Source organism: Orcinus orca, chromosome 6 (assembly GCF_937001465.1).
Source record: "Orcinus orca chromosome 6, mOrcOrc1.1, whole genome shotgun sequence".
NCBI lineage: Eukaryota > Metazoa > Chordata > Mammalia > Artiodactyla > Delphinidae > Orcinus > Orcinus orca.
Genome location: NC_064564.1, coordinates 32,374,667 through 32,518,845, shown reverse-complemented (window position 1 = coordinate 32,518,845; position 144,179 = coordinate 32,374,667). Strand labels below are relative to the sequence as shown.

The 144,179-nt window shown below is 39.1% G+C and overlaps 1 protein-coding gene across 3 annotated transcripts; it reads right to left on the bottom strand.

The window, feature by feature from the left end:
• Positions 1–34,959: 34,959 nt before the first annotated feature.
• PTPDC1 (protein tyrosine phosphatase domain containing 1) lies at positions 34,960–127,774 on the bottom strand. Of its 3 annotated transcripts, none has more exons than XM_033413639.2 (10): positions 127,441–127,774; positions 87,294–87,381; positions 54,958–55,129; positions 52,785–52,865; positions 52,431–52,549; positions 51,357–51,494; positions 48,152–49,410; positions 45,000–45,185; positions 42,213–42,323; positions 34,960–35,650 (listed from the first exon to the last, which is right to left on the bottom strand). In XM_033413639.2, the coding sequence occupies exons 2-10, from the start codon at positions 87,373–87,375 to the stop codon at positions 35,402–35,404; spliced, it is 2,397 nt and encodes a 798-aa protein (XP_033269530.1). In that variant the 5' UTR covers positions 87,376–87,381; positions 127,441–127,774; the 3' UTR covers positions 34,960–35,401. The 3 variants fall into 3 exon arrangements, with proteins under 3 accessions (XP_033269530.1, XP_004284150.1, XP_004284149.2); XM_004284102.4 differs by lacking the exon at positions 34,960–35,650 and adding an exon at positions 37,711–39,643; XM_004284101.3 differs by lacking the exons at positions 34,960–35,650; positions 87,294–87,381; positions 127,441–127,774 and adding exons at positions 37,711–39,643; positions 55,618–56,510.
• Between the last annotated feature and the right edge of the window lie 16,405 nt (positions 127,775–144,179).

Below are 144,179 nucleotides of genomic sequence, written 5' to 3'. Positions count from 1 at the left end.
GAAAGCTGAAGTGGTGTTATATCTGATTCATATCTGAGTTATATCTGACATGGGGATCATCCTAAAGTCAGTACCAAAGGGGAAGATTACATGTGTCAAATTACCCGTGAAAATCCCTTAGCTAGGGAATATGGAATTAGAGTACAGTCCACATAGTTTTGTATAAATCACACTGTAGACGTGTGTAAAAATGTACAATGTGTACAGCATAATACAGAGTACAATAAAGAGTTCATATGACGTATTGTGTGAAAAACTCATGCTGAAGATTAAACATCGGAATCATACTCAGCTCTCCAAATAGGCATGTGTAACCAACGGGAGGAATGGCAGAATCATTGGTCCCATCTTACCCCACCCTCTCTCTCTGGGGTAATCAAAGGTAGCTAAATTCTCATAAATCTGAAGATAATGCAACTTTGTTGTAACTATTTGAGCCTATCTGTGGTCCCTTACATCTTGCCATGGGTTGCATGGCTGAACACCACACACACTCCCAAACCTGGACTCCAGCACTAAGAATGAAGTCAGCGTTGGTATGTGCATTTATTTGGAAAGTAATCCTCTACTATACTCTTGAGCAAATATCCAATTTCAACCATAACGTTGCCGAGTAATCTGGCAGATTGGGTAGCTAAGCAAGAATAAAATAAAACTAAAAGTGTAATTGAATACCAGATTCACGCTTTCTCCATGCTTTTCACATGTCTGAGCAAGCTGATTTTGTTCCTTGGTGTGAAGCATCTCAAGTTCTTCCTTAAACTTCTCCAGTATGTTTTCAGCCAGGATGTTCCTCTGCAATCCATTTGTTCCCCTTCCCCTCAGATAAATGACCTAAAACGCACAGCTGGCATGAGCTTGTGGCAAATTCCCATCATCAACTGTGACATCATCATGGGGAAGGATGAGACACCTCCCTTCCTGCACATAAACAGCAGCGAGCGGCAAGAGAGAACAGGCCACTGGCCTGAGTGAGCGCTGACTGGTCTTTCAGAAGGAAATGACTGTGAAGACTCCTCGCCCCTGCAGAATAACTCTTCCCGCTCCAAAGCCCTCTCACCTGGGCTAGTATGTGCACCCTCTGCAGAGACAGTCGCCACAAACTCCATCAGATGAAACAGGAACCTGCCTTCTCTCACCCTGTGAGTCTTGGTTAGTACCTGCTCTGTCTCCTGGAGAAGCCCAGCCCGGTGAGAAGACAGACCCTCACAGAGGACTGTGTTGTTGGATGTGCAGGGGAGCACAAAGAAGGAAGGACTAAGTCTCCCTGGGGTGATGGAGGAGAGCAGGACTGGGGTCTCAAGAAGATGCCTAAATTAGGCATTGAAGACCGAAGTGTATTAAACATGTATTTTATTTACTGTTTATTTTTTATTTAATGTATTTTATTTACATCCAGGCACCTGGGGCCTGGGATGGCCCCTCCCATTGGCTAGCCAATTCTTAGAGACAGTAAAGGATTCACCTGGGGTCATGCCTTTCACATGCAAACCAATACATCTGGGGTCCACACCCAACCACCTCCTTTATATTTGCTATTCCCCTACCCCCCTGCCCTAATCATCCAGGGCTGGGTACTAGACATCTAGGGGCAGCCCTACCTGTCCCAGAGGCCACTGAAATTATTCAAACTGGCCAATCCTAAGTCTTCTCACCCTACTTCACCCGTTCCTTCCTGCAGAAACCACAACAAAGGTCTTTCTTGTCCACATTTCCCCCATCTCCCTGTTTCCTGACCCACCCTGATTTCCACATGTGGCCACCTGTGATGTGGCATGGCCCCTCTTGGGATCTATGAGCTACAAACTATTTTTCAATGGCAGTCGTCCCCTGATCTCTTGGTCTCATCATACCTGAATAATTATAAAACCTACATTTAAAAACACAAGGAAAAAGACAAGGCCATATGCCACCCTGAGTAAACATAGCAGTCCACCCATCTGGCAACAACCTTAAATTCCATTTGTTTAATAAACTTTTATTAAGCACCTACCATGCTGGGAATGTGATAGTGAACAGGACAGACACACCTGGCCCTGCCCTCAGGGGCTGATTTGCTAGAGAGAGGAATAAATGCCAAACAACCAATATGCTAGCTCCGTCCGCTGATTCCCAGCCAGGCAACTTAAATCCTTCTTGGACCCAGTTGTCTTTTCTGCAAAATCCAAGCTCAACAAAAGCCACCAGCACACTTCCTGTGCTCTTTGCAATTCTCTCAGAGTGTGAGGGTCTCGTGTCTGCACCTGGAAGGGGGGAAGCTGGAGAGCAGCCTCACCCACAGAGTGGGTGGTCAGAAGGTTCTGCTGTCTCTAGTCGTTGGGACAAGAAGCAGAGGTTTAAGTGTGTTACTTAAAAATCACACTCTAGACACTAAAGGTAATGATGAAGCCCCCTGGGGGTGGGGGAGGAGCTGTGGTCTAAACACTCAGCCATCAGAGGAAATGAACGCCAGTAGTGGCCACAACTGATGGTAAAGAAACAAGCTGAATTAGCACAGTATTTTCAGGTATGAAGGTAACCATGGGAAGAACTATCTAGAAAAAGTTAGAAGAGGCTGCTTCTGGGGAGTGGGACTGGGGTGGGCAGAGAGTGTGGCTTTTCATTATAAACTCTTTTCTAGGGTTTGCCCTCTTAACCTTGTCTGTGTGTTATTTTGATATGATTTTAAAATAAATGCACAAATAAGTGAAAATTCCAGGTTGAAAAATGAAAAGCATAAATAAATCTAAGCATCTGCTGCTTTTGAACTGCTGTCCCCCAACCCTACACACACACACACACACACACACACACACACACACACACACACACACACAGCCTCCTCATTGGCACCCCTGCCTCCATATTCAGTTGGTTACCATTGGAGAGGCAGCACCTGTCTCTCCAATCGGCCCACCCTCTGTTCCTACTGACAGAGATTCCTACATAAGTTCCCTCTTTCTGAAATCTATTTGTTTTATATTTTCTTCCTCCCTTCCCCCTCCCTCCCTCCTTCCCTCTTTCCTCTCTTCCTTCCTTCCTTCCTTCCTTTCTTCCTTTCTTCCTTCCTTCCTTCCACAAAAACCCAAAGGACCTGGAGAAACACCAGTCACAGTTCTTATGTCCCAGGTGAGGAGAGAGACTCTACACAAGTCATTGTACAAAAAGTTTCCACGAGAGTACGTAATGTAGACAACGGTGCACTTTCAACGCCAATGCTATATGACCCTTTCCAGGTTAGACATTTCTCCTGGCCCCCATTGCTTACAGGACAGAATGCCAAGCCTTTTGCATGACTTGTAAGACCTACTTCAATATGTCCTAACCTGCCTTCCTGGTGGATGCCCTAAATGCCCTGATATCTCCCACAATCTCACACTGAAGCCTTCTTATCTACTAAGCAGCTCTAAGCATCTCGGCTGCAGGCCCCTTTCTGGCCCTTGGCATCTGCTATCCTCTCTTTGTCTGCCCTGCTCTGTAGACTCTCCCCAGCTGTCACCTCCTCTGCAGCCTTTTGTGTCTCCACTGTGGGACCTCTCACTGTACACAGGGCCACTGGCTCCTGCAAGGATGCTCCTCACTCATCTGTGCATCCCTGGGGTCTTGGCACAGTGACAAGGCCCCTGGCAGGTGCTGATAAATGTCCCCCTACCCCAGCACATACTGAATAAGTGAAAACTGGCATATTTTATCTCTTGGTGGTTCTGTTAGAACCTTCTCTCTAACATTAAACCACAATGCATGTCTTCCCGTAGCTCCTGCCCTGGGTCCCACCATGTCTTCTAAGCCTGCTCCCCACCCACCCCCTGATAACCCACCAGAGATGTGAGTTCTAGACAGCCAGTCTTCACTTTGCAGGCCAAATATCCCTAGTTCTGTTATGGAATAGATCCAAGAAGTGATGACCAGAAAGAAATCTGCTATCTCAGTCACAGAAGGGCCCCAAACCTCTCTTACTTTCCTACACACTGGGCAGCAGAACTGTCCGTTGCCGTGGGTGCAGTTCTGGCACATCAAGATCAGCTCCAGGCACTGTTTGCAGAAGTTGTGGGAGCAGGAGAGGAGCAGCACCGCGGGTGTAAACAGCTCCATGCACACAGGACAGGACAGCACTGCGCCCAGCGCCTGCATGGCGTCTGCAGCCGCCTGCCTCTCCCAGGCCGCCCGCCCCCACCAGGCTTCTAGAACAGGTGCGGAATACAGCCATGTGAGACAAATCACAATAGACACTGTCAGGCTTTCCTCAGAGGATGGAAGAAGCAAGGGAAGCTCCACAGACACCTGGGGCACCAGGACGTGTTTGTGTGGAGGCGGCAAACCATGCCTGCCAGCCAAATCCAGCCCTCAGCTTTTTTTTGTACAACTTACAAGCCACAAATGTTTTTACACATTTTAAGGTGTTGTAAAAAACAAAGAACAAACAAATCAAAAAAAGCAAGAATATATAATAGGGGCCACATTAGGCCTACAACGTCTAAAACATATACTTTCTTTCCTTACTGAAAGGGTTGGCTGACCCTGTCTAATTTAGAGGATAAATATAACTGGAGTCCAGTCCAGCTCAAATGCACACTCAACCTCAGGAGTCGGTGGGACTGAGTGAGGAGTGGGAGGCCTGCCTCCAGCCCACAGTCTACAAGCTGGGTGATCATAGGCCAGTGACTGCTATCCACTCTCCTATTTCTTCTTCTACAACATGTTGAACTGGGTCATCTCTAATCCTTACCAGCTCTGTAACTCTGCGCATGTAGTCTCTGGCTTTCCTAACCTCCACCCCCTCTCACAAAGGGGACAATTGTACAGGTCTTACCTGGCCCATGGGTTCTTCAGAAGATGAACTAGTCTTAAAAAGAAGCATTGATTGGGCACTAGGCTGGGCCGGGCAGTTGTCACATTATCTGTCATTTAATCTCCACAACTGGAAGAGGCTCAAGTCATTAGCTCTCACCTGCATCAGGGAATCTGAAGCCCGGAGAAGTAGAATAACCTGCCCAAGCCTTCAGTTCATGAGGGTGGCAGAGCTGGTAAGGCACCCGTACTCTTCCTTTGCTTCTGATGGGCTGTTGCCTCACAAATGAGGTCCTCCTGCAGATGTGAAGGTTCCCGGTGAAATGTACAGTTTCCTTACACTCCTAGATGTGCTTATGAGACCTTGGAGAGCAGGGAGAAAGGAGTGAAAACCCACCTCATGTGCTCTCAGCCTCCATTAGACAAACACAGATTGAGCATTGAACATGTTTGAGACACGTGATGGGTCATGTGGGGGCTTAAGATGCTCATTATTCATGACAGTGACAGCCACTCTGCAGGCTCATTAGGACTGGTGCTCAGCACATACCACCCTGTTTACTTACCACATCACTCCTGTGTAATTGACTCTAACTCATGAACACAGACAAGGCAAATCCTTGCTCTCAGAGAGCCGTCAGTCCAAAGGAGATGGAAGGTACAGAAGGAGAGGTGTGGATGCCCTGGCTGGCCCACCAGCCATTCCTTCTCTGGCTGTCTTCAGGACAGCGGCCAGAAATACCAACTCTGTCTCATCAAAAGGTCTGACCTTGGGCGGTGGTCATGTCAGAGGCTCTTGGCCAATGAGACTTGTATTGAAGTCTGCCGAGAGGATTTGGGGGAAAATTTCTTGCTTCCCTGATGAAAGAGATTGATGCGGATTTCAGCACACTTCCCTTCATCTTCCTGCCTTGTATGAAGATGTAAAACTGGGAGTTGCAGCAGCTACTTTGCAACCATGAGGATCACAGATATGGAGCCCAACTTCAGTGAACAGCTGCAATGACGCCAGTACTCACCTTCCTCCGGTTCACTGTATGTGAGTAAACAAAGCCACCATGAACTGGGTTTGCAATCCTAACTGATAAAACAAGGCAGGAAGTGTTACGAGACATGGAGATAAGAAGCTGGAAGCATTTTGAGAATTATTCGCAGCAGAAAGGATTGGAGACAATGTAGCAATGCTGTTGTTTACTCTGTAGAGCCATTGCCTTCTGTCTTCCTAACAGCTCCCAGCTACACTCAAGACTCCAAAGTGCTTCATCCTGAGATGTGCCCTGACTGAAACGAGACCCTAACAGCAATGTCATCCCCCCTGGCCAGTCACCCAGACATTTCGACCTAGCTTGGCTACGTGGCCCACTTCTCTCCAATGAGAAATTAGGGGGATTTTGCTAGAAGGTTACTGGGAAATTTTTCTACCATAATAAAAGGGGAAATCTCCCACTCCTTTTCTTCTGGCCTTGAGTACAGTTGTGTGAAGACATGATGGCTACAGCAGCCATCTATGATCAAGAGGTAAATCCCTGAAGATCAGCAGAGACGCTGACCCAGACTATTGATACCGACATCAGTGAGCTGCTGAAAGAACCCTGGGACCACCTGGCTCCAGACTTCTTGTAAGTAAAGAGTAGACATCCTTGTTGCTTAAGCCCTATCAGCTGAGCATGCTATAGATTGTTCTTGGCTTGTGTACAGGCTTTCCGGAGGACTGGGCATTTGGTTCTGCATGTCCAAGCCTCCCTAAGGGCGCACGGTCAGTCAAGACTGCGAGCTGCAGGCTGGGCAGGTAAGCACTGGCCTCTGTCCACTCCCCCAGCCCCTCCCTGTTTTGGGGACTTCCAACACCAGGCAGGCTTTTGTTCATTAAGCCGTTGCTTTTTTTTTTTTTTTTTATTGTGTTAAAATATACGTAACATAAAATTTACTTTTTAAACCATTTTTAAGTGCACAATTCAGTGGCATTAAGTACATTCAAATCGTTGAGCCACCATTAAAAAAAAAAACAAAAAAAATTGTTGAGCGACCATCACTACCCTCCATCTCCAGAACTTCTTCATCTTGCAAAATGAAAACTGTCCCTGTTCAATGACTACCCCCTTCTCTCTTCCCCAAGCCCTTGGCACCCTCCTTCGCCACTCAAACTGACAGATAGGAGGTGTGGAGGTCACAGGAGGGTGGCTGGACCCAGGCAGGACAGCCTCCAGGGTCAAGTTCTCTCTGGTAGTGCCAAAGGATCTGGAGGGGGTGGGCATAGCGGAGTAAACCCTCCTCCCACCCAGGCAGGACTGGGGTGGGAAGAACCCAGAAAGGGTTTGGAGCGGCCAGAGGGGCCAGGGGAGACAGAGCACCAAGGAGAGAGGGTGAGTCCATGCTGCCTCTGAGCAGGTGGAGGAGGACCCGGAACCTCAGTCATCACCTGTGGCTTCAGGAGAGCAGGGAGTGGAACCAGCGTGGAGGCCAGATGGTTGGATTCAGGAACTGGGAACCCGGGAGAGAGGAGTGGGAGCATCAAGCCCACGCACACTCTGCGCGTCTGCCGGGCACACTGAGCTCCTCCCCGCGAGCACCAGACTGAATGAGGGTGGACACCTTTCTGCCTCTTTGTCTTCCCTCCCTGTCCCCACCATGTTCCTGCTGAGAGTGGGGTTTTCCCGCTTTTTTTTTTCTACTTGCCCCCTTTCTGGGGCAGAGTCTTCCCTGCCTGTGTCCCCCTCGGACACCAACTCTGTGCCATGTGTCTGCTGGGTTGGGGGGGCCATACTTTAATGAGAAGCCACCCCTACCTTCCAGGACCCGGCAGTCGGGCAGAAGAGAGCACTCTCACCTGGCCTGGGCCCTGGGAAACTGCGCAGAGAAAGGGTCTCCTCCAGTGGGCCCAGGAGGATGGATGTCATTGGGGAAGGGGTAAAAACAGAGCAGGAGGGCTCAGGGACATGGGAGTCCTGAGACCTGCGTGCTGCAGATGCCAGTTTGGTGCCCATCAGGCAGACCCCAGAGAGACTGAGGGGGACAGACGTGATGAGATGCGTCTTTAGAAAGGCATGGGAAGTGTGGAGGGAGACCCAGAGACTGGAGGGGGAATGGAAACCAGGGAATGGAGCTGAAAGACAATTACCCATGAATCTGTGGACAAAGTGAAAGCTCGGGCATGTAGGACGGACCAGGCAGAGGCAGAGGCAGAGTCGAGGAGAGAGGGGAGCCAGGTTCTCTGGAGGAAACAATAAAAAAGAGCTGCTTCTTATAAAGTTGTTCACCACCTGGCCCAGCCATCCCTCTCCTAGGCTTTTCACCAAGAGAAATCACAACCGAGTTTTGGGGGGAGAACTCACCCACACATATGTATCGTCCCATCCTTTACTCACAGTTGGCAAAAGCTAGAACCAGCCCAAGCATCCTTGGGTGAATGGCTAAACGTGCCATGGTCCATCCATACAATGGAAACTTCCTCAGCTCAGAAATGAGCAAACGACAGATAGAGCCAGCACTGGCAAATGGCAAATGCATTTTGTGAAGTGAGAAAAGCCAGACCCCAAAGGCTGCATATTGTATGACATTCTGGAAATGTAAAACCAGAGGGACAGAAAGCAGATGAGTGGGTGCAGGGCTCGGGATGAGGGCTGCCAAGGGATACCAGGGGGCTGTCTGCGTGGATGGAGCAGTCCTATATCTTGACTGCAGTGGTGATTAGGTAACTGTGTGTTTGTCAAAACTTACAACATGAAAAACAGAGGATTTGACTGTATATTAATTATATCTAATGTACCTGAATTTAAAATAAGCAGCCACTGGGGTGACAGCCCTCTTGAGGGAGGTGGCTGAGACGGGGTGGCTGACGCTGCTGTGAAGGGCTGAGGAGGGGCTGGAACGTGGGGTCAGTCACTGGGGGGGGATTTGGGAAGGGGCTTCTCCAGACAAGCCTGGTCCTTGGAGTTGGGGGAAGGACAGATCCTGGAGGTCCCTGTTTCTTCCCGGTCATCCCATCAGTGTTCTGTGCCAGAGACAGCCTCAGCAAAGATGAATAACTCCCCCTATCAGACAGCCTCCCATGGGTGCACTGGAGAGGATCATAGTTCTGTTTTCACTTTCTCCTAAGAGTTACGAGAGCTCCTACACAAGCCATCTCCTCAGCCAGACTCAGACAAAGGGACAGAGAAAAGTGATTTCCTTGGGTGGAGAGTGGATCCCAAATTAGAAGACAGGTCTCTGAGCTCCTGGAGCCCTGTTTCTCAGGATGTCTATGGGAGCAGACAGCATACACAGCCCTCTACCCACTCACCTCGGAGTGGGCGCTCACCCTCTGGCTCCTTGAGAGGGGCCAGCCTCCCGGACACAGTTCTATATTTTAAGGACAAGATATGTATGTGTTCCAGCCTTGCTGAAGGCACCTAGGCTGCAAGCCCAGTGCAGCAGCTGGGAAGGGGAGTAGAGGACCCAGGCCTGAGGGCAATATTCAACATCTCAGCTCCAAATGACCCCTGAACCTCGGCACAATCTTGGGGACCAGAAAGACCTAGGTCAGATATCTCACCAGCCCTGGGGGGAAATGGGGGTTTGTAGTCAACATTGAGTTCATCTAAAGAAAGTAAAGAAATGTGGATTTAAAAGACTGGAAGAGGAGGGAGCTCTTTGAAATTTATCACCAAAACAATCCCCAGCTTTATTTCTCCCCCAATCCTCTCCTACAGTCCCGGGACAGAATGATTTGGTCTCAGAACAAAAGACAAGAAGCACTTCCATGTACTGTGTCTTTGTCCAGAATTCTCATCCCCCTATTTTCCGTAGGCCACGTCCAAGTGTCTCCCGGGCCTGGGAGCCTCTCCCTCTTCCCAAAGGAACTGGGCTCCAGGGCCTGTCCTGCCTGGGCTCCCTGTGCTCCCAGGGCCACCTGCCTCCTTAGAGGGGAGCCAGCTGTGCATCTCGTGTTCCTAAGGGGGGATGGGGGACCTGAAGGTGCTTGAGTGAGGACTGAATGAATGACGCCAGAGAGAAAGAACTTAGATGGTCCCATATTTAATTCAACTTTCTACTCCATGGCTCAGATACAGTACTTTCTGAAGGACCATTTCTCATTTGCCTGAAGGTTTATTTTACACATGGGGTTTCTTCATGGCTCACAGTCCCTGGGCTGCAGCCAGGCGGCTGTGTCTATCAGAATTCCTGGGGTAATGATTTCTGGGCACACCATCAGCACCATCATGGGAGGCAACAGGCTGAACCTTTTCTGAAGCTCTTTAATTAAATTGAGCTTTCTATGCCTCAATTTAATTAGTGTGTGGACACTGTGGTGGTCAAAATTTTTAATTGTTGAAAAAATAATTATGTGGCTGTAACGGTGAAATCGCCTCCGAATCCTTTAAATACGAAAAGCAGGAAGACAAACATCTGGTAACAGAGGTTGTGTTCCGAGGGTGGTGGCCAAAAAAATTCATGCATTAGTCAGAGTCTAGAAAAATATTGAGGAAGGAACGTAAGACATCTGTTAAAAAGCAGATTTTTCCAAATCAGTTCTTCAGAAATTCTCAGGAAAAAACATTTAAAATAAGAAATAAATTTCAATTCATTTAAAGATATTTTAGATTGTAAAAACAAAGTTCCCACTGTAAAAATATTACACACCATAGAGGTTCTCTGACGATTCAGAGTCAACAAACATCAGAGCCCACTTGGTGCCAGCCATTTCTTTTTAACTTTAAAACATAACACAGTTAATATGTGCGTCTGTTTGTGTTATAAAAATTCAAATAATGCAGTTAAAGCTCCAGTCCCCCTTGAAAGTAACCACCCATTTCAATCCCCTCCCTGAGAAAACCACTGTGACCATTTAACATTCCTCCTTCCAAAATGTTTTCTTTCCTCATTTACAAATTTTTATTTATTTTATTTATTTATTTTTGCGGTACGTGGGCCTCTCACTGCTGTGGCCTCTCCCGCAGCGGAGCACAGGCTCCGGACGCGCAGGCTCAGCGGCCATGGCTCACGGGCCCAGCCGCTCCGCGGCACGTGGGATCTTCCCGGACCGGGGCACGAAGCCGTGCCCCCTGCATCGGCAGGCAGACTCTCAACCACTGCGCCACCAGGGAAGCCCTATTTTTTATTTTATTTGAACAAGTTTATTGAGGTACAATTGACATACAATATTTAAAGTGTACAATTTGATATGTTTTGTCATGAAACCAATACCACAATCAATACAGTGACCGTAACCATCTCCCACAAAGTTGCCTTGTGCTCCTTTGTGATTCCTCCCTTCTCTCCATCCCCCACCGCAAGGCAACCACAGATTTGCTTCCTGTCACTACAGATTATTTTGCATTTTTGCAGTTTTATACAAAGGGAATCGTACAATGTGTACTTTGGTGGGGTGGGGGGCTGACTTCTTCCACTCAGCACAATTAGGCTGAGAGTCATTCCTGTTGCTGTATGTATCAACAGTTCATTCCTTTTTATTGCTGCAGGGCATTCCATGTATGGATATACCACAATGTAGTTATCCATTTACCCACTCATGGACATTCGTGCTCTTTCCAGTTTTTCAGTTTTGGGCTATTCCAAATACAGCTGATATGAGTACTTGTGTACAAGTTTTTGTAGGGACATGCACATGTACGGGGATTTACTCTTGGGTAAATGCCTGGAAGTGGAATGGGTGGATCACATACTAGGTGCATGTTTACCTGTGTTTTTATTTTATTTATTTATTATTTTTTTGCGGTATGCGGGCCTCTCACTGTTGTGGCTTCTCCCGTTGCGGAGCATAGGCTCCGGACGCGCAGGCTCAGTGGCCATGGCTCACGGGCCCAGCCGCTCTGCGGAATGTGAGATCTTCCTGGACCGGGGCACAAACCCGTGTCCCCTGCATCGGCAGGCGGACTCTCGACCACTGCGCCACCAGGGAAGCCCTACCTGTGTTTTTGAAAGTGTGTACCATTTTATATCCCCACCAGCAGTGCACGAGAGTTCCCGTACTTTGCATCCTCACCAACACTTGGTATGGTGGGTCTTTTTCATTTTAACCATTCTGAAAGGTGTGAAGTGATATCTCATTGTGGTTTTCATTTGCATTTCTCTGACTAATAATGCTTAGCATCTTTTCCTGTGCTTCTTTGCCAACTCTGTATCTTTGGTGGTGTATTCAAATCTTTTGCACTTTTAAAAGTTTGAGCTGATTTTTCTTTTGTCATATTGTTGAGTTTTGAGAGCTTTTATATAGTCTGGATTCAAGCCCTTTATCAGTTATATGCTTTGCAAAGTTCCCTCCTAGTCTATGGCTTGTCTTCTCATTTTCTTAACAGTGTCTTTTGAAGAGCAGAAGTTTTTTGGTTTTTTAAAAAATTTATTTTATTTATTTTTGGCTGCATTGGACCTTCGTTGCTGCGTGGGCGTTCTCTAGTTGCAGTGAGCGGGGGCTACTCTTTGTTGCGGTGTGTGGGCTTCTCATTGTGGTGGCTTCTGTTGTTGCGGAGCACGGGCTCTAGGCACGCGGGCTTCAGTAGTTGCAGCATGCAGGCTCAGTAGTTGTGCCATGCAGGCTCTAGAGTGCAGGTTCAGTAGTTGTGGCACACGGGCTTAGTTGCTTCTGTAGCATGTAGGATCTTCCCCGACCAAGGCTCGAACCCATGTCCCCTGCATTGGCAGGTGGATTCTTTTTTTTTTTTTTGCGGTACACGGGCCTCTCACTGCAGTGGCCTCTCCTGTTGTGGAGCACAGGCTCCAGATGCGCAGGCTCAGTGGCCATGGCTCACGGGCCCAGCCGCTCCGCCGCATGTGGGATCCTCCCAGACTGGGGCACGAACCCGTGTCCCCTGCACTGGCAGGCGGACTCTCAACCACTTCGCCACCAGGGAAGCCCCGGCAGGTGGATTCTTAACCACAGCGCCACCAGGGAAGTCCAAGAGCAGAAGTTTTAAATTTTGATGTAATCCTTTTTTTTTTTTATCAACATGTTCTTTTATGGATTGTACTTTGGAAACAGCATGTGAAACACTGGCCAGTTTAAACTGGTTTTGTTTCCTTAAAACAAGTTGACTAATCAAACCTGGAGCTATTTTACAGAGACAGCACTGCACATATGCAAGACGGGAACCCACGTCTCCTGAATGACCCCAGGACCAAGAATCTCCAGTCTACGAAACTCAAATAATAGAAATGTTGCCACTGGAACCCTTTATAAAGTGAGAAGTCCTTCAGTAAGGAAAATCCAGCTTCCAGCAGCTGATTACCATATGTGGACTGATCTAAGACTCGCCAATTAGCTTATTCCCCTCACCCCTTAAATTTCACCTGGAACTCTGGAGGGGGAGACAGATTTGAGCCCTGCCTCCTGTCTCCTTACCTGCTGACTTTGCAATAAAGCTCTTTCTTTTCTCAAAACCCTGTACCATTGTACTGGTTTTTATGCAGGTCGGGCAGCCAGCCCTTGCTCGTTAACACTTTTTGTGTCGTATCTAACAAATCTCTGGCTAACCTAAAGTCACATGTACTTTCTCCTAGAAATTTTATAGTTTTAGAGTTTACATTTAAAAGTTGATTTTTGTAGACGATGCAAGGTATGGATCCAAGTACTTTTTTTTTTCATACAAATATCCAAATTGTCCCAGCACAATTTGTGGGCAGACTATCCTTTCTCCATTACATTGCCTTTCCACCTCTGTAAAAAAGCAGGTGTTCATGTATGGGTGGGTCTATTTCTGTACACTTTTTCTCCTCCATTGATCTATTTGTACAAAATACCACTGTTTTGATTAGTGTAGCTTTATAATAATCGTGAAATCAGATAGCATTAGCCTGTCAATTTAGTTCTTTTTCAAAGTTGTTTTGGCTGTTTGAGGTCCTTTGCCTTTCCATATAAATTTTGGTTTTGGCAGTCCTGGCATGCAGGATCTTAATTCCCTGACCAGGCATTGAACCCATGCCCCCTGCAGCAGAAGCACCTAGTCCTAACCACTGGAGTGCCAGGGAGTTCCCCTAAATTTTAGAATCATTTGTCAATTTCTACAAGAAAAGCCTACTTGGATTTTGGGTAGGATTGTGTAGAATCTGGAGGGAAATGACATTTTAACAATATTGAGTCCTTTGACTCATGGACAGGTATAACTTGTCTTAATTGGGTGTAAGTTTCTCTTGGCAATATTTTGTAGTTTTCAGTGTATAGGTGTAGTGAGCTGAATCATTGCCCTTCCATCCCATCCCCCAAGATATGTCCACATCCTAATCTCCAGAACCTGAGAGTGTGATTTATTTAGGAAAAAGTTCTTTGTAGATGTAGTTAAGGGTCTTGAGATGAGGAGGTCATCCTGGATTATCTAGATGGACCCTAAGTTTAATGACAAGTGTCCTTATAAGAGACATGTAGAAGAGAGAGAGAGAGGAGGAGAGGGCAATGTGAAGATGGAGTGATACGGCTACAAGCCAAGACACACCAAGGGATGCCTGAAGCCAGCAGAAGCTGAAAGAGGCAGGAAGGATCCTCCCCTAGTGCTTTTGGAAGGAGCACAGCCCTGCTGACACCTTGATTTCAGACTTCTGGCCTCCAGAAGTGGGAGAGAACAAATTTCTGTTGTTGTAAGCCACCAAATTTGTGATAATTTGTTTTGGCAGCCTTAAGAAACTAATACAGCAGGTTGTTCACATCTTCTGTCAGATTTATACCTTAGTATTTCTTCTTTTTTGCTGCTATGGCATTGTTTTCCAATTTCAGTTGCAGGTTGTTCATTGCTAATACATAGAAATGGAATTGATTTTTATATATTGATATTGTATCCTCTCACTTATTAGTTCTCACAACTTTTTTCTGCAGATTCCATCAGATTTTCTATATAGATGATCATGTCTAAGGATAAAAACCATTTTACGTTTATTCATGCACCTCAATGTTCATTGTAGCACTATTTACAATAGCCAGGACATGGAAGCAACCTAAATATCCATCGACAGAAGAATGGATAAAGAAGATGTGTTACACATTGGTTCAACGTGGTGGAATAGAAGGACGTGCTCTCACTCCCTCCTGCGAGAGCACCGGAATCACAACTAACTGCTAAACAATCATCGACAGGAAAACACTGGAACTCACCAAAAAAGATACCCCAAATCCAAAGACAAAGGAGAAGCCACAGTGAAATGGTAGGAGGGGCACAATCACAATAATATCAAATCCCATAACTGCTGAGTGGGTGACTCACAAACTGGAGAACACTTATACCACAGAAGTCCACACACTGAAGTGAAGGTTCTGAGCCCCACGTCAGACTTCCCAACCTGGGGCCTGGCAATGGGAGGAGGAATTCCTAGAGAATCAGACTTTGAAGGCTAGTGGGATTTGATTGCAGGACTTTGACAGGACTGGGGGAAACAGAGACTCCACTCCTGGAGGGCACACACAAAATAGTGTGAGCATCAGGACCCAGGGGAAGGAGCAGTGACCCCATAGCAGACTGAACCAGACCTATGTGCTGGTGGTGGAGGGTCTCCTGCAGAGGCAGGGGGTGGCTGTGTCTCACCATGAGGACAAGGACACTGGCAGCAGAAGTTTTGGGAATTACTCCTTGGCGAGAATCCTCCCAGAGTCTGCCATTGGCCCCACCAGAGAGCCCAGGTAGGCTCCAGTATTGGATCACCTCAGGCCAAACAACCAACAGGGAGGGAACCAAGCCCCACACCTCAGCAGACAAGCAGATTAAAGTTTTACTGAGCTCTGCCCACCAGAACAAGAGTCAGCTCTACCCACCACCAGTCCCTCCCATCAGGAAATGTGCACAAGCCTCTTAGATAGCCTCATCCACCAGAGGGCAGATAGCAGAAGCAAGAACTACAATCCTGCAGCCTGTGGAACAAAAACCACATTCACAGAAAGACAGGCAAGATGAAAAGACAGAGGGCTATGTACCAGATGAAGGAACAATATAAAACCCCAGAAAAACAACTAAATGAAGTGGAGATAGGCAACCTTCCCGAAAAAGAATTCAGAATAACGATAGTGAAGATGATCCAGGACCTCAGATAAAGAATGCAGGCAAAGATCGAGAAGATGCAAGAAATGTTTAACAAAGACATAGAAGAATTGAAGAACAAACAAACAGAGATGAACAGTACAATAACTGAAATGAAAAATACACTAGAAGGAATCAATAGCAGAATAACTGAGGCAGAAGAACGAATAAGTGACCTGGAAGACAGAATGGTGGAATACACTGCTGCGGAACAGACTAAAGAATAAAGAATGAAAGGAAATGAAGACAGCCTAGGAGACCTCTGGGACAACATTAAATGCAATAAAATTCACATTTTAGGGGTCCCAGAAGGAGAAGAAAAAGAGAAAGGACCTGAGAAAATATTTGAAGAGATTATAGTCGAAAACTTCCCTAACATGGGAAAGGAAATAGCCACCCAAGTCCAGGAAGTGCCGAGAATCCCATACAGGATAAACACAAGGAAAAACATGTCGAGACACATAGTAATCAAATTGGCAAAAATTAAAGTCAAAGAAAAACTATTGAAAGCAGCAAGGGAAAAATGACAAATAATATACAAGGGAACTCCCATAAGGTTAACAGCTGATTTCTCAGCAGAAACTCTACAAGCCAGAAGGGACTGGCATGACATATTTAAAGGGATGAAAGGGAAGGACCTACAACCAAGATTACTCTAGCAGTCAAGGATCTCATTCGGATTTGATGGAGATAGCAAAAGCTTTACAGACAACCAAAAGCTAAGAGAATACAGCACCACCAAACCAGCTCTACAACAAATGCTAAAGGAACTTCTCTAAGTGGGAAACAGGAGAAGAAAAAGACCTACAGAAACAAACAAAAACAATTAAGAAAATGGTAATAGGAACATACATATCAATAATTACCTTAAACATGAATGGATTAAATGCTCCAACCAAAAGACACAGGCTCACTGAATGGATACAAAAACAAGACCCATATATATGCTGTCTACAAGACCCCCACTACAGACCTAGGGACACATACAGACTAAAAGTGAGGGGATGGAAAAAGATATTTCATGCAAATGGAAATCAAAAGAAAGCTGGAGTAGCAATACTAATATCAGATAAAATAGACTTTAAAATAAAGCATGTTACAAGAGACAAGGAAGGACTCTACATAATGATCAAGGGGTCAATCCAAGAGAAGATATAACAATTATAAAGATATATGCACTCAACATAGGAGCACTTCAACACATAAGGCAACTACTAACAGCTATAAAAGGGGAAATCGGCAGTAACACAATAATTGTGGGGGACCTTAACGCCTCACTTACACCAATGGACAGATCATCCAAACAGAAAATTAATAAGGAAACACAAACTTTAAATGACACAATAGACCAGATAGATTTAACTGATATTTATCAGACATTCCATCCAAAAACAGCAGAATACACATTCTTCTCAAATGCTTACAGAACATTCTCCAGGATAGATCACATCTTGGGTCACAAATCAAGCCTCAGTAAATTTAAGAAAATTGAAATGATATCAAGCTTCCTTTCTGACCACAACACTATGAAATTAGAAATGAATTACAGGGAAAAAAATGTAAAAAACACAAACACATGGAGGCTAAACAATACGTTACTAAATAACCAAGAGATCACTGAAGAAATCAAAGAGGAAATCAAAAAATACCTAGAAACAAATGACAATGAAAACACGACGATCCAAAATCTATGGGATGCAGCAAAAGCAGTTCTAAGAGGGAAGTTTATAGCTATACAAGCCTACCTCAAGAAACAAGAAAAATCTTAAATAAACAACCTAACCTTACACCTACAGGAACTAGAGAAAGAAGAACAGACAAAACCCAAAGTTAGTAGAAGGAAAGAAATCATAAAGATCAGAGCAGAAATAAATGAAAAAAGAAACAAAGGAAACAATAGCAAAGATCAATAAAACTAAAAGCTGGTTCTTTGAGAAGAGAAACAAAATTGATAAACCATTAGCCAGACTCATCAAGAAAAAGAGGGATGGGCTTCCCTGGTGGCGCAGTGGTTGAGAGTCCACCTGCCGATGCAGGGGACATGGGTTCGTGCCCCGGTCCGGGAAGATCCCACATGCCACGGAGCGGCTGGGCCCGTGAGCCATGGCCGCTGAGCCTGCGCGTCCGGAGCCTGTGCTCCGTAACGGGAGAAGCCACAACAGTGAGAGGCCCGCGTACCGCAAAAACAAAAAAAAAAAAAAAAAGAAAAAGAGGGAGAGGACTCAAATCAAAAAAATTAGAAATGAAAAAGGAGAAGTTACAACAGACACGGCAGAAATACAAAGCATCCTAAAAGACGACTACAAGCAACTCTATGCCAATAAAATGGACAACCTGGAAAAATGGACAAATTCTTAGAAAGGTATAACCTTCCAAGACTGAACCTGGAAGAAATAGAAAATATGAACAGACAAATCACAAGTAATGAAATTGAAACTGTGATTAAAAATCTTCCAACAAACAAAAGCCAAGGACCAGATGGCTTCACAGGTGAATTCTATCAAACAATTAGAGAATAGCTAACACCCATCCTTCTCAAACTCTTCCAAAAATTTGCTGAGGAAAGAACACTCCCAAATTCATTCTATGAGGCCACCATCACCCTGATACCAAAACCAGACAAAGGTACTACAAGAAAAGAAATTACAGACCAATATCACTGATGAATATCGATGCAAAAGTCCCCAACAAAATACTAGCAAACAGAATCCAACAGCATATTAAAAGGATCATACACCATGATCAAGTGGGGTTTATCCCAGGGATGCAAGGATTCTTCAATATACATAAATCCATCGATGTGATACACCATATTAATAAATTGAAGAATATACACCATGTGATCATCTCAATAGATGCAGAGAAAGCTTTTGACAAAATTCAACACCCATTTATGATAAAAAGTCTCCAGAAAGTGGGCAGGGAGGGAACCTACCTCAACATAATAAAGGCCAAATACAACAAACCCACAGCAAACATCATTCTCAATGGTGAAAAATTGAAAGCATTTCCTCTAAGATCAGGAACAAGACAAGAATGTCCACTCTCACCACTATTATTCAACATAGGTTTGGAAGTCCTAGCCACAGCAATCAGAGAAGAAAAAGAAATAAAAGGAATACAAATTGGAAAAGAAGAAGTAAAACTATCTCTGTTTGCAGATGACATGATACTATACATAGAGAATCCTAAAGATGCTACCAGAAAACTACTAGAGCTGATCAGTGAATTGGGTGAAGTTTCAGGATACAAAATTAATGCACAGAAATCTCTTGCATTCCTATACACTAATGATGAAAAATCTGAAAGGGAAATTAAGGAATTGCTCCCATTTACCATTGCAGCAAAAAGAATAAAATACCTAGGCATAAAACTACTAGGGAGACAAAAGACCTGTATGCAGAAAACTATAAGTTGCTGATGAAATAAGTTAAAGATGATACAAAGAGATGGAGAGATATATCATGTTCTTGCATTGGAAGAATCAATATTATGAAAATGACTATACTACCCAAAGCAATCTACAGATTCAATGCAATCCCTATCAAATTACCAGTGGTATTTTTTACAGAACTAGAACAAAAAATTGCACAATTTTATGGCAACACAAAAGACCCTGAATAGCCAAAGCAGTTTTGAGGAAAAAAAACAGAGCAGGAGGAATCAGACTCCCTGACTTCAGACTTTACTACAAATCTACAGTAATCAAGACAATATCATACTGGCACAAAAACAGAAATAGAGATCAATGGAACAGGATAGAAGGCCCAGAGATAAACCCACGCACCTATAGTCAACTAATCTATGACAAAGGAGGCAAGGATATACAATGGAGAAAAGACAGTCTTTTCAGTAAGTGGTGCTGGGAAAACTGGACAGCCACATGCAAAAGAATGAAATGAGAACACTCCCTACCACCATACACAAAAATAAACTCAAAATGGATTAGAGACCTAAACCTCAGACCAGACACTATAAAAATCTTAGAGGAAAACATAGGAAGAACACTTTGACATAAGTCACAGAAAGATCTTTTTTGATCCACCTCCTAGAGTAATGGAAATAAAAACAAAAATAAACAAATGGGACCTAATGAAACTTAAAAGCTTTTGCCAAGCAAAGGAAACTACAAACAAGACGAAAAGACAACCCTCAGAATGGGAGAACATATTTCCAAACGAATCAACGGATAAAGCATTAATCTCCAAAATATATAAACAGCTCATGCAGCTCAATTTTAAAGAAACAAACAACCCAATCCAAAAATGGGCAGAAAACCTAAATAGACATTTCTTCAAAGAAGACATACAAATGGCCAAGAGGCACATGAAAAGCTGCTCAACATCACTAATTATTAGAGAAATGCAAATGAAAACTACAATGAGATATCACCTCACACCAGTTAGAATGGGCATCATCAGAAAACCTACAAACAACAAATGCTGGAGAGGGTGTGGAGAAAAGGGAACCTTCTTTCAGTGTTGGTGGGATTGTAAATTGATACAACCACTATGGAGAACAGTATGGAGGTTCCTTAAGAAACTAAAAATAGAATTACCATATGACCCAGCAATCCCACTACTGGGTATATACCCAGAGAAAACCATAATTCAAAAAGACACATGCACCCCAATGTTCATTGAAGCAGTATTTACAATAACCAGGTCATGGAAGCAATCTAAATGTCCATCGACAGATGAATGGATAAAGAAGATATGGTACATATATACAGTGAAGTATTACTCAGCCATAAAAAGGAACGAAATTGGGTCATTTGTAGAGACGCGGATGGATCTAGAGACTGTCATACAGAGTGAAGTAAGCCAGAAAGAGAAAAACAAATACCGTATATTAATGCATATATGTGGGACCTAGAAAAATGGTACAGATGAACTGGTTTGCAGGGCAGAAATAGGGACACAGATGTAGAGAACAAATGTATGGACACCAAGGGGGGAAAGTGGCCGGGGGTGGTGGTGGTGTTGTGATGAATTGGGAGATTGGCATTGCCATATGTACGCTAATATGTATAAAATGGATAACTAATAAGAAACTTCTGTATAAAAAAATAAAATAAAATTTAAGAAAAACCCAGAGGATATGGTACATATATACGATGGAATATTACCCAGCCATAAAAAGGGACAAAATTGTGCAATTTGCAGAGATTTGGATGGACCTAGAGACTGTCATACAGAGTGAAGTAAGTCAGAAAGAGAAAAACAAATATTGTATAATATCACTTACATGTGGAATGTAGAAAAATGATACAGATGAACTTATTTGCAAAGCAGAAATAGAGACACAGACGTAGAGAACTGACATATGGATACCAGGGAAGGAAGGGAGAGTGGGATGAATTGGGAGATTGGGATTGACATATATACACTACTATGTATAAAATAGATAACTAAGGGGAACCTACTGTATAGCACAGGGAGCTCTACTCAGTGCTCTGTGGTGAACTAAATGGGAAGGAAATCCAAAAAAGAGGGGATATATGTATATGTATAGATGACTCACTTTGCTGTACAGCAGAAACTAACACAACATTGTAAAGCAACTATACTCCAATAAAAATTAATTAAAAAATTTTTTTTTACTTTTTACTCTCGATGCCTTTTATTTCTTTTTGTTGTCTGACTGTACTAACTAGAACCTCCAGTACAATGTTGAAAAGGACTGGTAGGAGCAGCCCTCCCTGATTTGTTCCTAATCTTATGGGGACAGCACTGAGACTTTCATCCTTATACATGACACCTGCTGTAGGCTTTTTGTAGATGTCCTTCAGCAGGTTGAGGAAGTTCCTTTCTATTATTTGATGAGAATTTTTATTGGAAATGGATGTTGGATTTTGTCAAATGCTTTTTCTGTGTCTCTTGAAGATGATGATCTGTTTTTTTCTTTTCTGTTTGTCTATATGGTAATTCCCTCATGCATGAAATGATCAGTACTCAGCTGAGCACCCAAGGGGGCCCTCTGCAGATCTCTGGGCTCCTGCCTGTGCAGCTCTCTCCTGGGTGTCACTCTGTCCAGCAGCTCTAGCCACCTGGTCTCTCCTGACTCTCAGCTCCATTTCCTCCAGTGGGAAACTGCCAGGCTGTTCTCAGTCTCCTTTTCTCTGCCACAGTCTGGAAACTTTCTCAGGGCAGTAAGTTGTGGCAATATTGCGGCTCACAACATTTGTTTCCCATCTCCCAAAGGTCACTGTCTTTTGTTGTCTGAGGTCCAGTTTCTTAAATATTGTCATTGTTGTTGTTGGTGGTGGTGCTGGTGTGTGTGTGTGTGTGTGTGTGTGTGTTTTCTTGTTTCAGGAGTGAGGTAAATATGGTCTCTTTTCCGTCTTGGCTAGCAGGGGAGGTCATATACAGAAATTTATGTAAGTTGAAAAATAATACATTGTACATATTGCTTTTCTTTTTTAAATTTTGCATCATGGAAAATTTCAAAGATATACAAAAACAGAGAAAATGAATCCCTATATACCCAACAACCAGCTTTAACAATGATTAATTTATGACCAATCTTGTTTCATCTATAACTCTGCCCTCATCTTAGGAGACCCTTTCTCCCATTAGGTAATTTTGAAACAAATTACAGACATTGCATCATTTTATTTGTAAGTACTTCAGCTTATATCTTTTTTTTTTTTTTTTTTTTTTTTTGCGGTACTCAGGCCTCTCACTGTTGTGACCTCTCCCGTTGTGGAGCACAGGCTCCAGATGCGCAGGCTCAGCGGCCATGGCTCACGGGCTCAGATGCTCCGTGGCACGTGGGATCTTCCCGGACCTGGAAACGAACCCGTGTCCCCTGCATCGGCAGGCGGACTCTCAACCACTGTGCCACCAGGGAAGCTCCCAGCTTATATCTTTAAAATATGACTTTTTAAAAAAGTAAATGACAATTCCATTATATCATCAACTATATAGATGTTGTTGTCATTGCTGTTTTATAATAGTTTGTTCATATCAGGATCCTGCCCAGGTCTATACGGTGCATTTGGCAGATAGGTCTTTTTAAATCTATAGATTCCCTCCCTTGTGATTTATTTACTGAAGAAATCTGGTCATTTGTCCTATATAGTTTCCCAGAGAATGGAGATTCTGGTTGCATCCCCAAGTTGTCTTTAACAACTGACGAGCTTAGATGTGATTCCATTTCTAGATTTTGGCAAATATTTAACAGGTTGTTGTGTATAGTAGCATCATGAATTCATAATCTGATTGTCCCTCTTTGTAGTGTTCTACTAGCCTCCTGTGCATACCCCTACCATAGTATAATCATACACCTCATATTAGTCTGCTGAGGCTGCCACAACAAAATTCCATAGACTGGGTGAGTTAAACAACAGAAATTTATTTTCTCACAGTTCCAGAGGCTGTAAATCTGAGGTTAAGTTCTGGCAGGTTGATTCCTGGTGAGGACTCACTTCCTGGTTTGTAGACAGCCAACTTCTCCCTGTGTCCCCACATGGCAGAGAGAAAACTCTGGTATCTCTTCCTTTTCTTATAAGGGCACCAGCCATGTCATATTAGGGCCCCACCTTTATAGCCTCATTTAACCTTTATCATCTCCTCACAGGCCCTATGTCCAAATAGACACATTGGGAATTAAGGTTTCAATATATGAGTTTTGGGGAGACACAAATATTTAGTCCATAATACACTTTAAGATTGTCTTTTTAAAACAATAAACTTTTTTTCCCATAAATTTATTTATTTTTGGCTGCATTGGGTCTTTGTTGCTGTACGCAGGCTTTCTCTAGTTGCAGTGAGCAGGGGCTACTCTTCATTGTGGTGCATGGGCTTCTCATTGTGGTGGCTTCTCTTGTTGCGGAGCATGGGCTCTAGGCGTGCAGGCTTCAGTAGTTGTGGCACCCGGCCTCAGCAGTTGTGGCTCATGGGCTCTAGAGCGCAGGCTCAGTAGTTGTGACGCACGGGCTTAGTTGCTCCACGGCATGTGGGATCTCCCCAGACCAGGGCTTGAACCCGTGTCTCTTGCATTGGCAGGTGGATTCTTAACCACTGTGCCACCAGGGAAGCCCCTAAAACAATAAACTTTTAAAGAATAGTTTTAGTTTAACACAAAAATTTCAAAGAAAGAGTAGAATTCTTGTATATTCCTGACTCAATTTCCCTACTGTTAACATTCTATATCACCATGGTATGTTTGTCACAAGTAAGAAACCAACATTTGTACATTGCTCTTAACTAAACTCGACACTTTACTTGGATTTCACCAATTTTCTCTGTGTCCTTTTTCTGTTCCAGAATTCAATCTTGGATATCACAGTCATCATGTCTCCTTAGCCTCCCCTGGGCTGTGAGAGTTTTTCAGATTTTCCTGGTCCTTGATTAACTTGATACTTTTGAGGAGGACTTCTCAGGTTTTTTGATGAATGTCCCACAGTTTGGGTTTGCCTGATGTTTTCCTCGTGGTTAGACTGGAGTTATGGGTTTTGGGGAGGATGACCACAGAGGTAAAGTGCCTTTCTCCCCATGTCATGCCATGGAAAAATGCTATCAACATGACTTACGGAGGAGAGGGGGAAGATGGCGGAAGAGTAAGATGCGGAGATCACCTTCCTCCCCACAGATACATCAGAAATACATCTACACGTGGAACAATCCTACAGAACACCCACTGAACGCTGGCAGAAGACCTCAGACCTCCCCAAAGGCAAGAAACTCCCCATGTACCTGGGTAGGGCCAAAGAAAAAAGAATAAACAGAGACAAAAGAATACGGATGGGGCCTGCACCAGTGGGAGGGAGCCGTGAAGGAGGAAAGGTTTCCACACTCTAGAAGCCCCTTCGCAGGCAGAAACTGCGGGTGAGAGAGGGGGGGAGACTCGGAGCCGTGGAGGAGACCGCAGCTACAGGGGTGCAGAGGGCAAAGCGGAGAGATTTCCGCACAGAGGATTGGTGGGGCCGACCAGCACTCACCTCACCAGCCCGAGAGGCTTATCTGCTCACCCGCCGAGGCGGGCGGGGCTGGGAGCTGAGGCTCCGACTTCGGGTTGGAACACAGGGAGAGGACTGGAGGTGTGAACACAGCCTGAAGGGGTTAGTGCACCACGGCTAGCCGGGAGGGAGTCCGGGAAAAAGTCTGGACCTGCCGAAGAGGCAAGAGAATTTTTCTTCCCTCTTTGTTTCCTGGTGTGCAAGGAGAGGGGATTAAGAGTGCTGCTTAAAGAGCTCCAGAGATGGGTGCGAGCCGCGGCTATAAGCGCGGACCCCAGAGACGGGCATGAGATGCTAAGGCTGCTGCTACAGCCACCAAGAAGCCTGTGTGCGAGCCCAGGTCACTATTCACACCCCCCTTCCGGGGAGCCTGTGCAGCCTGCCACTGCCAGGGTCCCGGGATCCAGGGACAACTTCCCCGGGAGAAGGCACGGCGCGCCTCAGGCTGGTGCAACGTCACGCCGGCCTCTGCTGCCACAGGCTCACCCTGCACTCCATGACCCTTCCTCACCCTGGCCTGAGTGATCCAGAGCCCCCGAATCAGTGGCTCCTTTAACCCCGTCCTGTCTGAGCGAAGAACAAACGCCCTCCGGTGACCTACACTCAGAGGCAGGGCCAAATCCAAAGCTGAACCCCAGGAGCAGTGCCAACAAAGAAGAGAAAGGGAAATCTCTCCCAGCAGCCTCAGGAGCAGCGGATTAAATTTCCACATTCAACTTGATGTACCCTGCATCTGTGGAATACCTGAAAAGACAATGAATCATCCCAAATTGAGGAGGTGGACTTTGAGAGCAAGATTTATTATTTTTTCCCTTTTCCTCTTTTTGTGAGTATGTATGTGTATGCTTTTGTGTGAGATTTTGTCTGCATAGCTTTGCTTTCACCATTTGTCCTAGGGTTCTACCCATCCGTTTTTTGCTGTTGTTGTTGTTTTTACTTAAAAAATTGTTTTTTCTTAAAAATTTTTTAATTTTAATAACTTTATTTTATTTTACATTACCTTATTTTATTTTCCTTTAACCTCTTTCTTTCTACTTTTTCTCCCTTTGATTCTGAGCCGTGTGGATGAAAGGCTCTTGGTGCTGCAGCCAAGAGTCATTGCTGTGCCTCTGAGGTGGGAGAGCCAACTTCAGGACACTGGTCCACAAGAGACATCCCAGCTCCATGTAATATCGAATGGAGAAAATCTCCCAGAGATCTCCAACTCAATACCAACACCCAGCTTCACTCACTGACCAGCAAGCTACAGTGCTGGACACTCTATGCCAAACAACTATCAAGACAGGAACACAACCACACCCATTAGCAGAGAGGCTGCCTAAAATCATAATAAGTCCACAGACACCCCAAAACACACCACCAGACGTGGACCTGCCCACCAGAAAGATAAGATCCAGCCTCATCCACCAGAACACAGGCACTAGTCCCCTCCACTAGGAAGCCTACACAACCCACTGAAACAAATTTAGCCACTGGGGACAGACACCAAAAACAACAGGAACTACGAACCTGCAGCCTGCAATAAGGAGACCCCAAACACAGTAAGATAAGCAAAATGAGAAGACAGAAAAACACACAGAAGATGAAGGAGCAAGATAAAACCCCACCAGACCTAAAAAATGAAGAGGAAATAGGCAGTCTACCTGAAAAAGAATTCAGAATAATGATAGTAAAGATGATCCAAAATCTTGGAAATAGAATAGACAAAATGCAAGAAACATTTAACAGGACCTAGAAGAACTAAAGATGAAACAAGCAACGATGAACAACACAACTAATGCAATTAACAATACTCTAGAAGGGATCAATAGCAGAATAACTGAGGCAGAAGAATGGATAAGTGACCTGGAAGATAAAATAGTGGAAATAACTACTGCAGAGCATAATAAAGAAAAAAGAATGAAAAGACCTGAGGACAGTCTCAGAGGCCTCTGGGACAACATTAAATGCACCAACATTCGAATTATAGGGGTTCCAGAAGAAGAAGAGAAAAAGAAAGGGACTAAGAAAATATTTGAAGAGATTATACTTGAAACTTCCCTAATATGGGAAAGGAAATAGTTAATCAAGTGCAGGAAGCACAGAGAGTCCCATACAGGGTAAATACAAGGAGAGACACGCCAAGATACATATTAATCAAACTGTCAAAAATTAAATACAAAGAAAACATATTAAAAGCAGCAAGGGAAAAACAACAAATAACACACAAGAGAATCCTCATAAGGATAACAACTGATATTTCAGCAGAAAGTCTTCAAGCCAAAAGGGATTGGCAGGATATATTTAAAGTGATGAAGAAGAAAAGCCTACATCAAGATTCCTCTATCCAGCAAGGATATCATTCAGATTTGATGGAGAAATTAAAACCTTAACAGACAAGCAAAAGCTGAGAGACTTCAGCACCACCAAACCAGCTTTACAACAAATGCTAAAGGATCTACTACTCTAGGCAAGAAACACAAGAGAAGGAAAAGACCTATAATAACGAAACCAAAACAATTAAGAAAATGGGAATAGGAACATACATATCGATAATAACCTTAAATGTAAATGGAATAAATGCTCCCACCAAAAGACACAGACTGGCTGAACTGATACAAAAACAAGACCCATATATATGCTGTCTACGAGAGACCCATTTCAGACCTAGAGACACATACAGACTGAAAGTGAGGGGATGGAAAAAGGTATTCCATGCAAATTGAAACCAAAAGAAAGCTGGAGTAGCAATTCTCACATCAGTCAAAATAGACTTTAAAATAAAGACTATTAGAAGAGACAAAGAAGGACACTACATAATGATCAAGGGATCGATCCAAGAAGATATAACAATTATAAATATTTATGCACCCAACATAGGAGCACTGAATACATAAGGCAAATACTAACAGCCATAAAAGGGGAAATCAACAGTAACACATTCATAGTAGGGGACTTTAACACCCCACTTTCACCAATAGACAGATCATGAAAAATGAAAATAAATAAGGAAACACAAGCTTTAAATGATACATAAACAAGATGGACTTAATTGATATTTATAGGACATTCCATCCAAAAACAACAGAATACACATTTTTCTCAAGTGCTCATGGAACATTCTCCAGGATAGATCATATCTTGGGTCACAAATCAAGCCTTGGTAAATTTAAGAAAATTGAAATTGTATCAAGTATCTTTTCCGACCACAATGCTATTAGACTTGATGTCAATTACAGGAAAAGATCGGTAAAAAATAAAAACACATGGAGGCTAAACAATACACTACTTCATAGCGAAGTGATCACTGAAAAAGTCAAAGAGGAAATCAAAAAATACCTAGAAACAAATGACAATGGAGACACGACGACCCAAAACCTATGGGATGCAGCAAAAGCAGTACTAAGAGGGAAGTTTATAGCAATACAAACCTACCTTAAGAAACAGAAAACATCTCAAATAAACAACCTAACCTTGCACCTAAAGCAATCACAGAAAGAAGAACAAAAAAATCCCAAAGTTAGCAGAAGGAAAGAAATCATAAAGATCAGATCAGAAATAAATGAAAAAGAAATGAAGGAAACGATGACAAAGATCAATAAAACTAAAAGCTGGTTCTTTGAGAAGATAAACAAAATTGATAAACCATTAGCCAGACTCATCAAGAAACAAAGGGAGAAGACTCAAATCAATAGAATTACAAATGAAAAAGAAGAAGTAACAACTGACACTGCAGAAATACAAAAGATCATGAGAGATTACTACAGGCAACTCTATGCCAATAAAGTGGACTGCCTGGAAGAAATGGACAAATTCTTAGAAATGCACAACCTGCCAAGACTGAATCACGAAGAAATAGAAAATATGAACAGACCAATCACAGGCACTGAAATTGAAACTGTGATTAAAAATCTTCTAACAAACAAAAGCCCAGATGGCTTCACAAGCAAATTCTATCAAACATTTAGAGAAGAGCTAACACCTATGCTTCTCAAAGTCTTCCAAAATATAGCAGAGGGAGGAAAACTCCCAAACTCATTCTATGAGGCCACCATCACTCTGATACCAAAAACCAGAGAAGGATGTCACAAAGAAAGAAAACTACAGGCCAATATCACTGATGAACATAGATGCAAAAATCCTCAACAAAATACTAGCAAACAGAATCCAACAGCACATTAAAAGGATCATACACCATGATCAAGTGGGGTTTATTCCAGGAATGCAAGGATTCTTCAGTATGCGCAAATCAATCAATGTGATACACAATATTAACAAATTGAAGGAGAAAAACCATATGATCATCTCAATAGATGCAGAGAAAGCTTTTGACAAAATTCAACACCCATTTATGTTAAAAACTCGGCAGAAAGTAGGTATAGAGGGAACTTTCCTCAACATAATAAAGGCCATATATGTCAAACCCACAGCCAACATCATCCTCAATGGTGAAAAACTGAAAGTATTTCCACTAAGATCAGGAAAAAGACAAGGTTGCCCACTATCACCACTCTTATTCAACATAGTTTTGGAAGTTTTAGCCACAGCAATCAGAGAAGAAAAGGAAATAAAAGGAATACAAATCGGAAAAGAAGAAGTAAAGCTGTCACTGTTTGCAGATGACATGATACTATACATAGAGAATCCTAAAGATGCTACCAGAAAACTACTAGAGCTAATCAATGAATTTGGTAAAGTAGCAGGATACAAAATTAATGCACAGAAATCTCTCACATTCCTATACACTAATGATGAAAAATCTGAAAGTGAAATCAAGAAAAGACTCCCATTTACCATTGCAACAAAAAGAATAAAATATCTAGGAATAAACCTTCTGAAGGAGACAAAAGAATTGTATGCAGAAAATTATAAGACACTGATGAAAGAAATTAACGATGATACAAATAGATGGAGAGATATACCATGTTGTTGGATTGGAAGAATCAACGTTGTGAAAATGACTCTACTACCCAAAGCAATCTACAGATTCAATGCAATCCCGATCCAACTACCAATGGCATTTTTCACAGGACTAGAACAAAAAATTTCACAATTTGCATGGAAACACAAAAGACCCCGAATAGCCAAAGCAATCTTGAGAACGAAAGAAGGAACTGGAGGAATCAGGCTCCCTGACTTCAGGCTATACTACAAAGCTACTGTAAACAAGACAGTATGGTACTGGCACAAAAACAGAAAGATAGATCAATGGAACAGGATATAAAGCCCAGAGATAAACCCACGTACATATGGTCACCTTATCTTTGATAAAGGAGGCAGGAATGTACAGTGTAGAAAGGACAGCCTCTTCAATAAGTGGTGCTGGAAAACTGGACAGGTAAATGTAAAAGTATGAGATTAGATCACTCCCTAATACTATTCACAAAAATAAGCTCAAAATGGAGTAAAGACCTAAATGTAAGGCCAGAATCTATAAAACTCTTAGAGGAAAACATAGGCAGAACACTCTATGACATAAATCACAGCAAGATCCTTTTTGACCCACCTCCTAGAGAAATGGAAATAAAAACAAAAATAAACAAATGGGACCTAATGAAAGTTCAAAGCTTTTGCACAGCAAAGGAAATCATAAACAAGAGCAAAGGACAACCCTCAGAATGGGAGAAAATATTTGCAAATGAAGCAACTGACAAAGGATTTATCTCCAAAATTTACAAGCAGCTTATGCAGCTCAATAACAAAAAAACAAACAACCCAATCCAAAAATGGGCAGATGACCTAAGTAGACATTTCTCCAAATAAGATATACAGACTTCCAACAAAGACATGAAAGAATGCTCAACATCATTAATCATTAGAGAAATGCAAATCAAAACTACAATGAGATTTCATCTCACACCAATCAGAATGGCCATCGTCAAAAAATCTAGAAACAATAAATTCTGGAGAGGGTGTGGAGCAAAGGGAACACTGTTGCACTGCTGGTGGGAATGTGAATTGGTACAGCCACTATGGAGAACAGTATGGAGGTTCCTTAGTAAACTACAAATAGGGCCTTCCCTGGTGGCACAGTGGTTGAGAGTCTGCCTGCCGATGCAGGGACACGGGTTCGTGCCCCGGTCCGGGAAGATCCCACATGCTGCGGAGCTGCTTGCCCGTGAGCCATGGCTGCTGAGCCTGCATGTCCGGAGCCTGTGCTCTGCGATGGGAGAGGCCACAACATTGAGAGGCCTGTGTACCGCAAAAACAAAAACAACAACAACAACAACAAAAAAACTACAAATAGAACTACCATATGACCCAGCAATCCCACTACTGGGTATATACCCTGAGAAAACCATAATTCAAAAAGAGTCATGTACCATAATGTTCATGGCAGCTCTATTTACAATAGCCAGGATATGGAAACAACCTAAGTGTCCATCATCGGATGAATGGATAAAGAAGATGTGGCACATATATACAATGGAATATTACTCAGCCATAAAAAGAAACGAAATTGAGCTATTTGTAATGAGGTGGATGGACCTAGAGTGTGTCATACAGAGTGAAGTAAGTCAGAAAGAGAAAGACAAATACCATATGCTAACACGTATATACGGAATTTAAGAAAAAAAATGTCATGAAGAACCTAGGGGTAAGACAGGAATAAAGACACAGACCTACTAGAGAATGGACTTGAGGATATGGGGAGGGGGAAGGGTAAGCTGGGACAAAGTGAGAGAGTGGCATGGACACATATACACTTCCAAACGTAAAATAGATAGCTAGTGGGAAGCAGCCGCATAGCACAGGGAGATCAGCTCTGTGCTTTGTGACCACCTAGAGGGGTGGGATAGGGAGGGTGGGAGGGAGGGAGATGCAAGAGGTAAGAGATATGGGAACATATGTATATGTATAACTGATTCACTTTGTTATAAAGCAGAAAGTAATGCACCATTGTAAAGCAATTATACTCCAATAAAGTTGTAAAAAAAAAAAACCAAAAAAAACTTGACTTACCAGTGATGATATTGACCTTGATTCCCTGGCCAGGACCTGTTTGCCAATTTTCTCCACTGTAACCTGATACACCTTCCTGGCCCCTTCCATATTATACTTTCTGTAAGCAACTTACTAAGTGCATCTCACATGTTAGTGGGAAAGAGAAGAGTATCTACCTAAATTAATCTGGAATTCTTCATAGGAGATTTGTCTCATCTCCTCCACTTATCTATTGCTCACTTATTTATATAATTATGGCCTCACAGATATTTTATAGTTTTTGTATGGCTCATGCATTGTAGAAAAACAAATGGGCTGGATTTGGCCTGACCCCAAGTCTAGGAGACTCCTCAGGAAGGACTCATGTGAATAATATTCTCTGAGTTATTTTATGTTCATACAAATGTGTGGCATTTATATATAACGGTTGCATTGCTTGGAAACAAAATCCTTTTTTCCATTTCTTCAAAAAAACAAAGGGGGGCTGTTGGAATTGCACTGAATCTTTAAATAGCTTAGAAAATAGCTTGACATTTTAACAAGCTACTCATGTATCATTTATCTTCTGGCATGGTGTTGCTTTTGAAAAGTCTGATGTCAGTCTGATTTTACTTCCCTTTTAAATGACTTGGTCTTTTTGTCTGATTCTCCAAAGAGGCTTTTCTTTTTCCTTTAAAGTCCAATCATTTTACTAGAATATGTGTCATTGTTGGCCAGTCTGGGTCGATTTTCCCATGTATTGATAAATGGAGTGAACTTTTAGTATATACTTTTAAGTCTTCTTCTACTGAACAATTTTTTTGGTATTACAGTTTATAATTTGTTTTTTCCATTATTTTGGCTTTCTTTTTTGGATATTCCTATTATACTTATGTTGAATCTTCTTTGACTGTCTTCTGTATCTATCACTTTTCTCAAATCTTTTTAATCTTTGTAAATTTGTTTTCCTCTTTCTCACCTTTGTTTCTCTTGGATTTATTTGCTCTTGTGCTCCATCTAGTTTAATTTTCAGTTTCTCAAAGCTTTCCTTATTTCTAATTTTCTTGAGTTCATCTGCTTTCCTTTCAGAACTTCTTTTTATCCAATCATGTCATTTCTGAGTTTTTCATATTCTAATTTTTTGCTATTCTATCATAGCTTCTATAATTTTTAAAGCTCATTTAAATATTAGGTAAGTATTTGCAAGCATATTTTTCTGGCATCCTTTCTTTATTCATAGAGATGTTATTCTGCACCTAATCCATTAATCTTTTTTATTCTTTTAATAATTTTATATGGGATTGTTGCTCATTCTATGTGAGATGGGGCAGAACTGCTTCCCTACCTTCATGGTTTCAGGGCTTCTCTCTCTGTGGTTTTTGAAAAGTGATGAAAAAAAAAAAACCAAAACAACAACTCATACTTTCTGTTCCTCTCCCAACTTTTAAAAAGATCTTCTCTTTCCTTTGTCCTCAATTTCTCCCTCCTTGTCAAATTGAATTCTACTTCCAGCAGCATCTCCTTAGTAGGAGTCACAAAGATATTTATGTTAAGAAGTACAGAACAGGTTTTTGTTCTTCTAAATGAACTATTTTAGAAATTTTTCAATTACTGATATATATAAATATCAATAAATATAATACAACTAAGCAAAACCTCTTTGAGGAACTTAATGATTCTTAGGAGAGCAAAGGGGTCCTGAGATAAACCAGTCAGAATTGCTGCAGAGGAGCCAGTGTTTGTTGTGTGCATTTGTGTATGCAGAATCCACTGTCACATGCATGTATGTGTGTATCAGTGACTCTACAGCTTTACTTTGTCACATAGTGTCTCAGTTGCTGAGAATGGAATGCTGAAGTCCCAACCCTAATTGTGGCTTTGTCTATTTCTCCTTTCAGCTCTATCAGGTTTTGCTTCATGTAACTGGACGCTCTGATGATTGGTGTGTACGTATTCAGGATTGTGTGTCCCTGGTGGGTTGATCCTTTTATCACTGTGTAATGTTTCTGTAATTTTCTTTGCTCCAAAGTCTACTTTATCAGATACTAATATAACCATTCTGTTTTTTAAAAAATAGTGTATGCTATAACCTGTCTATAACATTGTATTTTAATGTTTCTGGCAGACAGGATTTATTAATCATTTTTTATCCACTTGGCCAACCTGTCTTTTAATTGGTGCATTTAGACTATCTGAATTTAGGTAATTGTTAGAACTTAAGTCAGTCATTTTATTATTTGTTTGCTTGCTTTGTGTTCCTCACTCTTGTTTCTTTTCTTTCCTGTTGTAGTTATTTGAACATTAAAAAAAAGTCCATCTTGATTATAGTTTGTGAGAGTATCACTTTGCATAGTTTTCCTAGTGCTTACTGTAGGTATGACATATGTAACTTGGCACAGTCTACTGGCACGGATATTTTACTACTTTGAATGAAGTGGAGAAATATTACTTCCATTATGCCCTTATACACTCCACTCTCTTGTTTTTAAATATAATTGCCCTAGCTATTTTTTCTATATACACAGACATCAGGGCTCTCCCCTCCTTTCCTCTACCCCCTTCCCTTTCTTTTACCCTCATTTATTGAATCCCTTTTATGTGCCCAGTGTTAGATTAGGAGTAGTTCTATGGATGAAAAGAATATCAACAAATCCAGCATCCTATGTTTAAGTCCTGTGAGAGACAGAGATGCATGTGAACACACACATGAGAGAAGAGGAAACACAAATGTCCCCAAACATGTAATAACACATTGGAACACTATCTCCATCAACTAGATCTGGCAAAAATCAAGCATTCATCAGACAGTACTAAGTGTTGACAAGGATGCAGAGCAATGGGAGCTCTCATTCATGGCCGCTGGGAGTGTAAACAGGTACAAACATTTTTAGAAATGCTTGTTATTGCATAGGAAACTGGACGTGTGCATACCTTAAAGCCCATAAATTCCACTCTGAGCTACACAGGCTAGAGAAACTTGCGTGTGTGCACTCATGTGTTTATATTAACGTACAAATATAAACCACCAAGTGTCTATCACAAGTCAAAGGGATAAATGGTGATATATCCACACAATGAAATACCACTCAGCAGATAACACACAGATCACACATCAAAACGCAGAAATATGAGCATGTTGAGCAAAAAAAAGCAAGTCACAGGAAAATGCATACTGCATTCTTCAGTTTACATGAAGTTTTTAACCAAGCAATGTGTTATTTGAAGTAAAACTATAAACACACACAAGGTACACTGTAAGCACTGAGGAGGAGCAGAGATTTTGCTTTCTCCTGTGTCAGTCAGCTCAGGCTGCTGTAACAAAATACTACAGATGGGTGGATTAAACAACAGACATTTATTTTCCCACAATTCTGGAGGCTGGGAGTCCAAGATGAACGTATCAGCAGCGTGGGTTCCCCAGTGACCTCTCCTTGGCTTGAAGATGGCCATATACTCTGTGTCCTCATATCTTCCCTTTGTGCATGTCTGTGTCCTGATCTTTTCTTCTAAGGACAGCAGTCAGATTGGATTAGGGCCCACACATATGGGAGTCCTTTTAACTTAATCACCCCTTAAAAGGCCCTATCTCCAAACACAGTCACATTCTGAGGTACTGGGGATTAGGACTTCAACATATGAATTTTAGGACATAATTCAGCCTATAACACCTCCCCACCTCCTTGGTCGTCAGGTAGTTGAATTTTACACTTAACAAAGAGTTAATTAGAACATATTCTGTTTGAAGGGATCAGAGCTGAGTTTTGAAGGACATCCAGAATTAACTGAATAACAAGTGTTGAGAATCAGTCTTCCAGCATTGTATAGAAAGAGTGCAAGTGTGGACTGAAGGGGGTAGCAAGGTGGCATACAATGCAGAACTCAGGGTGCTGATGGAAGGAGAAGATAGCATGGACAAGTGACGTGGCAGATATAGACTTGGCTCCTGATGGCGGGATGAATGATGGAATGATTCCTGGGTGTCCCCAGAATCAGCAGAGTGCAAGCACAGAGTAGCACAAATCAACTGCTGAAAGAATAGGAGTTTCATATTAGTCTCTTCCAATTGTATTGGAACTCTAATGTGAGCATACAAGATATTCTTAGAAAATAATTGATCATCTAAACTTTGCTAAAATAATTCAGAAAATGTCACCTACCAGTCCCAGGTACATTAAATTTAGTATTTGGTTGAACCATATGAAATGGCCCATATTTGATAATTCTTGACTTGCAGAAATGGCCATTCAATATGGTTCAACCTGATTCAACGTCTGAGTAGTCTTGTTTTATTTTTAAGAGGAGAAAGAAAATGATAAAGCAATTCACTAAATCAAAACCAAGGAATATTTGAAGACTGTAATCAAATGGTCATGTAAGTAGGAAAGTATTCTAAAAACATAACTTCTCTCCCAAAGAGGCAATTTTAAAACATGTTTTCATTTGCTTCCCAGAGGCAATCTTAAAACTTTTCATTCTTAAAACATCTTTTCATCAAAAAAGCCAGGAGGCAAGAGCGTAACAGCCTTCTATTGTGATATAAATTGCAGTGGATGTATGAAACTTATTTTGAGTGCAAAAGGTTTTATGATATTGAAGTCTTATTGGGACATTATTTTTAGTGACTGGATATTTTAATTGATGGCTTAGAACGAAGGTTTGCCACAGCTCCACTATTGAATGGCTCCATTGTGATTACTTATAAATCAGTTTTATTGTCAGCGTTGGGCTAATCAGAGATCAGCTCATGCTTAAAAGCATAACTAAAAAATAATGCACCACTGTGTAACAGGATTTGTTGAATTTTTCTCCTGCCATTTTATCTGTAAATAATTTTCAACACCTAACAATGAAAAGGGCTCCTTTGGTAAGGTGCTAATCTTGGGCCACATTCATAAAAATAAAAAGCACCAAAGGGAATGTGGTTCTTGGTTCACTTGCACTGAAAATATATCAATGCTTATTAATTTTGAACAACAAAGATCCTATGAGTAAGCTATCACTTTTAAACAATCACCCAAATTATTTGGGGGCCTTCAGATATCAAGAACTTGGGGCATGCACTGTTTACAACATAGCATCTCTGGAAATTTTTTTAGACTTCTAGAGAACAGCCAGAAATAGCACTCAAGCATATGAATAAGTGTCCTCCACTTTAGAGAAAATAGAGATACTTTCTCTCTATTGAAGTATGATATATGGCTATTTTCATGGAATCCAGAGTGATGAAAGCACATACTCTTTCTCAGATGGAAATGGGAAGCTGGCTGAAGCTATGAGAAAGTAGATCAGCATAGCATTTCTGAGTTATGCAAATAGATGAAGCAATCTCTAAAACAGCAGCACTTCATCTCAAAGAGCATCAGCAAATTCTCTGAAATAGGAAAAAACTAAAAAGTGTGATATGCTAGAGATTTTATATATATATATATATATATATATATACACACACACACGTGTGTGTGTGCATATATATATAAAACAGTAACAGAGTGAGCTCACTCTTTTTCAGAGGACAAAAAATGTGGGATATTTTTGCTGCAGTTATGGATAATGTGATGTTTTATAATGCCATCGTGGAGTCAAGTGGTGAAAGGGCCTCAAGAGGGAGGTGAGCATGGTTCAAAGTCAGTCAGAGGGGAATTCTTTCATCAGCCAAGTGTGAAAAATACTTCTCTCTTGGTCTTGTAAGAGAAGTAAGCAAGACAAGCATGTGCTCAGCCATAGTAGTTAAGTTCTGAATGTGTGCGCTTTTGGCCCTTTCCACTCTGCTGACCTAAATTTTGCAGCCCTGTAACTTCTTCCAGTAGGTAGATTTCTATCCTCCGGGCTACAAAGAACTCCCCACCATTTCAAAGACAGGAAGGCAGGAATCTTGCTGACCTTGAGATTTTCCTCACACATTCCTCTTAGAACCCTCCATCCCTTTGTCATTCTGAACCGACAGGGTGGGGACTCACTAGAGCCTGGCTAGCTGACTATTCAGCCTGCAACTCAGGCTGCCCATCAGGATACTCTAATCACAAAGCCACATCTTTATCATCGGGACCTCAGAAGCACCAAGCTAAAGAACTACAAGACGAAGGTTATGGGTTTTTTTTTTCCCCCACTTTTATTCAAATTAATACAAAATCTGTATACAGTCTAATTAATTTCTCCCACCATCTCTCTTTTTCAGGCTGGTGCACTTAGATTTTAGACATGCACTGCTGCGGTCACATCATGGCTGTGCAGGATCTATCCTCTAATTTGAAACGACCATTTCAGACACACAAGCCAAAAGCCACTTGTCAAATAAGCCATGGGTGGTGCCTGCCCACGAGAGACTGACTGAGATGAGGATAAACACCTTTTTAGGTAAAAAACATATTTTTATAATGTACCTTTGGATAAACGTAACTGTTTTCTCCCCTTCTTTCCCAGATCAGGCACTTGAAAATAAGAAATTTCAGGAATGGGCAATCCAGTTCATTAAAATTCACTGGATTTGATTTCCTAAAAAGTTCAAACAGCGTGGCATTTGGCATTTGCCACTAGAGTTAGTAAGACCGATAATGACTAAAATATTTTGATGTGCTAGAGCTTGATTCAGAAATGCACAAGTTGGAGAAATTTCATTTGTTGTAAATTAGCCTTATTTCCCCTGAAATTCTGTCTTCAAGATTAAGTAGTAGCTTTAGTTAGAAACTGGTTTAATATCACTTTTATTGGGAAGAACTACTATCTGTTCTGTGGCTTGGCCTCTCGTGCCCCACATATTCATTTAAATAATATTTAATGGCTTCAATTGCTGATAGTTTTGTTTACAAGGAACTAAAATATTTTGAGCAATTACTTCCTCTTATCCAAATGAATGCAACCTACGTTGAGTCAAATTCAGTTTAAAAGTCTTAATTCTCATAGAAGTAAAGCAGCCAAAGATAGGGCCCTGAGGCATCTGGGTTTATGGAACGATAGACTCAGGAGGTGTGGGCTGGTGCTCGAGCTATCACAACATCGGCATGAACAGAACTGCCTCTGGGGAGAGGCTATGGCTAGGGTGCCCGCCCCTGTAAGACAGTTCTTTCTGCTGGAGTCCTGCAGCTTCCCATACTGCCTGTCACTGATCTCACTTTCTCTGTAAAGATGCTGCTCAGCTTAGCAACAGCCCAGGGGAGTGGGAATAAGGTTTGATGTGTTGAGAACTGCTCCTTCCGCCTGTGACAGCAGAGGTCAGTGAGGTTGTCTGGAAGCCTGACAAAGAGCAAGTCTATTTCCTACAGTAATAAGTCCCAAACACTGCACTGTCAATCCTTTAACGTAAAACTAAATCACTCTGAAAAATAATACATTTGAGATCCTCTGCCACACTTATAAAAAGAAAAAACAGATTCAAACAAATATTAAAAAATCCTTTAAAAATGTTGAGTCAATTGCCTTCTTATTAACAAATATAAAACCGTTTAAGACACTTGGTGACTTCCTTAGGTCGTGTATTGGGGAATAGACACACAGTGAAGTTTTACTACTAAAATTATCTATTTGGTAAAAACTCTAGGAAGAGTTCCATCAATAAGATAACTGTTTTGAAAAGAAGAGTTAAAACTTTTTCCAAAATGTCAAAAAGAATAAAGATGTAAACACCACATTCTTAAAATATTAATACAACAATATTAATCCAGTTAAATAAATAAAAGAAGTGGCACCAACTTCATGGCAATTTTTCAACACAAAAATGTAACTCAAGGATATTTTAAAATAAATAATTGCTCCAAACAGGAAGAAGCATTCTTAGCACAAACCAAGAGCATGTGAAATAAAGTGCTATGAGACGAAGCAGTTCCACATTTCAGCTTGTTCAGCTATGAGCAGAAATGCCATCTAGATCTTCAGGTCTGAAATATTCACGAGGGGAAAGTCAGCTTCACTAAATAGCAGGCTTAGGGCCGTCTTTTGCCATTTTTCTTTTTTCTTCCAGTGTGTGCTTAAATATTTTCTTCAGGGTGTTGTAAACTATTGGTCCATTTTCAGAATCAAAATTAACCTGGTAACAAAGAAAATTTATATTCAGGATACTATAACAAGGATTTTAACCAGTCTTTATTTTGGGAGAAAAGGGGGTGGAGAAAAAAAACAAAGACTTATAAACCAAATTATATACAATTAAAATGCACACACAATGCATTTCACACACTAGTTTTAATTAAAATACTATATTAGAACTGCCAATCATGTCAATACCAAATTTATGAATGAAAACTAAAAAAATTAAATCTAGTGCCTGGATATGTACAGTACTCATGAAGCAAGTCAACAGTGAGTGTGATGGGGGTTTTGAATGCAGAGACTAATCATGGATGGTATAAGGGAAAGGTCTCCTTATTAAAACAATGCACACCAGCTTAACTGTTGGACTGAGGTGACCTGAGTGGGAAGCCTAGCTTTCCACCTGTCAGCAATTATAGCCTCAGGTCATACCTAATCTTTCTGTAAAATGAAGACCACAAGATCCATCTCCTTAGGATTTCTCTGAGTACTAAATATGAGGCTCTAACACAAGCTTGGCACATGTAAATACCTCCATAAAGTTAATTTCCTTTCCCATTGGTGGGAAGGCACCACATATACATATTTGGATTGTTTACCCAAGTTCACCGTATTGCAGGGTTAGGAGTGATGTTAGGACAGAGAACCAGAGCAATCACCACACCTCCACCCCACTCCCATCGCCAAAGCAATGTGTGACTCCTTAGGAAAGGATCAGGATCACTTGGCCAGTGATCCCTTCCCTCCTGGAGAGAGAGAGTGAAGGCTGTTCCCTTATGAAGGGCTGGGAAGAGTCTGAGATTTCACCCTGATAACACACCTTATAGATGCTAGCAGAAGACAGGAGATTGCTGGGTCGGAGGCAAACAACTTTATGACTGAAGGCAGCACACGCTCCATAATCACATGGGTTCCCTTGCCCTCCAACCCCCCTGGAGATGATGCAGAGGGGCACAGGTGGAGTCTGCATCACAGCTGAGGAACTCCATGCTTAGGCAATCCCCCATGTTTGATGAGGGAGCTGTGGCAAGACTACTAAGCTTTGGCCTGAAGGAAACATGATCTTTGTTACATAGGAAGCAGATGCTACACAGATTTCCTTGAAGAGCTAGCCTGGAATAGAAGCTATCAGGGCCTTTGCTCCTAAGATTGTGCACAAGGGGAGAGACCCAAGAACGGTATTCTAATATTTTTACAGACAGATTTGGAACAACTGGTATATTTAACTTTTCATTAGTATCCCCCTAAAAGGTCAACAGAAGTTGTAAAGAATTCCTACCACTTTCAGAGAGACCAGTATTCAGGATTTTTTTCCAGTTAAATTCAGAAATTTAACTTTATCTTAATCATTATTTTGTCTGTCCTATCTGCAAAAACTTATTAACAACAGTTTGAACTGTATACTTTGTTAAACACCAAATCACAACCATCCCCACACAGCAGTGGCCTCTGGGTCTATGAAAACATAAACAGAGACGTAAAGGATCACATGACTTTGGTTTTGAGGCGCTGACTCTGGAAACAGTCATGAAGAGACTGAGAGGATGCAAAGTGGTTACTGCTGTAAAGCATCAGATGAGGAACAAAGAAACCTGCCAGAAGGACATCACTTTGGAAAGAGTGGATGGGGAAAGAGATTGGTGAATGAGTACAAATAATAAGTGCTATTATCATTAATGTTTGCCACAGATGCTGTCATCGAAAAACTGGGTTCTTTGTTTAATGACATTTTTGTATCACATACGAGAGATACCAAACAAATTGGTTTAAGAGGTATGGGGAACATTTTCCTTCCTTCAATATTCATTTGGCTGCACCAGGTCTTAGTTGTGGCATGCGGGGTCTTTTGTTGTGGCAAGCGGGCTTCTCTCTAGTTGTGGTGCACGGGCCCCAGAGTGTGAGGGGTCAGTAGTTGTGGCGCGTGGGCTTAGTTGCCCCGTGGCATGTGGGATCTTAGTTCCCTGACCAGGGATCGAACCTGCGTCCCCTGCATTGGAAGGTAGATTCTTAACCACTGGACCACCAGGGAAGTCCCAAGGGAACCTTTTCTCTTGGTATGAAATCTGGCATGTTTTTTCAGCCAGGAAAGACTGCTGCAGGCCAAAAGGATGTGCATGGAAAGGAAACATTATTTTACTTTTTGCTTAGGATTTGCCAACCAGACACGGTACCGAACTGCTAACGTTGGATGTTAAATTCTCAGCAGACAGTTTCTTGTTCAGACCCAAGGTAGAACTGGCTCAACAAGAAAAGATTCTCTGAGTTCTACTAGGAACATGATTTAAAAATATTTTCTCAACACTCAATTGTTTCTCTCTACACAAAACTTCTTTGTTCCAAAGTTTTCCTTCAAAAAACCCACAGTTCAGCCTTTTATATCATTGTTAGGAAACTGATATTTTTTAGCCAAAAGTTTGCAACTATTTTCGAGAAAGGTCAAACACATTTCCATTAAAGGGAAACATGGCCAAAAGGTTTATTTTAGAGAAGGCTGGTGACCCTCGGATTCTGATTTACAAAGATGATACTGAGTGTGGTCTGTAGGGGGAAAGAGAAGTGCCACCCACCTTAGTGAAGGCTTTAATGGCACGTGCAAGAACGGCTTCCTCCACGTGGGCAGGAATCATCTGCAGGCTCACTATGCAATGCAACACGCAAAGAATAGTCTGTTGCTGCCCCTGTTTTTGCAGAAATCAAAATCAAACAAGTTAGGGGTGGGATGGGGAGGGTGGGAGGGAGACGCAAGAGGGAGGGGATATATGTATACATATAGCTGATTCACTTTGTTATATAGCAGAAACACAACATTGTAAAGCAATTATACTCCAATAAAGATGTTAGAAAAAAAATGCCTCAAGAAATAAACTTAAAACAACTGCTAAGCCAAGAACTGGTTTGTGACCAAGTAATCATTACCTCAAATACTAAACTATCTACCAAGGGCTCTACCAGTGTTTAGGGTTATGTGTTAACTTGAAAAGCTTTCAGTAGATAATATCAAAGCTAGTTAGTTATTACACAAAGTAGAATTGAATCTGAAGATAAGTGCAATTTAAAATCAAATGCCTTCCATGCAGTGAACTGAGGACGATCCATTCTTGTTGTTTCTAGACATAATTGTTTCAGTATGGCTAGTACATGCTGACACGTCACAGCAATACGTGGACTAGATGGCTGGGTACTCAGTGCTCAGTACCTTCATCATGTCTTGCCAGTGGCAGACAATACTGAGTGGGGAGGGGCAGAAGAAGAAAGACAGCCACAGCCCTCCAGGAGCATGCCATAACATAAGGGGGAAGGTCCCTGAAGAATGTGTCCCCAACTTGACTCCTGCGGGTTGCTTACTTTGGAGAAACAAAGGAGAAACTCCATCACTGGAGCAATTCGCATTCAATACACGTTGCCCCCTGAGAGCCACTAATTTCACTTCTGGAAATCTACTCTAAGGACATCATCTGAAATGCAGAAAAACCTGCAAGCACAAATTATCATTACAGTGATGCCTATAAAAGTAAAAAACTCTAAATAAGGTAAATGCCCTGCATGTGAGGGTTGGAGTGAATGATGAGGAAACAGCACAATGTGACAGAAAGTACATGACCTTTGTGCCGGAGTTTGTATCCTGCTCTGACACATGCTGCACACTGTGGGCAGACTGCTTCACATTCCCTTTTATGAAAAGTGGGGCCTCTACCTCTCTGAGTTATGGAGATGAACAAAGGTGAAAATATAAATTATGACCTAGCAAGGGCCTGGCCCATTGCCACCCAATGAAAGTTAACTGCCTTCCTTATCCATCCTCCTGTTTCATCTCTAAAATTTAAATGCTCAGAAAATAGCCTAAGAAAGGGACTGCAGATACAGGAAAAACCTTATCTTTAAAGACATGCATCACACAACTGTGAGCAAGTGCCTGTCTGTATCTCTGTGTGTCTATATGAAGTAGTAATAGTAGTAGTAGAAGATTTGGAAGCAATGAGGTGTTTACACCACAGCGTAGTAGGTTACTCAAGGTTGATTATAACATTGTTTCCTAAAACAAAACAAAGCCTATTTATAAATGAAAATTTAATATCTCTTCAGGGTTAAAAATATTAAATTGTATAAAAGAATCTATAATGAAAAGTCTCTCTTGCTTCCTAGATCCACTGTCTCCTACTACTATTCTCTAAAGCAGGGGTCCCCAACCCCCGGGCCACGGACTGGTAACAGTCCATGGCCTGTTAGGAACCAGGCCGTACGGCAGGAGGTGAGCAGCGGATGAGTGAGCAAAGCTTCATCTGTATTTACAGCTGCTCACCATCACTCGCATTACTGCCTGAGCTCTGCCCCCTGTCAGCATTATGGTGAGTTGTATAATTATTTCATTATATATTACAATATAAAAATAACAGAAATAAAGTGCACAATAAATGTAACGTGCTTGAATTATCCTGAAACCATCCTCCCCCCAACCCACTCCATGGAAAAACTGTCTTCCATGAAACCTCTCCCTAGTGCCAATAAGGTTGGGGACTGCTGTTTTAAAGGCAACCACCATTATCAGTTTCTTATTTTTCCCTCTATATTTTATACATACACAAATTATATACATAAATGTATATATGTGACACACACCCTTTTTAAAGAAATACAAATGAATGCATATTCCAACCTACCTCAGTTATTCACATTATATGTTCACAGTAAATAAGTAGAAACAAATACTTGAAAATGAAAAAGTGGTTAGTTATAACATACCCCCATGTTAGAGCATTACCTACCCATTAAAGTTAACATTAATGAAAAACTTAAACATGGAAAAATACCTATGTTACAATTTTGAGCAAAAATGAAGTATAAAGTTGTATGTGAAATAATTTTTACCAAGTTAACATATGCATCAGTAAGATTGAAAGAAAAGACTTGAAAATGTTTAAAGTAGTTCTCCTGGGGTTATGGGTATTTTCCCTTTTTATTTTTTGTATCTTCTAAATGTTTATACTGGGAATGCATTTCTTCTCTTACCTTAAAAAAATTTAAATTAGACCCCGATAAGGGATTCTGTGTGAATTCTCTCTTTTTTTTTTTTTTGTGGTACGCGGGCCCCTCACTGCTGTGGCCTCTCCCATTGCGGAGCACAGGCTCCGGACGCGCAGGCTCAGCGGCCATGGCTCACGGGCCCAGCCGCTCCGCGGCATGTGGGATCTTCCCGGACCGGGGCACGAACCCGTGTCCCCTGCATCGGCAGGCGGCCTCTCAACCACTGCGCCACCAGGGAAGCCCTTCTCTTTTTTATAATGTTTTTTTTCAGTCTGTAAAACTTGTATTGAGGGCCTTAGTTAACTTCATCAACTGTTCAACAGCTACTTTACCTTCTCTAATAAAAACAGTGCTTCTGCGGCATCCGCAGATCTGTCAACCAACATGTCCACGTCCTCTTTGGTTATCACAGGCTCCTTCAGCTGCTCCACCCAAGACCACATCAAACTGCACAGGATGAAAGGATCCCTTTCGCCACATATTCTTTCCCAAGCTCCATCTCGGGAATTTAGTTCTTTCTAAAAAGGAAGGAAGAAAGAAAGAGAAAAAGAAAGGAGAGAGGAGAGGAGAGGACAGACAGGAAAGGAGGGAGAGGAAGAGAAAGAGAGAGACAAAGTGAGGGAGAGAAGAGGAGAGGGAGGCAGGCACGGTTTGACATCTGATGATCCTTAGGCTGTCCAGGAGAGTAAACTCTTAGGCTCTGGGGTGTGGAATGGGACCCCTCCCAGTGACCCCACTTCCAGCCAGTACCTTGGGCTAAGACATGCAATTTCTCTAAGCCTCAGTTTCCCTTTGTAAAGTTCATCTCCACCCCACAGGCAGACTGACTAACTGAGAGGGCTGTTAAAGCTCTTGGTACAAAGAAAGGCTTAGCTAACCTGAGTTCTCCACTTTGTTTAGAGACCACAGAAACAGTTCAAGAAGAGGGAACCTTCCTTTTCAGGCTCCTTGGAACAAAACAAATATTTACTGCAAGGAAGTAGAATGGTAGATGAAAAAGTGTAAAAGTGCCAAATGTGTAAATGAAAAAGTGTAAAAGTGCCAAAAAGTCAGTACATGTGGTATATGTATTTCTTTCAAATTCCTTTTTAGAATCCTATGTAGAATTTAACAAACAAGCCCTGTATTCTGAAATTTGATAGGGTAAAATAACTAGGAAGTCTTGCCAATACTCCAAATGTCTGGAGATAATTTAAGATTTTAAAACTTTACCTCACAGAGATCAGGGGAAAAGTGAGATAAGAATTTTAATTTCTGACAGGGTTCAGATTTGTTTTTAATAAATAAAATATGTGTTTGCAATAGTAATAAGCAGAATAACTGCTGCCATCCATTCATTCACCCATCCAATATTCATAGAATACTTATAGTATGACAAGAACGATGATACAAGACTTATCTCTGATTCTTACAGCAACCCAGCAAGGAGGTCTCCTTTACAGATAAATGTACTGGGGGGCTCAGGAAAGATGAAGTAACTTGCCCAGGAGTCCAAAGTGTGAGAGCGCATTCCCAACCCAGATCTGCTCTATCCCAGTCTGTGATGTTTTTCTCATGCTACCAGGGTCCTCCAGCAACTGGGTTTCTCTTTATTATGTCATAAATAAGCCAAAACTTTTAGTTGTGGATAGTCCTTCATATCCCATAGATCATGTACATAGCAGAGTAGCTTTTACTCAATTTTTATGTTGGGCAGAAACAACATGACTCAAAGACCCTCTTAGTAGAACAACCATTACATCATTGTTGTTTTCTGAAATCTTCCCGCTGGGTTAGGAAAAACATCAGGGATGATGGAAAGTATTAAACACATGAACTGTATCCTGGCCCTGCTGCCTTTGGACCACATCGCCTCAAGCACATCACTTGACCTCTGTGACCCTTAGTTTCCCGACCTGTGATACTTAATTCATAAGGACTGAAAGATTAACAAAGAATCTGTAAAAAACATCATCTGTCTCACAGGATTTCTGTGAAAATCACATGAAATAATAGATGTGAAAGGGCCTAATAAGGGCACAGGCAGCATTATGCTATTCAAATCATGTTCATTTTACTTTTTCTAGAATTCAACTGATTTGTTTTATTACTGAAAGACCCACAATAAAATCTAGAAAGGAAAAAAAAGGCAAACCTATCCAAATGATAGGGTAGTATCTACCTCTAGGAAATGCTTTCGTTTATATTATGTGTTCAAACAGTCTGGCCCATGTGGGGCTGACCCACGAGGGGGTGGTGAGCTCTCAAGCCTGAACCCAGAGGTCCTGCCACTAGCTACTGTGGCTCACAGCGACACAGAGGAGACCTGCCCACTGAGTGGAAGGCTTGTTCAGTTTGGAGTAGGAAATAAAGAAAATACTTCATGTTGGAAGAAAGCAATACATTTAACTGTTCATTAAACAAAACGCTACAATTCTGATGGAGAAATCGTGTGTGGAAGTGCTCTCCTCCTGTCACACAGTTGCAAGTGAGGGCGAGGCTCCACGCCTACCCTTCCCGCCTCTGCATCTGGAAGGTCTGGCCTCCTGAAAGGTGTACACACCTTGTTTGATTAATGGTAGGATATGGAAAAGTAGCTACACAAATAATTCATGGTAGGTTATGGGCTAACAAGCCAAAATTTCACTGAGCCAGGCCTCCCCAGGTCAGCCCCACATTTGGGCAGTTTACTTGTTTCTGATAACTAGGTTTATAAGGCCTGCCTTTTCTCTAGACCAGATGCTTATTTTGGGCAGAGAGCAAGGCTAATTTAAGACTGTCTTCCTAGTGAAAGTACAACACAAGAAGGCATTAAAATTTAAAATTTCACATTCTAATTTAAGTAAAGGCTAAGAAATAGACCCCAAGAACCCAATCTCAGATAAAATCAGTGGCACAAAGGTACGCTGTGGCCACTCCCATTTGCCTTCCGGAATCCAACACCTGACTTATTGGGGTGGACTGGGAAGTCTGCAGGAGGGAATGCTGAGCAGACAGCATCCATCACTCGTCCTTCTGGCTTTACTTGATAGTTGGGTTAATGAGCTTTGGAAAAGAATTGTCTCTATTTCATTTATATCTCTGTCACTGGTTCTCAGAGAGTGGTTCCCTGCTAGGTCTCAGGTTAGAGATACTTCGGGTCAGTTCCTACAGCTGTCTGCTGTGGTCTGTTCATCTGTCCATCAGTCCTGCAAGCCCAGTGAGAAAGAAGGAAACTATCGACATCAATCAATATCATTGCCTTGCTCAGTCAAGCACCCTGCTGAGTGCTAAGCACTAAGGGCTTTCCTTCACAGAGACTGAAATGAACCTACAAAACAGCCCTGTGTCTGCTGTTTCTATGACAGCCAGCTGGTATTATAGCTGAGTAACTTGAAGTTCAAAAGTTACGTATTATACAAACATGTCTTCAAATTCCTGTAACAAATGAATTTGGGAAAATGTACTGTTTTTGCTCTTACACAAATATTTCCCACTCATATATAATTAAATGAAATACAAGTACCTGCCACATTTCTACCTTCTTTTTCACTTCCTCCTTTTCTGCAATCTCATTTAAATTTGCCAGGGCTTTGGCTGCCAGTATTCTCCTCGCTTCAACACTCAAGTCAGAATGTAAAGCCGTGTATGCAGCAACTTCAGACAGGTATTTGCTATCCTGGGTTTCAGGTCCAACCAAGAACTGTGCTTTGGGACTGGACGCACAGTCCACGGGGTGGTGGCAAGTCTCACTGTCCTCCGTAACGGAGCTTGGGCTACAACCACCACGAGTTTCACACTCACAGTGGGACATTTGCTGGTGAGAACAGTTTAGTTCCTTAGGGATATTTGCAAAATTTGGTGTAACTTGTTCCCCAGGGTTGTATGAACCTGAAATACCGGAAGAGAAGGTTCTACTTCGCTGTACTTCCTTTGGAATGTTCGTCCTATGGAAAATTGATGACCTGTCATCTTTGAGTCCTTCCAGGCCTCCCAATTTAGCGTGATTCCAGAAAGAAAATGTACTGCGGACCAGCGTTTCCTTATTTAAATCTAGCTGTGGAGACTGTGGGGAGTAACAATGGCTTATGTGCTTCTGCTCCCTGGGGTTATGGCAAAGCAAGGCCTGGGCAGGCACTGTCCACGGAGTCCTCCCTTGCTCCAGAAATGACTCGGCTCTCTTTAAGTCCGAGTCACTGTAGCTCAGCTGCCTTTTCAGACGAGTCAGGGGCTGAAGGCACTCAACATTCCGCCTCTTCCAAAGAGGGTCAAACTCTTGCTCACTGGAAAGAATCACATCCTGATTCTCAAAATCTGCCACCACTGCACTGGGGGTGAAAGAGTCCGATGCATCACTGTCATGTCTCAGTAACTCTTTATCCAGCTGCATTGTGACCATCTCAGAAACAGTCTTTTCAATTTCAGCAGAGAGGCCAGGTACTTCTGCCACTTCTTCCGTCACTACTGGCCTGTTCTCAGCTAAGTCCAGCAACAATTTGCACACGAGATGGATAATTTTGGGTACATGTTTCAGAAGTCGTGCCTCATAGCCATGAAGCAGATGCCGCTGACGAATGAGATACTGTGCTAAGGTGACAGCATGTGCCTTGGGGTCACAGCAAGAGAATATATTGCGAAGAGGAATCAGAAACTGAGTAAATTCCCTTACACATAGTAGCTGTCCTCGGGTTTGTATGGAATTAGGTCGCTTTGCCCGAACAAATATAATTGCTTGGTCAGCAGTCATTCTTGTTGCAAAAACTAAGTAACATGCTATTAAAACACCTGAACAGTGAAGAAGAGAATATTGATAAGAGAAAAGCTTATATTTTTATTTATACTCTTTGGTGATTTAAAATTTGAATATCTGTTAGGAAACCATATAAATACAGAAACATTTTAAGGACAACGATGACTTTTTGTACAGGTGTTCATCTATTTACTAAGTCTATGTGGCAACCCTCCCCTTGACTGAGAACACTTGGTCACCTCTGCACTCCAGGGCAAGCACCAAGAACTGTCACAGTGAAGCTGAGTAGGTGTGGAGTGAGGGGGGATGACTGAGTGTGGAGGGTGATGACTGAATAAACTGATGACCTGGCCCATTGACCGTCATTAATGCCCAGCTCCAACATGGAAGAAAGCCAATCCTGCTTTTCACGCTGAACAGCTCTTAAAAATTTCTATCCAATCAGTCTGTACACTCTGCTTGGAACTTCCCACCCCTGCCATCTTTGACATCAACTGGTGGCACATTCCAGACTGGCATTTTTCCTACTTGGGTATTTTTATCTTTGGCAATTATTCACATTCACAATCTATTTTTTTCTCCTGATGATTCTTATTTAAGACTAAACTAATGCCTAAACTAATATGTATTTTCCTCTAGACCATAACTATTTTTCTATAAGCACTTAATATTAAGGAAAATAGCCTTAACAGTATAAACATTATGTATTCTTGTTAATTAATACTAAATTAAAATGAATAATAAAAAGGCAATAATCAATTAACTCAAATATAAAAGTTAATTAACATCAAGTAAAAGGCAATTCAAAAGACATCTGTGTAAATCACCAAGTTTGTGAATCTCGTTACACATGAAAATCAGAGCCTCTGAAAAATGCATGTTTTCCTAGTACATGGCAAGGTCCAACCTATCTTTCTCACTAGGACATGGCAGTTCTTTAGGGTAAGTATGAAATATCTGCAGAGCTATGATGTGGAATCCCGAGAACAGTGAGATTTTGGCTCAACCATGAGAGCTGACAGTCTGCGACAGAACTGAGTCTCTACCCTAAAGATGCTCCCCAGAAGGTGGAAGACCCAGTGGTAGGTATATGGGTACACTGTGGACAGAGTCGAGCTCAGGTGTCTGGCTAGATTACATGACAATGAAGATTCCAACTCTTTTTTTTTTTTTTTTTTTTTTGGTGGTACGCGGGCCTCTCACTGCTGTGGCCTCTCCCGTTGTGGAGCACAGGCTCCGGACGCGCATGCTCAGCAGCCATGGCTCACGGGCCCAGCCGCTCCGCGGCATGTGGGATCTTCCCGGACCGGGGCACGAACCCGTGTCCCCTGCATCGGCAGGCGGACTCTCAACCACTGCGCCACCAGGGAAGCCCAATTCCAACCCTTTTTGTGCCTCAATATCAGTATTGCACTGATATTCTGCAGCATTTTTAAGTAAAATCATTGATTTTTATATAGAATTCTAGGTACAGGTAAGACTCTCCTTTATAAACAAAATCCTTACAGCCATGGGTTTTAAATCATGGCCCTGCCACTTACTTGATGTAGCAAATTAACCTCCTTCAAAACTTACATTGTTGCTAAAGACTTAAAAAGATAGTAGGTGAAACAATGCTTGCTATTTTCATTATTATTTTGGTTAAGGAAAATTACATTTTAAAAAGACACTGCATATTAAAAATAAAATGTTGATTTTTTTTCCTTTAAAAAAGAAAATCAGAAAGATCATTTAGCTAGCTTTGGAAATCCACCTATTTATTACTCAATATGATGAGGTTTTAGCACTAAATCATTCAAAAATACTCTTATGAATATATGGTCACTGAAGCTATCTAAGATATTTCAAGTATCTTTTACTGACTTGTTCCATTTGACTTAAAACTTTGATAGGAATCTGAAAACTATCCTCTAGAATTAGGAAATATTCCTAATATGTTTAAACATGTAGAAGGACAATAAAACCACCTCCTAGAATTTACCTGTTCGACCAAGCCCTGCATGACAATGGATAGCTACTTTTCCTTCTTGTAAGGCAAATGTCATCACCTTCACCATATCTAAGATGGTGGTAAGGGATGCTACACCATAATCCTTCCATCCAAAATTGTAGAAGTAAACTGGACAATGAGAAAGAGAACAAGAAGAAAATCAACATACAGGAAAAATACTTGTAAAGACATTTGAAAAAAGTGAGTGAATTCATGAAAAGTATAAAGCTGTAAGGCATGCAGATCTCACTGGATGAGTAGACCTAAAATAATAGGCTTTTTACATTTCCAGTAAATTTACTGTTAACATTTCTTAAAAAGAACATTCTATATTACTTAACACATTTCCTGCTGAAACTCAGTCAGAAAGAATTAAGGAAAAGCAGGATTGCAAATTAAAGTCAATGATCTATGCCAAAATTACTCAACCATGGAGGGAAAGCATGCAACCTTGTTTAGCATGGAAACATGTCTAACTGACTGATAAATGGCATAAGGTAGTACATATAGATTTTCTAACTAGTGGGATAAAAAAGCTAACATACACTTCTTAAAAACAAGTTGTAGATTGTCACATACAGAATCCCTGCATCCTACCCAGGGGCAGAGCTATGCGGTAGGTAAAAGCATGAATGAGTCCTGGGTTCCAATCCTGCTGCCATGTTTAAGCTGTGTGATCTTGGGCAAGTCAGAACTTCCTCAGCCTGTGTGACCTCATGTGTGAAGCAGAACAACTACATTATGTGACTGCTTTAAGGATTAAATGAGATGACAGGTCTGGATACTGTTTATATTAATTATACAGGCATTATTTCTACAAGGTCTCCTCTCAAGTCCCCTCTCACAGGGAAAAAGAAATCTTATACTTTCAACACCAATACCACAGAAGAATGATAGCATTATTTAAAGTCAAAGTTAGCTCATCTTCACTTTTTAGAAGCCCTACTACACTGCTATGCAGTAACTGTTTATTTCCATCACCTTTTTAACCTAAGAGCTGAATAGACAGAAAGTCTCTGAGTTCTGTCCTTGGTAACTCATGGAGAAGAGGATGGAAGGACTTACTGCCAGCCTCCATGAAGGCTTCAGGAAGGTATGTGAAGCCACTTTCTTGTTCCAGAGGGTTCCCACAGCTGGCATGCTCACCAGGACGCTGCAGGTTGATGATACTTTTTATGCCATGGCTTAAAGGAAAAAGAAAAAAAAATTAGTCATATTGGGAGGTAGTGTTAAAAAAATTAACCATTTTTGGCATTAATAAACATTATTAACTACTTTCAAAACCTTAATTGTCTTATTTGAAATAAGTTCTTCACACTCCTGTTGGTAAAATGAAAGCACCTTTCCATTTGAAGTCAAAAGCAATAGAAGAGAAAACACAAGCTGGCTTGTTAAAGTGTGTAAACACGCAACGTTTACCTTCGGAACTGCTCGATGATGCAGTACTTCTCGAGGAGCTCAGTGGATGGGCGTGCCATGGCCAGGATATTATCAGTGACCCTACAGATGGGAGGAGGGACTGGTGATATGCACAAAACTGAGAAAGCAAGATTTCAAGCCCTTACTTTTTCTATGATTTCAACAATGCTATAAGGTAAGAATCTCCTTATACAAATCTGACTTCAATTCTGTATTATGATTAGGGCTCTAAGAAACCCTAGCTTCTTAAATCCCTGGAAAAAATTCCAGGACATTAAGTATTTATGGACTCCAGCAAAGTACTTTCAAGGACTTTCATGAGATTATAGTGGACATGATGGAATGATGGAGAAACCTCAGCTGGCAGCAAAGGACATCCTGGATTAGTTATCCAAAGGTTACTGACTAAATGAGGAGGGCCAGCTGGGAGGCATTTTTAGTTACATAGCTATCTGTACCTCAGTTACCTAATGTATTGAGTGGGAATAATGCCTGCCTCACAAGGTTGGTGTGAGAATTCAATATGATGTGAATGTAAAGACTTTAGCACAAATCCTAGCATGTGGTTATGAATAAATGCTGAGTTACTGTAATTTTGCAAAAAATATGGCTTTGGAGTCAGTCGGACCTGGTTTCAAATGCTGGCTTTTCTACTTTCTCGCTGTGTAGCAAATTACTTAGTCCCTCTGGACTTCAATTCCTTCACCAATAAAATGACATTAATGATGCCTACTTAAAGAGTTTTATGAAGATAATAATTTGAGAGTGTTCAGCACCGTGCCTGGCTTTTAACCAAATGGATGTTTACTGAGTGTACAAAGGGATAGAGACCCAGTAAATGGCTATCACTCTCACTAGGGCTCTGGCTTCACTCTGTTCTGATTACATTTCTCACCAGTGGCCTAGTGAAAGATACATAAGGTAGACTATTGCAAGTTGTGGGTCACAAGAACCTGAGAGGAGTAACAGAGACATTAGATGAACAGGTCAGGATTCAGAAAGATACTATCCCTCATGCCTGGGGCAATGTCTAAAACTGTTTAACAGGGCCCCCCAAAGGTTTGGGACCCCCCAAATTTAATAGCACTTAGTGTAGGATTGAGAGAGATGTAACATGAAAGCAGTAGAGGCGAAAAAAGTTCAGATAGTTTAGTCAACAATAAACCAAAAATATGAATGTGACCTTAAGCTTCATTATTAGAAATTTACTTGTCTGACCACACCTCAGGAATAGTGTTTGCTTTTTCACAACATTCTTCAAGAAAGATAGTGATAAACTAGAACATGATCTGTGGAGAACAACAGTGACAGTGGACCCCAGACTATAGTACTACACATGTATCCAGAAAATCCAATATGACAAGGTACAGGGTTGCAAGTTAGTAAGCTGGTTGACAAATATCTAATTTGTAAATGAATTCTTGCTCTATAAAATGATTCACAAGCAGAGTTCTTTGAATAGTGAATTCCTCTTAGTGCATTCCAAATGTGATTTGGTTTTGAATATCAGAATTTTTTAGAGATATCACTACATCAAAAAAGGTATACTCGACAGTTTACTATTAATAATAAAAGCAGTATGATTCAATAATGAATGAATTACACTTACGTACCATAAACAAAGTAAGCATCGTATTTCATCTACTGAATTGACAACTCGTACCACCTTCTACTGAGGCAGACTGGAAGTGTATGTGTTTGTATGAAAATGTATCCTTTTATACAGAATACAGGAACAAAATAAAAACGAGGCTAAAGCTTACCTGTATGAAACTGAAAAACTACCTATGTACCTCATAATTTCTCAAATTTATAGTTGAACATTTAAATTATTTTTAGCAATTTCTGAAATTTAAGAGCTATCTAGTTACCATTTCTTTAAGATACTTTACATACAGCATTCCTTTCAATTAAAAAAAAACCCTATAGGGCTGGTTTCATTATTTCCATTTTACAGATCAGGAAACTGTGGCTCTGACTGCCTGTGTGAGTAGACCAAGATCACACAGCTTGTCAAGTGGCAAAGCCAGGGATGGAGGTGAGGTCCTCTGATTTCAGAACCCCACATTCCTTCTTCTACAGCCCACTGCCTCCTGGTCATCTCCTACACGCCCATTCTGTTTTCCCGCTTAGCAGTAGGTGGGAGCTACCAAAGACAGACAGAATCACTTACCAGGATGAGTAGACCCCCTTAATAGCTTGCTCCTGTTTGCTCCAGCGAGCTGCATTTTCATACTTGCAAGCTTTGCCACCACATGCCATGGAACAGGCCATATGTCCAGGAATGACATGCCGTAAACGCTCTCCAACTTTTGTATACTTTGGTGTTGGACGTCCTGAATTTCCTAGAACATTCAAAGGGACGATTCAAAATCCTACTCTCCGAACAGAATAGTAACATGGGAAACAGCTTCCATTTTCTCTCAGGACTGTAGATGACAAGCTGGTGCTAAGTCCCCTTCACTCTGTCAGGAATAAAACTGTTTCCCTTTCGTGTAAGTACACTATCCTTTACTACAGAAAAGGCTTTTGCACACAATAATCTCCACATGTCATATTGGTAATGAAAAGGAAGAAACTGTAAAAGCAGATCTTCTACAAGAGAATGAGTTTTGTGCAAAAACTACATTTTTAATGAAAAAACATAAAACATTCAATCATTTTTATCTCCTATTACATGTCTACTGAATCTCTTAGCATAACAGACAATAAAAAGTATAATGCAGGATTAATTGTCAAAAATTTAAAAAGTATCAACACAGTATAACCTCTTCACAGTTCTTATATTTAAACTCAAAGCTGTGGCAATCTTTAAGAAGAAAAGGAGCTTTACTTTTTCTCTCGGGGCAAGTTGGGTTTCTCTCAGCACAGCTGACGGAGGACATGGCCACCATCACCTGGAGAGAGGATGACGAGAGCATCTTGGCAGTGGAGCTGCGCCGCCCCTGCTGCAGTCGCACGATGGGGTCGGAGGCAGAGTGTCGTCGGCCCTGGAAAAAGGAGCTGAGGAATGGCACAGCAGAAAGCCTCCGGGGTGGATCCTGCATGGCGCTGGGCTTCCAGGAGGGAAGAGCTGGAGGCAAGATGTCAGCGCCAGCCTGCTCCATGATGAAGTTACACTGAAACATGAGCATCACTCTGCGTGATCTAACCGCCATTCAGGATAGGCTGACTTGTTTCCATAGTGACAAACAAAGAAACTACTGATTCCCACTCAGATCTGTACAAGCAAAATCCCATATGAATGGATTGTTTTGAACAGACTGTTCAAATATAAGGAAGAATAACATGTATTTTAAATAGATTATACTTAAAATGTGACTTTTCTATTGTTTCTCAAACACATTTTAAAAGATCTGACTGCTCAAAGAATTACATCTAAAATACTGTAATGAATTTAGAAAAATGTCTTTCTGATGTAAACACACACATATAAAAATATTTAAATTTTGTTATTCCTTTCATATCTATTCTTTGAACAGTTTGAAAAATATTCTCTTTCTACTGCTCTCTGGAAGAGGGCTGATAAAAAGTTAATTGTAACAAAGTGAGAGAGTGGCATGGACATATATACACTACCAAATGTAAAACAGATAGCTAGTGGGACGCAGCACAGGGAGATCAGCTCGGTGCTTTGTGACCACCTAGAGGGGTGGGATAAGGAGGGTGGGAGGGAGACGCAAGAGGGAGGGGATATGGGGTATATGTATATGTATAGCTGATTCACTTTGTTAAACAGCAGAAACTAACACAACACTGTAAAGCAATTATACTCCAATAAAGATGTTAAAAGAAAAAGTTAATTGTAATAAAGTGGGATATACTAGATACCTCTAACACTATTAAAACACCATTTAATTTTTCAAAATAAAAAGAAAAACCGATTTTTTAATAGAACTATTAAAGAAATGCTTGGCTAGAACAAATAAAGACATCTGTAGGGCTGATATATTAATCAAAAGACATTTATATTCATATTCTTATTTTCAGAATGTGAAAACCCAATTCTTGGTTATTGCATAGTAATAGTAGTCATAACTATAGCCCTCAAAAACTCAAAGACACGATTCTGTGCCTTTTGTTGCTGACTATGGGGAAAAGAAAAGCTTCAGTAACGTCTTGGCAGAGGCATAGGAAGAAAATTCACTAAGTATCACATTTTTTAAAGGAACTGGATGAGGGGGAGGTTGCAACTTGATGATCAAGGATATAAAGAACACAGAAACTATAACCACCACCAACTGTCTGCCTCCTCTCTTGTTAATGTCAAGCTGCACACCCTAACCCCACCCCCGTGTCTCTCTCCCTCTGTCTCTCCAAATGGTATTTCAGCCATGTGCAGGTGGAAACAGTCTACTGTCATAGATAGGGTTCTTCTTTGTTTTGTTCTGTTTTATTTTAACAATTAATAATGCTTTAAAGCATGCTCCTTTTAAAACACAGCCCCCATCTCCCCAAATGGATGTGCTTTGTCAAATAAGACAGAGTAGCTCAATTTGGTGCCCAAATTCCTACGAGTATAGCATCCTGCCCCTGTTATTTTGCATACAGCAATGGAAAAGAATTCCTTTTAACATACCTAACCCAGAAGGCACAGCTTCCACACAGTTTTACAGGAAAGGAAAGAGTAGAGGATGCGGTGTGGAAGGCAAGTTGGAACCTGATGGCAAGAGACCCTAAATGCTCAAACTAAGGGGTCTGAGTCTGCTATCTGGGGAACAGGGAGTCTGACTCAAGTTTCTTAGTGTTAACATTCCCTGCAAAGATAGGGCCGGGAGCCAAGGACTGGGGGCCTGCTGGGACTGTGACTGTGTGAACGGAGCTAAGCATGGAAACAAGACAGTACAGGGGCAGACACTGCACTGGGTGCTGAGACTTCAAGCCTAAGTGAGCAGCAGCAAGATACTGAAGCAGGTAAAAATGGAAGTCCACGAGAAGAAGGTGCGAGAGAAAATCCGGCAGGCAAGTTCCATCTGAGATGAAAGGCATGTGAGGCAGCAACTAGGAGGTCTCAACCAGTGAGTAGGAAATGCGTGATCTGTGCAGCTCTAAGGACATCCACAGAGGAGAGTCCAAGTGACTCTGTTCTCAACAGTTCTGAAAATGAGAATGAATTTGATGAGGATAGGACTTGTCTGGACCAAGCTAAGGAACGAAAGGTTTATGTATTAAAATACAATGTCTTACAGATGTGTGAAACAAGAAGTGTGAGGATATGTAACTAAACTGACCCACAAAATGAATAAAATAACTATTTTCAAAAAGAATACAAAAAGAGACCAATTTGGTACAAGTTCTAATATCTTTTATTCCATGAATTAGAAGATAATCCCTATAAAGTCATGGCATGATTGTTTTTCGGCAACATTCTGTGAACAAAAATGTGGTTATGTGGAGATGTGGATTTCTGAGGTCAAGGAGTTTGGCACAATAGCCTAAAAATCAATTTAAAAATTTAAATTGGGGTGAATTATAGATTTCTAATGATGAATTGTTCAGACTTTTAGAAATAACGTTTTAATATTTATTTAAATTACCAATAGGGAAAAAAGAGAAGCCTTATCTTTAGATAGAAGGAGGAACAAGACTATTTTATTTTCTATTTCATGTATTATATAAGATGGAAGTATTTTAGAGTAAGAGTAATTCTATGAAGGGCCATACTTTCAACAGAAACTAAAAAGTAAAGAACTGAGTTATTTGTAGTGAGGTGGATGGACCTAGAGTCTGTCATACAGAGTGAAGTAAGTCAGAATGAGAAAAACAAGTACCGAATGCTAACACATATATATGGAATCTAAAAAAAAAAAAATGTTAGATGAACCTAGGGCCAGGACATGAGTAAAGACACAGACATAGAGAATGGACTTGAGGACACGGGGAGGGGGAAGGGTAAGCTAGAACAAAGTGAAAGAGTGCATGGACTTATAAATACTACCAAATGTAAAATAGATAGCTAGTGGGAAGCAGCCGCATAGCATGGGGACAGCTCGGTGCTTTGTGACCACCTAGAGGGGTGTGGGATAGGGAGAGTGGGAGGGAGACGCAAGAGGGAGAAGATATGGGGATATATGATACGTATAGCTGATTCACTTTGTTATAAAGCAGAAACTAGCAGAAACTAACACAACATTGTAAAGCAATTATACTCCAATAAAGATGTTACCAAAAAAAAAGGTAAAGAAACTTTTTTTCTGGCAACCACAGAGAAAGTCTATAGAACCTCGTTATTATAAGCTACATTCACCTCTCTGCTCTCCTTCCCTCCTTCCTCCATAGTTATAACTTGAGGCCACAAGAAACAACACTACTGTTGTTTCTCCACTTACCTGCTAACAGGATCTATATTTTCCTTCTCCGACAAAGTGTTTTTCTAAATACATAAGGAAAAAAATATCAGTTTTCTATATTCCATGAATATAAAATCATAGGGGACCCTGCCTCACTACTATTTTTACCCTTTTTCTTCCAAATATGCTATCTCTAAAACAAAATCAGGCTCCAAGAAAAAGTAGGAAAACAAAAGATAATCCCCATGACCAATCCTATACTCCCCCCTAAGATGCTGTCATCATCAATGCATAAAAGACCCCTCTCAAAGCATAAAGAATATGGGTGCTGCACTCTAAACACAACAATATCTTTGTGGCCAATGGCCTGTTTGTAGGTAGGCAATCAGACCTTCCCAAATTCAGAATAATATTTAAGGAACCAAATGAGATACTGGTCACTGCAAATGTGAAATTAAGCACAGTAAACAACAAAGAAACCTACCTAAAGTTACTTATGAGGCCTTGGTCTTTTCCTCTTTAATTTCTACATGTGGGTGGTTAGAGCACTAAAGAGTCTAAAGAGATGTGGAGCCTCAAGAACTGGTAATTCCCTTTTATACTCAAGAAAGGACTAATAACTTCCTATTTAAACAAACTCATGCAACAACAGGCCCAAGAATGCAGTGGGAGATGGAGGTCCATCTGGGCTCAGTCCTAAGTCAATACAGGAGTCATTTCCAGGAACTGGAAATGGACTAGAATGCTGACTTTACAGCTTCTTGTTTTCCACTTTTTGTGACAGGAGGCTCACTTCTCACAAGGCAACTAACTATTCAACTGTTTGACAGCTCAAGATGTTTTCTAATGTTGAGTCAAAATCCATTTCTCTGTAAACATTGGTCCTGGTTCTTCCTTCTAAAAATTAAAAATAAAGCATCTCCTTGACTTGCAAGGTTTTCAAATATCTGAAGACAGAACTCCTCTAAGTCTTCCCCTATTCAGGTCAAATCTTCTTAATTTTTCAAACATTCCTAGTATATGTCATTGTTTCCAGATCCTTCACTATAATTCCCCTTCTTCAGAGAGCCCTCCCTCTCCCCTTTACAGCTAAACTTCTAAAAAAGTTGACTTCATTTGCCATTTCCATTTGTCACCTTCTCGTCCTCAATCTATTCAACTCTGGTCTCTGTCTTCAGCATCCACTGAAAATTGATCTTGCTAAGGTCTCTGATGCCTTTTTATAGTTTCTGTCTTATTTTGACTGCTTAGCACATTTAACACAGTTCAACAATTTAGTTTTTTTTTATTAACAACTTTATTGGAGTATAATTGCTTTACGATGGTGTGTTAGCTCCTGCTTTATAACAAAGTGAATCAGTTATACATATACATATATCCCCATGTCTCTTCCCTCTTGCGTCTCCCTCCCTCCCACCCTCCCTATCCCACTCCTCTAGGTGGTCACAAAGCACTGAGCTGATCTCACTGTGCTATGTGGCTGCTTCCCACTAGCTATCTATTTTACGTTTGGTAGTGTATATATGTCCATGCCACTCTCTCACTTTATCACAGCTTACCCTTCCCCCTCCCCATACCCTCAGGTCCATTCTCTAGTACGTCTGTGTCCATATTCCAGTCTTGCCCCTAGGTTCTTCATGACAATTTCTTTTTTTTTTAGATTCCATATATATGTGTTAGCATAAGGTATGTTTTTCTCTTACTGACTTACTTCACTCTGTATGACACACTCTAGGTCTATCCGCCTCACTGTAAATACCTCAATTTTGTTTCTTGTTATGGCTGAGTAAAATTCCATTGTATATATGTGCCACATCTTCTTTATCCATTCATCTGTTGATGGACACTTAGATTGTTTCCATGTCCTGGCTATTGTAAATAGAGCTGCAATGAACATTGTGGTACATGTATTTTTTGAATTATGGTTTTCTCAGGGTATATGCCCAGTAGTGGGATTGCTGGGTCGTATGGTATTTCTATTTATAGTTCTTTAAGGAACCTCCAAACTGTTCTCCATAGTGGCTGTATCAATTTACACTCCCACCAACAGTGCAAGAGGGTTCCCTTTTCTCCACAGCCTCTTCAGCATTTATTGTAGATTTTTTGATGATGGCCATTCTGACTGGTGTGAGATGATATCTCATTGTAGTTTTGATTGGCATTTCTCTAATTAATGATGTTGAGCATTCTTTCATGTGTTTGTTGGCAATCTGTATATCTTCTTTGGAGAAATGTCTATTTAGCTCTTCTGCCCATTTTGGGATTGGGTTGTTTGTTTTTTTGATATTGAGCTGCATGAGCTCCTTGTAAATTTTGGAGATTAATCCTTTGTCAGTTGCTTCACTTGCAAATATTTTCTCGCGTTCTAAGGGTTGTCTTTTTGTCTTCTTTATGGTTTCCTTTGCTGTGCAAAAGCTTTTAAGTTTCATTAGGTCCCATTTGTTTATTTTTGTTTTCATTTCCATTTCTCTAGGAGGTGGATCAAAAGGGATCTTGCTGTGATTTACGACATGGAGTGTTCTGCCTATGTTTTCCTCTAAGAGTTTAATAGTGTCTGGCCTTACATTTAGGTCTTTGAGTTTATTTTTGTGTATGGTACTAGGGAGTGTTCTAATTTCATTCTTTTACATGTAGCTGTCCAGTTTTCCCAGGACCACTTATTGAAGAGGCTGTCTTTTCTCCACTGTATAGTCTTGCCTCCTTCATCAAAGAAAAGGTCACCATATGTGCATGGGCTTATCTCTGGGCTTTCTATCCTGCTCCATTCATCTATATTTCTGTTTTTGTGCCAGTACCATACTGTCTTAATTACTGTAGCTTTGTAGTAAAGTCTGAAGTCAGGAGGCCTGATTCCTCCAGCTCCGTTTTTCTTTCTCAAGATGGTTTTGGCTATTCAGGGTCTTTTGTGTTTCCATACACATTGTGAAATTTTTTGTTCTAGTTCCCTGAAAAATGCCAGTGGTAGTTTGATAGGGATTGCACTGAATCTGTAGATTGCTTTGGGTAGTACAGTCATTTTCACAATGTTGATTCTTTCAATCCAAGAACATGGTATATCTCTCCATCTATTTGTATCATCTTTAATTTTTTTCATCAGTGTTTTATAATTTTCTGCATACAGGTCTTCTGTCTCCTTAGGTAGGTTTATTACTAGATATTTTTTTCTTTTTGTTGCAATGGTAAATGGGAGTGTTTTCTTGATTTCACTTTCAGATTTTTCATCCTTAGTGTATAGGAATGCCAGAGATTTCTGTGCATTAATTTTGTATCCTGCTACTTTACCAAATTCATTGATTAGCTCTAGTAGCTTTCTGGTAGCATCTTTAGGATTCATTTTGTATAGTATCATGTCATCTGTAAACAGTGACAGCTTTACTTCTTCTTTTCCAATTTGGATTCCTTTTATACCTTTTTCTTCTCTGATTGCTGTGGCTAAAACTTCCAAAACTATGTTGAATAAGAGTGGTGAGAGTGGGCAACCTTGTCTTGTTCTTGACCTTAGTGGAAATGGTTTCAGTTTTTCACCATTGAGGCCGATGTTGGCTGTGGGTTTGTCATATATGGCCTTTATTATGTTGAGGTAAGTTCCCTCTATGCCTACTTTCTGCAGGGTTTTTATCATAAATGGGTGTTGAATTTTGTCGAAAGCTTTCTCTGCATCTATTGAGATGATCATATGGTTTTTCTCCTTCAATTTGTTAATATGGTGTATCACACTGATTGATTTGCGTATATTGAAGAATCCTTGCATTCCTGGGATTACACCCCACTTGATCATGGTGGATGATCCTTTTAATGTGTTGTTGGATTCTGTTTGCTAGTATGTTGTTGAGGATTTTTGCATCTATGCTCACCAGTGATATTGGCCTGTAGTTTTCATTCCTTGTGACATCTTTGTCTGGTTTTGGTATCAAGGTGATGGTGGCCTCATAGAATGAGTTTGGCAGTGTTCCTCCCTCTGCTATATTTTGGAAGCGTTTGAGAAGGATAGGTGTTAGCTCTTCTCTAAATGTTTGACAGAATTCACCTGTGAGACATCTGGTCCTGGGCTTTTGCTTGTTGGAAGATTTTTAATCACAGTTTCAATTTCACTGCTTGTGACTGGTCTGTTCATATTTTCTATTTCTTCCTGGTTCAGTATTGGCAGGTTGTGCATTTCTAAGAATTTGTCCATTTCTTCCAGGTTGTCCATTTTATTGGCATAGAGTTGCTTGTAGTAATCTCTCATGATCCTTTGTATTTCTGCAGTGTCAGTTGTTACTTCTCCTTTTTCATTTATAATTCTATTGACTTGTCTTCTCCTTTGTTTTCCTGATGAGTCTGGCTAATGGTTTATCAATTTTGTTTATCTTCTCAAAGAACCAGCTTTTAGTTTTATTGATCTTTGCTATCGTTTCCTTCATTTCCTTTTCATTTATTTCTGATCTGATCTTTATGATTTCTTTCCTTCTGCTAACTTTGCGGATTTTTGTTCTTTCTCTAATTGCTTTAGGTGTAAGGTTAGGTTGTTTATTTGAGATGTTTCTTGTTTCTTAAGGTAGGCTTGTATTGCTATAAACTTCCCTCTTAGAACTGCTTTTGCTGCATCCCATAGGTTTTGGGTCATCGTGTTTTCATTGTGATTTGTTTCTGGGTATTTTTTGATTTCCTCTTTGATTTCTTCAGTGATCTCTTGGTTATTAAGTAGTGTATTGTTTAGCCTCCATGTGTTTGTATTTTTTTACAGATCTTTTCCTGTAATTGATATCTAGTCTCATAGCGTTGTGGTCAGAAAACATACTTGATATGATTTCAATTTTCTAAAATTTACCAAGGCTTGATTTGTGACCCACCCAAGATATGGTCTATCCTGGAGAATGTTCCATGAGCACTTGAGAAGAAAGTGTATTCTGTTGTCTTTGATTATGTCCTATAAATATCAATTAAGTCCATTTTGTTTAATGTATCATTTGAAGCTTGTGTTTCCTTATTTATATTTTCATTTTGGATGATCTGTCCACTGGTGAAAGTGGGATGTTAAAGTCCCCTACTATGATGTTTCTGTCGATTTCCCCTTTTATGGCTGTTAGTATTTGCCTTATGTATTGAGGTGCTCCTATGTTGGGTGCATAAATATTTACAATTGCTATATCTTCCTTGTTAAACTGATCCCTTGATCATTATATAGTTTCCTTCTTTGTGCCTTGTAATAGTCTTTGTTCTAAAGTGTATTTTGTCTGATATGAGAATTGCTGCTCCAGCTCTCGTTTGATTTCCATTTGCATGGAATATCTTTTTCCATCCCCTCACTTTCAGTCTGTATGTGTCCCTAGGTCTGAAGTGGGTTTCTTGTAGACAGCATATATACGGGTTTTGTTGTCATATCCATTCAGCCAGTCTATGTCTTTTAGTTAGAGCATGTAATCCATTTACATTTAAGGTAATTATCAATATGTATGTTTCTATTACCATTTTCTTAATTGTTTTGGGTTTGTTATTGTAGGTCTTTTCCTTCTCTTGTGTTTCCTGCCTAGAGAAATTCCTTTAGTATTTGTTATAAAGCTGGTTTGTGGTGCTGAATTCTCTTAGCTTTTGCTTGTCTGTAAAGGTTTTAATTTCTCCATCAAATCTGAATGAGATCCTTGCTGGGTAGAGGAATCTTGGTTGTAGGCTCTTCCCCTTCATCTCTTTAAATATGTCCTGCCACTCCCTTATGGCTTGCAGAGTTTCTGCTGAAAGATCAGCTGTTAACCTCATGGGGATGCCCTTGTATATTATTTGTTGTTTTTTCCTTGCTGCTTTTAATATTTTTTCTTTGTATTTAATTTTGGATAGTTTGATTAATATGTGTCTTGGAGTGTTTGTCTTTGGATTTATCCTGTATGGGACTCTCTGTGCTGCCTGGACTTGATTAACTATTTCCCTTCCCATATTAGGGAAGTTTCCAACTATAATCTCTTCAAATATTTTCTCAGTCCCTTTCTTTTTCTCTTCTTCTTTTGGGACCCCTATAATTCGCATGTTGTTGCATTTAATGTTGTCCCAGAGGCCTCTGAGACTGTCCTCAATTCTTTTCATTTTCTTTCTTTATTCTGCTCTGCAGTAGTTATTTCCACAGTTTTATCTTCCAGGTCAGTTGTCCATTTTTCTGCCTCAGTTATTCTGCTATTGATTCCTTCTAGAGAATTATTAATTTCATTTATTGTGTTGTTCATCATTGTTTGTTTGCTCTTTAGTTCTTCTAGGTCCTTGTTAAACATTTCTTGTATTTTCTCCATTTTATTTCCAAGATTTTGGATATCTTTACTATCATTATTCTGAATTCTTTTTCAGGTAGAATGCCTATTTCCTCTTCATTTGTTCGGTCTGGTGGGTTTTTACCTTGCTCATTCATCTGTTGTGTGTTTCTCTGTGTTCTCATTTTGCTTAACTTACTGTGTTTGGGGTTTCCTTTTCGCAGGCTGCAAGTTTGTAGTTCCCATTGTTTTTGGTGTCTGTCTCCATTGGCTAAGGTTGGTTCAGTGGGTTGTGTAGGCTTCCTGGTGGAGGGGACTAGTGCCTATGTTCTGTTGGATGAGGCTGGATATTTTCTTTCTGGTGGGCAGGTTCACGCCTGGTGGTGTGTTTTGGGGTGTCTGTGGCCTTATGATTTTAGGCAGCCTCTCTGCTAATGGGTGTGGTTGTGTTCCTGTCTTGTTAGTTGTTTGGCATAGGGTGTCCAGCACTGGAGCTTCCTGGTCATTGAGTGGAGCTGGGTCTTGGTGTTAAGATGGAGATCTCTGGGAGATTTTCACCGTTTGAAATTATGTGGAGCTGGGAGGTCTCCTGTGGAGCAATGTCCTGAGTGTGGCTCTCCCACCTCTGAGGCACAGCCCTGACACCTGTCTGGAGCACCAAGAGCCTGTCATCCACATGGCTCAGAATAAGAAGGATAAAAACAAGAGAAAGAAAGAAGAAAATAAAATAAAAAAGTTATTAAAATAAAAAAATATTTTAAAAAATTTTTTAAAGTAATAAATAAAAAACAAAGAAGAGAGCAACGAAACCAAAAAACAAATCCACCAATGATAACAAGCCCTAAAAACTATACAAAAAAACAAGAAAAAAGGACAGACAGACCCCTGCAACAAATGGTAAAAGCAAAGCTATACAGACAAAATCACACACAGAAGCATACACATACACACTCACAAAAAGAGGAAAAGGGGAAAAAAAAAAATATATATATATATATATATCGTTGCTCCCAAAGTCCACCTCCTCAATTTGGGATGATTCGTTGCCTATTCAGGTATTCCACAGATACAGGGTACATCAAGTTGATCACGGAGATTTAATCCGCTGCTCCTGAGGCTGCTGGGAGAGATTTCCCTTTCTCTTCTTTGTTCGCACAGCTCCTGGGGTTCAGCTTCGGACTAGGCCCCGCCTCTGCGTGTAGGTTGCCTGAGTGCATCTGTTCTTCACTCAGACAGGACAGGGTTAAAGGAGCAGCTGATTCGCGGGCTTTGGCTCACTCAGGCTGGCGGGAGGGAGGTGTACGGAGTTCGGGGCGAGTCTGCAGCAGCAGAGGTCAATGTGACGTTGCAACAGCATGAGGCGCGCCGTGTGTTCTCCTGGGGAAGCTGTCCCTGGATCACGGGACCCTGGTAGTGGTGGGCTGCACAGGCTCCCAGGAGGGCAGGTGTGGATAGTGACCTGTGCTTGCACACAGGCTTCTTGGTGGCTGCAGCAGCAGCCTTAGCGTCTCATGCCCATCTCTGGGGTCTGTGCTGATAGTCGCCCGCCTCTGGAGCTCCTTGAAGTGGTGCTCTTAATCCCCTCTCCTCACACACCAGGAAACAAAGAGGGAAGAAAAAGTTTCTTGCCTCCTCGGTAGCTCCAGACTTTTCCCAGACTCCCTCCCAGCTAGCTGTGGTACACTACCCCCTTCAGGCTGTGTTCATGCAGTCAACCCCAGTCCTCTCTCTGGGATCTGACCTCCGAAGAACGAGCCTCAGCTCCCAGCCCCCAACTGTCTCGGTGGGTGAGCAGACAAGCCTCTCGGGCTGGTGAGTACTGGCTGGCACAGATCCTGTGTGTGGGAATCTCTCCGCTTTGCCCTCCGCATCCCTGTTGCTGCGCTGTCCTCCGTGGCTCCGATGCTTCCCTCCTCCGCCACCCGCAGTCTCCGCCCACGGAGGGGCTTTCTAGTATGTGGAAATCTTTCCACCTTCACAGCTCCCTCCCACTGGTGTAGGTCCCATCCCTATTCTTTTGTCTCTGTTTTTTCTTTTGCCCTACCCAGGTACGTGGGGAGTTTCTTGCCTTTTGGTAGGTCTGAGGTCTTTTGCCAGCATTCAGTAGGTGTTCTGTAGGGGTTGTTCCACGTGTAGATGTATTTCTGATGTATTTGTGGGAGGGAAGGTGATCTCCATGTCTTACTCTTCTGCCATCTTGAAGCTCCCTCCGCCTACGATTTAGTTTTAATTTTTAAAAAATTTTGAAGAGGATTTTATTTTTTTTGGAGCAATATCAAACTTACAGAAAAGTTATAAGTATAAGACCAAGACTATTGTTTCTTGAACCATTTGAGAATAACCTGCAGACATACTGCCCCATTACTCTAAATAACTTAGTATATATTTCCCATAAACAAAGACATTCTCTAAAATTCCCTGAAATCAGAAAATTGATTGATACATTATTAGTTGCCCACTATTCCTCAGACCTCACTCAAGCTTCACTGATTATCTCAATGTTCCTTATGGTAAAATCATACTACACAATGTTCAGAATCACACACTGAATTTTAGTTGTTCCCTCATTTATTTCACTTTAGAACAAGTTCCTCAGTCTTTCCTTGATATTGATGCCTTTGACTTTTGAAGAGTATAGGCTAGTTATTTTGTACAACATCTCTCAATTTGGGTGTGTCCGCTTCCTCATAATTAGATCCAATAAGTCCTGGTGTTTATTGGTAAATAATAATATTTAGAAACCAAGTCCAGATGCTAGGTGTGCTCATTACTGTTAACAGTGTTGTTGCTAGCAGGCCCTCTCAGTGGACACAACTAAAGAATATGTGCACTATATACATGCATACACACACACATCACACATTTAAATTAATATTTACATATGCATGCATATATGTTGAAAACTTATTTGAGTTCACCCTGACATTATCAGTTCCAATCCAAGAGCACAGGTTTCCTCCTAATATCCCCCTTTCCATAATTATAACTCCCTTCTCTGATGGTGAGAACCCTGCTATTATCCTTTACTTCTCTGACTAGTCCCCCTCTATGTGACCAATCTCCCCTCACTGCTGACGGCCCCCCTTACCTAAGTGGATGCCTCCCTTCCTCCAACTGAACTCTAAGATCCTGAGCTAGGCTGCTGTTGCCACCCACATGTGTGGATGTCTCCTCACTCTGCTTGTGTTCTGATACACTATGAGGGGTCACGCTGCCATGAGGAGCTCTCCTAACCTCATTTGAGCTCTGACACCTATTCTAACACCCAGGAATCAGGTCAGCCTCCCACATGATATCATCCTGCTCAGGAATCATGACTGCCAGGCTGCCCCCCTATATGGATCCGCCTCACCCTGTTTGGCTTCCAGTGCTGCAGCCTCACTCACCCTCTGGTGTGGATGCCTACTTTTTATGGTCCCACCCAGTGGCTTTTGGACTGTTCAATTCAGGAAGGGAAGGAAAAAGATGAGGAAGAGAAAGCTCCTTCCTTTTTTCCCTTGTTAATGGTGGCAAAATACACATAACATAAAATTTACTATTTTAACCATTTTTAAGTGTACAGTGCAGTAGCATTACATACATTCAGATTGTTGTGCAACCATCACCACCAACCACCTCCAGAATTTTTTCATTTTCCCAAACTGAAACTGTATACCCTCTAAACACTAAGTCCCCATTTGTCTCTTGCCCTAGTTCCTCGCAACCACCATTGCGCTTTCTGTCTCTAAGAACTTGACATTCTAGGTACCTCATGTAAGTGGAACCAAATAATTATTTTTGTCTTTTTGTGACTGGCTTATTTCACACAGCTTAATGTCTTCAAAGTTCATCCATATTGTAGCATGTGCAGAATTTCCTTCCTTTCTAAGGCTGAATAATATCCCTTTGTACGTACATGCCATATTTTATCCATTAATCTATTCATGGACGTTCAGGTTGTTTCCAACTTTCGGTTAGTGTGAATGCTGCTATAAATATGGGTGTACAAATATCTCCTCAAGTCCCTGATTTCAATTCTTTTGGTATATACCCAGAAGTGAAATTGCTGGATCATATGGTAATTCTATTTTTAATTTTTTGAGGAACTACCATACTGTTTTCAATAGTGGCTGTACCACTTACACTACCAGTAATACAGTAATATACTAGAGTTCCAATTTCTCAACATCCTTGACAACAATCATTTCTGTGCTTTTGATAATAACCATCCTAATGGATATGTAGTTGTATCTCACTGTGCTTTTGATTTGCATTTTCTAATAGTTAATAATGTTGAGCATCTTTTCATGGTTATTGGACATCTGTGTATCTTTTCATGAGAACAGTCTATTCAAGTCCTTTGTCTGTTTTTGAATAGGGTTGTTTGTTTGTGGTTGAGTTTTAGGAGTTCTGTATAATTCTGGATATTAGTCCCTTGTTAGATACATGATTTGCAAATAGTTTCACCCATTCTGTAGGATGACTCTTCATTCTGTTGATAGTGTCTTTTGATGAACAAAAGTTTTAAGTTTTGATGAAGTCCAATTTATCTATGTTTTTCTTCTGTCACCTGTGCTTTGGTGTCATAATCAAGAAATCATTACGAAATCCAATGTTATGAAGATTTTCCCCTTATTTTGTTCTAAGAGTTTATACCTTGAGCTCTTATGTTTAGGTCTTTTTTAAAAATTGAAGTACAGTTGATTTACAATTTTGTGTTAATTTCAGATGTACAGCAAATTGATTCAATTTTATATATACTTATATATGTTAATATAAAACTATTCAAATTTGTATGTTAACATATATATATTTTTTTCTTTTTCAGATTAGGTTATTACAAGATATTTGTAATAGGTTATTACAAGATATTACAGTTCCCTGTGCTATACAGCAGGTCCTTGTTGTTTATCTATTTTATATATAGTAGTATGTATTTGTTAAGCCCAAACTCCTAATTTATAACTTCCTACTTTCCCCTTCGGTACACTAACAAGGTAATTTTCTATGTGAGTCTGTTTCTGTGAGTCTGTTTCTGTTTTGTAAATTGTAATTGTTTATTTGTATCATTTCTTTAGATTCCACATATAAGTGGTATAATGTGATATTTGTCTTTCATTGTCTGACTTCACTTAGCATGATAATCTCTAGGTCCATTCATTGCTGCAAATGGCAATATTTCATTCGTTTGTATGTTTGAGTAATATTCCACTGTGTGTGTGTGTGTGTGTGTGTGTGTGTATACATATACTGCATCTTCTTTACCTATTCATCTGTGAATGGATACTCAGGTTGCTTCCATGTTTTGGCTATTGTAAAGAGTGCTGTAATGAACATTGGGGTGCATGTATCTTTTTGAATTAGAGTTTCATCTTTTCTTGATATATGCCCAGGAGTGGGATTGCTGGATCATGTGGGAACTCTATTTTTAGTTTTTTAAGGAATCTCCATACTGTTTTCCACAGTGGCTGCACCAATTTACAATCCCACCAACAGTGCAGGAGGGTTCCCTTTTCTCCACACCCTCTCCAGCAATTTATTATTTGTGGACTTTTTGTGGACTTATGAGGTGGCACCTCATTGTAGTGAGGTGTAGTGATTTGCATCTCTCTAATAATTAGCGATGTTGAGCATCTTTTCATGTGCCTGTTGGCCATCTGTATATCTTCTTTGCAGAAATGTCTATTTAGGTCTTCTGCTCATTTTTTTTTTGATTGGGTTGTTTATTTCATATTGAGCTGTATTTAAGTCCTTAAACCATTCGAATTTATTTTTGTGCATGGTGTGAAGGAGTGTTCTCATTTCATTGATTTACATATGGCTGCCCAGCTGTCCCAACACCACTTGCTGAACAGATTGTCTTTTCTCCGTTGTATATTTTTGCCTCCTTTGTCAAAGATTAATTGACTGTAGGTGTGTGGGTTTATTTCTGGGCTGTCTCTTCTGTTCCATTGATTCATATGTCTGATTTTGTGCCAATACTCTGCTGTTTTGATTACTGTAGCTTTGTAATATTGTCTGAAGTCTGGGAGGGTTATGCCTCCAGCTTTGTTCCTTTTCCTCAGGATTGCTTTGGCAACTCTAAGCCTTTTATGATTCCATATAAATTTTAGGTTTATTTGTTTTAGTTCTGAAAAAATGTCATGGGTAATCTGATAGGGATTGCAGTAAATCAGTAGATGCTTTGGGTAGTATGGACATTTTAACAATATTAATTCTTCCAATCCAAGAGCATAGGATATCTTTCCATTTTGTTGAATCATCTTCAATCTCCTTTATCAATGTTTTATAGTTCTCAGCATATAAGTCTTTCACCTCCTTAGTCAGGTTTATTCCAAGGTTACATGGTGACCTTTCCTGTAGTTTTGGTTGTATGAGATCTTCTGCCAGCACTCAGTAGGTATTCAGTGAGAATTATTCCAAATACGGATGTATTTTTGATATATTTGTGGGAAGAGGTAAGCTCCACGTCTTTCTACTCTGCCATCTTGATCTCTCTCAGATTCTTGATTTTGAGTTAATTTTGGTATATGGCATAAGGTAAGGGTTCAACACCATTCTTTTCCATGTGCATACAGTTTTCCCAACAACAACTGATGAAAAGATTATCTTTTCCCCACTGAATAGTCTTGGCACCCTTGTCAAAAATCATTGACCACATTTGCAAGGTTTTTTCCTCCTGGGATCTCTTTTCTGTTCCATTCATTTATATGTCTTTGTTTATGCCAGTACCACACTGTTTTGCTTACTGTATCTTTGTAGTAACTTTTGAAATCAGGAAGCAAGTCCTCAAACTTTGTTCTTCTTTTTCAAGATTATTTTGGCTATTTGGGGGTCCTTTGAGATTCCATGTGAATTTTAGGGTGAGTTTTTCTATTTCTGCAAAAAACATCATTGGGATTTTGACAGGGATCACATTGAATCTGTAGATCCTGTTGGGTTGTACTGACATCTTAACAATTCTTCCAATCCATGAACACAAGATGTCTTTCCATTTATTTAGATCTTTAATTTCTTTCAGCAATGTTTTTTAGTTTTCAAATATGTAACTATTGGTGGAAACTGAGTAAAAGGTAAATGAGATCTTTTTGTACTATTTCTTACAATTGCACACTAGTATACAATTATTTCAATATTTTAATTAAAAATGTATATATAATCAAAGAAAAAACAGTCACAAGGCAGGCCTAAGTGAGGGTCATTTAGCAGAGGTCAGGGCCAACACAGGGAAGACAACTAACAGTGTATGGTATGTGACCTGGCAGGGCGTGGGCTCCGTGTGGAAAAAAGAGCTAAGATGGATGATGGCTGGGCAGGGCTGGGAGGGCAGGGCTGAAAAGGAGGGCTGAATAAATAAGGAAACATATTGGGGATAATAAGAGCCAGGTTTCTCATTCTTAGAGAAGAGAATTATAAACAAAAAATGGGAAAAGCTAGAATGATGGTAAAGTGTTGGATTAGAATAGAAAGTACCAATATGAAGTCATGGTTTTCAATATGTATAGACAGAAACAAAAATAAATATATATGTAAAAGTAGACATATATATATATATATATATATATATATATGTATATATATTAACATATATTTTCTAGCTTTGTCCCCTAGGGAGCTTGGGAACTGTGACATTTCAGTGGTAGTTAGCACATCCAGTAGTGAGTACATCTTGGTTTCTAAATACCATTCCCCACTAAAAGGGCTCCTTGGAGAAAAGGTTGATTTCAGGGCTAGGATAGGGAAAGTGCAACATGAGACTGGAAGATCTTGCTGTGCTAGAAAGCAAGGAATGCTGGAGTGGTGGGGACTTGGCAAAATGATACAGCTAAGGGCCAAAGATTAAAGTATCATACTTGAGCATCAAACAAATGATGGGAAAAGATGATATTCCACTGAACAAAAGAGGAATCTACACCGAAATAAATAACTGAGCAAATAAGTGGAAAGGGAAAGTTCTTCCTCACAGAAGAATGCCAAGTAAGAAATGCCTACGGAATGATGGAATTAGAAAACCTCCATTTAGTTATCTATCATAGTAATAATTAAAAGCTGAAACTACTGGGTAAAAGCTGGACGAGGACCAGGATATATATATAAGGTCTCAAAGCATCTCTCCATAAAATATTAATTATGAAGGGAGAAAGAATAATGTATAATAGGTAAATCTTGGCAGATACCACTTTACTAACGTGATCAAACTTACCATTTCCAGTTTTATGGCAAAATGATATCTTGCGTCACTTGACAGGATGTATAAGAAGTGTAGAGTCACTTCTGTGATGTTTCTGCCAAAAATGCGTAACCTCAGTCTTATGATGAAACAGTAGATAAACCCATATTGAGAAAAATACTGCAAAATAACTGGGCTGTAATGTTCACAAAGGTCAAGAAAGGACTAACTGTGATCATTGAAAGAACCTGAATAAACATGACAAGTATCCTTTTGTTATTAAAAGATATTATTGACACAGTTGATCAAACTTGAATGGGGGTCTCCGGTTAAAAATACATAGAAATTTTTTGTGTGCTTTTCTGTAAGTTAGGAAATTATTTCAAAAATAAAAGAACTAATATTACAAAAAGAGGGACAGTCAGACAACATGGGAATCCTGATGGAAGAATATAGCACAGTCAATGAAATATTGTGCCAATAAAAAAAACCTGACTAGACTCTACAACAGTCTATGAATCCAATTTATAGGAACACTATGAGGGTATAATCAGCAAATACGGATTGTGACAAAATCTACAAGGTAAAATTTCTGGTTTCTTCAACAAATAAAGTGTAAGGAAAAAGAGACAGGGGGAAACCCAAATTTAAAAGAGATGTAAGATACATATCAACCATGTATGATATATGAAACCATATATATTGTCGGATCTCAATTCAAACAAAGATACATCCATCTATGAGACAATTAGAAATCTGAGCAATGTTTAGATACCTAAGCAATTATTGTTAATTTTTTTAAGTTATTGCAATGATGATATATGATTAACGAATGAAATGAAGTAATATGGAAGTAGAGAAAATGAGTGGAGGAAGTGAGTGAGCTGAAATTGTTAAAGTTGGGTGATGGTACCTATATAGGGGATGGTACTTCCATGGCAGGGGGGTGGTACCCACATGGGAATCTTTACTGTATTTTGTATACTTCTGTGAATGTTTGAAATTTCCCAAAATAAGTTTTTTTCCCTCAAAAGTAGTAGAACCAAGATTTAAATTGGGGTCTAATTCCAAAGCTAATTCTTCCTGAGTTTTCTATTTTCCTTAGTATTTATATATCCCCTAATTAAAATTTCCCATGACCCATTAGTCAACGTTTAAAAAATATACTAACCCCATCCCAATGTTAACCTAATAAGGTACAACTGACTAAATGAAGATGCACTTTAAGAAAGTTAAATATAAAGTAAGTTTTTTTATTTTTCCAGATTTTTTTCCTAATTAAAAATTAGCTACACTTATAAAATGAGGAAAATTTTATTTAAAAAAATGTTTTTGGAAAGGTGAAAATCAGCTTACCTAGTGGATTACAATAGGGGTTACAACCTTCCTGGGGGCACTTGGAAATGTATATGGTTTTTTTGGTTGTCATTGTAATCTAGGGACATTACTAGATGAGTGGGGCAGGGATACTAAATGTCTTCAATGCTCAGGGCTCTCCTGTACAGTGAACAGTTGCTCCGCCTCAAAAGCCAACAGAATCCCAGGTGAGAAACACCAACTAAGAGGTAACATTCCAACAGAAGAAAGGATAGAGAAAAAGGCTCATCTGATTCTTACATTCGTTAGGCTGGAAAGTACTCAGGGGAAAAAAAAAACATTATTCTACAAGAGAAGCAGCAAATAGACACCATTATTGCATTTGTTTTAGACAGCACTGCTTTCTAAAACCAGGTAAATGAAAATGTATTGTAAATCTGGCACATAGAAGTTGTCCACAGATGGTAATTATCAGAAGTATTAGTCCCTCTAGAGTCCCTCTAGAGTCAGACACAGCACAGACAGATGAAGGAGAATCCACAAGGATCTGGAATTTAGACAAGGTCACAAGTATAAAACACTGGTTTTCCTGATGAAAGAGAGCACCCCCTGGTGGAGTGGTTAGTTTCCAATAAGAAGCATAAACAATTTTGTGAACCAATTATTCCCAGCAAGCATTTAACTCCAATACCTTTAGACCTTTACTCCTTTACTTTTCCTTATATTATCTAATCCATACTTAGAGGGGAAAAAACCCTATAGGGGAGCACTAAAATGAACTTGGGCAAAATCCAGAGTAGGCAATAAGAAAATCATGCAAAGGGTACTGCCAAGAAAAATTATTCAACATGTCTCTTGGCTAACTGCTGGTGGTAGCAGCAAGACTAGTGGTACCAATGTGGCAGGAAATCAGGGTGTACTTCCAGCTTAGAACTTTCAACAGAAAGAAACAGTGAGGGTGAGTGTGGTAGTAAGAGTCCAAGTCACAGCACCCTTCCTTTCCTGGGACACCTTGTAAAAATCAGAACTGTAGGACCATGACAGAGGAGAGAAAAAAAAAGAGGAGGAGGGCTAGCGCGCTTCTGAATGTGCTTTATAAGTGACACTTGAGAATAACAAAAGAAGAAAAAATTGAAAGGTCGAATTGCAAGTAGGCATTTGATGAGAGGAACCACCAGATAATTTAAGTCTAAGAGGATAATGAAGGAGACAAACATTGTTTTCAATATTCCTTCTTAAAAGGCTAAGGAGAGAGTGGCCAAGATGGTGGAGTAGAAAGACTCTGAGGCCACCTCCTCTCATGAACACACCAAAATCACAAGTATATGCAGAAAAACCATGGATGAAAAAGACTGGAACCTACCAGAAAAGATCTCCTACAACTAAGGACCAAGAAGGAAACAACAGATGGGTAGAACAGGTGGACTCAATGATATAATCAAATCCTGTACTCTCCACAAACTGGAGAATAATTATATTGCAGAGTGAGTGAGAATTCTGAGTCCCACATCGGGCTCCCTAGCCCTGGAAGACAAGTCTCCAGAACATTTGGTTTTGAACTCCAGTGGGGCTTAATTTCAGGAGCCCCACAGAACTGGGGAAACAGAGACTTTACTCCTAAAGGACACACACAAAACCACACACACCAGGACCCAGGGCAAAAGCAGTAATTTGACAGAAGTCTGGGCCAGACCTACCTGCTTATCATGGCGAGTCTCCTGGAGAGGTGGGGGCAGCTGGGGACAAAAACACTGGTGGCAGCCACATTTGGGAACATTCTGCTGGATGAATACTGCTTCTGGCAGCTGCCATCTTGGCTGACTAGCGCTAAGACCTGGCCTCACCCAACAGCCTATATGCACTAGAGCTGGGCAGCCTCCAGCCAAACAACTAACTAGGCAGGGACACAGCCCCACCCATCAGTACACAGGCTGCCCAAAGACTTCCTGAGACCACAGCCACCTCTAAGACACGGCCCTAGACATGGCCCTACCCACCAGAGGGCCAGGACCCAGCTCCACCCACCAGTGGTCAGGCACCAGGCCTTCTCCCCAGGAAGCCTGCACTAGCCTCTAGAACAGTCTCACCCACCAGAGGGGGCAGACACCAAACGGAAGAAAATGACAATCCTGCAGCCTGCGGATCCAGGCCGCTCACAGCAGGCCAAACCCTGCCCCGAGACCAGCTGGGTCCTGGCCCTGTCCACTAGCAGGCCAATGCAACCTTCGGGACACCCCAGACCCCATACTCAACTGTGACAGGAACCACTCCCCACCCCTGCCACCAACTATCTGAAACGAGCTCTGGGATCCCAGAGAGACTCCAACAACTGGCTCTGCCTACCAGTAGGCCAGCACTAACCCCAGGACCTGGCTTCACCAACCAGTGGGCGGGCAACAGCCCTGGAGTCTTCAGGACCCTGACCCTGCCCACCAGTGAGCCAGCACTAGCCCTGCGGTTCCCTAGGATTCTGTAGCCAGCCGCCTTGTGACCAGGCCTTGCTAAACAGCAGCCAACAGCACCTGCACAATGCAGGGCCTGGCAACCAAATGGGCTAGGGGTCAACCAAGCTTAAATGACCATCCACATAGCCCCCATAACAGAAGAACCCACACATTCCCTTTAGGGGGAAGCTCTAGAGCATATAGCTTGGATGATGAGAGAGGAGTGCACTGCTGTAACACAGGACATCTCCTACAGAAGGCCACTTCTCCAAGGTCAAGAAACGTAACTAACCTACCACATACATAACAAAATAAATAACAACTTAGACAAAGTGAAGTGGCAAAGGAACATATTCCAGAAGAAGGAATAAGATAAAACTCCAGAAAAAAACTAAGTAAAGTGGAGATAGGCAATCTACCCAAGAAAGAGTTCAGAGTAACAATCCTAAAGATGATGAAAGAACTCGGGAGAAGAATGGATGCACACAGCAAGAAGTTAGAAGTTTTTAAACAAAGTCTTAAAAAATATAAAGAATGACCAATCAGAGATGAAGAATACAATAATTGAAATGAAAAGTACACCAGAAGGACTCAATAGCAGACTAAAAGATAAAGAGAAATGGATCAGCGAGCTAGAAGACAGAGTGGTGGAAATCACTAATTCTGAACAGAAAAAAGAAAAGAAATGAGGACAGTTTAAGAGACCTCTGGGATAATATCAAGCACACTCATTTTGGCATTATAGAGGTCCCTGAAGTAGAAGAGAGAGAAAAAAGGCCTGAGAAGATATCTGTAGACACAACAGCTGAAAACTTCCCTAACCTGGGAAAGGAAACAGTCACCCAAGTCCACGAAGCATAGAGTCCCATGTAGGATTAACCCAAAGAGAAACACACCAAGACACATGGTAATCAAAATGACAAAAGTTAAAGAGAATATTAAAAGAAGCAAGGAAAAAGCAACAAATTACATACAAGAGAACTCTCATAAGGCTATCAGCTGTTTTTTTTAGCAGAAATTCTGCAGGCCAAAAGGGAGTGACAACTTGTTGATGTGGTGTATCACACTGATTGATTTGTGGATATTGAAAAATCCTTGCATCCCTGGGATAAATCCCACTTGATCATGGTGTATTATCCTTTTAATGTACTGCTGGATTCGGATTGCTAGTATTTTGTTGAGGACTTTTGTGTCTCTGTTGATTAGTGATATTGGCCTTTAATTTTCTTTTTTTTGTGGTATCTTTGCCTAGTTTTGGTATCAGGGTGATGGTGGCCTCACAGAAAGAGTTTGGGAGTCTTCTTTCCTCTGCAATTTTTTGGAACAGTTTCAGAAGGACAGGTGTTAGCTCGTCTCTAAATGTTTGATAGAATTCACCTGTGAAGCCATCCGGTCCTCGACTTTTACTTGTTGGGAGTTTTTTTTTTTTTTTGATTTCAGTGCTGTGATTGGTCTGTTCATATTTTCTATTTCTTCCTGGTTCAGTCTTGGGAGATTGTACCTCTCTAAGAATTTGTCCATTTCTTCCAGATTGTCCATTTTATTGGCATATAGTTGCTTATACTAGTCTCTTATGATCCTTTGTATTTCTGCAGTGTCAGTTGTAACTTCTCCACTTTCACTTCTACTTTTATTGATTTGAGTCCTCTCCCTTTATTTATTGATGATTCTGACTAAAGGTTCATCAATTTTGTTTATCTTTTCAAAGAACAAGCTTTTAGTTTCACTGTTCTTTGTTACTGTTTTCTTCATCTCTATTTCATTTATTTCTGCTCTCAACTTTATGATTTCTTTCCTTCTACTAACTTTGGGAATTGTTTGTTCTTCTTTCCCTAGTTGCTTTAGGTGTAAGGTTAGGTTGTTTACTTGAGATTTTTCTTGTTTCCTGAGGTAAGACTCTATTGCTTTATACTTCCCTCTTAAAACTTCTTTTGCTGCATCCCATAGGTTTTGGATTGTTGTACTTTTGTGTTCTTCTGTCAGTACGTATTTTTTGATTTCCTCTTTGATTTCTTTGGTGGTCCATTGGTTGTTTAGTAGCATGTTGTTTAGCTTCCACATGTTTGTGTTTTTTACAGGTTTTTTTTCATGTAGCTTATTTCTAATCTTATAGCATTGTAGATGGAAACTATGTTTGATATGATTTCATTTTTCTTACAAATTGAAGAATAAAAACTATATGATCATCTCAACAGATGCAGAAAAAGCTTTTGACAAAATTCAACACCCATTTATGATAAAAACTCTCTAGAAAGTGGGCATAGAGGGAACATACCTCAACATAATAAAGGCCATATATGACAAACCTACAGTTAACATCTTACTCAAAAGTGAAAAGCTGAAAGCATTTCATCTAAGATCAGGAACAAGACAAGGATGTCCTCTCTCGCCACTTTTATTCAACATAGATTTGGAAGTCCTAGCTGTGGCAATCAGAAAAGAAAAAGAAATAAAAGGAATCTAAATTGGAAAAGAAGACATTAAACTGTCACTTTTGCAGATTACATGTTACTGTACATAGAAAATCCTAAAGATGCTACCAGAAAACTACTATAGCTGATTAATGAATTTGGTAAAGTTGCAGGATACAAAATTAATACACAGAAACCTGTTGCATTTCTATACACTAGCAATGAAAAATCAGAAAGAGAAATTCAAGAAACAATCCCCTCCCAAAAAAAGAAACAATCCCATATACCATCTCATCAAAAAGAACAAAATACCTAGGAATAAACTTACCTAAGGAGACAAAAAACCTGTACTCCGAAAACTATGAAACGCTGATGAAAGAAATCAAAGGTAACACAAACAGATGGAAAGATATACCATGTTCTTGGATTGGAAGAATGAGTATTGTCAAAATGACTACATTACCCAAGGAAATCTACAGATTCAATGCAATCCCTATAAAATTACAAATGGCATTTTCCACTGAACTAGAACAAAAAAATCTTAAAATTTGTATGGACACACAAAAGACAATGAATAGCCAAAGTAATCTTGAAAAAGAAAAACAGAGCTGGAGGGATCAGGCTTCCTGACTTCAGACTACTACAAAGCGATAGTCATCAAAACAGTATGGTACTGGCACAAAAATAGAAATATAGATCAATGGAATAGGATAGAAAGCCCAGAAGTAAACCCACACACCTATGGTCAATTTATCTATGAAAAAGGAGGCAAGACTATACAATGACAGAAAGACAGTCTCTTCAATAAGTGGTGCTGGGAAAACTAGACAGCTACATGGAAAAAAAATGCAATTAGAACATTCTTTCATATCATACACAAAAATAGGCTCAAAATGGATTAAAGACCTAAATGTGAGACCAGACACTATAAAACTCTTAGTGGAAAACATTGGCAGAACACTCTTGGACATAAATTGCAGCATTATCTTTTTCGATCTGTCTCCCAGAGTAATGAAAATAAAAATAAACAAAGGAGACCTAATGAAACTCAAAAGCTTTTGCACAGCAAAGGAAACCATAAACAAAATGAAAAGACAACCCACAGAATGGCAGAAAATATTTGCAAATTATGTGACTGATGAGGGATTAGTCTCCAAAATTTACAAACAGCTCCTGTGGCTTAATATCATCAAAATGAACAACCCAGAAGACCTAAATACACATTTTTCCAAAGAAGACATATAGATGGCCAAGAGGCACATGAAAAGATGTTCAACATTGCTAATTATTAGAGAAATGCAAATCAAAACTACACTGAGATATCACCTCACACAAGTCAGAATGGCTATTATCAAAAAATCCACAAACAATAAATGCTGGAGAGGGTGTGGAGAGAAGGGAACCCTCCTACACTGTTGGTGGGAATGTAAATTGGTACAGTCACTATGGATAACAGTATGAAAGTTCCTTTAAAAACTAAAAATAGAGCTATCATATGATCCTGCAATCCCATTCCTGGGCATATAGCCAGAGAAAAACGTGGTCCAAAAGGATACATGCACCCCAATGTTCACTGCAGCACTGTTTACAATAGCCAAGACATGGCAGCAACCTAAATGTCCATCAACAGAGGAATGGATAAAGAAGATGTGGTACATATATACAATGGAATATTACTCAGCCATTAAAAATAATGAAATAATGCCATATGCAGCAACAAGGATGGACCTAGAGATTATCTAGGTCCTAGAGATAATGAGTGAAGTAAACCAGAGAAAGTGAAATATTGTATGATACCACTTATATGCAGAATCTAAAAAAAATGATACAAATGAACTTATTTTCAAAACAGAAAGAGACTCACAGACTTAAAGAACAAACTTATGGTTACCGGGGGAATGGTGGGGTGAAGAGATAGTTAGGCAGTTTGTGACTGACATGTACACACAATGCTGTATTTAAAATGGATAACCAACAAGGACCTACTGTGTAGCACGGGAATGCTGCTCAATATTCTGTAATAACCTAAATGGGAAAAGAATTTGAAAAAGAATAGATACATGTATATGTATAAATGAATCACTTTGCTGTACACCTGAAACTAACAGAACATTGTTAAACAACTATACTCCAATATAAAATAAAAAGTTAAAAAAACTAAGATAAAAAACAAAAGGGAGTGGCAAGATATATTTAATGGGATGAAGGGCAATAACCTACAACCAAGAATACTCTACCCAGTAAAGCTCTCGGTTCTGATTTGATGGAGAAATCAAAAGCCTTACAGACAAGCAAAAGCTAAAAGGAGTTCAGCACCACCAAACCAGCTTCACAACAAATGTTAAAGGAACTTCTCCAGGCAAAAAAGAAAAATCCACAACCAGAAACAAGAAAATTACAAAATGAAAAAGCTCATAGGTAAAGGCAATCATACAGTAAAGGTAGGAAATAATCCACACACAAAGCTAGTAGAGGGGTTAAAAGACAAAAGTAGTAAAATCATCTATATCCACAATAAGCAGTTAAATGATACACTAAACGATTAGATGTAAAATATGACCTCAAAAACAGTAATTGTACAATATTGTAAAGCAACCATACTTCAATAAAAAAGGAAAAACCAGTAATTATGAGAAGAGTACAAATGCAGGTTTTTTTAAATGCATTTGAAATTAAGAGATCAAAAACTTAAAACAATCATGTATATATATAGACTGCTACACGAAAACCTCATGGTAACCACAAACCAAAAATCTATAATAAGTATACACTCAAAAGAGAAAAAGGAATACAACATAACACTAAAGACATTCATCAAATCACAAGAGAAGAAAACAAAGGAAGAAAGGGAATAAAAGACCCATAAAAGCAAATCCAAAATAATCAACAAAATGGCAATAAGAACATACACATCGACAATTACCTCAAATGTAAACTGACTAAATGCTCCAACCAAAAGACACAGAGTGGCTGAATGGATACAAAAGCAAGACCCGTGTATATGGTGCCTACAAAAGCCTTGCTTCAGATCTAGAGACACATACAGACTGAAAGTCAGGGGATAGAAAAAGGTATTCCAGAAAAATTGAAATCAAAAGAAAGCCAGAGTAGCAATACTTATATCAGACAAAATAGACTTAATTTTATTTTTAAAGAATTGTTTTATTATTCTTATTTATTGATTGATTTATATTTCTTGGCCAAGCCATGTGGCATGTGGGATCTTAGTTCCCCAAAAGGGATCGAACCCACACCCCCTGCACTGGAAGAATGGAGTCTTAACCACTGGACTACCAGGGAAGTCCAGACAAAATAGACTTTAAGATAAAGACTGTTACAACAGACAACGAAGAACACTACACAATGTTCAAGGGATCAATCCAAGAAGAAGATATACAGATTGTAAATATATATGCACCCAATATAGGAGGCACCTAAATACATAAAGCAAATATGAACAGACATAAAGGAAGAAATTTACAGTACCACAGTAGCAGTATGGGACTTTAAAACCTCACTTGCATCAATGGAGAGATTATGCATACAGAAAATTAATAAGGAAACACTGCCCTTAAATGACACATTAGACCAGATGGATTGTATTGAGAGAGATAGATATATATATATATATATATATATATAAAGCATTCCATCTGAAAGCAGCAGAATACACATTCTTTTTAAGTGCACATGGAATATTTCTCCAGGATAGATCACATGCTAGGCCACAAAACAAGCCTCAGTAAATTTAAGAAAATTGAAATCATATCAAGCATCTTTTTTTTAAAAAAAAAATTATTTATTAATTCATTCATTCATTCCTGGCTGCACTGGGTCCTCATTGCTGCACGTGGGCTCCATCTAGTTGCAGCGAGAGGAGGCCACCCCTAGCTGCGGTGCACAGGCTTCTCACTGTGGTAGCCTCTCCCACCACTGAGCACAGGCTCCAGGCGCGCAGGCCTCAGCAGTTGCAGCACATGGGGTCAGCAGCTGTGGCTCAAGGGCTGCAGAGCACAGGCTTAGCAGCTGTAGCACATGGGCCCAGCCGCTCCGTGCCACGTGAGATCCTCCGAGACCAGGGCTCGAACCTGCATCCCGTGCACTGCCAGGCAAACTCCCAACCACTGTACCACCAGGGAAGCCCTCAAGAATCTTTTTTGACCACAATACTATGAGACTCAAAATCAATCAGAAAAAAACTGCAAAAAACACAAACACATGGAGGTTAAACAATATGCTACTAAACAAGTAATGGATCACAGAAGAAGTCAAAGAGGAAATTAAAAGAAAACCTAGAGACAAATGAAAACAAAACACGACAATCCAAAACCTATGGGATGCAGCAAAAAGTTCTAAGAGGGAAGTTTACACTAATACAAGCTCACCTCCGGAAACAAGAAAATCTCAAATAAACAATCTAACCTTATACCTCAAAGAACTAGAGAAAGAAGAACAAACAAAACCTGACGTTAGTAGAGGGAAAGAAATCATAAAGATCAGAGCAGAAATAAACAAAATAGGGATGACAAAAACAATAGCAAAGATCAGTGAAACTAAAAGCTGGTTCTTTGAAAAGATAAACAAAATTGATAAACCTTTAGCCAGAATCATCAAGGAAAAGAGGGACAGGACTCAAAACCAATAAAAGTAGAAATGAAAAAGGAGAAGTTATAACTGACACCACAGAAATATAAAGGATCATAAGAGACTACAAGCAACTCTATGCCAATAAAATGGACAACCTGGAAGAAATGGACTAATTCTTAGAAAGGTACAAACTCCCAAGTCTGAACCAGGAAGAAATAAAAACTATGAACAGCCCAATTACCAGTAATGAAGCTGAATCAGTAATGAAAAAAAAAAACTCCCCAACAAGTAAAAGTCCAGGACCAGATGGTTTCACAGGTGAATTCTATCAAACATTTAGGGAAGAGTTAACACCTATCCTCCTCAAACTATTCCAAAAATTTGCAGAGGAAGGAATACTTCCAACTCATTCTATGAGGCCAGCATCCCCTGATACCAAGATCAAAGAAAATTATAGGCCAATATCACTGATGAACATAGATGCAAAAATCCTCAACAAAATACCAAAATCCAAACCAAATCCAACAATATATTAAAAGGATCATATACCATGATCAAATGGGATTTATTCCAGGAATGCAAGGATTTTGTAATATCTGCAAATCAATCAATATGATATACCACATTAACAAACTGAAGAATAAAAACCATGTCATCATCTCAATAGATGCAGAAAAAGCTTTTGATAAAATCAAACATCCAGTTATGATAAAAACTCTCCAGAAAGTGGGAGCAGATGTAACATACCTCATCTTAATAAAGGCCATATATGACAAACCCACAGCTAACATCATACTCAATGGTGAAAAGCTGAAAGCATTTCCTCTAAGATTAGGAATAAGACAAGGATATCCACTCTCGCCACTTTAATTCAACATAGTTTTGGAATTCCTAGCCACAGCAATCAGACAAGAAAAAGAAATAAAAAGAATCTAAATTAGAAAGGAAGAAGTAAAACTGTTAATGTTTGCAGATGACATGATACTACACATAGAAAATCCTAAGGATGTCACCAGAAAACTACTAGAGCTGATTAATGAATTTGGTAAAGTTGAAGGACACAAACTTGATACACAGAAATCTGTTCATTTCCATACACTAACAATGAACTATCAGAAGGATAAATAAGGAAACAAGCCCATTTACCATTGCATCAAAAAGAATAACATACCTAGGAATAAACCTACCTAAGGAAACAAAAGACCTGTACTTAGAAAACTGTAAGACACTGATGAAAGAAACTGAAGATGACATAAACAGATGGAAAGATATACCATGTTCTTTGACTAGAAGAATCAATATTGTTAAAATGACCATATTGACCAAGGCTATCTACAGATTCAATGGAATTCCTATCAAAATACCAATGCCATTTTTCACAGAACTAGAATAAATAATTTAAAAAGTTTGTATGGAAACACAAAAGACCCCAAATAGCCAAACAATCTTGAGAAAGAAGAACAGAGCTGGAGGTATCATGCTCCCTGACTTCAGACTATACTACAAAGCTACAGTGATCAAAACAGTATGATAGTGGCACAAAAACACACATAGATCAATAGGGATAGAGAGCCTAGTATAAACTCAAGCACTTATGGTCACTTAATCTATGACAAAGGAGGCAAGAATGTACAATGGGGAAAAGACAGTCTCTTCAATAAGTGGTGCTGGGAAAACTGGACAGCTACATGTAAAAGAATGAAATTAGAACATTCTGTAACATCATATACAAAAATGAACTCAAAATGAATTAGAGACCTAAATTTAAGACTGGTACTGTACAACTCCTAGAGGAAAACACAGGCAGAACACTCTTTGACATAAATTGTAGCAACAGTTTTTTGCATTTGTCTCCTAAAGCAAAGGAAATAAAAGCAAAAATAAATAAATGAGACCTAATTAAATCTAAAAGCTTTTGCACAGCAAAGGAAACCACTGACAAAATGAAAAGACAACCTACTGAATGGGAGAAGATAGTTGCAAATGATATGACCAATAAGCGATTAATATCCAACATATATTGATATAAACAGGTCATACACCTGATTAAAAAATGGACAGAACTGAACAGACATTTTTCCAAAGAGGAAATACAGATGGCCAACAGGCACATGAAAAGATGCTCAACATAGCTAATCAACAGGGAATTGCAAATTAGAACCACAATGAGATATCACCTCACATCTGTCAGTATGGCTATCATTAAAAAGAACACAAATGACAAATGTTGGCAAGGATGTGGAGAAAAGGGAACCTTTGTACACTGTTCGTGGGAATGTAAATTGGTGTGGCCACTGTGGAAAACAGTATAGAGTTTTCTCAAAAAACTAAAAATAGAGCTACCATATAGAACTTCCACTCTTGGGTATATATCCAAAAGAAAGAAAAGCATTAACTCGAAAAGATACATGCACCCCAATGTTCACAGCAGCGTTATTTACAATTGCCAAGATATGGATGCAACCTAAGTGTCCATCAACAAATGAACGTTTAAAGAAGATGTGGTGTATATATACACAATGGAATTTATTCAGCCATAAAAAAGAACAAAATCTTGCCATTTGCAGTAACATGGATGGCCCTGGAGGGCACTATGCTAAGTGAATAAGTCAGAGAAAGACAAGTACTGTACAATATCACTTATATGTGGAATATAAAAAATACAACAAACTAGTGAATATAACATAAAAGACTGACAGATATTGAGAACAAACTAATGGTTACCAGTGGTGGGGCGAGCAATACAGGAGTAGGGGACTGGGAGGTACAAACTACTGGGTGTAAGATAAGCTCAAGGCTATATTGTACAACACAGGGAATATAGTCAACATTTTGTAAGAACTGTGAATGCAAAGTAACCTTCAAAAATTGTATAAAAAATTAAGGAATAAAAAAGGCTAAGGTCATTAATCAGGATTTTGAAAAGGAATTTTAACAGGTGAAAATAGTAAGGCAGAAATAAACAAAAGGCTGTAAGTAGTACCTGCAACTTGAGATTCCAATATGAAGAATCAGCCTTTTCTTTCATGTGTATTCATATAACTTTATTAAACTCTAGTTTACACAAAGACAAAAAGCATATTAAAGAACTATTACCTTTCATGTTTGCAGCATACCCACTGTTATTCACCAAAGTAGAATATGGTTGTTCATTTTGAGGCAAGACTCCCGCAGCCATGGTAGTCTGTTGGGGGAGAAAAGATTACTTTTTGAAGGTTTGCCTATAGAATATTCATATGCTAATCACGTATAATGTGCTAGACTTCTACTGTCTAATACAGCAGTCATTAGCTAAGGGGTTATTGAGCACTTGAAATGTGGCTAGTACAGATTTGAGATATGTTGTAGATAAAGAATACAAGATTTTGGAGACTTGTACAAAAAAAGAATGTAAAATATCTAAATTTTAACATTTATTTGGCATTGAAATATTTTTGATATATTGCGTTAAATACATTTTTAAAATTATTTTTCTGATTCTTTTTATTGTTACTGGCAAATCTACATTTGAATATGTGGCTCACATGATATTCTACTGGACAGTGCTGTGCTAGACAGTAAGGACATTACAGAGAAAAATAAGACATACTCTTCCTATACATTTATAGTCTGTTGGGAAGATAAGATGTAGACACAAATAATGCTAATATGTGCTAAGTGTCACAAGGCAGTCTTGGACAAGCAAGAGGGCTGTCCAATTTGAGGGTAGGTGCAAGGCTTGAAGAAGGAATTTGTACTTGAACTGGGCTCAAGGAGTAACATTTATTGTGGACATGACAGTACACTAGGCAATTAAACAGAAGCCCTCATTCTTTACTAAAAGTAAGGTAGATAGCTAGTGGGAAGCAGCCGCATAGCACAGGGAGATCAGCTTGGTGTTTTGTGACCACCTGGAGGGGTGGGATAGGGAGGGTGGGAGGGAGATATGGGAACATATGTATATGGATAACTGATTCACTTTGTTATAAAACAGAAACTAACACATCATTGTAAAGCAATTATACTCCAATAAAGATGTAAAAAAAAAAAAGTTTACTGAGTTTATGACTTTACAGTTAACAGTCTTCATCTAGCTCATGCTAAGCTATATGGCTAAGTGTTCACTGTGTTCCTATGGTTTCTCCACTGAGGAAAGTTAAGTAAATCTTTTTATGTGTCAAAAAGCAAAAACTGCCACCTTTCTGAAGCCCCTATTATGTGTTGGATTGTGAAATAAGGAAAACACATTGATCTTTGTTCCCTGGTTCCTGACACAGAGCAACTAGACCATCGTAAATTCTTAAGTGATAGGAGCCCAAGGAGCCTCTTTTGTTCCAATTCTAATGAGGCAACTTTAACTCTAGGTGGGCTACTGGATGGCTCCTGGATTGCACTGGTCACCAGAAAGACCAAGCCATGATTAGAAGCTTGGAATGTTCTAGAAGGGGAGAGTTGACTGTGACACAACAGAAAGTCACACACAATACTAAAGTTTTTTTCTAAATAATGATTTTAATATTTTTCTTTGAAAAAGCACGTTTATTGTTTGGGCATCAATGACTGGGGGGGTCAAACTATAATTTTTATATGGTTATGTATTTTTTTAAAATGCTCTAAAAATCTGTTGAAATTTTTTGCACCAATAAATTAACAGTGGCAATTAATACAGCCTTAATATTTTTCCCTAGAGCATTTATTTTTGTGAGAAAAATCACTTCACAAATTTCAGGGGTCCTCCGAGAATTTCAAATTCACTAAAATTTTATTTCTAAAATCAAGTTTTATATGCTCAATAGGTATAAAATTTTTAATCTAAAGTCCTACTCAATGAAACTGTCTCCCTTCAAAAGAAATACAAGAATTAAAATCATAGAGGTGCTCTAACATGAAAGAAAAAAGAAATTCCTGCAATATTTATATACAAATCTAGTATCATACTAATTAATACAAAATTTTATAATGGGCATAACATTTCAAATGAATGTTACATAAAGACAAGAAGTCAATGGACTAATGGAACAAGTTGTTCCAGGAAACTCATTAGCAAAAACTTAATTTGAAAGAATATACATTATGATTAGATTTACAGTAAACATTTTTACCATATTACTTTTCAAAAATTTGGACTTTTAAAACATGTTTTGACCAAAAAACAATTTATCACCATGTTAGAACCATGGAATTTTAGAGCAGTCAGAGTTCTAGCCCAGGTTGTTTTGTAGATGAGGAGTTATAAAGCACGTCCCAGGTGATCCAGCATGTGGTAACAAGGTAGAACCGGTTGTCACTTTTTCTGTGAAGGCTTCCCTGATGCCACCCTAAGCTCTTCAGCTGTAATGTAATGAAATGCGACTACTGGACTGGCTCCCCTGCACACCACGGGGTCTCGAGAGGAGAAGCCATGATTTGCTCATCTCTCTCTCTAAAGAAGGGGAGAGTCTGGTGTAAGGAACACATTCACTGCACATCTGTTGAGCTGAAATGGGCATACTAGACTGAGTTTCATGGATCTATTCATGTCTTATTTATGTCTGTATCCCCAAGACCTAGAGCTCACTGAAAACATGGCTTTTCATGTTGTGGTTAAGACTCCCCACTTCCAATGCAGGGGGCGCGGGTTCGATCCCTGGTCAGGGAATTAAGACCCCACATACTGTGCCGCGCGGCCAAAATAACAAACAAAAACAGAAAAACTCCATGGCTTTAAAGAGTGTTGAATTAATTTTACTCTTTTGGGTAGCAAAAAGTACAAATATGATTGTGGACTGTCTTTAAAAACTTTCTTTTTAACTAGCCCCTCAGAAACTCAAAGTTGTAAGGAACCTCAGAAGTCCTCTATTAGAATCCTAACCCACAAGAGCATTCTCTCCACAATGTCTTTGAACAGTAACACTGACATTATCACACAGCTCTGGTAGTTAGAAAGCTCTTTATAACGTGGCCACTCTGTAATTTCTGCCCATTGGTGAGAAATATTTCTGCCCTTAGAGACTACACAGAACAGTAAATAAACCCTTTCTTCCTCATATCAAAAGCTGTCTGGCAATCATCCCAAATTACATCTTCCCAGACTAAGGACCAGCAGTTCCTCCCCTCACCGTTTTTCATATGTAATGGTTCTAGACCTCACAGACCTGGATGCTGTTTTCTATTTACACTCTACAGTTATTCATATCCTAGTACTCAGAGCTGAGATGTATCCCTCAGGTGGGGTGTGATCATCAAAAATTAGAACAAAAACAATCAGCTCCTCTGTCTGCAGTGAATGTGGCTTACCATAATATTTCAGCAGTCTCAAGCAGTTTTCAGCAGTCTCAAGACACATCAGGATACAATGGTTAAAAAAAAAAAAGGCTAAAAAATGAACTATAGTACATTTTGAGGTTAAAAAATGGACATTCAGTACAGATAATTAAACATATATAAAAGTTTAAAGTGAAATAAATGGTACAGAAGAAGAAGTAAAGTCTCCATTCCTATCTCCCAGCTCAAGTTTTACTCCCCAGAGGTAAACAATGTAAACATAGGCTTTAGTTCTTCTGGGGGGTAGTGACTATATGTACACCTCTGGTTATTATTTTATCATCTTTAAAATGATTCACCAGACTATTGAATTCCTGGTATAAAAGATGAGGAAATTGGCTCATTTACTCTACCAACCTCCTACCATGCCAAACCTTTCCCCATTTAATACATCATTATATTTTTAATTCTTCTGATTATCTTTGTAATTTTAAATAACATCCTTTAACCATCTTTTCTTCTATCAACTTTAAACAGTATCTTGACTCCTTACCTTGTAAAATAAGAAAAGTAGTTTATCTGTATTATTCCATTTCACCTTTCCCCTCCACTTCCAAGTTCTGCTAACTATATCATTTCTTTTTTTTAAAGATTTTTAATTTTTAAGCTTTAGCTATATCTGTAATTAAGTTTCCCATGCTTTGTCTATAGGCTCATTCCAATATGTAAGATGAAATACAATATAATTATTGAGTGTATTAGATATTATATATATATATATATATATATCTGTATACACATATGTATAATCCATACATATTTACCTTAAAAATATTTTTTACCAAGTCTTATGCTTGGACTCATAAAAAGAAGTGCAATCGTGTATCACAAAACCTGTGCTGCTCAAAGTAAAACATTCCAAGCATCAGTGTCAAGTGGACTATCTTTTATTTCATTAGCTGCTTAAAACAAGGGCAGATTTTGTTCTGCTGTAAATTTAGACAATGTATTTCTTATACAGACTTCCCCGTTTGTTTGTTTGTTTTGCAGTACGCGCGCCTCTCCCTGCCGTGGCCTCTCCCGTTGTGGAGCACAGGCTCCGGATGAGCAGGCTCAGCGGCCATGGCTCAAGGGCCCAGCCGCTCCGCGGCATGTGGGATCTTCCCGGACCGGGGCACGAACCCGTGTCCCCTGCATCGGCAGGCGGACTCTCATCCACTGCGCCACCAGGGAAGCCCTCAAATTCTTAATCATACTATCTACTTGCTTTTTAAAAATGTTTTTTCCAAGCCCTTTGGGTTCCTAATTCTAATGTGGATGAAAAGCTTCCTAGGCCCACTAAACAGTTACCAACCTAGGATTTCTTTTAATTGCACCCCTGAGTTGAGGCCACTGTTCCTCAGATTCTGCTTTGGCTTTGCTCTATCCTCAAGTAATTTTTTCATGAAAGGTGAATGGACGACGAACTTTTTAAGTCCTCTCATTCTGAAAATATTTATTTTATCCTCATACTTAGCTGATAATTTGGCTACTTACAGAATTCTAGGTTGAAAGCCATATTATGTCATGTCTACTGTGTTTTAACAAACAATATTGCTGATGAGAAGTCTGGATGTCAATCAGTGTATTAGAAACAGGCCCTTTTCATTAACCTTGATTATTAGTTCCTTCCAATATGTAGATTGAGTCTCCTTCAGAAGCTAAAATTGTCTGTGTACCAAGTACCATGATCTATATTTTAAGTGCTTTACTTTACAAAATCCACATCATTCTTACAGAATCACTCTATGCAGTATATACTATTATTAGCTCCATTTTCTCAGGTGGGAAACCTTGCTTGAGATTACACATTTTCACTGGTAGAGCTGGGACATGAATACAGCCTGCACGCTTCTAATACCAATCCACTGTGCCCTACAGAAAGATCTGACCAATTTACACAATTTATTAAAAGACAAGTCTTTTCTCTTGTCCTCATCAATGCCAGCCATTTTAAACCTTTTTAACAGAATCATCTCATTATTGTTTTACTTTGCATTTCTTAAGTGAGGCAAAGTAGTTTTTCAGAAGCTTTTTTAAAAACGTGAATTTCTTGTAAATAAACTGCCTGCTTCAGAATTTAGCCCTTTTCCTACTGGGACATTTGCCCCTTTCTTACAGACTTGCAAGATGTCTTTCTATATTAATATCAACTCTTCATCATATGTGCTGCACATCTTTTTATTTATGTTTGATGTGGACCATTTTTAAAGTCTTTATTGAATTTGTTACAATATAGCTTCTGCTTTATGTTTTGGTTTTTTGGCCTCAAGGCATATGGTATCTTAGCTCCCTGACCAGGGAACGAACCTGCACCCCCTGCATTGGAAGGTCAAGTCTTAACCACTGGACCGCCAGGGAAGTCCCTGTACATCTTTTTAAAAATAGCTTACCATGTCTTAAATATGTTGTGTGTTTTGCCTAGCAGTCTTACTCTGTCCTGTAGTCCAGACTGTAAGATTTTTCTATTGACTTTTCTGGCTGCAGTGACACAATACAAAAAGCTTTCTCCAATATAAGCTGTAAATCCCAATTTAATGTCTCCCATTTGGGGGTGATGAATGCTGTCCCTTTTTTGCAGGTTAACAGTACTATTGCTAAAACATAAGTTAATCTACAAAATTAAAGATAGTCCATCTTTAAAGAATATCATATGTATCCTAATATGACTTTATAAAAGCCATCTTTAAAAGTAGTAAAATAAAATATTCTTATTTGTAACTTATCTACAATTGTAAAGCTTAAATACTATATTTTACCAAACAACACGACATGCTTTATATGAAAAAGTAATTCTTCTAACCTAGGAAAAACAGTGGAAGAATGGAAAATTTTCTTTAAAGGTGTTAGTAACCCAAGAGTTACTATACATGCGTACAGTTAAATTACCAATTTTCAGAGATCTGAAATATATAATAAACATTAGTTTGAGAAACAGAATATTTCAAGACCATTCAAAATCTAAGAGTTAAAACAGAAAATCAGCTCTATTTGTACCTGTAGGGCCATCAAAAGCATCCAGTGCAGATTCCTTTTCATTCTTCTCGCAGTTGCTGATCACTTGCCTTCATCTATACTCTAGTAGCCTCAGTTCCACTGCTTTATAAATTAAACAGCTTTCCTGTTTTCCTGAACAACCAGTCAAACTTTCATCCTGTTTTACTTAATCCTTCTTTCTCCTCAAGGAAATCCTCATTACTTATTCAATAGGTCTCAATTGCTGACTTTTTTTCCCTTTCTCATTAGACTAGTTATTTGAAATCAGTATGGCAGCTCCAGAGCTGCCTTTATTTTAGGCTAATTTAGCCCATTGCTTAAGGCCATATCTTTCTAAGGCTTCCACCTGCTTCTCTGGGTATTATGAGGCCTTTCTTCTCTGGCTAGTGGGAACACGAACTATTTCCAGCCCCCTGAGTGCCCTAAAAACTGTTCTGTCTACTCCTTCCTGTATCTTTCCCTAGTCTTGAGTAATTTGCACAGGTCAGTACTCAGCCAAATACTTTAGGCCAGCAAAGACTTAAGGGCCCTCTGCACGTTTCTGAAGGCTCTCTTCACACTGCTCCCTTCTCTCCAGTACACTACGCTGCAAATTCTAGCCACCCTGGCTCTCTACACATCTCTGAGAAGGCTCTGTTTAGGTACCCCTGCACTGCAGCCTACAGATTGCTTCCAGAGAGGCAGCTGGTGCAACCTTAGGCTCATCACATTTCTCTTCTCTCAGATATCACAATTCCAAGCTGCCTGCTTTCCAATGTCCAAAACCCATTTTTTATATATTTTGCCTGGCTTTATAGTTATTTCAGGCAGGAGGGTGATTCTGGTCTCTGTTATTTCATCTTGGTTGGAAGCAGAAATCTCCGTTGGTCCTCTTCAAATACCTCAAATTCAGGGGAACTCTGCAAGAGTGCTCATTGTGCATTGACTCTGCATAAAAACATTAATTTACTGTCCAATTATATACAGCTCAACTAGGTTAGTTAAACTATATGGTACAGTCAAAAGTTCTCTGTTTAAATCTTGACTCAGTTCATTGCCTTCTGTATGAACCATTTTGAGTTTCAATTTTATCTTCTGTAAAATGAGGATTATTATATCTACTTTCTTAGGATGCTGTGAAGATGAGAGGTTGTGTGAGTGTGTGTTTCTAGCACAATGTCTGGTATATAGGTATTCAATAAATGCTTGTTTATTTTCATTTGCAAGCCAATATCTGTAATCTTTTTGTTTCTCTCCCTTCTATCTATACTCACTTCATTTTCCTGTGATTTTCTATAAGAATCTGTGAAGGATTCCCTTCATTATCTGTAAAACAGTCCTGCCAGTAGTTAGTAATGGTTGAGCTTTTCAAGAAGATTTATAAAAACATTATCTCCATTCACAACTGAATTTATTTCATGTGCCTGGTTGTAGATTCAGGAGAAAAAGGGTTTGAATAGTAATCCTATCATTTCACTGCACCATCATATATTATTTAACTTCATGTTCTGCTCCTTATGACAGATATTTTGCTCACTCTATCCTAGAATTTGCTTTTATTCCAAAAGTTCCTCAAAATGACTCAATTGTTAGGATTAATCACACGCTATTTAGTACCTAATACTTAAAAGTTAGAACAGCATGGACTATGACTCATACTGTTAAGAATCATCACAAAGTAAGAGTTCGATACAAAGTATGTTCTACTTCATAAAAAAGTCATTTCACACCAGAGACTGGGTTCTGAGGTGGACTGAGGAGTTCTTAGGTCACTACTTTCCCTTCCATCTTCCATATACACAGTGATCTGCCAAAATCTACATGTGTATTTTTGGGAGAAAATTTGTGGGGATTACATTAAGAAGTGCCTGGGAAGTTAGAAGTGTGGTATAATCCTTCCTAGATTCTCAAAGCACTACCACTCCAACTTGCATCAGAATCACCTTGGGTGCTTGTGGAAAATGCAAATTCCTTGGCCCACCCTCAAAATGTCTGAGTTGGTAAGTTTGGTGTAACAATTTGTATTATCAAATTGTTATTATTATTGTTATTATTATTGTTATTATTACACGCCAGCTCATTCTGGTAAGAGGCCTTCTGCCCACACTTAAAGAAGTACAGTCAATATGATTAGATTCTACACAGCAACCATGACAGAAGAATTTGAGGCTGAAAAACTTAAGTTTGTAGGGGGAAAAACAGAGATGGAAGCCCAAGTCTGTAAGTGAACCCATGAAACCTATATAAATATTTTTATGTTCATGAATAATAACTAAAACACATAAGCTTACTCGATGCCAGGCACTGTTCCAAATGCTTTATATATCCTAATTCATACAATATCCATGACAACACTATTAGGTGAATACTACCATTATTCCCATTTAAAAAAAATAGTTTTATTTATTTATTTTTTTAACATCTTTATTGGAGTGTAATTGCTTTACAATGGTGTGTTAGTTTCTGCTTTATAATAAAAAAAATGGCTTTATTTTTTAGAGCAGTTTTAGGTCCATAGCAAACTGAGTAGAAGATATGGAGATTTCCCATAAACCCCCACCCTACCTCGCACATGCACAGCCTTTTTCCCATTATCAGCAATCCCCACCAAAGTGGTACATCTGTTGCAATAGATGAACCTACATTGACACATCATAATCACCCAGAGTCCATAGTTTACCTTAGGGTTCACTCTTGGTATTAGACACTGTGGAACTGGACAAATGCATGGCATGTATCCACCATTATAGTATCATACAGAATATTTTCACTACCCTAAAAATCCTCTATGCTCCACTTAGTTATGCTCCCTACCCCACCCCAGCAACCATTGATCATTTTATTGTCTCCGTATTTTGGCTTTTCCAGAATGTATTGATAATACAGTTGGAATCATACATTATGTAGCCTTTTCATATTGGGTACTTTCACTTAGTAATATGCAAGTAAGGTTATCCATGTCTTTTCATGGCTTGATAGCTAATTTCTTTTTAGCTGAATAATATTCCATTCTCTAGATGTAACACAGCTTATTCACTAACCTACTGAAGAACTTGGTTGCTTCCAAGTTTTGGTAATTATGAATACAGTGGCTATAAACGTCTGTGCGCAGGTTTTTGTGTGAGCATAGGTTTTACAGCTCCTTTGGGTAAACACCATGGAGCATGACTGCTGGATCATATGGTAAGAACATGTTTAGTTTGTACATTATTTCTATTTTACAGATTAGGAAACTAAGGCAAAGAGAAACCAAATAATTTGCCTGAAGTCACATCTATTATTTGAATTGGGATTTGAGCTGGGATTTGAATTTACACAGTTTAGCTCCAGAGTTAGTGCTCTTAACCACTACACATACAGCTTCTCAACAATTAATAAAGACCTCACACTAAATAAAAGGAACGTCACTGTTAGTCAGCTACACTATGCATTGTAACCTGGCTACGCTGGATTCTGCACCATTTATAAATTCTTCACTTTCAAGAAACTCTTCAGATCTCCTTTCCACAGCAAAATTTTCAAATTTATTTTGCTCTTTGCAGGCAATCTGCTGATTCTTCATTCCAAATCTTCATTCACTGCTGTACCAAAGACAAATATCAAGAACACAGCCCCTTTTAGGTTTAACACATTTTAGGTTCCTCCCTCCCAACAGAAAAAGAAATGCAGCTGGTCTGAACATAACGTTATAAAATCTAAACATATTTTCAATAGAGTCGCTGGCACTTACTGGCTCTGTGATCTTAAGCACACTTACTAACATCTCTGAGACTCACTATCTGCTCTGCAGTAGTTATAAAGATTACCTGAGAGCCAGTACACAGATCTAATTCCATGCCTGATCCATAATTCACTCTGTTCTCAAGACAGCAGCCAGAGTGATCTTGTTAACTTCATGTCACCCTTCTCTTCAAAACCCTTCTAGTCACCCTATTTACAATTTAAACCAGCTCCCCTTCCCTGTTCCACTTTTCTCTTCAGGACTTATGAATAGCACATTACATAATTTACTTATTTATCCTGTTTATCATCTGCCTTTCTCTACCCAATGAAGACATAGATTTTTGTCTGCTTTGTCAACTGTTATGTCTCAAAAGCCCAGAAAAGGGCCTGTCACTAGTAGGTGCTCAAAGATTTGTTGAACAAATACATGAATATACGTTCAATAAAAAGTAGCTGCCACCACACCACCATCATTTAATCTCTTTGAACCTCAGCTTTTTAATCTGTAAAGGAGGCATAGTAATAGTGCTTTACTTATCTCAAGATTATCGCTAAAAGCCTATTAATTACATGACAGTACCACTACGCAAATGCAAGGAATGGCATTCTCACTATCTTAGCTTTCCTGATCACAGTTATATCTCCAACTGCTCACCTATTTTCAACCTGACAAATTTGTATTTCTTCTAATTCCCTGAGGTGTGTAGCTGTTTTTCTTCAGCCAAATACACATGATGACAATAAATTCAACCCTCAGCCCAAATTTTCTCTCCTTTAGGATGCCTTCGTAATACCAATTACACTGTTTATTCACATCCCCTTATCATGAAGGGCTGACTGAAGATTTATCTAGTGGCCCGGATGCTATAAAACATAGCTTCCTAATACCACCATAGTATTTTGTTCTTAAAAGAATTAAAGCACTCCTTATGACTCTTTATGTAGTAAAACAAAACAAAACCAGGTTACTTTTAAACTGTAAGTCCTCACCTCTGAATCTGCAACCTCAAAAAAACAAAACAAAAAACTCCAAAAACAACAACAAAAAAACCCAAACCCCCAGAACTATATAAAATCCCCTTTCTCCTCAAATCACTTCCTGGAGGGCAGGCAGGCAACATTTAAAAAACACCTTTTCTTTTTTAAATCCCTCCAGCCTTTCTAACTATGTAAGTCCTCAGGGAAAGAACTAAGGACTGCTTTGAATATACGATATGTCTAGCAGTTTGCTATGAACTTCACTGGCTTCTGTGATCTCACACCTTAAATACACCTTAGGCAGGGTCCCTGTCTCTCAGGAGACTCATCACAGATCAGGGAAAAACAATACTACAGTAGGATTCTCACCATTTCATCATTTAAAGAAATATGCTGTTTGTTTCAGATTCTTCAGAAAACACATTATGATAAAGCAGAAAAGTAAGATATTAACAATAGGTGAAGCTGGTTTTCACAAGCAAGGTTTCCATACTCCCTAGCCTTTTCCCACAAACAACCACATCTGGCTGGTTATTCCTACAGGGTTGAACCAACCTCACGTGAACATCACCACCACAGATACTTCTAAACTCATAAGGAGGTCAACAATTCCTAATTCAACACTCATCAGAATCACTTGGAGGGCTTTCTTAAAAACCCAGACTGCTAGGCCCCACCCCCAGAATTTCCACTCAGTAGGTCTGAGTGGGGCTGAGAATCTGCATTTTTAACTAGTTTCCAGTGATGCTGATGCTTTGAGAACTACTGCATTAGGTAAGCAATCTGCATTTACCTAACAGCACATATTCTATAGGTTATTGTCAAAGAGTGTCTCCTGGGTTGTGTTAAAACCTGTCACACAAGCAAACCTTGCTTTTTTCTGAGCCCATCTTCGCAATGTCTTGAAATACATTAAGGAGTCCTACATCATCAACCAGACCTAGAAAAAGCCTCATGTTCCTGGGTGAGACCTGGGCACTAATGTTCCTACCAAAATTCTATTTTAAACCAAACACATCACCTGGAATCATGGCACTGCTATGCAAGTGGTATCAGCAAGAAGAAAGACTCTCCACATCAGCCACTTTTTAGTCAAGCACCACACACCGCATCATTTTGGAGACCATAATTAGGATTCCTAACCAACAGATGTTTATCTGAATATTCCTTTTAGTAAGTATATAAGTATTACGGACATATAATTACCTTCACCTTTAAATACACATATTGTGACACTGTTTAGAATGTTTTAAATAAATTGCAGCTAGTTCAACATGAAAAGCTTAAACTACTAGATGAAGCAGAATTTACTATTCACTTTACTATCCCCATTTATTTACAGACTGGGAAGGATAACAAGATTTTACACCTCTTAAATTCCTGAACTACTTCTCAAAGAAAAAGCCATCCTGTGAAACATATTTCAAATACTTGGGTGACAAGCTTGGATGACTTAAAACATATGCAGGTGTGTAGCTCCTGGGACACCACAGGCTTAGATTAGACCTTCTATAGCAAGATAGAGAATATCTGGTTTAAGTAGTAGATTGAACTCATACACTACCTTCCCCTTCCTCCTAAGACCCTGGTGAGAAAAAATTTTAAAAAGAATAAGCTCAGGGCTTCCCTGGTGGCGCAGTGGTTGAGAGTCCGCCTGCCGATGCAGGTGACACGGGTTCGTGCCCTGGTCTGGGAGGATCCCACATGCCGCGGAGCGGCTGGGCCCGTGAGCCATGGCCGCTGAGCCTGCGCGTCTGGTGCCTGTGCTCCACAATGGGAGAGGCCACAACAGTGAGAGGCCCGCATACTGAAAAAAAAAAAAGAGTAAGCTCACAGAGCAAGTAGCAAGAGTCTTCAATGGATATTGGAAGAAAGAAAGCAGATGAAAGTAAAGAGGCAACTAAAACTGCGTGGAGGAAGTTGTAGCCTAAAATACGACCATGAAGAGGGTAACAACAGATGGTTATGTCTCATCAGAAAAGATGGAAGACAGTGAGATGACCACCTTCGAAGTGCTGAAAGAAATACATGGTCAACCAAGAATTCTATAACCAGCTAAATTCTCCTTGAAAAATGAAAGTGAAATTAAGACACCTCCAGATTTAAAAACAAACAATCCAAAACCATAAAACAGATATGAGAGAATTTGTTGCTAGCAGACCTGCCCTATGAGAAATACTAAAGGAAATCCTTCAGGCCGAAATGAATGACATTATAGGGTAACTTGAATCCACACAAAGAAATAAAAAGCACCAGAAAAAGTTAACTAAATGGGTATTATGAGAATAAATATAACTCTTTAAATATAACACTTTTCTTGACCAGTTTTAAGACACCTGCATAAAGCAATAATTATAAAAATAGGTTGATAAGCATATAGTGCATATAAAAGTATAATTTGATGACAGTAATAGTACAAAAGAGGGAGAAGACAATGCAGATATACTGGAGGAAAGGTTTTGTATACTTCAATTAAACTAGTATTAATCTGAACGAGGCTCTTTTAAGAGCTAATTGTAATCCTAAGGTGAGGGCTAAGAAAATAACTGAAAATAAACAGAAAAGAAAGAAAAAGGAAATTGGAAAGGCATAATCAAAAATATCTAACACAACAGAAGGCAAGAATCAAGGAATAAAGGAATGCAAAAGCTGCAAGACATATAAAAACAAGAAAAGGGCAGGTGTAAATTTATCAGTAATTACACAAGTGGATTACATACCCCAATCAAAAGTCAGAGATTGGCAGAATGGATTTAGAAAATGAGCCACCTAAAATATATATATATAAGACCTACATGAGGAAAACTACAAAACACTAATGAACAAAATCAAAGAAGAACTAAGTAAATGGAAAAATAGTCCATGTTCATGGACAGGAAGATTCAATATTGTCAAGATGTCAGTTCTTCCCAACTTGATCTATAGATTCAATGCAATCTCAGCCAGAAAAATCCCAGCAAGTTATCTTACGGACATCAACAAACTGATTCTAAAGTTTATATGGAAAGGCAAAAGACGTAGGATAGCCAACACAATACTGAATGAGAAGAACAAAGCTGGAGTACTTACACTATCTGACTCCAAGACTTACTATAAAGCTACAGTAATCAAGACAATGTGGTACTGGCCAAAATAACAGATCAATGGACCAAATAGAGAACCCAGCAATAGACCCACATAAATACAGTCAACTGATCTTTGACAAAGGAGCAAAGCTATGCAGTCTCTTCAACAAATGGTGCTGGAACAACAGGATGTCCGTAAGAAAAAAACATTAATCTAGACATAGACCTTAGACTCATCGCAAAAATTAACTCAAAATCAATGACAGGCCAAAATGTAAAACACAAAACTATAAAACTTCTATAAGATAATATAGGAGAAAACCTTGGGAACAGTGATGCCTTTTGAGATACAACACCAAAGACAAAATCCATAAAAGAAATGACTAATAAGCTGGACTTAATTAAAATTAAAAACTTCTGCTCTGTGAAAGACAAAGTCAAAAGAAAGAGAAGACAAACCATGGACTGGGAAAAAACATTTGCACAAGAGATATCTGGTAATGGACTGTTACGCAAAACATACAAACAACTCTTAAAATTCAACAATAAGAGAACAAACACCTGAGTAAAAACTGAGCCAGAGACCTTAACAGAGACCTCACCAAAGAAAATACATGGCAAATAATCATATGAAAAGGAGCTCCACATCATATGTCATCAGAGAAATGCAAATTAATACAACAATGAGATACCATTACACACCTATTAGAATGGCTAAAACCTGGAACACTGATAACACCAAATGCTGGTGAGAATGTGGAGCAATAGCAACTCTGTACATTACTAGTGGAAATGTGAAATGGTACAGCCACTTTGAAAGAGTTTGGTGGTTTCTTACAAAACTAAACATGCTCTTAGTATATAATCCAGCAGTTACGCTCCTTGGTATTTTCCCAAAGGAGTTGAAAACTATGTCCACACAAAAACCTGCACACAAATGTTTATAACAGATTTATAATACTTGGAAGCATCAAGATGCCCTTCAATAAGTGAATGAATAAACAAGTTGCAGTATATCCAGGTAATAGAATATTATTCAGCACTAAAAAGAAATGAGCTGTCAAACTATGAAAAGACATGAAGGAATCTTAAATGTATTATCACTAAGTGAAAGAAGTCAATCTGAAAATGCTACACACTATATGATTCCAACTATATGACATTCTGGAAAAAACGAAACTATGAAGACAAAAAGATCAGTTGTTGCTGGGGATGGGGGGAGGCAAAGAGATAAGATGGGATGAATAGGCAGAGCAAGAGGATTTTTAGGGCAGTGAAAATACTCTGTATGATGTTCTAATGATGACTATGTCATTATACATTTGTCCAAATCCATAAAATGTACATCAAGAATGAACCCTAAGGGAAACTATGGCTGACTATGATGTATCAATGTAGGTTCATTGATTATAACAAATGTACCATTCTGGTGAGTGATGCTGATAATGAGAAACGCATCTCTCCCTGAGGGGCAGGGGATATATGGGAAATCTCTGTACCTTCCTCTCTCTGTACCTTCACAATTTTGTTATGAACTTAAAACTGATCTAAAAAAATTAGTCTTAAAAACATGGACCCAAAAAACATAAAACAAAAAGGCATAAATTGGATTCCATTCAAAAAAATAAATCCAACTATATGCTATCTACAAAAGACAAGTTAGATTCAATGACACAAACAGGCTAAAAAATAAAAGATAGAAAAATATAGACCATGCAAGCAATAACCAAAATAGAACTGAGAAGCCTATACTAATATCACACAAAATTCTATAAGGCAAAAATTGTTCCTAGAAACAAAAGAAAGATATTTTACAATGATAAGAGGATCAATTCATCAGGAAGATATAGTGACTATAAGTATACTTGCACTTATAAAGAGAGCCCCAAAATACATGAAGTAAAACTGAAAACCTGAAGGGAGAAATAGACAATTCAACAAAAATAGTTGGAGACTTCAATACCTCTCTTATAAGAATGGGTTGAAAGCAAGGCAGATCAACAAAAAAGCGCTAATTTATTGAAGAATACCATAAACTACCTTGTCATAGCAGATATCTACAGAATACTCTAGATCCAAAAAGAACAGAATACACATCCTTCTCAAATGCACATGAAACATTCTCCATGACAGACCATGTGCTAGGTGACAAAACAAACCTCAATAAACTAAAAAAGAATTAAATCATGCAAAGTATGTTCTTTGACCACAATGAAATTAAATTTGAAATCAATAACAAAAGAAAATGTGGAAAAATGACAAATATATAAAAGTCAAGCAACATATGCTTAAATAACCAATGGGTCAAAGAGGAAAACACAATGGAAAACATAAAGTACTTTGGGATGAATGAAAAAAACAAACAAACAAATCAAACCTTATGATACACAGCTATGCTGATACATAGCAGTGCTAAAGAGAAATTTATAGCTGCAAATGCTATATTAGAAAGAGAAAGAATTCAACTCAATAACCTTCCACCTTAAGTAACTGGAAAAAAGAAGAGCAAGATGAACCCAAAGCAAGCAGAAAGTAGGAAATGCAAAAGATTAGAATGGGAAAAAAAGAGATAGAGAAAAGTCATGCAGAAAAATCAACTAACCCAAAAGTTGGTTCTTTAAAAAATCAACAAAATAGACAGACTTTTAGCGAGACTTCCCCCCCACCGCAAAAAAGAGAAGACTCAAATTATAATAATAAAAAGGGAATATTATAACCAGAAATAAAAAGGATTATAAGAGAATACTATGAAGAAAAGTATGCCAACAAATAGGTAAGAAAGATTTAAAAAGTTCCTAGAAAGACACAAACTACCAAGAATACCTTTGAGAAGAAACAAAATCTGGGAGAGTGATGTCAGCAGCACAGTGAAATGAGACACTCTCTTTCAATCTACAACCAGTAAAACATCCATAACTCAACTAGGGCCCCTCTACTCAACGCAATAGGATGCTGAAGAATACCACACACCTGTACACCAAAAGGTGGGTGGACTGTAACACATAGAGGCAGAACTGAGGGAACAATAGAGGCAGTGCCTGCAATCCTAGCACTCCAGCCACAACAGCTAAGCCCACAGCCCTAGAAAACCAGGTAGCAACAGAGGAGGTGGTATACGTGACTCTGACCTCCCAGCAGGAGTGGCGCCCATGGCTACTGGTAACTGGGCAGCAGCAGTACTAGGGCCCAGGATCCCATCCCCCAAGTCACTTAGGTGTCCACAACTCTGGCCAACTGCTACAGTGCCCACAGTGGTGGAGCCTGTGAACCTTACAATACCAGATACAAGCAGAGGTGCCTGCATGACCCCAACTCCCCATCCCCACCCTTGGTTGTGAAGCCTGTGATTCAGGGAATTCTGGACGCGGCAGAAGAGCCCATCATCCCTGTGCCCCAGGAGGCAATGCCACTGACCCTGAAGGCACAAGAAGCGATAATGAGGATATGGGGCAATACCTCTGATACTGGAAAACAAAAGAAAATCCTCTAATTTCTTACTTGTTGAGTTATTAGAATCCAGTCGGAAAGTATTTGCTTCTTCAAATGCACCAGCAGAGGAACAACTCATCAGGCATCCTAAAGAACCACAGTAACACTGTATCACAAAAAGAAAATGACAATTCCCCAAAAACCAACAGAAAATTGTGGAGCATTATGATCTAATAGAGAATTCAAAATAGCTGTCATGAAGAAATTCCACAAGTTACAAGAAAACTCAGAAAGGCTCAAGTTCAATTAGCTCAGGAATAAAATTAAGGAACAGAAAGAACACTTTACCAAAGAGACTGAAACTCTAAAAAAGAACCCAACAAACTCTGGAGCTGAAGAACTCAATACATGAAATAAAGAATGTACTAGAAAGCACTGGAAATAGAGCAAACCAGATACCACAAAAATACAAAGAATTATAAGAGAATCTTATGAACAGCTATGTAGCAACAAACTGGACAACCTAGAAGAAACAAATTCTTAGAATAATATAACCTTCCAAAACTGAATCATAAAGACAGAGATTGAAAGAGTAATATAAAAACCTCCCCCAAAACAAAAGACCAGGACCAGAGAGCTTCACAGGTGAATTCTATTAAGCATTCAAAGAAGATTTAATATCTATCCTATCAAAGTCTTCAGAAAAATAAAGAAGAAGGAATGCTTTCTAACTCATTTCATGAAGCCAATGTCACTCTGATACCAAAACCAAATGAAGACAACACACAAAAGAGAAAATTACAGCCAATATCTCTGATAAACACACATGCAAAAATCCTCAACAAAATATTGGCAAACTAAATACAACAGTATATTCAAAGGATCACACACCATGATCAAGTGGGATTTATTCCAGAGAGGCAAGGATGGTTCAATATCCTGAAACCAATCACAATGATACATCACATTAATAAAATGAAGCATAAAAACATAAGATCATCTGAATACATGCAGAAAAAGCATTTGGTAAGATTCTAACACCCATTTGTGATAAAAACTCAATAAAGTGAGTATAGAACATACCGCAACATAATAAAGGCCATATATGACAAAAGCACAGCTAACATCACCCTCATTGGTGAAAAACAGAAAACTATCCCATTAAAATTAGGAATAAGGACTTCTCCAGTGGCGCAGTGGTTAAGAATCTGCCTGCCGATGCAGGGGACATGGGTTCGATCCCTGGTCCGGGAAGATCCCACATGTCACAGAGCAACTACACCCGTGAGCCACAACTACTGAGCCAGCACTCTAGAGCCTGTGAGCCACAACTACTGAGCCCACGTGCCACAACTACTGAGACTGCGCACCCTAGAACCCGCGCACTGCAACCACTGAGCCCACGTGCCACAACTACTGAGCCTGCATGCCGCCAACTACTGAAGCCCACACACTCTAGAGACAGTGCGCCACAACTACTGAGCCTGTGTGCTGCAACTACTGAAGCCCGCATGCCTAGAGCCTGTGCTCTGCAACAAGAGAAGCCACCACAATGAGAAGACTACACACTTGCAACGAAGAGTAGCCTCTGCTCGCCACAAATAGAGAAAGCCCGTGCGCAGCAATGAAGACCCAATGCAGCCAAAAATCAAATAAAACTTTAAAAACTTTAAAAAATTAAAATAAAATTAGGAATAAGACAAAGATGCCCACTCTTGCCACTCCTGTTCAACATAGCACTGGAAATCCTAGGTAGAGCAATTAGATAAGAAAAAGAAATAAAACACTGTTACTATTTGTGGATGGTATGATTATATGTTAAAAACCCTAAAGACACCACCACAAAATTATTAGAAGTAATAAACAAACACAGCAAAGTTGCAGAATACAAAATCAACATACACAAATTTGTGGTGTTTTTAACACACTAACATTGAGCTAACAGAAAGAGAAATTAAGAAAATAACCCCACTTACAATCACAACAAAAAGAATAAAATATCTAGGAATAAAGTTAACCAAGGAGGTGAAAGATCTGTACATTGAAAACTATAACACACTGTTGAAAAATACTGAAGAAGAGATAAATAAATGGAAATATACTCTGTGCTCACAGACTGGAAGAATTAACATTGCTCAAATGTCCTAAGCAATCTCAGGTTTGAAGTAATCCCTATCAAAAATTCCAAGGACATTTTTCACAGAAACAGAACAAAAACTTCTAAGACTTATATGGAACCACAAAAGACCCCTGAAGAGCCAAAATAATCCTGATGGAAAAAAAAACAAACAAAGCTGGAGGTATCACACACCCCGATTTCAAATATTACAAAGCCATAGTAACAAAACAGCATGGTATTGGCAGAAAAAGTTACATAGATCTATGCAACAGAACTGACAGCAAGAAATAAACCCACACATATACGGATAACTAATTTATGACAAAGGAGCAAAGAAAATACAATGGAGAAAGCCTAGTCTTTTCAATAAATGGTGATGGGAAAACTGGACAATCACATGCAAAAAAAGAAAAATGAAACTAGACCACTATCTCACATCATACACAAAAATCAACTCAAAGTAGATTAAAGACTTGAATGTAAGATTTAAAACCATAAAACTCCTGGAAGAAAACATAGGCTGTATGCTCTTTGACACTGATCTTATTATTTTTCTAGATAATGTCTCCTCAGGCAAGAGAAACTAAAGCAAAAATAAACAGGACTCCATCAAACTAAAAAGCTTCTGCACAGCAAAGGAAAATGTCAACAGAACGAAAAGACAACCTACTGAATGGGAGAAGATATCTGTAAATCATATATCCAATAAGGGATTGATATCCAAAATACATAAAGAATTCATACAACTTAACAACAAAAAAACCAAATGACCTTATTTAAAAGTGGGCAAAGGAGCTTCCAAAAGAAGACATACAGAATGCCAACAGGCACATGAAAAGATGTTAACAACACTATTTATTAGAGAAATGCAAATCAAAACCACAATGAGATACTAACTCATGCTTGTTAAAATTAACAAGCTATTATCAAAAAGGCAAGAAATAACAAGTTTTAGCAAGTATGTGAAGAAAAGGGAATGCTCATACACTACTGGTGGGAATGTAAATCGGTGTAGCCACTAGGGAAAACAGTATGGAGATTCCTCAAAAAATTAATAGAACTACGATAAGGTCCAGCTATCCCTCTTTTGGCTATTTATCCAAAGAATACAAAAACACTCGCTCCAAAAGATACACGGACCCCTGTGATCATTGTGGCATTATGTACAATAGCCATGATATGAATATAACCTAATTGCCCATCTTGTGATGAGTGGAGAAAGAAGGTGTAGATAGATAAATAGATAGATGTGTATATACTAGAATACGCACTACTCAGCCACAGAAAAAGAAAGAAATCTTGCCATTTCTTTCAACATGGATGGACCTTGAGAGTATTATCCTAAGTGAAATATGTCAGATGAATAAAGACAAATATCATATAATTTCACTCATGTGGAATATAAAAAACAAATTTTAAAAAGTTGAATAAACTAAACCAAACATAGATACAGTGAGCGTAGTGGTTACCAGAGAGGAAGGTGTGTTGTGGCAGGGGGGTGAAATGGGTAAAGAGGGTCAACTATGTGGTGACAGGTGGAAACTAAATTTTTGGTGAGCTGTAATGTATACAGAAGCAGAAGTATATTATTGCACACATGAAGCTTATATAATGCTATAAACCAATGTTACCTCAATAAAGAAATAATTAAAACAAAGAAAAAATAGAAAATCTGAATAGACCTATATCAAGTAAAGAAACTAATTATTCCAAAAACTTGCCACAAAAAAAGCACCAAGCCTAGATGGTTTTACTGGTGAGTTCTACCAAACATTAAAGAATTAACACCAATCCTTTTCAAGCTCCTCAAAAAACAGAAGAGGAACATGTCACAATTCATTCTACGAGTACAGAATTACACTGATACTAAAATGAGAAAAACAACACAAGAAAATTATAGACCAGTATCTCTTATGAATATGGAGGAAAAAAATCCTCAAAATATATTAGCAACAAACCAAATGCAACAACTTACAGAAAAGTATATACACCATGATAAAATGGAATTTATCTCAGGAACACGAGGTTGGTGTAACACTCAAAATCAATGAAATACCTCATAGCAGTGGAATAAATGACAAAAACCACATGATCATCTCAACAGACACAAAAAGCATTTGACAGGCCATATATGAGAAACCCACAGCCAACGTTGTCCTCAATAGTGAAAAACTGAAAGCATTTCCACTAAGATCAGGAACAAGACAAGGTTGCCCACTCTCACCACTCTTATTCAACATAGTTTTGGAAGTTTTAGCCACAGCAATCAGAGAAGAAAAGGAAATAAAAGGAATCCAAATCGGAAAAGAAGTAAAGCTGTCACTGTTTGCAGATGACATGATACGATACATAGAGAATCCTAAAGATGCTACCAGAAAACTACTAGAGCTAATCAATGAATTTGGTAAAGTAGCACGATACAAAATTAATGCACAGAAATCTCTCGCATTCCTATACACTAATGATGAAAAATGTGAAAGTGAAATCAAGAAAACACTCCCATTTACCACTGCCACAAAAAGAATAAAATATCTAGGAATAAACCTACCTAAGGAGACAAAAGACCTGTATGCAGAAAATTATAAGACACTCATGAAAGAAATTAAAGATGACACAAATAGATGGAGAGATATACCATGTTCTTGGATTGGAAGAATCAACATTGTGAAAATGACTCTACTACCCAAAGCAATCTACAGATTCAATGCAATCCCTGTCAAACTACCACTGGCATTTTTCCCAGAACTAGAACATAAAATTTCACAATTTGTATGGAAACACAAAAGACCCCGAATAGCCAAAGCAATCTTGAGAACGAAAAACGGAGCTGGAGGAATCAGGCTCCCTGACTTCAGACTATACTACAAAGCTACAGTAATCAAGACAGTATGGTACTGGCACAAAAACAGAAAGATAGATCAATGGAACAGGATAGAAAGCCCAGAGATAAACCCACGCACATATGGTCACCTTATCTTTGATAAAGGAGGCAGGAATGTACAGTGGAGAAGGACAGCCTCTTCAATAAGTGGTGCTGGGAAAACTGGACAGGTACATGTAAAAGTATGAGATTAGATCCCTCCCTAACACCATACACAAAAATAAGCTCAAAATGGATTAAAGACCTAAATGTAAGGCCAGAAACTAATAAACTCTTAGAGGACAACATAGGCAGAACACTCTATGACATAAATCACAGTAAGATCCTTTTTGACCCACCTCCTAGAGAAATGGAAATAAAAACAAAAATAAACAAATGGGACCTAATGAAACTTCAAAGCTTTTGCACAGCAAAGGAAACCATAAACAAGACCAAAAGACAACCCTCAGAATGGGAGAAAATATTTACAAATGAAGCAACTGACAAAGGATTAATCTGCAAAATTTATAAGCAGCTCATGCAGCTCAATATCAAAAAAACAAACAACCCAATCCAAAAATGGGCAGAAGACCTAAATAGACATTTCTCCAAAGAAGATATACAGATTGCCAACAAACACATGAAAGAATGCTCAACATCATTAATCATTAGAGAAATGCAAATCAAAACTACAGTGACATATCATCTCACACCAGTCAGAATGGCCATCATCAGAAAATCTAGAAACAATAAATGCTGGAGAGGGTATGAAGAAAAGGGAACACTGTTGCACTGCTGGTGGGAATGTGAATTGGTACAGCCACTATGGAGAACAGTATGGAGGTTCTTTATAAAACTACAAATACAACTACCATATGACCTAGCAATCCCACTACTGGGCATATACCCTGAGAAAACCATAATTCAACAAGAGTCATGTACCAAAATGTTCATTGCAGCTCTATTTACAATAGCCAGGAGATGGAAACAACCTAAATGTCCATCATTGGATGAATGGATAAAGAAGATGTGGCACATATATACAATGGAATATTACTCAGCCATAAAAAGAAACGAAATTGAGCTATATGTAATGAGGTGGATGGACCTAGAGTCTGTCATACAGAGTGAAGTAAGTCAGAAAGAGAAAGACAAATACCGTATGCTCACACATATATATGGAATTTAAGGGAAAAAAATGTCATGAAGAACCTAGGGATAAGACAGGAATAAAGACACAGACCTACTAGAGAATGGACTTGAGGATATGGGGAGTGGGAAGAGTAAGCTGTGACAAAGTGAGAGAGTGGCATGGACATATATACACTACCAAACGTAAAACAGATAGCTAATGGGAAGCAACCGCATAGCACAGGGACATCAGCTCGGTGCTTTGTGACCACCTAGAGGGGTGGGATAGGGAGGGTGGGAGGGAGGGAGATCCAAGAGGGAAGAGATATGGGAACATATGTATATGTACAACTGATTCACTTTGTTATAAAGCAGAAACTAACACACCATTGTAAAGCAATTATACTCCAATAAAGATGTAAAAAAAAAAAAGCATTTGACAAAAACCAACATCCTCTTAAGATAAAAACACTCAATAAACTAGCATTACAAGGGAATTTCCTCATACTGACAAAGGGCACCTATGAAAAACCCACAACTAACATCATAAGTAACGGTGGAATACAAACAGCTTTCCCCTAAGATCCAGAACCAGACAGACATACACTCTTATCACTTCTGTTCAACACTGTAATGGGGGTTCCAGTCACAGCAATAATGCAAGAAAAATAAATAAAAGTCTTCCATATTGCAAAGGAAGAAATAAAAGAATTTCAATTTGCAGATGATGTAATGATTAAAGAGTTTAAGGAATCCACTAAAAAAAAAAACTATTAGAATAAACAAGTTCAGCAAGTTGTCAGGATACAAGAATGATATACAAAAACAACTGTATTTCTGTAAGTTTAAACTAAATATAAATTCTACTTCTATAAGGTCTGTAAGAAAAAGATGCTCTTTATCAAGCTGAGGCAGTTCCCCTCTATTCCTAACTTTCTGAGAGTTTTTAATGAGTCAGTGTTGAATTGTGTCAAATGCTTTTTCTGCGTCGAGTGATATAAGTGTGTGACTTTTGTCTCTTTAACCTGTTAATATGGTCAGTTACACTGATTTTCAAATACTGAAGCAGCCTTGCATCCTCTTTCAGCAGTGTTTTAGGCAGCTCACAAGTTTTTGATATGACGAAATTTCATTCAGTTTAACATATTTCCCCCACTGAAAAAAGCATGTCCACTCTTACCACTTTTACACAATACAGTATGGAGGCAAAATTATGTTTATTCAAAGATGACACATCAACTATGTAATCTGATGCAATCCACAAAAAACCTACTAGAAATAAGCCAACTTAACAAGGTTACATGATCAACATACAAAAATTAATCATATTTTTATATAAATCATAAATAATAAAATTAGAAAGCACATTTACAATAGCATCAAAAATAATGAAATATTTAGGGCTACATTTAACAAAAGATGTGAAAAGGTTGTATACTGAAAACTGTAAAACACTACTGAGAAAAAATAAAGAGGACCTTAAAAAGGGGCAAGATCTACTGTGTTAGTAGTTCAGAAGACTAAGATATCAATTCTCTCCATAATGACCTATAGATCCATCACAATCTCAACCAAAATTTCACGAGGTCTTTTTGCAGAAATTGACAAGCCAATTACACAACTTATATGGAAATACAGTAGCCAAAACAACTTGAACAAGAAAAATTTTCAGTCTAATACTTCCAACAGCAATAAAAACAGTGAGGTAGTAGCATAAAGCCAGATAAATGGAGCAATGAAACAAGAAAAAACAATGTCCAGAAATATACCCACACCTACTGGACAACTGATTTTTGACAAAGATATAAAGGCAGTGAAGTAGAAAAAAGTATGCTCTTTTCAACAAAGTGTGCTGAAACAACTGAATATCCCTATGCAAAAAACAGGAACCTCTAATGACCTCTCATACCACAAACAAAAACTGACTCAAGGACTTCCCTGGTGGCGCAGTGGTTGAGAGTCCGCCTGCCGATGCAGGGGACACGGGTTCGTGCCCCGGTCCGGGAAGATCCCACATGCCGCGCAGCGGCTGGGCCCGTGAGCCATGGCCGCTGAGCCTGTGCGTCCGGAGCCTGTGCTCCGCAACGGGAGAGGCCACTGCAGTGAGAGGCCCGTGTACCGCAAAAAAAAAAAAAAAAAAAAAAAAAAATTGACTCAAAATTGATAATATGCCCAAATTTGAGAATTGATAGCATAAACTTTATAAACATGAAGCAAAAACTGATAAAACTGAAAGGAGAAATAGACAAATTGCCTACAGTTAGCCCTCTATACCCACAGGTTCCCTACTCATGGATTCAACCAACCATGGATGGAAAATATTTGGAAAAAAAATTCCAGAAAGCTCCAAAAAGCAAAACTTGAATTTGCTACATACCTGTAACTAGTTACATAGATTTCAGCTTGTATTTACAACCATTTACATAGCATTTACACTGTATTAGGTATTATAAGTAATCTAAAGATGTTTTAAAGTATACGGGAGGATATGCATAGGTTATACACAGAGACAACACCACTTTATATAAGGGACTTGAGCATCGATGGATTTTGGAATCTGGGGTTGGGGGCGGATACTGGAACCAATCCACTGTGGATAAGTGGGATGACTGTATTTACAATTGGAGGCTTCAACACCCTTTTCCAAGTAATTGATAGAACAGGTAGGCAGAAAATCAGTAAGAATATAGATGACCTGAACAGCACTATCAATCAACTTGATACAACTGATATTTATAGAACATTCCATCTAACAACAGGAGCACACACAGAACATTCATCAACATTCTGGTACAGAAAACACAATTTAACAAATAGAACAGAAACCTTACAAAGTATATTCTCAAAGCATACCAAAATAAAACTAGAAATCAGTAATAGAAGATAGCTAGACAATTCAAAATATTTGGAAATCAATTTTTTATATACTTTTGGCTGCATTGGGTCTTCGTTGCTGCACACGGGCTTTCTCTAGTAACAGGCGAGCAAGGACTACTCTTCATTGCGGTGCCTGGGCTTCTCATTGCAGTGGCTTCTCTTGTTGCAGAGCACTGGCTCAGAGCACTGGGCTCTAGAGTGCAGGCTCAGTAGTTGGGCACATGGGCTTAGCTGTTCCACAGCATGTGGGATCTTCCTGGACCAGGGCTCGAACCCATGTCCCCCGCATTGGCAGGCGGATTCTTAACCACTGCACCACCAAGGAAGCCTCAAATATTTGGAAATTAAACAACATAGTTCTAAATTATATATGAGTTAAGAAGTCTCAAGATAAATTTGAAAATATTTTGAACAAAATAAAAATGAAAATACAATTTAACTTGCACAGCATGAATATACTTTATATCATTTAACCACTTAAAATGGTTAAGATGGTAAATTTTATGTTATGTATATTTTACTACAATTAAAAATAACTTTTAAAAATACATCAAAATTTATGGGATGCAGCTAACGTAGTGCTTAGAGAGAAATGTTTAGTATTATATATTTTAGAAAAGAAGAAAGTTCTAAAATCAATAACCTAAGCTTTCAACTTAGGAAACTAGATAAAGAAAAATGAATTAAACCTAAAGTTAAAGGAATGAGATGATAAACCTCTAATCAAAGTAACCAAGAAAAAAAAAGAGGAGACTACAAATTAACAGTATCAGGAATAAAACAGGTATCATCACTACTAAAACCAAAGACATGAAAAGATAATAACGGAATACTACAAACAAGTCTGTGCCCATACATTTGATAATCTGGATAAAATGAACCAGTCCTTGAAGGGCACAAACTACTGAAACTTACTTAAGGAAATATAGATAATATAAATAGTTCTATATCTAAAAAAGAAATTAAATTAGTAGAAAACCTTCACCCCCCCACACACACAAAAAAGGAACACAAGGCTTAGATGGTTTCACTGGTGAATTTTACTACATATTTAAGGAAGAAATAATACCACATTTACAGTCTCTTCCAGAAAACATGGGAGATCACTTCCCTACTCATTTTATTAGGCCAGCATTAACCTATTCTGAAACTAAAATATACAGTTGACCCATGAACAGTGTTGGGGTTAGGGATGTTGACCCTCCATGCAGTTGAAAATCCGATTGTATAACTTTACAATCAGCCCTTGGTATCCACAGTTCCACATCTGCAGAGTCAGCCAAACAGGGTTCGTTCAGTACTGTAGTATGTATTTATTGAAAAAAATCTGTGTATAAGTGGATCCACACAGTTCAAACCCATGTTGTTCAAGGGTCAACGGTATTACAAAAAAGAAAACTATAAAAGAGTATCTTTCATGAATTTAGATGTAAATATATTAGTCAACTGAATCCAGCAATATATAAAAAGGGTAATACATCATGATCACATGGGCGTTCATACCAAAATTGCAAGGTTGGTTTAACATATGTAAATTAATCAATGTAATTCATCATTTTAATACATTGAACAAGAAAAATCATGTAATCATATTAATACATGAGCAGAAACAGTTCAACATCCATTCATGATAAAAACTCTCAAAAAACTGAGAACAGAAGGGAACTTCACTAACCTAATAAAGATTATTTTTTAAAAGTCACAGCTAACATCATCCTCAATAGCAAGATGTTAAGTTTCCCCCTAAGATCAGGAACAAGGCAGGGATGTCCTTTCTCACCACTTCTAATTCAACCTCATACTAAAAGTCCTAGCTAGTGTATTCAAATAAAGAAATGAAAGGTATACAGACTAGAAAGGAAGAAATATGCAAAACTGCTTTAATCACAGACAACATAACTGCTATGCAGAAAAGCCCAAAGTATCTACCAAATAACTCCTGTACATAATAAATGGGTTTAGCAAGGTCAAAAGTTACATAGTCAATACACAAAAGTCAACTGCTTTTCTATATACCAGCAACGAATACTCAGAATTTGAATTTTTAAAAATAATAAATTTATAATAACATCCCCCAAAATGAAGTCCTTAGGTGTAAATCTAACAAAATATGTACAGGATTTGAGTATAGAAAACTGGAAATCACTGATGAAAGAAAGAAAATCTAAATAAATAGAGGAGATATTTTGTGTTCTTGCCCTGGAAGACTCAACACAGTAAAGATGTCAATTCTCTGTGGCCTAATGAAATCCCTACTGAAATTCCAGCCAGGTTTTTTATAGACACACATAAGCATATTCTAAAATTTTATGAAAAGGTAAAGGTACTAGAATAACTAATTCAATTCTGAGAAAGAAGAACAAAAGTTGAAGGATTTATATTACCTAATTTCAAGACTCACTGTTACAATAATGAACACAGGGTAAGAATAGACACATCAATCAATGGGATAGAATAGAGAGTATGGAAACAATAGAGAGTATGGAAACAGACCTACAAAAATACTGTCAATTTTTTGACAAAGGTACAAAAGCAATTCAATGGAGAAAGAACAGTCTTTTCAACAAATGATGCTACACATTGGAAGTCCATATGCAACAAATTGAACCTCACATCTTACACAAAAATTAACTTGAAACGGATCACAGACCTAAATGTAAAATGCAGAAACTATAAAATTTCTAGAAGAAAATGTAGGGGAACATCTGCATGACTTTGGGTTTGGCGATGAGTTTTTAAGTACAATACCAAAAGCAAAATTCATAAAAGAAAAAAATTTAAGTTGGACTTAATTAAAATCAAAACCCCTTGCTTTGTGAAAGACACTGTTAGGAGAATGAAAAGACATACTGGGGGCTTCCCTGGTGGCACAGTGGTTAAGAATCCACCTGCCAATGCAGGGGAAACGGGTTCAAGCCCTTGTCCGGGAAGATCCCATGTGCCATGGAGCAACTAAGCCCGTGTGCCACAACTACTGAGCCTGTGCTCTAGAGCCCACAAGCCACAACTACTGAGCCTGTGAGCCACAACTACTGAAGCCCACATGCCTAGAGCCCGTGCTCCGCAACAAGAGAAGCCACCACAATAAGCAGCCTGCGCACCACAACGAAGAGTAGCCTCTGCTCACCACAACTAGAGAAAGCCTGCGCGCAGCAACAAAGACCCAACATAGCCAAAAATAATAAATAAATAAGGAAAGAAAGAAAGAAAAGAAAGAGAGAGAGAGAAAGACAGAGAGAGAAAGAAAGAGAAAGAAAGAAGAAAGGGAAGAAAGGGAGGGAAGGAAGGAAGGAAGGAAAAGAAAGAAAGAAAAGAAAAGAAAAGAAGAGATAGAGAGAAAGAGAGAGAGAGAGAAAAAGAGAAAGAGAGAAAGAGAGAAAGAGAGAGAGAGAGAAGAGAGAGAAAGAGAAAGAAAAGAAAGAAAGAAAGAGAGAGATAGAAAGAAAGAAAGGAAGGAAGGAAGGAAGGAAGGAAGGAAGGAAGGAAGAAAGAAAGAAAGAAAGAAAGAAAGAAAGAAAGAAAGAAAAGACATACTGGGAGAAAATATCTGCAAATCACATACTGACAAAGGACATGTTTCCAGCATATACAAAGAAACTTTTAAGGTTGAATAAGAAAACAACCTAATTTTTTTTTAATGAGCAAAATGAGTGAGGGAAATGGTGAGGAGAGAGGGCAGGAGTGAGAGTGAGAGCAAGACTGACAGGAAGGATAGGTTTCAGGATAGAATATGATTACCATTCCCAAGAAGCCTACTGCTTTCTTTCTGTTTATATATTGGTAAATTATAAAATTATAGATATCCATATAGTGTATTTTTATTTAAGAAAAAACCTAAAAGGCCATCAGTGTGTATAAAAGTGTGGTTACTGTAGTATTTTTCTTGTAGACAAGAAACTGGTATTAATTTGAATACTTTTGAGTAAGAAATGGTTGAGCAAATTATAGCACATATTTCTTATGGAATGAAAGCCAGCTGGAACAAGTTAGATTTAAATGTACTGACCTGGAATACTGACTATAATACAGTGATAAGTTAAAAAATAAAAGCAAGTTGCAGAGTAATAATTTTAGTCTAGTTAGGTTTATATGTAAAACATTTCAAAATTATAGAAAAAAATGCATTTCTGTTACTAGAAGCATAGGGGAAAAACCTGCAGCATATGTGTCAATTTGTTAACACCAGTTATTTTAAAAGATTTAGGTTTGGAGCAAAAAGGGAGCATTTATCCTATTTTATTTCCTTTATACACTTCTGTATTGTCTGAACTTTGCTTTGAAATTAAAAATTAAACCTTGATATTCTATTTTTTAGTTCCTACTGAAATTAAAAAAAAAAATGGGCAAAAGATCTATTCGTAGTTACCAACTGCCAATACCTGGAAACAACCAAGATGTTACAATCATGCTACGAACACCATTCTGTGATCAAACAGAAAGAGCCATTAATCTATGCAACAACATGGATAAATCACGGATAAATCCTAAATGCATTATGCCAAGTGAAAGAATCCAGTCTGAGAAGCCTACATCCTGTATGATTTCATTTATATGACTTTCTAGAAAAGACAGAAAACAGATCAGTTTTTGTAAGTGGTCTGGAAAGGGCAGAGGAGTGGCCAGGTAAAGCACAATTTTTTAGAGCCATTAAACTATTTTGTCTTGCACTACAGTGATGGATACATGATGTTATCCACTTGTCAAAACCCACGGAACTTCATAGCACAAGGAATCAATGTAATATTTTAAAATGAAAATTAAAACAAAACTCAACTAAGAGGGTGGAGGGGGGGAATTCCAGCATGGAATGCAGACTATGACAAAAGAACTTAATTGTATTACAAATGTATGACATAACCCCACTGGAGGGGATGGGGAGAAACGGCTCTAAGTATCTTTGGAAATGACTGGAGACTGCAGGACAAAACAAAAGGAACTGTATATAAACACTATACTGTAGTTGGTAATGTTGTTTCTCGAGGTACTGGTTAACAATTCTGATACTGCTGTACTTGTACACTGCGACTGATAAAATAAGTAAAAAGATGGGGAATGGTAGAAGCTAGATTTCTCACTGTTGGAATGGGAGTTTACAGATAAGTAAGGGGAAGAGGCTAAAATGAACCATGTAGTTCTGAACTAGAGTCTGAGACATCAGTGGGAACTCCTGTTTAGCTTAAGTTAGGAACTGATAAGTAATAGTAGAAATAATACAGATGTGTATACATACACAGGTTAATATACATACATTTACTTTCTAACACTGACAGGGCCTAAAGGCAGTGACACCCCAGTTTCAATGATGAGCAGATTAGATCAATGCCTGGTTTCTAATACCATTCTACAATAAAAGGATCTGGGGATCCTTGTTGAAATGGCTGATTTTATATAAAAAAGAATGAAATAATGCCCTTTGCAGCAACATCGATGGACCTAGAGATTATCATATTAAGTGAAGTTAAGTCAGAAAGAGAAAGACAAATACCACATGATATCACTTACATGTGCAATCTAAAATATGACACAAATGAACTTATTTACAAAACAGAAACAGACTCACAGACATAGTGAACAGACTCGTGGCTGCCAAGGGGAAGGGGAGTGCGGGAGGGATGGATTGGGAGTTTGGGATTAGCAGATGCAATCTATTATATATAGAATGGATAAACAGCAAGGTCCTACTATATAGCACAGGGAACTATATTTAGTATCTTGTAATAAATCATAATGGAAAAGAAAAAAATAAACAACAACAAAAAGAAATGGCTGATTTTAGGGGTGGAGCAAGGAATATACAAGATGATCCTGGAGCATCCTACAGTGCCAGAAAGTAGGAAAGTGCTCAAAACACAAACTGCTGGGACTATGCCAACATTCTTTCAGCCAACTGGAAGAACTCCCAATGGCAAATGCTGGAACAATTTGAGCAACAAAATAAATAATACAGTTTTCAGTTATAACTGTCTGGTAAGAGAAAACTTTGACATCCTCAATAATAATAAAATTAGGTCATCTTTGATATTTTTCCAACTTTCAATCATGTAAAATTGTATCTTTGTGCAAATATATTCTTTTCAAAGTCAGAAGACAGAACATACAAGGAACATAACTGAAAAAAGACAGATAAACTGGAATATGTTTAGAGGGGAAGAGGCCAGGATAGTTAGGGACTCACATGAACAACAGTCCAATTCAATATAATAAATATTTGAACTGCTACTAGATGCCAAGAACTATGAGAGTAATGGGGAATATAAGGATAAATAAATAGGCCCTGACCTTTAAAAACATAATTGTCTGGTAGAAAGGATGAAAACATATACTCAGGGAGTAATGAAGTGTGGAAAAGGAGTCAGAGTTGTTCACTATGACCTGAGGGATAGGCTTAGGAAAGAAGGGTGGATATTGTACCAGGCTCCCTTGGTCTCAATGTCTAGCACAAAGTGAATGATTGCTATATGTTAAAATCTCTTCCCCAAATGCCCACAGGACAAGATTCACTCTGCTGAAACCAATAAATTTCACCGCTTATGTGACAAAAGGATATTACTTCTAGTCTATATTGTTATAGTCACCTAGAAAAGTTAGTTTTAAAAAAGTATAAAATTTAAGTCCAAAATTTAATATAAAGAAAAATAGTTCAATTTTATTTCCATCTTCACCAATGTGAGGAATTTTGAAGTTTGATTTGTCTATCTAGGAGGTCTACCGCTGATCCAAGTAATAATCAATTAGACAACAAGACTTTGAAAGGTACAAGCTAAAAGCGTAATTATTCTACAATCTTTTTATAGCAATTTAGACCATTAATGGCATTCACACTTTAAAAATACACAAATAATCAGAACTGTGTTTTCCCTGTTTTGAAATATCTAATCATTTGCATAAGACAGAAGAGAAGAAAATTATCTAAATGAGAATACTTTTCCCATGTGCACCAGGAACCACACACAAATAGTCACAGAGAGAAGAAAACCTCCCCTGTGGTCCTGCTTATCATCTTTGTTTTCAATGAGGTTTTGCTCAAAGGAAAGAAAACAGTGAACTAGAGTCAGTTGATTCTTTACAGCCTTTTACTGACAAAATTAGGCAGGCTAAATTAGATGCATGGTAGGACCTGTGCAAAACAGACTTATAGAATGGAGGAAATGTGGAGATTACAGGGGCTGAGAAAATGAACTCAGCTATGGGGAAGAAAGGAAGACATAGCAGTCCAATAATAGCATTCACCAGGACATGATAAAGTAAGCTTGTTCAGATAAGCCACCAATATAAAGTACAGAAACATAAGAAGTGTTCAAGAAATGACAGCAATGATGACAATGAATATTATAAAGCATCCATGTCAGGATGATCAACATCTGGGAAGAACCTAGCCTGCAGGAGAATTCAGATGGAGGAGCTGGGAAAGACAGGGGCTAGCATTAGCTGCAGTACATTATATCAGGGACATATTAAAATATTAAAAATTGATTTAAAGTGGTAAAACACTTCTATTAAGGAAGTCAAATACAAAAACTGTACACATACTTTGTAAAAATAAATAGGCAGAGAAAAAGGACTTGAAAGAAACTGACCAAAAATGGGAGTGTGATTGTTTTTTTCCTTTACACATTTCTATATTTTCCATTATTACTTATATTATTTCTTATTTTGTTATCACTCAGATTATTAAAACGAACTTAAAAAGTTAGTATGCTCACGCTTTTCCCTAAAGACACATGATGGGCCAGATATCTATAGATGCGCAAGGGAAGTTGAAATCTATTATGGTTTATAAAAAGGGTGGATAAAAGATTTCAACCTTGGAATAGGAATAAGCCCATCCATTCACAAAACAGGTTCAAAAAAGATAATGTATACATATTCAATTCAAATAGAGTTAAAGCACTCACAGGAGAGCTATCATTTGATATGAATAGAATTCACTATAGATTAGGAAAGAGAAAGGCAAATTAGATTAGTAAACTAATGGAATATTAACAGTGGTGGGATGCTAAGTGTTTTTTTATGTTTGGCCTATTGGTATTTTCTAAATTTTTAAACATTTAATTTTTAAAATTTTCTCCTTTTATAGAAATAAATTTGTCTTCAAAAGATTCTACAAAAAAAAAAAAAAAAGATTCTACAGTTGCACTGGTTACAATTATGTACACTTCTGGGTATTTACTTTCATACTACAATTTAAAACCCATTCCTACCGTTGTTTTTAATATCCAATATAAACTTAATCTGTGGCTTGAGTCATTTATATATAATTTCTCATAGAGTATAAAGACATTGAGAATGAAAACAAAAATACTCTATATTTCAAAACAGGGATATTTAATAGTCAAATATATTTGCACATTAGCAACAGATAAAACAAAATTGCTAGAGAGTTTGAAGTAATACACAAAAGGCAAGATGGAATTTAAAAACTGGGCCATTTTCTTTGGAACACAAAAAACTTAAATTTGAATGTCTATTACTCAAACCTAAACATATTTTTATTCAGATATCTCCCCTTCCCCTACAATTCTGAGCAAGAATTCCAGCATATGATTTTTATTTTCCCACATTACTCCAAACCCTCCCAACTCCACTCTTGATGGGAAGTTGAAATCTGTTATGGTTTATAAAAAGGGTGGATAAAAGATTTCGACCTTAGAATAGGAATAAGCCCATCCATTCACAAAACAGGTTCTCTAGCAAATAAAGTAAAAACTAAAAATGCTGAAGGATTGGCTGAAAAGGTTTGAAAAGATGAGATCTTAAGCGTTAGTATGTAACTGACTAGATAAACCTTCCTTCAGAGATTCCCCCAACAGAACCCTCCTGGGGGTGGGAGAATGGGCAGTGGGGAGTAACGGGGACAAAATTAAGGATGGAAAGGAGCAGAGAAGTGGATTTTGTTGGTAGATTGGGTTTCTGAATTTATCCTGCAGAATAATTTAATAAATAGATTCTTGTAGTCCCTATTCTAGCAATAAAACATCTGCTTACAAAGAACGGGAATCATGTGAATAAAAAAGCATATTTATTTGCCATGTAATACTAGATTAAAAAATACAAGCTGTGAAATAGAATGCAGAGTATGATCTCATTTTTATCAAAGAAATATATAAATAAAATAGGTACACAGAGAAAGACCAGAATATATATCAAAATATTAACAGGGTGTATTTTATTTTCTGATTATTAATATTTTCTAAGTTTGATACCGAATATATATTAACTTTATAACTTTATTTTCTTCCTAGAAAACATTATTTTTAAAAGTCAATATATATTATATGAAAACTTCTTGGGAAACAGTACTGTGAATAGAATAAAATAAAAACACAGTCACAGAGAGTAGCACTGACCTATATACACTACCAAATGTAAAACAGATAGCTAGTGGGAAGCTGCTGCATAGCACAGGGAGATCAGCTTGATGCTCTGTGACCACCTGAGGGGTGAGATAGGGAGGGTGGGAGGGAGGCTCAAGAGGCAGGGGATATGGGGATATATGTGTACATATAGCTGATTCACTCTGCTGTACAGCAGAAACTTAAAACAACATTGTAAAGCAATTATACTCAATAAAGATGTAAAAAAAAAATCCACAGTCACAACACTAAATTAAACTACTGGGCTATTTAATTCCTAGAACAGAAGATTTTTTAAAATGGAGAAAATATAAATTCTCTAGAACATTTTCCACCTAGAGATGAATTAGTCTTTATAAAGCTATAAAAGTAACATAATCAAGACTGACTTTGCAAAGGCATGTTTCTAAATGAGAAAATGTTTCCATGAGTAGCTAAGATCACTTGGCCCTTCTTAAACTTACAGAAATTTGTCACTGAATCCATAATAACAGATCCATTTAAACTACTATAATGTCTAGCACATAGTAAGTATTCAAATTTTTTTGATGAAATAAAGTCCTGAGTTCATTTATGCAGCCAGACAACCTTGCTTTTGAAGGGGAGAGTGCCACAAATTATTAGATCAAGTGTGCAGAAGAAATGGTGCTGCTTGAACTGTAGTGAATAGAAATGACTCAGAGATCGAAAAGGCATGCCTTTGTTTCCCTCAAGTACTATTTGTGGGCTTTCTCCAAAGCATTCTCCACCTGCAATGGTCAACTCCTTGTGTTATAAACACAGCAGCATCCAGACAGGAAAGTATGATCCAACGACTGATACTTATTCACACCCAACAGAAAGAGCAAAGAGAGGAAGTATTCTTTCATAGAAGCTAGAATGAGGCTGGGTGATGATCTTGAGGTAACCTACTACTCAAAAAGTTATGGATTAAAATCATAAAGGTTTATTACCCAAGAGAACGAATGTTAGGTTTTAAACCAAGACAAAAAAAGCATGTCCAAATACTTAACTACATAGCCCAGAAAACATGATCAATAACAAACTGAGAAAATGCTAAAGCTGAATCCCTATTAATATTCTTAAGTTATTTTTTTCAGGCAAGTGTATGTAGATAGGGAGTTTCAAATTTTCATCATTGTAACTAGCCACTTGCAAAATTCAGTTTTTTTAAAAATCCAATTTGCTCAATTTACTGTGATCAGATTGATCACTGATAAACTAGAAAAATAAAGATATGTAACTTCTAAATTATATCTAAAATTACTGGACTTATATCTAAAGTTTCTTAGACACCTGTTTTATAATGGTCAGTCCATACTCACTGTGTGTTAAAATTCCCATGGGCTTAAGAATCAATAAATTTTACAGAAACCATAGAGGAAGATGTTTTTTGGACACAATTTTCTACCAAGCTAGGTACCCATGTTAATTTCTATTAAAGGGAATAATTTCCAAGGAAAATATTATAACTTATTTAAAGTCAAGGTAAAGAACTATCAACATTGACAGTTCTATGGAACCACTGTAAATCACATCTCTTGCATCAATTGTAAAAATTACAGTATTTCAGATCTCGGTAATCTTTAACTGTGATCATTTATTTTCCTTAAGTTCTCCATTTTCTGACACACAATCTACGTTCACAATCTTAACTGAGACTTTTTAGAGAATTTTCTAACCAATATTTGTTACAAATTAAACTCAGTGAGGAACACAGTTCCTTATCATGTTAACACTGAGACACTTTATAGTCTTATTGTCCTGGCATTTATCACAATCTGTAATTACCTTGTTTTATTCATTTATTGTCCTTTTCTTATATAATTTTTGTAAGATAAGGGACGTTGTTTGTCTTCTTCACTGGTATATCCCCTACATTTAGATGCCTGGCACTAATAAGTGTTCATAAATGTTTACCGAATTAACAAATGGATGATTTTGGTCATAGCAAAATGTGATAAAGAGCTAGATAGTCTATGCCCTTAGATTTCTCAAAGAAAAATTTAAAAGGTGGTTCACTATTATTTTTATGGATTTTGTTTATGCCACACATAGAAGATCCCCAAAAAAACCCTCTGCATCTCTTTTGGAAATGAAAATAACCTCAAATATTATACAGCAGGATTGGAACTCACAAATTTGCTCTAAAAAGAGTGAAGGAGAAAGAGAACTAATAGTAGAAAAAGAGTTGTGCTTAGTACTCTGGTGGCTTTATAAATGCTGTCTCAGATACAACCCTGGTGGCACTGTCCCCATCTTAAAGATGAGCTAAGTGAGAAAAACAGAGGAAGTCAATGGCCCAAGGTTAAAGTGTTGGAATTGGGATTGGAACATGAAGTTTTCCTTAAACCAAAACCCACTTTATTTTCTCTATCCCATACTGCCTCCACAAGAGCCAGAAAACTAAAACCTTTTCAGCAACAAAGTGCATTAAATGATAGTTAATAATTGCAAAGAAATATTTTGATTATTCAACTTATATTTTTTAGAACAGGAAATCTATAAGCAAACTAAGTAATTAAACATATATTTTGGTGAGGTTGAAGTGATATGGGAAAGAACAGATAAAGTTACTAGAGAAGAAATATTTCAGTGTATACATTTTCATTCCCACTATACCATTTATTTTAGAACTAAAGAAAAACCTTCAGATTTTGAGGAATTTGGAAGAAGAATGAGACATGCTTTCAAGAAAACTGTGATTTAAAGTTTATCTTCAGCATAATTTTCTGATTTCCAATAGGAATTGTGAAGTTCAAGCCTATCTCTTGGAAGAATTTTCTAAATTTTGTGAACTTGAACAATCTATGATTGTTCAATGATTAACAAGAGGGAGATCATTAATTAACAGTAGAACAATACAACGGAACATGAACATTGTTAGACTGGTAGCATTATGAGTGAATTGTGGCTTTTAAACTTTTTTTCATGGTGTTTTAAACTTTAATATTAACTTTAAAAGAAATGCCTTGAGCCTGGTTTTTCAGGAGGGTCAGAATAGCAGTGAAGGAAGCTCTACAAAAAAAGGAAGGAAGCAAGGGAGGGAGGAAGGAAGGAAGGGAAAGAAGGAAGGAAGGGAGGGAGGGAGGTAAGGAAGGAAGGGAGGGAGGAGGAAAGAAAGAAGGAAGAAAGGAAGGAAGGGAAGGAAGGAAGGAAGGAAGGAAGGAAGGAAGGAAGCGAGGGGGGAGGAAGGGAGAGAAAGGAAAAAAAAGCAAAATTGTCAGCACTTTCTCAAACAGAGCTGTGCAACGTGCTGTCTCATAAACTTTGGCTTCTCCCAACAAAGGACTTCCTCCCAAAGCTTGGTTGGTCACCTATCTGGAAGAGGAGATGGAATCTCTGCTCTGGAAGGGGAATTTTGAATCCCTAGGGTACAATCCCATGAGGACATGGGGACTGGGTGGGAAATTAGACTAGAGTAGTTGTTCTCCAAATGGTCCCTGGATCACCAAAATGGAATCACCTAGTAAAGTTATTAAAATGCAGATTCCCGGTCCCGGTCCCAGATACTGAATTCACATTTCTGGAGTGGAGGGTACTGGGAATCTTCATTTTTAAAAAGTCACAAAGTAGAATTCTTGGTTGTGACATAATTGGACCACAGGCTGAGAGGCAACATGTTGTGCAGGCGGGTTTGGAGCCATAGAGACTTGGGTTTAAATTCCAGTTCTTCCATTTAATAGCTCTGACTGCAGCACATCACCCAAACGCTTTGACTCTCAATTTTCTCATTATAGAAAGTGGAATGACAGTTTGTTTTGGAGACCAAGTAAAATTGTGTGTACATGTATGGTGTCACAAAACTTTTCTAATAGTTAGATGACCTCTCAGGTTCTTCCAACTCTGTCTATAAATGCTAGTTTGTTTTAATCCTTTAATATATACAAGTATCACAGGAACGTCTGTTTACCTCTTCCCTTAAAGCAGTGAGGTTGAAGCCTTTTCTCACCTTTTTCTCATTTCCCCACTCTCTCCCCCAGAAGCCTTTCTAGGCATTTTCTCTTCTAATTCCCCCAGCCCCTATTAACATTTTAACGCCACATGTACATCTGCTTATATTCTGTGGCCCTTTGCAAAGCCACAAGCCATTGTATTTTCTAAGACCTTTCTGACCCCCAGGTATATGAGCACTATTACCCATGTTGAGAATGCCCATCCCAGAGAGACGTGACTTGGTCAAGGTCACACCACAAATCAGGAAGAGAATCTGGTCTACATAGGTCACAAACTGATGGTCTGGAATCGGCCCGTCAACAACTTGTTTGGTTCCCCCCGTGTTTACTTATTTACTTTTAATTAGTTACTAACATTTAAAAATCAGGAGCTTCTACAGGAGAATGGCGACATTCAGCTTCTCGAGATCCAGGTCGGGTCCTGGGCGGGGGCTGAGGACGGCCCCTCGCGCCCCGGCCCTGCAGCCCCGAGACCCAGGCCAGTCCCCCTCACTGAGGTGCCCTCCAGCACTCACCACGTGCTGATCCAGACGTTTAGGACGGTGTTGGAGTCGCAGGCGCAGCTACGTTAGCTGCAAGTCGCGCACCTCTTCCCCGACTCCTCATCCAGAGTCCTAGCAGCGGCTGGCGGGTCAGCTTCGCAGCTTCCCCCGCCGGCCCCGCCCCACTCGCTCCCCTCCCGCCGGCCGCAGCCTCAACCGAACCCCACAGGCCGCGCTTCGCCGGGATGTCCCAGAGGCCCCGCCGCCCCCCGCAGCAGGATAGGCAACACCACCGCCCCTCACGGCCTTGCTCTACCAGGCCGCCCGCCCAGCAGACCGCTCACCGCCGCTGGGCGCTCGGGGCTGAGTCAACTCTGCCTCTGCGGTCCCCGGCCCGCCCCCGCCTCCTCGTACCGCACCAATCGCCGCCGCGCGCTGCCGCACGTGACGCGCGCTGGCGAATGGCAGCTCGACACAGCCCATGACGCAGCTGGAAGCTCCGGGCGCTTTCAAAGCGGGCGGCGGGCTGAGGGGGCGGCGTGGCACTAGCTGGCAACAGGGCGGCGAGAGGGGTCCTGATAACGTGGGTGGTCTCGGGCTCGGTTCTGCACGGCTGCGGGTAGCCGAAGTCCGGCTCTGACTCCCTCTGCTCTCCCCGGAGGACACCGGAGTTCGGTGGGAGAAGGAAGGGAAAGGAGTACGGACGAGGGCTGACAGAGTATGGGGCTTGGCCAGCCTCTCCGCCCTGGACCTGGAGTCTGTTACCCGCCTTTTCTCCCTCTATTGTCATCCTGGTCCAGCCCCACTCTTACTGGCCACCTGGCCTCCAGCTAGTCCCAGGATGTTCCCAAGGACACTGCAAGGGATGGGAATACTGGGATTAGAGCAAAGCCCAGCAGTCAATCTCACACTAGCTGTTAACAGATGGACTGATGGGTTCGCCTGCATCCCCAAATTCCAACATCTTAAACACATATGGCTTTTGTCTTCTCTCTCAGAAAGTGTTAAGTAGGTACCCCAGGGATCCAAACTCTACTCTATACTTACTGCTTGGCTTCTATCCCCAAATTTGGGCCAAAATTTTTGTTGGAGCTCCAGACATCACGTCTTTCATTTTATTTTACTTTATTTTGTATTAAACTGTAGTCATTGTATTCTTCACCACTACTCTTTGCAGAAAAAGAAAATAAAAAGCCAGTTTCATTTAAGAAAGTCATAGATGAAACAGTAACAATTATTAACTATATTAAAACTTGACCCTTGAAATATACATATCTTTAACATTCTATGATGATTGTCTGGAAAGGCATTTGGTCTATTAGGTTGAATGATATGATATGACATTGCCGTTTGTTCTAATCAAATACCATTTGAGTTGTGAGCTTGTAATAGAGCGGGGCAACGTACAGCCATTAGCACTTGGCCCGTTACTGGGCACCGTTATTGCACAGCCTCGGGTGAGCTGGGGGGCCCAGGAAACAGGCTGGGGGCTGTGTCCTGCAGGACTCTAGAGCCCTCTCCAAGGCCGCCCACTGGCTGCACCCAGGCCTTAAGGCAGCGGTGAACCTCTCCCCCATCCCTGCCCCTTTGGCCCCTTCTGCAACCTCTGCATCTTCAGTCTGTCTGGGTCGCAGTCTGCAGGACCTGGCCCCCGCCATCTGAGCGGCCTAAGGGCCAGGCTCCCTCAGTGATGACAGCTGGGTAGGGTCTGGGGACCTGGCCCTGAGGGAGCTGCCTCTTCAGCCAGGCCTGGGCGCTGGCGGGAGGACCCAGACTGGGTGCTGGACAAATGCTCTGGGGCAGGGTAACCGGCCCCTGCAGGCACCCCCTCCTCTTAGCCAGGACCTGGACCTCGGAGGGTGAAAGTTTTGCTTAGGGACCTTGCCCTTTTCTTGTCAGAACAGAGACTAACGTTTGTTTGGTGGAGATTTACAGAAACGTAGTTACCTGACCATGACCTGACCTCAAGAACAAAGGATCTGACACCAAGAAGTTTGCAACAACTAATCATGTCCCTCCCCCACCTTTCCTGTAAAAGGGCTTTGCTAAAAACTTTCGGGGAGTTTGGGGCTTTTAAGGTGTGAGCCACCCATTTCCTTGCATGGCCTTCCAATAAACCTTTCTCTGTTCCAAACTGTGACGTTTTGGTATTATTTGGCCTCACTGTGCATCAGGCAAACGGGAAAAAGACAAGAAAACAGACAGTTTGAATACATCATGATGCTGTGGGTGGTATGGGAACATGTGAGAAGGGCATCCAACCTGGAGGGGAGGCAAGGGAGAAAAAGGGAGTTGTCAGAGAAGAATTTCTAAAGAGCTGATAACTTAAAAAATAAAAATACAAAATAAAGAGCTAATGACTGAACAGGGTCTTGAAAATTGAACAGGAGACCACCAGCTAAGTGTAGGGAATGGTAGTACAAAAGTATGTAGATGGCAAAGAGTGTGAGTTATATGTGACTACTGGGTATGAAGAGAGAGGGATAGGAGAGCATACTGAAGAGTTAGGCAGTGCCTTATTATGATGGATCATGTATGCATGCCAAGGAGTTTGTATACTATGGCCACTAGAATCCATTCCCTCCTTGCTTTGGGGGGAGTTACATTCTTAATTTAGACACCCTCTGCTTCCCCAGCCAATGGATGGGCAGTTGACTCAAGCAAAGCCAATCAGATCATCTACCAAGAGTGAGAGGGAAAGTTGTGGGATGGGGAGTTGAGTGTTTACACATCCTCACTAGAAAGAGGGTGAGGGAGTTGCTCTTGGATCCATGAAAAGATTCCAAGTTTGGATGGAGAGCACAACTGATCATAGAGGTTATATGTATGATATTTTCTTTAGCAGACCCAATAACCTAGAGTCCCATTACTTCATTTTCACATCTCACAACTGGATATAAATACTGTATTTTATATTTGCAAATGAATCAACAGACAGAAGATTAATCTCCAAAATATACAAACAGCTCATGGAGCTCAATATCAAAAAAACAAATAACGCAATTAAAAAATGGGCAGAATATACACACTAACAAACGTAGTAAGGTAGATAGCTAGTGGGAAGCAGCCGCATGGCACAGGGATATTGGCTCGGTGCTTTGTGACAGCCTGGAGGGGTGGGATAGGGAGAGTGGGAGGGAGGGAGACGCAAGAGGGAAGACATATGGGAACATATGTTTATGTATGACTGATTCACTTTGTTATAAAGCAGAAACTAACACACCATTGTAAAGCAATTATACCCCAATAAAGATGTTAAAAAAAAAAAAAATGGGCAGAAGACCTAAATAGACATTTCACCAAAGAAGACATACAGATGGGCAAGAGGCGTATGAAAAGAGGCTCAACATACTAATTATTAGAGAAATGCAAATCAAAGCTACAATGAAGTATAACCACACACCGGTCAGAATGGCCATCATCAGAAAATCTACTAACAATAAAAGCTGGAGAGGGTGTGGAGAAAAAGGAAACCCCTTGCATTGTTGGTGGGAATGTAAATTGATACAGCCACTATGGAGAACAGTATGAAGGTTCCTTAAAAAACTAAAAATAGAACTACCATATGACCCAGCAATCCCACTACTGGGCATATACCCTGAGAAAACCATAATTCAAAAGGACGCATGTACCCCAATGTTCATTGCAGCACTATTTACAACAGCCAGGACATGGAAACAACCTAAATGTCCAACGTCAGATGAATGGATAAAGAAGCTGAGGTACATATATATACAGTGGAATATTTCTCGTCCATAAAAAGGAACAAAATTGGGTTATTTGTAGAGATGTGGATGGACCTAGAGTCTGTCATACAGAGTGAAGTAAGCCAGAAAGGGAAAAACAAATATCGTATATTAACACATATATGTGGACTCTAGAAAAATGGTACAGATGAACCTATTTGCGGGGCAGGAATACAGACATAGATATAGAGAATGGACATGTGGACACAGGGGGGAAGGGGAGGGTGGGAGGAATTGCGAGATTAGGATTGACATATATACACTACCACGTGTAAAATAGATAACTAGCGGGAACATGCTATAAAGGGCAGGAAGCTCAGCTCGGTGCCCTGGGACAACCTAGATGTGTGGGATGGGGGGCTGATGGGAGGGAGGTCCAAGAGGGAGGGGAATATAAGTATACATATAGCTGATTCACTTCATTGTACAGCAGAATCCAACACAACAATGTAAAGCAGTTATACTCCAATAAAAAAAATACTGTATTTTAGTTACTGAAAAGATATACTTATATATATATATATATATATATATATATATATAGTGATCATACTTTCTAACCAAAAGTTAAATACTTCATATTTAATCAGCACTGTTATGGAAAATCTGGACTATGTGGAAATCATTTCACTATGGCAACTTGTGTGGGGTGTTCCACACAAAATTTTTTTCAGTAATGTGTGCAAAAACCGTACCCAATTTTACTCTCATTCCATGTTCACCTAACAACCTTCCTGGAGTTTCAACTCAATAATAACAAGGTTCCCCAGTGGAAAAATGATTACTCTGGCATTACACATGAATTCTTTAGGTTTCGAAATTTCTAAGAGCTTAAAACCATTGCATCCTCTTGCCCGAAACGAGACAGAACTGACTGCCTAGGAAAACTTCTACTTTCAAGACCTCTACCAGTATTATGATTTCAAGACACAGCCAGTAGCTGTGATCCAGAGATAGGAAGCCAGAATTAATAGTAGGTGCTACTGTTGCAGCTGCTGTAATAACCTCTAGTCCCCTAGGATGGAGAAGGGATACTGGTGAACTGGACAGGAAAACCTTAACATATCCAAGACTTTGTTTCCTAGTAGAAAGAGCTGAAGGCGGAGGCAGAGAACCTATGTCTCACTTCCACCTCCAAATCTCAAAATCCTAATTTATACAAGAACATAGCTTCAAGAGAATGTGGGAAGTATAGGTATCACATCTCCAGCCAAAGGCATATGGAATGGAAATAGTGAATACCAATTCACATTATCCACCATGTAGAGATGTCATTAAATTGCCTGTTCAAGGACGGATAATCAGATCTTACTTTTGTCCTCCATCCTCCCCAGGGATACTCTGATGTGTATGAGGAAGCTAGACTGGAGTGGTGCACTTCATTTTTGATCTCTTGAAATCAAAGGTGCATGATTTTAAAAAAAATGAAAGAATGTAATTACATATAAACGCTAATTTTAAGCAGTTTTACATCTCTCACCAAATAGAACTGGCTTTCATCAAAATACTGATGAAGGAAGAAAGAATGATTGGAGAATTAGAATTAAATTCATTCCTGTGAGTCTGAGTCATTTTATCTTAGTGAATAAAGTTGTGAATTTTAAAGCAGAAGGTTTTCTGATGGTGAAAGTCAAATAGAACTCATATGCTAATATATAATTTCTCCCCTTTCACTGCCACCCTAGAGTAAAAGTTTCATCGCTCTCATGATAAAGAACAATAGTGTTGAGAAAAGACAACTTTGTGGGAGGTGTGGAATAAAACCAGAGTTTTGTTCTTAAGTTCCTGGAGGCCCACTAGTTAGAGCCACTTGCAAGCAAACTCTTATTTTCTTTTTTTTTTTTTTTTAACATCTTTATTGGAGTATATTTGCTTTACAATGGTGTGTTAGTTTCTGCTTTATAACAAAGTGAATCAGTTATACATATACATATGTTCCCATATGTCTTCCTTCTTGCGTCTCTCTCCCTCCCACTCTCCCTATCCCACCCCTCCAGGCGATCACAAAGCACCGAGCTGATCTCCCTGTGCTATGCGGCTGCTTCCCACTAGCTATCTATTTTACGTTTGGTAGTGTATATATGTCCATGCCACTCTCTCACTTTGTCACAGCTTACTCTTCCCACTCCCCATATCCTCAAGTCCATTCTCTAGTAGGTCTGTGTCTTTATTCCCGTCTTACCCCTAGGTTCTTCATGACATTTTTTTTCTTGGATTCTATATATATGTGTTAGCGTATGGTATTTGGTTTTCTCCTTCTGACTTACTTCACTCTGTATGACAGACTCTAGGTCCATCCACCTCACTAAAAATAACTCAATTTCATTTCTTTTTATGGCTGAGTAATATTCCATTGTATATATGTGCCACATCTTCTTTATCCATTCATCCGATGATGGACAATTAGTTTGATTCCATCTCCTGGCTATTGTAAATAGAGCTGCAATGAACATTTTGGTACATGACTCTTTTTGAATTATGGTTTTCTCAGGGTATAAGCCCAGTAGTGGGATTGCTGGGTCATATGGTAGTTTTATAAGGAACCTCCATACTGTTCTCCATAGTGGCTCTACCAATTCACATTCCCACCAGCAGTGCAAGAGTGTTCCCTTTTCTCCACACCCTCTCCAGCATTTATTGTTTCTAGATTTTTTTGATGATGGCCATTCTGACTGGTGTGAGATGATATCTCATTGTACTTTTGATTTGCAATTCTCTAATGATTAATGATGTTGAGCATTCTTTCATGTGTTTGTTGGCAATCTGTATATCTTCTTTGGAGAAATGTCTATTTAGGTCTTCTGCCCATTTTTGGATTGGGTTGTTTGTTTTTTTGTTATTGAGCTGCATGAGCTGCTTGTAAATTTTTCAGATTAATCCTTTGTCAGTTGCTTCATTTGCAAATACTTTCTCCCATTCTGAGGGTTGTCTTTTGGTCTTGTTTATGGTTTCCTTTGCTGTGTAAAAGCTTTGAAGTTTCATTAGGTCCCTTTTGTTTATTTTTGTTTTTATTTCCATTTCTCTAGGAGGTGGGTCAAAAGGATCCTGCTGTGATTTATGTCATAGAGTGCTCTGCCTATGTTTTCCTCTAAGAGTTTCATAATTTCTGGCCTTACATTTAGGTCTTTAATCCATTTTGAGCTTATTTTTGTGTATGGTATTAGGGAGTGTTTTAATCTCATATTTTTAAATGTACCTGTCCAGTTTTCCCAGCACCACTTATTGAAGAGGCTGTCCTTTCTCCACTGTACATTCCTGCCTCCTTTATCAAAGATAAGGTGACCATATGTGCGTGGGTTTTCTCTGGGCTTTCTATCTTGTTCCATTTATCTATCTTTCTGTTTTTGTGCCAGTACCATACTGTCTTGATTACTGTAGCTTTGTAGTATAGTTTGAAGTCAGGGAGCCTGATTCCTCCAGCTCCACTTTTTGTTCTCAAGATTGCTTTGGCTATTCGAGGTCTTTTGTGTTTCCATACAAATTGTGAAATTTTTTGTTCTAGTTCTGTGAAAAATGCCAGTGATAGTTTGATAGGGATTGCATTGAATCTGTAGATTGCTTTGGGTAGTAGAGTCATTTTCACAATGTTGATTCTTCCAATCCAAGAACATGATACATCTCTCCATCTGTTTGTATCATCTTTAATTTCTTTCATCTGTGTCTTATAATTTTCTGCATACAGGTCTTTTGTCTCCTTAGGTAGGTTTATTCCTAGATATTTTATTCTTTTTGTGGCAGTGGTAAATAGGAGTGTTTTCTTGATTTCACTTTCACATTTTTCATCATTAGTGTATAGGAATGCCAGAGATTTCTGTGCACTAATTTTGTATCCTGCTACTTTACCAAATTCATTGATTAGCTCTAGTAGTTTTCTGGTAGCATCTTTAGGATTCTCTATGTATAGTATCATGTCATCTGCAAACAGTGACAGCTTTACTTCTTTTCCGATTTGGATTCCTTTTATTTCCTTTTCTTCTCTGATTGCTGTGACTAAAACTTCCAAAACTATGTTGAATAAGAGTGGTGAGAGTGGGCAACCTTGTCTTGTTCCTGATCTTAGTGGAAATGCTTTCAGTTTTTCACCATTGAGGACGATGTTGGCTGTGGGTTTGTCATATATGGCCTTTATTATGTTGAGGAAAGTTCCCTCTGTGCCTACTTTCTGCGGAGTTTTTAACATAAATGGGTGTTGAATTTTGTCGAAAGCTTTCACTGCATTGAGATGATCATATGGTTATTCTCCTTCAATTTGTTAATATGGTGTATCACATTGATTGATTTGCATATATTGAAGAATCCTTGCATTCCTGGAATAAGCCCCACTTGATCATGGTGTATGATCCTTTTAATGTGCTGTTGGATTCTGTTTGCTAGTATTCTGTTGAGGATTTTTGCATCTATGTTCATCAGTGATATTGGCCTGTAGTTTTCTTTCTTTGTGACATCCTTGTCTGGTTTTGGTATCAGGGTGATGTTGGCCTTGTAGAATGAGTTTGGGAGTGTTCCTCCCTCTGCTATATTTTGGAAGCATTTGAGAAGGATAGGTGTTAGCTCTTCTCTAAATGTTTAATAGAATTCGCCTGTGAAGCCATTGGGCCTGGGCTTTTGTTTCTTGGAAGATTTTAATCACAGTTTCAAATTCAGTGCTTGTGATTGGTCTGTTCATATTTTCTATTTCTTCCTGTTTCAGTCTTGGCAGGCTGTGCATTTCTAAGAATTTGTCCATTTCATCCAGATTGTCCATTTTATTGGCATAGAGTTGCTTGTAGTAATCTCTCAAGATTTTTGGTATTTCTGCAGTGTCAGTTGTTACTTCTCCTTTTTCATTTCTAATTCTAATGATTTGAGTCTTCTCCCTTTTCTTTCTTGGTGAGTCTGGCTAATGGTTTATCAATTTTGTTTATCTTCTCAAAGAACCAGCTTTTAGTTTCATTGACCTTTGCTATCGTTTCCTTCATTTCTTTTTCATTTATTTCTGATATGATCTTTATGATTTGTTTCCTTCTGCTAACTTTGGGGTTTTTTATGGTCTTTCTCTAATTGCTTTAGGTGCAAGGTTAGGTTGTTTATTCGAGATGTTTCCTGTTTCTTAAGGTAGGATTGTATTGCTGTATAGTTCCCTCTTAGAACTGCTTTTTCTCCATCCCATAGGTTTTGGGTCATCGTGTCTCCATTGTCATTTGTTTCTAGGTATATTTTGATTTCCTCTTTGATTTTTTCAATGATCACTTCATTATTAAGTAGTGTATTGTTTAGCCTCCATGTGTTTGCATTTTTTACAGATCTTTTCCTGTAATTGATATCTAGTCTCATAGCATTGTGGTCAGAAAGGATACTTGATACTATTTCAATTTTCTTAAATTTACCAAGGCTTGATTTGTGACCCAAGATATGATCTATCCTGGAGAATGTTCCATGAGCACATGAGAAAAATGCGTATTCTGTTGTCTTTGGATGGAATGTCCTATAAATATCAATTAAGTCCATCTTGTTTAATGTATCATTTAAAGCTTGTGTGTCCTTATTTATTTTCATTTTGGATGATCTGTCCATTGGTGAAAGTGGGATGTTAAATTTCCCTACTATGATTGTGTTACTGTCAATTTCCCCTTTTATGGCTGTTAGTATTTGTCTTGTATATTGAGGTGCTCCTATGTTGGGTGCATAAATATTTACAATTGTTATATCTTCTTCTTGGATTGATCTCTTGATCATTATGTAGTGTCCTTCTTTGTCTCTTGTAATAGTCTTTATTTTAAAGTCTATTTTTTCTGATATGAGAATTGCTACTGCAGATTTCTTTTGGTTTCCATTTGCATGGAACGTCTTTTTCCCTCCCCTCACTTTCAGTCTGGATGTGTCCCTAGGTCTGAAGTGGGTCTCTTGTAGACAGCATATATATGGGTCTTGTTTTTGTATCCATTCAACCAGTCTGTGTCTTTTGGTGGGAGCATTTAATCCATTTACATTTAAGGTAATTATCAATATATATGTTCCTATTCCCATTTTCTTAATTGTTTTGGATTTGTTATTGTAGGTCTTTTCCTTCTCTTGTGTTTCTTGCCTAGAGAAGTTCCTTTAGCATTTGTTGTAAAGCTGGTTTGGAGGTGCTGAACTCTCTCAGCTTTGCAAGCAAACTCTTTCTAACTTATTTTTGATAAGTGATGAAGTTTCTGGTGACACTTTCAAAATAATGTTTTTTCTTAAGGAATAAAAAGGTTATGGGCTTCCCTGGTGGCGCAGTAGTTGAGAGTCCGCCTGCTGATGCAGGGGATATGGGTTCGTTTCCCGGTCCGGGAAGATGCTACATGCCGTGGAGCGGCTGGGCCCGTGAGCCATGGCCGCTGAGCCTGCGCATCTGGACCCTGTGCTCCACAACGGGAGACGCCACAACAGTGAGAGGCCCACGTACCACAAAAAAAAAAAAAAAAAAAAGGTTACAAGTTACAGTACATTAAAATGATAGTTTTTAAAGCATTTCTGTGTATTTTAATCCTTACTCTTTCTTTTTTGCTTCCCAGATTTGAATCTCTGAAAATTAATGATTGATTAGACCTAACTAAGTAGATTGCTTTATGAATTAGAGCATTAAAAAGAAAATCCTGATATAAACATAAATCTGTAAGCCATATTTCCAAACTTCCACCAAATGCATTCTCTAGTTAATATCAAAACAGTTTATTCCATGACACCATCTCCTATTATGTTCTCCTCAATAATATACCTTAGCCACTCCTTGACCATCTCTGAATCCACCTACTGTAAGGGAGATAAATGGACAACAACAGTAAGTTGTTGCTCTTACAGAAGAACTTGCCCTGTTAGTTTAGCTCAAATATTCCATTATTGGGTAGAATGAATGTTCTGGCATAGCAGTTATTCAAGTTGTGATTTTGTTTCCTTATAATCACTTGCAGTTGTGCTTGGAGTAAGCCATAATGCAATTGTCTCAATTTAATGTTAGCTGTTTTTAGTAATGCAAAAGCTCTGATTGTGTTTTTTCATTTTATCCCTTAGTATAAGATGGGAATCCATGTTTAGTCATATACACAGATTACCTTAATGAACAAAAATGTATTACATTATCTTTATTTTTTAAAACACCTTTATTGGAATATAATTGCTTTACAATGTTGTGTTAGTTTCTGCTTTATAACAAAGTGAATCAGCTATATGCACACATATATCCCCATATCCTCTCCCTCTTGCGTCTCCCTCCCACCCTCATCTCACCCCTCTAGGTGGTCGCAAACCACCGAGCTGATCTCCCTGTGCTATGCAGCTGCTTTCCACTAGCTATCTGTTTTACATTTGGTAGTGTATATACACCAGTGTTACTCTCTCACTTCGTCCCAGCTTACCCTTCCCCCTCCCCGTGTCCTCAAGTCCATTCTCAACATCTCTGTTTTTATTCCTGTCCTGCCCCTAGGTTCATCAGAACCTTTTTTTTTTTTTTTTTAGATTCCATATATATGTGTTAGCATACGGTATTTGTTTTTCTCTTTCTGACTTACTTCATTCTGTAGGACAGACTCTAGGTCCATCCACCTCACTACATATAACTCAATTTCATTTCTATTTTTTAATAGATTTTATCTATCTATCTACTTATCTATCTTTCCATTTACTTTTGGCTGTGTTGGGTCTTCATTGCTGCGTGTGGGCTTTCTTTAGTTACGGCTAGTGGGGGTTACTCTTTGTTGTGGTGTGCAGGCTTCTCTCATTGCGATGATGGCTTCTCTTGTTGTGGAGCACAGGCTCTAGAGTGCAGGCTCAGTAGTTGTGGTGCACAGGCTTAGTTGTTCAGAGGATCTTCCCAGATCAGGGCTCGAACCCATGTCCCCTGCATTGGCAGGCGTATCCTTAACCACTGCACCACCAGGGAAGCTCCTTAATTTCATTTATTTTTATGGCTGAGTAATATTCCATTATATATATGTGCCATATCTTCTTTATCCATTCATCTGTTGATGGACAAGTAGGTTGATTCCATGTCCTGGCTATTGTAAATAGTACTGCAATGAATATTGGGGTACATGTGTCCTTTTGAACTATGGTTTTCTCAGGGTATATGCCCAGTAGTGGGAATGCTGGTTCATATGGTAGTTCTACTTTTAGTGTTTAAAGGAACCTCCATACTGTCCTCCACAGTGGCTGTATCAAGTTACATTCCCACCAACAATGCAAGAGTGTTTCCGTTTCTCCACACCCTTTCCAGCTTTCATTGTTTGTAGATTTTTTGATGATGGCCATTCTGACCAGTGTGAGGGTGATACCTCATTGTGGTTTTGATTTGCATTTCTCTAATGATTAGTGATGTTAAGCATCTTTTCACGTGTTTGTTGGCAATCTGTATATCTTCTTTGGAGAAATGTCTATTTAGGTCTTCTGCCCATTTTTGGATTCAGTAATTCTTTTCTTTGATATTGAGCTGCATAAGCTGCTTGTATATTTTGGAGATTAATCCTTTGTCTGTTGCGTTGTTTGCAAATATTTTCTCCCATTCTGATGGTTGACTTTCCGTCTTGTTTATGGTTTCATTTGACGTGCAAGACCTTTTAAGTTTCATTAGGTGCCATTTGTTTATTTTTGTTTTTATTTCCATTTTTCTAGGAGGTAGGTCAAAAAGGATCTTGCTGTGATTTATGTCATAGAGTGTTCTGCCTATGTTTTCCTCTAAGAGTTTTATACTGTCTGGCCTTACATTTAGGTCTTTAATCCATTTTGAGTTTATTTTGGGGTATGGTGTTAAGTGATTTAATTTCATTCTTTTACATGTAGCTGTCCAGTTTTCTCAGCATCACTTATTGAAGAAGCTGTCTTTTCTCCATTCTCTTGCCACCTTTATCAAAGATAAGGTGACCAGATGCACGTGGATTAATCTCTGGGCTTTCTATCCTGTTCCATTCATCTATATGTCTGTTTTTGTGCCAGTACCATACTGTCTTGATTACTGTAGCTTTGTAGTATAGTCTGAAGTCCAGGAACCTGATTCCTCTAGCTGCATTTTTCTTTCTCAGGATTGCTTTGGCTATTTGGGGTCTTTTGTGTTTCCATACAAATTGTGAAATTTTTTGTTCTAGTTCTGTGAGAAATGCCATTAGTAGTTTGATAGGGATTGCATTGAATCTGTAGCTTGCTTTGGGTAGTAGAGTCATTTTCACAATGTTGATTCTTCCAATCCAAGAACATGATATATCTCTCCATCTATTTGTATCATCTTTAATTTCTTTCATCAGTGTCTTATAGTTTTCTGCGCACAGGTCTTTTATCTCCTTATGTAGGTTTATTCCTCGGTATTTTACTCTTTTTGTTGCAATGGTAAAGGGGAATCTTTCCTTAATTTTTTTTTAGATTTTTCATCATTAGTGTATAGGAATGCAAGAGATTTCTGTACATTAATTTTGTATCCTGCTACTCTACCAAATTCATTGATTGGTTCTAGTAGTTTTCTGGTAGCATCTTTAGGATTCTCTATGTATATTATCATGTCATCTGCAAACAGTGACAATTTTACTTCTTCTTTTCTGATTTGGATTCCTTTTAATTCTTTTTCTTCTCTGATTGCTGTGGCTAAAACCTCCAAAACTATATTGAATAATAGTGGTGAGAGTGGTCGACCTTGTCTTTTTCCTGATCCTAGAGGAAATGGTTTCAGTTTTTCACCATTGAGAATGATATTGGCTGCAGGTTTGCCATATACAGCCTTTATTATGCTGAGGTAAGTTCCCTCTATGCTTACTTTCTGAGGGGTGTTTTATCATAAATTGGTGTTGAATTTTGTCAAAAGCTTTTTCTGCATCTATTGAGATTGTCATATGGTTTTTATCCTTCAATTTGTTAATATGGTGTGTCACATTGAATGATTTGCGTATTTTGAAGAATCCTTGCATTCCTGGGATAAACCCCACTTGATCATGGTGTATGATCCTTTTAATGTGCTTTTGGATTCTGTTTGCTAGTATTTTGTTGGGGATTTTTGCATCTATGTTCACCAGAGATCTTGGCCAGCAGTTTTTTCTTTTTTTGACATCTTTGTCTGGTTTTGGTATCAGGATGATGGTGGCCTCATAGAATGAGTTTGGAAGTGTTCCTCCTTCTGCTATATTTTGCAAGAGTTGGAGAAGGATGGGTGTTAGCTCTTCTCTAAATGTTTGATAGAATTCACCTGGGAAGCCATCTGGTCCTGGGTTTTTGTTTGTTGGAAGATTTTTAATCACAGTTTCAGTTTCAGTGCTTGTGACTGGTCTGTTTATATTCTCTATTTCTTCTTGGTCCAGTCTCTGAAGGTTGTACTTTTCTGAGAATTTGTTCATTTCTTCCAGGTTGTCCATTTACTGGCATTTGGTTGTGTGTAGGAGTCTCTCATGATCCTTTGTATTTCTGCAGTGTCAGTTGTTTCTTCTACTTTTTCATTTCTAATTCTGTTGATTTGAGTCTTCTCCCTATTTTTCTTGATGAGTCTGGCTAATGGTTTATCCATTTTGTTTATCTTTTCAAAGAACCAGCTTTTAGTTTTATTGATCTTTGCTATTGTTTCCTTCACTTCTTTTTCATTTGTTTCTGATCTGATCTTTATGATTTCTTTCCTTATGCTAACTTTGGGTTTTTGTTTTTTATGCTGTTGTTCTTCTTTCTCTAATTTGTTTAGGTGTAATGTTAGGCTGTTTATTTGAGATTTTTCTTGTTTCTTCAGGTAGGATTATATTGCTATAAACTTCCCTCTTAGAACTCTTTTGCTGCATCCCATAGGTTTTGGGTCTTCATGTTTTCATTGTGATTTGTTAGTAAGTGTTCTTTATTTCCCCTTTGTTTTCTTCAGAGAACTCTTGGTTATTTAGTATCATACTGTTTAGCCTCCATGTGTGTGTATTTTTTACAGTTTTTTTCCTGTAATTGATATCTAGTCTTATAGCATTCTGGTAAGAAAAGATACTTGATCTGATTTCAATTTTCTTAAATTTACCAAGGCTTGATTTGTGACCCAAGGTATGGTCTATCCTGGAGAATATTCCATGAGCACTTGAGAGAAAGTGTATTCTGCTGTTTTGGGATGGAATGTCCTATAAATATAAATTAAGTCCATCTTGTTTACTCTGTCATTTAAAGCTTGTGTTTCCTTATTTATTTTCATTTTGGATGATCTGTCCATTGTTGAGGTGGGTTGTTATAGTCCCCTACTATTATTGTTTAACTGTCAATTTCCCCTTTTATGGCTGTTAGCATTTGCCTTATGTAATGATATGCTCCTCTGTTGGGTGTATAAATATTTACAATTGTTATATCTTCTTCTTGGATTGATCCCTTGATCATATGCAGTGTCCTTGTTTGTCTCTTGTAATAGTCTTTATTTTAAAGTCTATTTTGTCTGATATGAGAATTGCTACTCCAGCTTTCTTTTGATTTCCGCCTGCATGGAATATCTTTTTCCATCCCCTCACTTTCAGTCTGTATGTTTTCCTAGGTCTGAAGTGGGTCTCTTCTAGACAGTATATGTACAGGTCTTGTTTTTTTATCCATTCAGCCAGTCTATGTCTTTTGGTTGGAGCATTTAATGCATTTACATTTAAGTAATTATCAATATGTATGTTGCTATTATCATTTTCTTAATTGTTTTGAGTTTGTAATTCTTTTCCTTCTCTTGTGTTTCCTGCCTGGAGAAGTTCCTGTAGGATTTGCTGTAAAGCTTTTTCGTGGTGCTGAATTATTTTAACTTTTGGTTATCTGTAAAGTTTTTAATTTCTCCATCGAATCTGAATGAGATCCTTGCTGGGTAGAGTAATCTTTTTTGTAATTTTTTCCCTTTCATCACTTTAAATACGTTCAGCCACTCCCTTCTGGTTTGCAGAGTTTATGCTGAAAAATCAGCTCTTAACCTTATGGTGAGTCCCTGTACATTATTTTTTGCTTTTCCCTTGCTGCTTTTAACATTTTTTCTTTGTATTTAATTTTTGATAGTTATATTAATATGTGTCTTGGTGTGTTTCTCTGTGGGTTTATCCTGTATGGTACTCTCTGTGCTTCCTGGACTTGATTGACTATTTCCTTTCCCATGTTAGGGAAGTTTTTGTCTATAATCTCTTAAAATATTTTCTCAAACCATTTCTTTTTCTCCTCTTCTTCTGGGACCCCTATAATTCAAATGTTGGTGCATTTAATGTTTTCCCAGAGGTTTCTGAACCTGTCCTCAATTCTTTATATTCTTTTTTCTTTATTCTGCTCCCTGGCAGTTATTTCCACCATTTTCTCTTCCAGGACACTTATCAGTTCTTCTGCCTCAGTTATTCAGGTATTGGTTCCTTCTAGAGTATTTTTTTTTATATATACAGCATGTTCTTATTAGTCATCAATTTTATACACATCAGTGTATACATGTCAATCCCAATCGCCCAGTTCATCGCAGCACCACCCCCACCACCCCGCAGCTTTCCCCCCTTGCTGTCCATACATTTGGTCTCTATATATGTGTCTCAATTTCTGCCCTGAAAACTGGTTCATCTGTACCATTTTTCTAGGTTCCACATATATGCATTAATATATGATATTTGTTTTTCTCTTTCTGACTTACCTCACTCTGTATGACAGTCTCTAGATCCATCCACATCTCAACAAATGACCCAATTTTGTTCCTTTTTATGGCTGAGTAATATTCCATTGTATATATGTACCACATCTTCTTTATCCATTCATCTGTCAATGGGCATTTAGGTTGCTTCCATGACTTGGCTATTGTAAATAGTGCTGGAATGAACATTGGGGTGCATGTGTCTTTTTGAATTGTGGTTTTCTCTAGGTATATGCCCAGGAGTGGGATTGCTGGATCATATGGTAATTCTATTTTTAGTTTTCTAAGGAATCTCCATACTGTTTTCCATAGTGGCTGTATTAGTTTACATTCCCACCAACAGTGCAAGAGGTTTCCCTTTGCTCCACAGCGTCTCCAGAATTTGTTGTTTGTAGATTTTCTGATGATGCCCATTCTAACTGGTGTGAGGTGATACCTCATTGTAGTATTGATTTACATTT

Coding starts and splice junctions, on each gene's coding strand:
- PTPDC1 (XM_004284101.3), bottom strand. CDS start 55,942: ATGGCGGTTAGATCACGCAGAGTGATGCTCATGTTTCAGTGTAACTTC. Junction 51,495..52,430: donor AGCCTTCATGGAGGCTGGCA/GTAAGTCCTTCC, acceptor CTCATTGTCCAG/TTTACTTCTACAATTTTGGA. Junction 45,186..48,151: donor AGAAGGTAGAAATGTGGCAG/GTACTTGTATTT, acceptor CTTCCTTTTTAG/AAAGAACTAAATTCCCGAGA.